Here is a 144,179-nt window from a genome sequence, read left to right on the forward strand (position 1 = left end):
CTTTTTCACTACAAGCACAAGCATGGTCAGCTTAAGCATTTACCCCTTTACCTTATGTTTCTTTTTCAACAAACTCTCAGTTTTCAATGAATAATAACTACAGACAAAGCTTCTGTAGTTAATTTAATGCAAGGTTGCATGAAAAAGGTGTTTATTACAGTGACGAAAAATCATAATTTTGTATTTGTAATAGAAGTAATTCGCAAAATCTTTGAAGAAATGATTTCAAAGTTTATTTGTAGCAGGATAATTCTCATTTTCTTTTCCAAACTGTTGTAATCAATGTAATTCTGAGTTTATCCATGGGAGATACTTTCAGAACTTTTTCAGTGTGATTAGTTCATTGCTTTATGGGAAAAAGTTGCTTGTTAGAGTTAGTTACGTGGCTTCAGCAACCAACCTTTTCCACTAGACATATTGGTTTGGACCAGCTATTGGCAATTTATCCCAATGACATTATTATTTTTAGATGGAGTACGAAGAACCCATAACTTGTCCACAGCAACAAATTCAAATATCCATGCCGCTATTTCAGACTGGCTGAAATACGCAAGAGATGAGGACTGAGAAGTTTGAGAAGAGGAAGACAGGAAATTTGATTTAATTTGCCTCATGCCCTTTTCTAGACCGCTGTTATATTTAGCATGTTCTTTGTTTTTGCTGTGTTGGTTAGAAATAAAAACAAACTTAACTGCCATCTGTCCTACTCTTTGCTTGTATGAGTGCCTTTTCTAGCAATGTTGTACCGAGTGGAATGCTAGTATGGTAAGTGATAAGGTTTACTGCGAATTGAGGCCTCGATCCCACGTCTTCGTGGTCATCATTTTCAGCACAGATTAACTCGAAAAAAGTGAGTTAATAACACGCCACCATGTGGTCAAAGTTAAGAAACGTTTTCGGTTTGGTGAGGTCGTAATGTCTAACCCTTGTCAGAGCAAAACGTGAGCGTTTGGTCGTAGATTAGCAAATGATGGCCAACGCTAGGCCCACGAGTAACCAAATCGTTTTCGCCAGAGGGGATGATAGTAAATTGCGTCTTCCACGTCGACCCAACGAAAGCGTTTGGTCGTAGGTTGGCCAACAGTGCACTAACGTTGGTTCTACGATTAAACAACTCTTTTTTGCCACAGTGAGGATAGTTGTAGGCTAAATTGCGTCGTGGATCCCACGTCGAACCAACGAAAGCGTTTGGTCGTCAGGTTGGCCAACAGTGCACCAAAGTTGGGTCTACGATTAGCCAAGCATTTTTTTGCCACAGTGAGGATAGTTGTAAATTGCGTCATGGATTCCACGTCGAACCGACGAAAGCGTTTGATCGTAGGTGGCAAATGGTCGGGAAAGGGTTGGCCAACAGTGCATCAACGTTGGGTCTACGATTAGCCAAGCCTTTTTTCGCCACAGTGAGGATAGTTGTAAATTGCGTCGTGGATTCCACGTCGAACCGACGAAAGCGTTTGGTCGTCAGGTTGGTCGCAGGTGGCAAATGGTCGGAAAAGGGTTGGCCAACAGTGCATCAACGTTGGGTCTACGATTAGCCAAGCCTTTTTTCGCCACAGTGAGGACAGTTGTAAATTGCGTCGTGGATCCCACGTCGAACCAACGAAAGCGTTTGGTCGCAGGTGGCAAATGGTCGGAAAAGGGTTGGCCAACAGTGTGCCACCAAGGGATCGACGTTTAACCAACCGATTTTTGTGACTGACGATTCGCCCAAGGTGGCCCGCTGGCCAAATTTGTTACGCGCCAACGTCGGAAACCAACGGAGGGCCCACGGGACGTTTCCGATGGTCTAACGTTGGACCAACGACACGACACGTTGTTGTGCGGGAAAATATACCTAGTGTTGTTTCTTTTCTTTCAATTGCATTTGAAATTTTATCGACGAGATGTAATGCTGCATGACTTGTTGAGTGATTTTGTCTGAAACCAAACTGCTGACCATAGAAGAAGTCATTGCCTTCTAGAAAATTGTATATTCTATTGTACATTATTTTCTCAAGTACTTTTGAAATTGATGGTAATAAACTGATAGGTCGATAATTACTGCAGTCTTCTGGTTTCCCTTTTTTAAATACAGGTATTACTTTAGATGTTTTGAATGATGATATGAATTTGCCATTGGTTAAGGATAGGTTGAATATATGTGCAAGTGCAGTAAGTATATTGTCTGGGGAAGCTTTTATAATTTTTGTTGGTATTTCATCAATGCCACAACTTAGTTTGGATTGAAAGGAAGAGAGAATTTGCTTAATTTCAAGAGTGGTGGTGGGCTGTAAAAAAATTGATTTACTAATAGGATTGGAAAGGTATTCTGAAAATTGTGAAGTTTTGTTTGGGATTTTATCAACTAGCTTTGAGGCAATTGAAGAAAAATATTCATTAAAGTAGTCAGCTTTATCTTTGTTGTGAGTTAAGATTTTATCTCCAGCAGCCAGACGGGACCATTTGTTGCACTTGCTTCTCCCTAATAGCTGATTTAAAACACTCCAGGTGCTTTTAAGATCATTTTTGTGTTTTAACAGAGCAATTTTGAAATGATTTTGTTTTTTGAGTTTCAGTGATCTAACATAAAAGTTTCTCAGAGCATTGTACCGGGATTTATTTATTTCAGATGATTTTCTAATGTACTTTTTATATGCAAGTTGTTTTTTTCTATGAAGTTCACAGAGTTCAGCATCATTTGGGTGGGCCAAAATTGAGCGTTTTTCAAATTTATCTTTCAATCGCTTCAATAAATTGGTAAAAGTTGCCATTTTTTATATGGTTAAAGATGGCAAAAAATTTTTTTTGAATAAAAAAGTTTTTAGGGTCCCGCAAACACCCCAAAGTGCTCCAATTTTGTTAAATTTTGCAAAAAAACGACTTAAAACGCTAATTATACCATCTAAATTATCGCCAATTGTTCTTATACTTGACAAATATATGGAGCAACTTGATACACAACATGTAAAAAAAAATTGATTAACATGGCTCAAATACTTAGTGAGATATTCATGTTTAAAGTTTTAAAATTTTTAGCCACATGGTGGCGCTATAATTTTATATTTCCTTTAATAACTGGTGACACACTGAAGCCATCGACATATACAAGGTATCAATGGAAAGGTAATTAGCACGGCTAAACGATTGTGTATTGAACTTGGTCATGATAATGTTTGATGACGTCATTATGACGTAATATATTGGAAATTGAGTTCATATGAACGATTCATTTGCCTTTTACAGTATATCGAATTCTTAAAGTACAACTTTTAATTAGTGATATTTTCTTCCCAGTTTAAAGTAACATTTTCTTTTGGATGCAGGTGATCGGAAGTACGTGGTTTGTAATTATACACTTATACAGACAGTATAAGTGATACTAATGCACAACACTATAAGTCAAGAAATCAGCCAAAGTTTTTTTGGTTACTGGTTCAGATGCAGTAGCTGCAGATCGTTGGAATTTTCTAACTGCATCAATCACTTTATATGTTGCTTGTAGCTGCTTTTCATTTTTTGGCTTTGTAGGACCATGAAGAGATGTTGCCATGCCGAGTGCTCTTTCGGCACAATCATTTACCACTGACAGATTCTTGACAACAGATATGGTATATTGATAGTCTGGTGATTCAGGCCATTTAAACGCTGACAGTTTTAGCAACTCTTCATTGAAATGTAGAAGATCAAAAAGTCTATATGTGTGAATGAATGTAAAACTGTAAAAGGCTTTAAATCAAAAATAAACAAGCTAAATCTTCCTTGAAATAATCCCATCTAAGTATTACATCATGCACCAAACATACTAATATATAAAAGATATATAAAAATATATATATATATAGATATATATAAATATATTTTTGATTTAAAAGACATATATATATACATATATATATTTTTTTTTGCCCAGCAATGATAAGCCAATGTGTGTAGATTTATTAGCAAAATAGTAAGATTGTAAGTACTCCTACTGGCCTTCTGGTTCTTGTGTTTTTTTGTCCACAGAAGTTCTACAGAGTCTGCAGAAGTTTTTCCATCCTTTTTGACCAATCTCCATCTTTCGGTGAAGCGGTGGCCAGTTGTTTTATTTCAATATCTTGGACTGGATCGTCATGCTATTGTCTGATTGTTTATCTATTTTTTTATTTTTTTTTTTTTTTTTTTTTTTAACGTAATATGCCAAATTGGATATTTTTTGTCACTTTAATATGGTTTAACGTGTAAAACATACGGTAACCCAAATTTATCATATTACTGGGACATACCACTACTACATCCCAGCTGGCGATGCCTGTCATTTTTGCATTAATACAACGTTAGCTAACGTTGGATCGGTGTGGAAGTGGCGAGTTTAGCTGACTGGGGTCTAAAATTATCGCTTTATCAACGCAACTTTTATCAAAGCACGCTTGATATCTTTAAGACATAACTTCCCTGGGTATAATTGAATTTCCGCAAGATGATGATGTTGTTTTTTTGCTAGTTTGTTTTTTTGTCATTGTTTCATGTCGTCAAGTTATAGCCTATCTATTTTGTGAGTCGTGCAAGGCCTGGTGCGTTGCGCTTGAAATGGCTTTGCCCGTGGTAGGATTTCTTTGTGGGGTTTTCTTTGCCTGCCTTGCTCTTTGCTATGAGCTAAACGCATCAAGACGTGTTCCCCTTACGACCATCAGCACTCTTGATAACGCACCATGGCCGATCTTCATAGCAACTGTCCATACAAATCTTCAATATATCAGCTAAAGTTATGTAGGCTAATAAAGTTATAGCCTATAGGCTATATGTTTATTTGTTTTGTAACATTTTTTATTTTTTTAATTTTCCCTTTATATCTTAAATTTTTCTGAAGGTGTTGCGACCGTGCCAAATTTTTTTCAACTCAATAACTTACTTCGATCACAAGCACGTTTTAACGTTCGCGTTTTGTCGCTTCTACCTTTTTCTTGACCTTTGCTATGTTGATGTGTATTGTGTTGATATGATGGTCAGAAATAAAAAAACAACTGAACTGAACTGAACTGAACTGTCGGCCCCAACAAAATCTTTCAATTGCTTATTGGAGAATGAAGAGCATTGTGGCATCTCCTGACTTTTTTGAAGAGGTTTTCCTTTGTATTTCACCAAAGCTGAGCGCATTGCTTCTTTGGTTGAGTTATCCACTGATGTATCGAAAAGAGCAAGACCTACCAGCCGTTCACTCAAGTACCAAGTGTGATCTTAAATCTTATCTAGAGCAGGTTGGACAATCTTTAAAAACTCATAGGGCAATATTCCTTTAGCACTGCAGATTTCCTCTAGTGCTTTGATGAAAGCCAAGTCATTTGAGGGAGCTTTGGAAGCAAACATGCATGTTAGCCTCGCTTTGGCATAGTAAACGCTGTAGAATGGTGTCAAACTCCGGAGTCTATGTCATGGGCAAAATATGGCTTAAGCATTGCTAACTTCATAACGTAGAGAACTTTAGACATTCATCTTACATGATGGTACCATAAGCAGACGGTGCCCGCAGCTTAATATAATAATTTATTTGCATCAGACAAAGCTGTCCATATCCAAAACAAAACAACAAAATAATACACAAACTGCAAATGCACAAATAACGAACAACAACAACGAAATAACATCAAAAAATAACAAAATAATACACAAACTGCAAATGCACAAAATCTCAATAAATAGGCTATCTACTGTTACAAGTTTACAGACAATGGTACGGTAGCGTTACAAGTTAGAAGAACTGAAAGTATTGAGAACGATAAAAACAATCAGATGACATGGCAGCCATCAAAACTAGTTAATAGCATACATAGAATTATTATAATGAAGACGGTAATTTGATATACGATGGCAATCAGACCTCATCAGGGAGGCAACAATAGAGTTAGACGATACTTCGCATCTTCCAACAAAAGAAAAAACATATTTACGAAGTAATGCATCAAATGTTATGATGTTACACAAGACTTGATGTTCACGTACGCTATAGTGTTTAGGCAAATTATGTATAATTCTAAACGCATTATTGAAGGCAACACGCAGACGATTAATGTCACGTTGATGATAATTTTCCCACAGATGACATGCATACATTGGAGTACAATAAGAACGGAATAGAACATTTTTAATATCACTGGAGCACTTGTAAAATTTGGATTTTAATTTGTTGGCAGAACAGTAGATTGATCGCACTTGTCGATTTATATCCTTGTCGTCACACATTGCCGTGTCAAGAAAAACACCCAAATATTTGACACTGTCTACGAATTTGATCTCACTTCCATTGAGCCGTACAATTGGATTCATATTTAACTTTAAGTGTTTTGTTTGGAAGTACATAGCAAATGACTTTTTGCAGTTAAAAATGACATCGTTAGAAAGCGCATAATCTTCACACACATTCAAGATACTCTGCAGACCATGAACACTTGGAGAAATACAACAAATATCATCAGCAAACATGAGATGATTAACAAGTGTATTACCTATGTAACAGCCTGCCTTGGTTTTGCTTAACACAGTCGATAGATCATCCATATACACGGCAAATAAGTAAGGACTGAGAATACCACCCTGTTTGACACCATTGCTGACAGAAAAAGACTGTGAGTAATGACAACCCCAGCGTATGTACATCCGCTGATGGGTATACCAATAAACTACTAGACGAACAAAGCACATTGGCACTCCTCGTTGAATTAGTTTCTTGAATAGGAGGTTGTGGTTTACCCTATCAAATGCTTTCGAAGAATCTAAGAATACAGAAAAAACAGGACTTCCACGTTTTCTGTAGTAAGACACAGCTTGTTTAAGTACAAAAATGCACATATCTGTGCTATGCTTAGGTTTAAAGCCAAATTGATTATCGTTTGTTGTGAGATAGTCATTAATAAAAAAAAAAAAAAAAAATTTAAATAGCATATATTTTCGTGGAAGAATACCACCAAGATACACGTAGCAAAGTTGGGCCATTTCTAAATAATCATGCCTTAACACTGTATCATTTTCCAACCAACTTTTCAAAAATTGTTTAGCTTCTTCAATGTGGCGGAATAAAGTGCGTGAAAGTTTCTTCTTATCCAAGAGTTCGAGATTTTGTGTATCTGTATTAATATCATTCCAAGCAGAACACAGCTTCTTAAAAAGTGGTTCATAAGATGATGTGGTCTTCTTCTTATCTCCAGTTGTAGACAATTTTCCGAGGACGGATTCACTTGCTGCACCACAAAGCAACTCGTAAACATGATCCCGGCAGCTAATTCCAACAGTGCATGGGATAAGGAAGTTTCCAAGCGTTTTACAATGCCAAATTTTACACCAGTATTAACTGCGGTAGTGTCAAATAACTTACGCATGCGATTATTTTGTTTAGTTCTATGCCCTTTTCTATTAGCAGATTAAGAATTTTGGAGTGCTCTTCAGCTGCAGATCCATTTTTCACAGGTATTATTCCGAGTAATATCTCGTCTCCCTCAGAAGTGGTTGGTAGCTCGGCCACTCGCTCCTCCTTGTCAGCACAGTGAGTGAGAGCTTTGAATATTTTCCCGTCCCAGTGAAGTGTCAAAAAATCAGTAGCTGCAGCAAGTTCATTAGCTAAGAGATTTCTTTCTGCTTCAGTAGAAAATTTTATTTGCTTTCAGCGTAGGCCTACAGTATTTACAGAGAGAATTTTGTTATTAAGACTATTTTCTGCAGTCGCGGCACCTACCATTTCAAACATTTGCCTGTTCGACAAAGAATATTTGGCTGCCAGGCTGCAAACTTGGGGTGTAAGAACTTTCTTTTTCTTGGTTTCCGTTGTCTTGCTTGTTTTTGCCGACAAAGCCCCCACATAGGTTTGATCCAGATCTTCTCCACTTTCTTCTGTAGAAGTACTGGATTGCAACAAATCTTGAGGAAGTGGTGTATCTAAAGCATCTTTAAGTTTACGTTTTATACCTTAATCTTGTCTCGTTTTCTTTCTTTTCATTTTTATTTGCTCTTGAATATCTAAAGAACCCAAAGTGGCTTTTCGATTTTTACCCCGAATTGCTTTAAGATAATTCCAGTCCTCCATTTTCTTAGGGTTGGTAGACGTTCTCAAATCGTCTTCTACGTTTTTCTTAACAACCCATAGCGTCTTGCAGATCATCTAAAAAATTCTTTCTGTTTCTCTTTCTTTTCCTTCTCTGTGTTTGCATTTTTTCAAATTTTTATACCGGTCTGTCAACTTCTTGACCATGTAAGTTATAGCATCTGTGGTTTTAAGACCGATTCCTGTTTTCTTCCACCATTGTTTAATATCTTCGACAACTAGAATTATTGCTTCCCGTTTCGGGGAAGTACCTTTCGATTCTTCTTGCTTAATTGTGTGATAACCATGGAAGTGAAGCAACACTTCCTTCCCACATGGAGGATACTTTCCAATAAATCCAAGTCTATGGACACCAGCGTTGAGATTTAGCAAAGGTGATTTGTCAATTAGCCATAGTTTTTTTTTAATACATTTTATTTGATTAATTGCAGAAAGGCAATTTTAAATAGTATGACGTCATAGTGACGTCATTAAATATTAGTTTGGCCAAGTTTAATACATGATCGCTTAGCCTTGCTAATTACCTTTCCATTGATACCTTGAATGTGTCGCTAGCTTCAGTGTGTCACCAGTTACTAAAGTAAATATAAAACTACAGCGCCACCATGTGGTTAAAATTTTCAATATTCAAACATCTTCTCCACATGAATATCTCACAAGGTACTTGAGCCATATTCATCAAATTTTTTTAATATGCTGCGCATCCAGTTGCTTCATACGCGTATCAAGTATGAGGAAGATTGGTGGTAATTTAGAAGGTCTTATTGGCGTTTTATGTCGTTTTTTTGCAAAATTTGACAAAACTGGAACACTTTGGGGCGTTTGCGGGACCCTTAAAAGTGTTTTAATCAAAAAGTTATTTTTGCCATCGCTAATCATATAGAAAATGGCAACTTTTTCCAATTTATTGGAACGAAATTCCAAAGTCGGTTTTTTTGGCCCACCCTAAGCATCATACCAACATTGGGTTTTCGTGTGTTTTACTGATTTGACAGGAAAACTATTTTTAAATAATTCGGAGTAATTGTTAAAAAACCTATTGTAAGCTGCATCAGTGTTAGTTTCTTCCATTATATTTTTAGTGTTAAACTCTGATAGTCTTTTAACAAAATTACGGATGTTTGTGTTACTAAAGCACCTTTTCTCTTTGAAGTGGGAAAATTCTTGAATTAAACCTAATTGAGAGCATTGTATTACAGGCAGATGGTCAGCAATGCAGTCAACTATATTATACCAGCATTTCTTTTGGCATTATAGACATTTGTCCATATGTGATCAATAGCTGTGGAACTGGATGAAGTAATTCTAGTTGGTTTAGTTATCAATGGATGGAAGCTGAATTCAAACATTGCATCAACATAGTTGTTCCAGACGGTTGTTCGCCTGGTCAAACGTCATGTAGAAACCGTTCGGGTCTACTGAATATTACGTCATGGAAATTCCTAAAACATGAGCCAAAATTGCACCATCGATCGTAAGACCTGTGTCAAACCGGTTTAAACCTGTTTCAGTTTGAAACCTGTTTGGACATGAAATATTGCGTCACACGAACTGCTCTCGTGCCTTTGAGTTATCACAAATTTTTCTGATTCATTCTCGAAGTTGTTTGTTGGAAGTCGGTCGCACATTTAACTGGTTTATTTGGTGCTTGCTAGCTGGACAAATTCTCCGTCTTTTATCCAAGTAATCTGTATCGTAGTGACAGTTTCAGAGGTGTATCGCGTTGCACCCCATTTCGATAGCCGCGGGCTAATTTTACAGAAATACACTGTTTGAAAAGAAGTTCAAGTGTGTGTTTCTTCGGTCATTATATACAGACGAACGGATTCGGGAACTTTATGTTAAAATTTTCCCACGAAGAGATTATGGTTTACCGCTGTGACCATAAAAAATAAAAGACGAGTTCTTGTCAGTTGGTAGGTCAAGAAGAAATTAAAGCAAAAAATAAAAATAAAAGACGAGTTCTTGTTAGCTGGTGGGCCAAGAAGCACTTGAAGGCATAAAAATAAACGACGTGTTTGTTGTCAGCTAGTGCAGAAGAACTAATTAGAAGTACAAGAAATAATAAAAGAAGATTTGTCGGTTGGTAGTATACACTCTTACAGAAGCAAAGAAAAGTAAAGACATTTCTTCTCAGTTTGGTACTGAAGAAAAATAACTTTGACAATCATTGGCAAGAAAGAAGATTAAAAGACAATCCATCTGTGCTTGTAGATTCAAGTGGAAGAATCCAAGCAAGTTTTGTGGACTTTAGGACTTCATACTCGTACAGCTACGGTATCGTGCATTTAAATTCTTTTTTGTATTTTTACTGTCTTTGCAGTTAAGTTTTTTATAACTACTGTAGCCTAATAATTTTGTGTGTTTGTGTAACTTAATTTTTTTAATTGTTAAATTTAGCCCCAACATTTAATATGTCTACACTCGGTGGCGACAAGGACTCGACCGCCGTAGACTCGACTGAGTTTAAGCCTGATGATGTTCTTTGCGGTCGGGCAGGCCATTCTGGGGAGGGACCCATTAACGATGAGGCTAAGTCAGTTCGAGAGGCCCGGCATCTTAGACGGGATATTTTGACTCAAATTGGGAAACTTTCTGTAGCCCTAGGTTCTTTGAGTGATAAGCAGGAACTGTTAATTTTTAGATCTAAGTTATCTACTTTAGAAGAGGAATTACGGCATTTTCATGCTCTTTTGACTAAAATCTTTAACTCTACGATCTTGGCAGAACTTCGTGATAGGGTAGACCCCGAATTTAACTCGTTAAAAAATAACTTTGAACAAAAAGAAAGTGAGTTCTCAGATATGTTGGATGCTGACATACATCCTGAGGATAGCGCCTCAAATGTAAGCACTAGGATGTCTATGACTTCGTCTCGGATAGTGGCACAAATTAACCTGCAGCTAAGACGAGAGGAGCTCCAGATACAAGCTGAGGCCGAAGCGAGAGCTGCTGAGGCTGCCGCGAGAGCTGAGGCCATTCGAGCTGAGGCTGCCGCGAGAGCTGAGGCCGAAGCGAGAGCTGCTGAGGCCATTCGAGCTGAGGCTGCCGCGAGAGCTGCTGAGGCCATTCGAGCTGAGGCTGCCGCGAGAGCTGAGGCCGAAGCGAGAGCAGCTGAGGCCGCCGCGAGAGCCGAAGCTAGAGCTGCTGAGTTCGCACTCAAAGACGCTCAGTTGAGGGCTGAACAACGTAAAGAGGTAATTTTAGCTGAATATCGATCAGAGGCGGGCTCCCGGCGTAGCTCTAAGAAGGGCTCTTCTAGGCATTCCAGAAATGAACATCAATCGCAGTTTAATTTACATAACCTTTTCCAAACGCCCGTTCAACCTGTGAGTGGACCAGGGCAATCCACACGTTTTCCAGCTGTTTCAGGAGGTCTCGGGGCCGCGGCTAAGGGTCTTCCGAATGCTGTAGAGCCAAGGTCTGCGAATTACAACCGAACTCCTCCCCCAGAGCGTACAGGTCACGGGGCCGCCATTAGTAGTAATGCTTTGCCCCCTTCACAGTTTTCTGCGTCGCTAGGTTTTGATCGCCCAGCTACACGTAATTTGGGTGGTTGTGATAGGCGTATTGCGTCTCCTGATTTTAACGTGTGTGAGGATCGTGATCGGGCTGTGCACGTGACTGAGCCCACTCAGCCCCTTAAGGGATATAGCTTGTCTTTTCCCGCTAAATCGAGTTCTCAACAGCAGGATTGCTTTTTTGACTACCAAAATAGTAGGACGTTTTTCGATAAGGCGGCCTTGATTGGTTACGATGGTAATAATATGCCATTTATCTTCTTTAAAAGTCGTGTTACGGCCTTAATGGCAGCTTCGCCCTTTAAGGGGACTTGTTTGACTTTGTTACAAGCAGCTTGTGTTAGAACAGCTGCGCAAACGATTGCTAATTTGGTTTCTGACACCCCTGGCTTGTCAGAGGAAGACAGGATAGAAATGTCGTTAGCTCGCTTATCCCAGCGTTTTGGGGTTCGTGGAGGTCTTTTTGCAGAACCGGAAATTAGAAAGTATCGCTATGGTAGCAAATTGACTTCGACCTCTTCCAGTGATCTGAAAGAGTTTAAAGATGAATTATCGCAGTGTTTGCTTTACGCGCAAGCTTATGGTCAGCGTGACAAATTAGAAGGACGTTTTGTTTTGGATTTGGCTAAGCGACTCCCGTTTGACGCTAAGCAGCGTTATCTTGACTTTTTAGGTGATCAGTATGGTGGCACTAATGAGCCTACTTTTCAGAGTTTGTTCGATTTTGTTGTACGGGAGGAAACGCGTAAGTCGACTGATTTTAGCATTATGCTAATGGGCGATTCTGGTGAGTCGCAGCATTTTAAAAAGTTTGGCAAAGGAAAATTGCCTTCATGTCCGGTTAGGCAGACGTCCGTAAAACCCCACGATGATGTGATGTCAGGGAGTTCGCAGTACTCGACTGTTGTTGGCGCACCGCGCGGTGGTGAAGCCAGACGTAAAAACCTACCGGCATGCATTTGTTGTTCGTCACGTGGTCAAGTTGAATATCATTTTTTGTCTAATTGTAAAGAATTTTTGCGCTTGACACCTAAAGATCGGAGAGATGTCATTGTGAAAGCTGGCAAATGCTTGAATTGTTTGCGCCAGCATATGGTTAGGGATTGCGTTCATGCAAATAACTGTCGTAAGTGTGGGCCTAACAACGATAGGAAACACTATTTTCTTCTGCATGATTTTTATGTGACGTCACATGATTCTCTGGATTCTGTTGGGAAAGATGATGCTCGTGCCAGAGTTCCTGTGCGTAATGTTAAGATTGGAAATGTTAAAGCAGCCTTTAACCGCGTTACTGCTGCTCGTGTTTTGAATCCAATGACTGGCAAATCGAAGTTTGATTGATTGATTGATTGATTGAATCTTTATCCTCGGACTGGGAAAGCTTCTTGCAGAGCTTAATCCTGGAAGTTGGTGTATTGTCAGCATGATCCTGGTTCGCAGTTGACGTTTGTTTCGAGTGACTTGGTGTGTGAACTTGATCTTAAACCGTACGATAAAGCGTCGTTTAAAATGGATACCCTGGCTGGTCAGAAAGCTACTTGTGCTGACCTTGTCAAACTCAACATCCAGTCGTTAGAGACAGATGAACTGTTTTGTGATATAACTTCGGTGGTTAACCCAGCTTGGGCTGATGATGTTAAAACTTTACCGCATAAACAAGATTTAAATGGTTTCCGTCATTTTCATGACGTGAATATGTTTCATTTGAATGATTGTAGTACTGTAGATGTACTGATTGGCAACGACAACGCTTATTTGATGTGGGCAAAAGAAGAACGTGTTGGTGAAAATCGTAGTGAACCGCATGCTTTACTCACTCCTCTCGGTTGGTTGGCTTGTGGTGGTAAGTCACCCTTAGATGAAAGCGTTGCTAAAGTGTGCAGAGTGCAGACGTCTTCAGAGTCGGATGTCATCTCTGGCTTTCAGCGTAAAATTGAGTCTCGCGATATGGAAATAGCAGACCTGAATAAAGTCATTCAGGATTTGACGTTGCAAAATGAAACCTGTGAATTGTCTCGCAATGATAAGTTGGCTAGAGAACTTGTTAAACCGAATATTGAGTTGAAAGATGGTCGATTTGAGAAACCTGTTCCGTTGAAGGAAGATATTGATCTACCTAACAATTTTGTGTTGGCGTCAGATAGAGTTGCTGCTTTAAGGAAGAAAGCTTTAAAACAACCTGAACTTCGTGATTTCCTTACTGACACCATGAAAGATCTTAAATCAAATGGCTATATTGAGCGTACTGGTGAAGCAGGAAATGTCAAGGGATTTGAATGGTATTTACCGTACTTTGTTACGTCACAATTAAAAAAGCGAATTGTTTACGATGGCAAGTCTGAATTCCGAGGAACTTGTGTTAATGATGTAATGTTTTCGGGTCCTGACTTGTTAAACCCTCTGGTAGATGTCTTGGCTAGATTTCGGCTTGGTAGATTTGGTCTCATGGCTGATGTGACTAAATGCTTCTTTCAAATAAAGTTACCTGAGTCGCAAAGGGATTTGTTTCGTATATTGTGGTTTGAAGATGATGACTTTGAAAATGGTAGGATGGTACCATTTCGTTTTTGTGTACACCCTTGGGGAATAAAGAGTAGCCCGTATATCGCTTGCTTGGCTATAAAGAAAATGATCGAGCAGAATCCCAGCAGTGCTGGTGAATTGACTCTCTGCAATATTGCAAATAATATGTACATGGATGATTTTATATTTTCGGCTGATAGCTTAGAGGAAGCTCAGCAAATCACTCATGAATCAATTGCTTTGTTTGATAGCCGTGGGTTTAAACTTGGTAAGTGGAGTGCTAACAAGGAGGCTATGATTGTCTTGTCAAATTTGGATAATGAGATGCTTTCACCTTTGATTCGTGACATTGACTTTCAGACTGAAAATATGACTTTGCCATCAGCGAAGACATTGGGTTGTGTGTGGCAAACCGAGTCTGACGAGATGCGTATCGCATGTTCCTTAAAGCCCTTAGCTAAACACACGCGCCGAAGTATGCTCAGTCAGCTTGGACAAAATTTTGATCCGCTAGGCTTTGGAGCGCCATTTTTTCTAAAAGCACGCCTTATACTTCAGCAATTGGCGATAGACAAGTTTGATTGGGACACCGAGGTCCCTGATAGCTTTGTTAAAGAGTGGGAGTCGTGGCTTCGCTCTTTGGACCTGCTTAAGGATTTTTCGTTACCGAGATGGTATTTTGCAAACTCTGGTGTGTGCAGTCCGGATAATATTGTTTCATATCAATTGCATGGGTTTAGTGATGCTTCGAATCAAGCTTTCTCTTCTGTTGTTTACTTACGTAGACTGGTTAACGGAGTTCCGAGTGTGTCTTTCGTTCTGGGTAAATCTACCATTGTTGTAAAAAATCAGTTTTCTTGGCCGATAGCTAGGAAAGAGCTTGTTGCCGCTTTGAATACAGCAAGACTCGTGAAGCAGGCCTACGAGGCATTGAAGATGCCCGACTGCCTTAAGTATTTTTGGTGTGATTCTCGTACTGTGTTGCAGTGGGTTAAAAACCCTGATTTACGTTTGAATAAGTTTATTACGCGTCGAGTTGAGCATATTTTATTGTTGTCTGGAGCCCAGGATTGGCGTTTTTGCCCTACCGATATGAACCCAGCTGATGTTGGCACACGGCCAAATCTTATTACAAAGAAAGAATTTCGAGAGTTGTGGTTGAATGGTTCTAGTCTTCTCTATCAGTGTGAAGAAATTCCATCTGTAGAAAACGCCACTCCAGTACCTGTCCATAGCCTATACCTTCGTGACGAAGAGAGGTCGCTTGACGTTGGACAGGGTGGTCTTCACAGATTGATCGAGGCCGCACCTTCTTTGTATGTCATGAAAAAGAGAATCGCTTATTTGGTTGCTTTTGTTGAATTTTTGTGCTGTAAAACGAGAAAGCGTAGCTTTGTGAAGCCAAAACTGGATGCATCTTATCTTAACAGTGCTTCAGAATTGGCTGTGAAGTTTGTTCAGAAGAGCGTGTATGGCGATGTGGTACATTTAATGACCAAACGATCGCCGGATGCCCTTGAGGAAGTTTAAAATTGCATTTTTTCACATTTTGGACTCTTCAATTCGTAAGCCCAATTTTATTGAACTGCTTATGTACACAGGCAGTGCCGTTCGGATCGTGAACGAACGCCCTTTGGTACCTTTGAGTGACGACCCTAGGGATTTTACTGTCATCACCCCTGCCTCACTTTTAACCCCATACTTAGACCCATACTGTGCTGTTGGGCAACCACATGATCGTGACCAATTAAGAAGGGATTATCGGTTCAATTTGTCACTTTCTGATCAGTTTTGGAGTAAATGGATCGATTTTTACTTGCCAGGTCTTCAGGGCCGGAAAAAATGGCTAAAAATGGCCGAGAATTTGGAGCCTGGTCAACTTGTAGTGGTAGGTTCTCTCCAAGACATTGGTAAACGTGGGAAGTATCAACTTGGGAGGGTGCATGAGGTAGTTCCACAAATTAGGAAAGGGAAGCCTGTGGTTCGTAGAGCTAAAGTTGCCGTCTGCAACTATGATGAGAGTACGGGGAAAGTGAAAGTAGACTACGTGTTGAGGGATATTTCGTGCCTCGCCCCCGTAAAGAACACCTAAGTGTTAGGGTTTGAGCCTGGTTTTGTCTGCGGTGGCCGACACTTGTCTGAGCCCAGAACAGTCGGTTATTATCGCAACCATTGTATATAGCGTCATTTTTTGCGTGTACCTACTACCTATGGTACCAATTTCATGTATCGTCGTGTTCTTATTGCTGTTCATTCTTCGCATGCCCTTTGTATTTGCGTATTAACTTAAACGTGAGTGATTCAAACAATTTGTGTATCATGTGTTTTTATTCATTGGCTCACAATTGTCGTCAATTCTTTTTTAGTTATGCCATGTCAGACTGTCATAACTAGGGGCCGCTATGTTCCAGACGGTTGTTCGCCTGGTCAAACGTCATGTAGAAACCGTTCGGGTCTACTGAATATTACGTCATGGAAATTCCTAAAACATGAGCCAAAATTGCACCATCGATCGTAAGACCTGTGTCAAACTGGTTTAAACCTGTTTCAGTTTGAAACCTGTTTGGACATGAAATATTGCGTCACACGAACTGCTCTCGTGCCTTTGAGTTATCACAAATTTTTCTGATTCATTCTCGAAGTTGTTTGTTGGAAGTCGGTCGCACATTTAACTGGTTTATTTGGTGCTTGCTAACTGGACAAATTCTCCGTCTTTTATCCAAGTAATCTGTATCGTAGTGACAGTTTCAGAGGTGTATCGCGTTGCACCCCATTTCGATAGCCGCGGGCTAATTTTACAGAAATACACTGTTTGAAAAGAAGTTCAAGTGTGTGTTTCTTCGGTCATTATATACAGACGAACGGATTCGGGAACTTTATGTTAAAATTTTCCCACGAAGAGATTATGGTTTACCGCTGTGACCAATAGTTACTAGTGTGACAGTTGTTATGGTCTAATAGATTGTAATTAAAATCGCCCATAATAAAACATTGTGCGTTTGATTTTGATATTGTTTTTATAGTTAGAAGGAGTGTCTGCAGAAAATCAGAGTTGACAGCACAAAGTGATTAAGGGGATCTATAAATAGTACCACAAGTTAACTTTTTTTGTTTACGAATAAATCAACAAAAAGAGATTCAAACTTTTTTTCTTTCATGATAGTCAAGTCATTTCTTACAGAGAACATAAGATTATCTTTAATGTAAAGTGCTACTCCTCCGCCCTTCTGTTTGCATTTGCTGTTTGCAAGAAAAACATACCCTGCTAGGGAGGTAAATTCACCAATCTGATTTATTTTTAGCCATGTTTCATTGATGGATATAATATGTGGTTTAATTTTCATGGAGGTGTAGCGCCCTGCGTTTTCACTTTAGGTCTTTTCAATCTTCCTTAACGCTTGTTACCGCCTTGATATCATTGTTCTGTTGCATATATGTAATGTTACTCTGTAAGTCAACCAATTCAGGTAGTTTGGCAAGTATGCTTCGGGCTTCCTGAAGTATGATTAGGAATTTGATTAGGAATTTGCTTACCTCTGAAGAAATCGTTCGCCAATCAGCTAAAAGCATTCTTACAACCTGCTGCTGGTGGCCGAAAAAAAAGGGCGTCAGCAGGGCGACATTCGTCAGTCCAGCGACAGCGCGCGCAGCCGCAAAAACGTGCTAGTAAGTTTAGCGAAATTCGTTGGCGTACAGACAGCGCGCCGTTAACTAACTTGAGCGACTTTTGCCATCGAGGCGCTTACGCACAGCCGACTTTATTGTAAAAGGGCTTCAGCAGGGCGACATTCGTCAGCCCAGCGACAGCGCGCGCAGCCGCAAAAACTTGCCAGTAAGTTTAGCGAAATTCGTTGGCGTACAGACAGCGCGCCGTTAACTAACTTGAGCGACTTTCGCGATCGAGGCGCTGACGCACAGCCGACTTTATTGTCGAATTTCGCCAGCGATACGCCGGCTATGCGATGAGCAGATCGGTGGCGGCTGGCTGGCGATTATCGCTGGCGCGTCGCCAATAACTTCGCTAGCGTGGAGCTGGCTAGACGCCAATCTTTGCTACTTGGGCTGTAGCTTCAATCACATATGCGTAGTTTTCGTCTTTTCAACGTTATAGCTTACAGATGTTTCATTCCTCAGCGACTATGTATATCGCGTTTTGGCCAACCATTCGACAGACCGAGAATTTTAGTTTTGGGTGTAAAGGATATGGTACTTGTAATCGAGAACTTTACTAGACCTTTACTGTAATAGATTTTACTTTACTATTCAACTATATTATTCGAGACGATTCAAGAAGGTTCGCTATTATTTTCTGGTTGCAACCAAGCTGGCTATTTGATTTCTGCAAGTTGAAGTTCTATTCTTTGAAAGTTCGGTGTTCTTAGTTCGCTATGTTTAAATTTCTGTTCTCCTGAAAATAGTGGATCGATTAATAAACGACGGAGCCTTGGAGAATTCAATCTCGTAGTCAAGCATTAGCTGTCAAGCCAGTTAGTAAATAGACAGTGTGAAGACCATCGTGTCCTGGTCATTCCTTGCCAGCCCCAATCTTGTTCTGCCCAGGAATGTCGCCGTCAGCACGGACGGCAGCATATGAGCGCGCGCACTAACCGACGCGTCCGCTACATATTTATGGTGACCCCGACGTGATCTTTGTTAAACTGTGAATTAATTTAACTGTGAACTGACTGACTGTAAATTGATCATTGGTTGCACTGGATTATACTGGAGTACGTCACGGATTACAACAAGCCTGCCTTTCATCGGACGCTCCTTCAACGACGACGTCGTGGAACTCAAGTTAAGTAACACTGATTAATGATGGTTGAATATTCTTTTTACATTATCGTAGTAGCCGTAAGCTTTTTTATCTCCCTCGCCGTTGTCGTCCTTGGTCGCCGCCTCACTCGTGGCTCGCGACCGGGGCGTCTTGACAGCAGTGATGACAATGTGTTTCGCCCCCGTCTGGACTGTGGTGCCTGTAGGTATCTTAGGCTTTGTTGCACATTCACTGTTTAGTTCGCCGTCCTGGGTACGACGTAAAACTGCATCCATCCCATCTTTCATCAGCTAGGTGCCGTTCTCGCATACAGTTATCGTATTAATTACAGCAGTCTCCGTCCTGGGTACGACGTAAAACTGCATCCATCCATTCCACCTTTCCTTAGTTAGCTAGTCATCGCTCTTGCATACAGTCATCTAATGAACTACAGTAGCTCTCAACCACTTCTTAGTCTTGGGTAAGACTTGAAACTGCATACATTTCCTCAGTTAATCACTCCCTCGTTTAGTAGTTCTCTGCTCTGTAGTTGTCTTTAGGAGCTGCGCTTCCTCATATAGGCGTGCGACGCAGCACACTTCCTGTATATAGTACTTGTTATAATCTTTGTCTGTTCACCGTTGTTTTGTTCACGTATCGCCTCGTTGTTCACCCTTGTAGTCACTGTTAGGAACTTGCTTAAGGTGGTATCATAGCTGTAAGACGACATGCTGCTTGCGACTAGCTTGCCCGTCGCTTTCTGCCTTTTTGGCTTTGTCCTGCCACTGCTTCCGTTACTCAGTTGTCATAGATGTAAGCCGACATGTTGCTTGCGGCTAGCTTGCCCGTCGCTTTCTGCTCTATAGGCATTGTCCTGCTTTTGTTGCCCAGCTGTCATAGATATAAGCCGACATGTTGCTTGCGACTAGCTTGCCCGTCGCTTTCTGCCTCATTGGCCTTGTTTCGTCACAGCTACTCGCAATCATCTGTCCACCGCTTCCTGCCCTGTTGGACTGGTTCTCCGCGCAGTCGCTTCGCATAGCTATCATGCTTTCAGTTTATCTATCGTTTGGTCCCTGTACCTGCAGCTGCACACACACATTAAATGCTTCCGCAGTGCTCACCTGCTGTAACCGTTGTGTTTAGATTGTACCCTTGTTGTAGTTGTAATTGTAACCTGATTGTAACCTTGTAGTTGTAACCTTGTTGTAATTGTAACCTTGTTGTAATCTAATTGTAAGCGTTGTAAATGTAGCCTCCCACATTTCTTGTGTATGATTGTTATCGCCCTCACTAACCGCATTTTTTGTTGCACAGAATAGCCTTGTCACTCGCCGGATGTCCGCCGCACGAGACCTCTGCTTCTACCAATCAAAAGCCGACCAGCCGCTCCCTGGAATCAGAGGAACTGTTAGCTCTCGCGCCGTGCGGAGGGGATCCGACCCCGTCTTGTTGTTCACCGTGTGTCAATGTTGTAATGCGCATTTTGTGCCTCGCCTGTTTCATTTCATGCTGCAAACGTCTCATCAGAAGTCAGACGGCCACCCCGTTTTCCTTCTTGCGGGGGTGTCTGTAGCGCTAGAGAGCTCTGTCGTCTCTGACGTCACACGTACACGTCACTAGATTTGTCCAGAAGGCTCCGCCTTGAGCGCATAACTGCACGTCTCGGGAATTCAATCCAGTAATCGGGAATGCAACTTCAGTAATCAACTTCACTATGCCGAATTCCTACCTTGGTTCATCGTTATGTAGATTTGCAGTCGTGTTGCGTTGTGTGATCGCACGTAAAACTCGCAATCCCACACTAGAACCTTCTTAAATAAGTTTAGCTCATGATTCTAAATCAGAGCGATCAGAATTATCAGAGTGTGTTTAATCTTTTGCTATGTGAAAATCAGTCTTTTGTCGAGTTTTGCAATATGGAATCAGTTTGTTGAGTTTTTGTTCAATATGAAAAGTCGGTTCTTTCAATATGAAAATCAGTTGAATGTAATGTCAAAAGTCAGAACTTAAAACTAATATCAAGAAATCAGTCTTGGTAATTCTAAAGCAATATATCAGTTTCGTTGTTGCTACTGTTTCTATTTGAATACAAGGATGACGTTTGGATCAGTTTATTGTTAATAATGTAGCAGCGACAACATTTCGTATCCAGTTGTTGGTGGTGGAACTTTAATGATTCTGGTGTTTTCCTTTACTTTCTGTGTTGCTGGATCGAAGATTAAAACCTATAAACAATTACGTTGTGAGCAAGCATCGATCTTCTGAGTTTGAATTAGCAACAATACAGCAGCGTAGTCGACCTCGTGTCCTATCATTCCTTGCCGACTTCGCCCAGGAATGTTGCCATCCCACTGATGGCTGTGTATGGGTGGATATGCTGAAAGCAGCGTCCGCTACAGAGGTTACAAGTGCTTGAAGTTTAGAGAAATTTTTTGGGTTGGATAGAGATCTAATGTTTAGATGCATAGTTATCAGAGATTCATTTATTTGCATATTTGCTAATAATGAGCTTGCTTCAGTTGAACTGATATACACATCATTGACTTCAAAATATAGATCTGGTTCATCATTACTGGCAATTTCATTTGCATTTTTAGATGAAAAAAGCTTGTTAAGTACTGAAGGTTCATTGTTGAGGGGTTGAGGAGCTGTGTGTATGAACAGTTCTGAGAAATTAGTATCATCACAGTTTAAACAGGGTAAAGAGTTTTGCAGACAATTTCTGCATAAGTAAGAATGATCAAGTTTTTTACATGTACCAGTGGGTATTCTTATATTACTGGTAGTGCATTTAAAGTGATAAGAAAAGCCACACATGCTGCAAAATGTGAATTTCTGGTTGCTGCGAACAACCTTATTACATATGTTACATTTGCGTTTAAGCATAACAAATAAGGAATAAGGACTTACCTGTATAGCTGTGAAAAAACAAACCAAACTAAATGCAAAAAATGTAGCCTACTGGTTTAGTGCTGAAAGCAGTATTATTGTTATTTTGGGAATAAATTGATCAAAAGGACAATAATAAAATATACTAATGTCAGTTGAAAGAAAACATATTTTTCTAATTGTTAGACTTGTAGTCCATGTACTAATTTGCGACCGTTTATCTTCAGGAACCTTTAAAAAATTTATTTGTTAACTTAAACAGCTCCAAATTTTTTCTGTCAAATTATTTTCAGTTGCAAAATCTTTGCAAAAGTGGACACCATTACGGCGATGGTCGCAAAATCATACATGGTCCTTATAAAGTTAACTTTACTAGTTTATTTATCAATATGTCATTATCTGGGAAAGAACAAGTTTCTATTTATATACAATTTAAACTGATAAAAAGTAGGTTATTATGTGGATGTAGCTAATAAGATCAAGTTTTTCTATTTACTTAACTCTTCAATATCCTTTGTTGAGTGAACTTGGTGCTTTTTTTCCTTGACATAGGCGAAAATGCTTCCATTAAATGTGTAGACATTACTTTTTCCAAGCTTCTCTTTTGCCTGATTAACCAATAAAAACCTTTTTTTAGTAAGAGATTCAGTGATTGCCATTCCTGTACCTTTCAATTTTGTTTTTGACTTAAATATCATGTCACGAATAGACCGCCTGGTAAATTTTACAATCATTGGTTGTTTTTTAGACCTTTGGGACAGTGGATGGCAAATACTGATGTCCCAAGCAGTTATCTAAGTACCAGTATTCATTCTCCCATTAAATATATTTAAAACATAATTAACAAATGAGGCATGGCTGCTTGATCTATCAGGCATGTCTGAGCAGCCATGAATGATCAAGCAGTCACGCCGAGAATACTGTTCCTGCTTGTCCAGCTGTTCTTCAAAGTTTTGTATGGCAGAAGATATTCCACTAATCTTGTTAGCAAGGTCATCTATCCGTTTGTCTAGTCGTTCAACAGCATCCTTTTTAGGACCTGAAACAACAGGGAGAAGATTAATATCAGTTTTAGTTTCAGAGTTTATGTCACCATACTGACCTTTGAGAACCTTTTGTTCTTCTTTGATTTGAGCCAAGTCGTTTAACACATCTTTCATCATGACTCTCAGATCGTCTTTACCTCCCATTGCAGTAGCGTAATTAATAGTAGACTTGTTGAATAAAGATTAGATGGTAGTTTTAACACAGACTTCCTAGGCCAGGGGTCGGCAAACTGCGGCCCGCGGGCCAAATGCGGCCCGCGGACAAACTTTTTGCGGCCCTCGAACGATCTTTTAGTGCATAAACTAAAGTTTCATCATTATCTACGCATAATTTATTTTATATCATAACAAAAAGCCCTTCAACATGTGTCCCGACATTACTCGGTAACCCCCATGTACGCTACAAAATCTTAAATCAAGAGGCCTTAACCACCGCCAATTCAAAAGTTTACTTAAAGAGATGAATGCTGTCCATCACGATCTAGTGTATTTTTGCGAGGTTAGATGGCTAAGTCGCAGTGCTATGTTACAACGGTTTTATGATTTGCGAAACGAAATAGTGACTTTCTTGAAACAAAAGAATGCAGATTTCGGCATTGATGAACTTAGTGATCCTGATTGGTTAACAGATTTAGCCTAATCTCAGTGATTTCACTTCTCATATGAACAAGCTAAACTTACAATTAGCCTACAAGGAAAGGAGCAATTTATTAATCAGATGTAGGCCTATGATCATATTACTGCCTTCGTAAACAAGCTATAGGCTACGTCTTTGGGAAACTCAACTACTCCATAATGAATTCCAACTTTGCTCATTTTCCCAATTTTGGCCTTTATAAACTTTCCAACCCTGATAAGTATATATCATTTATCGTTTCCACTAGGCTAAAACTAACTTTAAATCGATTTTGCGATTTGAAAAATCAAAAAAACAGATTCGATTTATTTGCCATTCCATTTTCAATGGATGTCAATACTGTGCCACATGAGATGCAAAGGGAAATAATTGAACTTCAATCATCCAACATATTGAAGGGAAGGCCAAATACGATTCAGTTCTAATTGCCAACTTTTATAAAGTATATGTCCAGAAATCCACCTATCCTCATCTGTATGACAATGCAAAACGTGTAATGTGCATGTTTGGAAGTACATATTGCTGTGAGCACTGAGCAGCTTTTCTCAAAAATGAATTACGCAAAGAATAAACTTCGCACTCGCCTGTCAGATCGTCATTCGAATGACGTATTGCAAATATCATCAACAAAGTTGCCAGTTGCCAGTTGATTTAAACACCTTGGCCATGACACAGAAACAACATCATCCTTCACATTGATAAATCATAAGTAAATAAAAACAATGCATTGCTTTTAATACGTGCTTGATAAATGAAACGGCAACAAACACGTCTCATTGTGCATTGTGCAATAGACACAGGAATAGGAGTTGCAGGTGCGCCAGGATTTTAAGGATAATGTGGCTATTGTTTATAGGTTGAAATTTATGCGGCCCGCACGTGACCGGAAGTTTGTAGATTTGGCCCAGTAGTACAGAAAGTTTGCCGACCCCTGTCCTAGGCACTCATTTACCTGAAACTTATTCAAATAGAAAAAGTTTCGCTATTTCGCTATTCAAAAAGTTTCGAATTGTTAAGTCAAAATATACCTGTTTGGCTGACAATTTTGTATTTTCTTACTTTCGAAGTAAAATTTTTGGCGTATTAAAAAACATCTTATGCGTCGACATCGTTAAAGATAGACAGAAGGTTTTTGGTGTGTGTCATCTGTCGGTATTCTACAACACTAAGAAATAAAAAATTTTAAGTCCAATGCACCATGTTTGAATATTTTAGGAAAATAGTTTGTCATATGCTAATGGGGCTAGTTGGAAAATTGTTGGTGGGGTTAGTTGGAAAATGTTTTGATAACGGTATGACTATGTAGTATGATACGAGTATATCGTTGTGGTATGATAATAAGTAGTATAAGCTCCAATGTAGGCTACTTGTTTTAAGCAGACATACATTGTAAAATTTTAATTTGAATAACTTTGAAAGTGCTATATATGTGGCATCACAAGTTTTATCAATGCGTTTATTAAAAAATGTTTTTACGATGATCAGGTGTAGAATTCATTGCATTTTGATTTTAAAGCAAGTAAGCATATTTGCTTACAACCCCATATAAATGTTTGTTGGTTGAAAAAAGAGTATCCAGTTCATTAGTGGGCATTAAACTGGCGTTTTTCAACTAACCCCAGGCATGGGGTTAGTTGAAAAATCAATTGTATGTTTGTTTATTTTAAATTTTCATTAAAAGTTTAATTGACTCAATACTTATTTTTGGTTGTATGATAGAGGACACCATAGATGATAATAAGCCACTTCAAGTTGTCAGGTTATGCACCAATTTTTTTAAATTTCACTTTAAAAAAAAAACTTTCCGACTAGCCCCACTCTCTCCTACAGCTGGATAGTCTCTGTCAACACTTCTGGATGTGTTACTGAACATCTTCGTCGTTATAGGAGCATTTAATTTTGGACAGTTCTTATGCTTTCAATCGTTTGAAGACATTTCCCAAGAAAGCGAGAGTGTAGTAGGCTATGATTTCTTCTGTAAACTCTAACAAAATAACATTGATTTACTTGTTTCAGTTCAGTTGTTTTTATTGCTGACCATCATATCAAAAACAATACACGTCAACATAACAAGGGTCGAGAAAAAGGTAGAAGCGACAAAACGCGAACGTTAAAACGTGCTTGTGACCGAAGTAAGTTATTGAGTTGAGAAATTTGGCACGGTCGCAACACCTTCAGAAAAATTTAAGATATAACTTAGGGAAAATAAAAAAAGAAACTGTTTCGCTGATTTAAAATAACTTAGTCATTCAATAGCGTTCAATATATGGAACATTTGGCTGAGTAAAAGCGGTGGCAGACGAGCAACACTAGGCTAATTCCAACAAAACTATGCCTGTCCTGAAGTTTTTCAACAATAGCTGCAAGAATCAATTGAAAAGTTTAAAGCTGACAACTGTTACCGGTAGGCTACTTAAGCAATTCCATCACATGCTTGTCACTTCTCAGTGTCTATGATGATTCGGAGACTCGTAGGCTGCGTTTTGGAGAACCCGTTTTGGAAATGACTGTAGGCTATCTGAAGTAGTAGGCTATCTGAATATGACTGTAGGCTATCTGCATTTTTAGATGAAAAAAGCTTGTTAAGTACTGAAGGTTCATTGTTGAGGGGTTGAGGAGCTGTGTGTATGAACAGTTCTGAGAAATTAGTATCATCACAGTTTAAACAGGGTAAAGAGTTTTGCAGACAATTTCTGCATAAGTAAGAATGATCAAGTTTTTTACATGTACCAGTGGGTATTCTTATATTACTGGTAGTGCATTTAAAGTGATAAGAAAAGCCACACATGCTGCAAAATGTGAATTTCTGGTTGCTGCGAACAACCTTATTACATATGTTACATTTGCGTTTAAGCATAACAAATAAGGAATAAGGACTTACCTGTATAGCTGTGAAAAAACAAACCAAACTAAATGCAAAAAATGTAGCCTACTGGTTTAGTGCTGAAAGCAGTATTATTGTTATTTTGGGAATAAATTGATCAAAAGGACAATAATAAAATATACTAATGTCAGTTGAAAGAAAACATATTTTTCTAATTGTTAGACTTGTAGTCCATGTACTAATTTGCGACCGTTTATCTTCAGGAACCTTTAAAAAATTTATTTGTTAACTTAAACAGCTCCAAATTTTTTCTGTCAAATTATTTTCAGTTGCAAAATCTTTGCAAAAGTGGACACCATTACGGCGATGGTCGCAAAATCATACATGGTCCTTATAAAGTTAACTTTACTAGTTTATTTATCAATATGTCATTATCTGGGAAAGAACAAGTTTCTATTTATATACAATTTAAACTGATAAAAAGTAGGTTATTATGTGGATGTAGCTAATAAGATCAAGTTTTTCTATTTACTTAACTCTTCAATATCCTTTGTTGAGTGAACTTGGTGCTTTTTTTCCTTGACATAGGCGAAAATGCTTCCATTAAATGTGTAGACATTACTTTTTCCAAGCTTCTCTTTTGCCTGATTAACCAATAAAAACCTTTTTTTAGTAAGAGATTCAGTGATTGCCATTCCTGTACCTTTCAATTTTGTTTTTGACTTAAATATCATGTCACGAATAGACCGCCTGGTAAATTTTACAATCATTGGTTGTTTTTTAGACCTTTGGGACAGTGGATGGCAAATACTGATGTCCCAAGCAGTTATCTAAGTACCAGTATTCATTCTCCCATTAAATATATTTAAAACATAATTAACAAATGAGGCATGGCTGCTTGATCTATCAGGCATGTCTGAGCAGCCATGAATGATCAAGCAGTCACGCCGAGAATACTGTTCCTGCTTGTCCAGCTGTTCTTCAAAGTTTTGTATGGCAGAAGATATTCCACTAATCTTGTTAGCAAGGTCATCTATCCGTTTGTCTAGTCGTTCAACAGCATCCTTTTTAGGACCTGAAACAACAGGGAGAAGATTAATATCAGTTTTAGTTTCAGAGTTTATGTCACCATACTGACCTTTGAGAACCTTTTGTTCTTCTTTGATTTGAGCCAAGTCGTTTAACACATCTTTCATCATGACTCTCAGATCGTCTTTACCTCCCATTGCAGTAGCGTAATTAATAGTAGACTTGTTGAATAAAGATTAGATGGTAGTTTTAACACAGACTTCCTAGGCCAGGGGTCGGCAAACTGCGGCCCGCGGGCCAAATGCGGCCCGCGGACAAACTTTTTGCGGCCCTCGAACGATCTTTTAGTGCATAAACTAAAGTTTCATCATTATCTACGCATAATTTATTTTATATCATAACAAAAAGCCCTTCAACATGTGTCCCGACATTACTCGGTAACCCCCATGTACGCTACAAAATCTTAAATCAAGAGGCCTTAACCACCGCCAATTCAAAAGTTTACTTAAAGAGATGAATGCTGTCCATCACGATCTAGTGTATTTTTGCGAGGTTAGATGGCTAAGTCGCAGTGCTATGTTACAACGGTTTTATGATTTGCGAAACGAAATAGTGACTTTCTTGAAACAAAAGAATGCAGATTTCGGCATTGATGAACTTAGTGATCCTGATTGGTTAACAGATTTAGCCTAATCTCAGTGATTTCACTTCTCATATGAACAAGCTAAACTTACAATTAGCCTACAAGGAAAGGAGCAATTTATTAATCAGATGTAGGCCTATGATCATATTACTGCCTTCGTAAACAAGCTATAGGCTACGTCTTTGGGAAACTCAACTACTCCATAATGAATTCCAACTTTGCTCATTTTCCCAATTTTGGCCTTTATAAACTTTCCAACCCTGATAAGTATATATCATTTATCGTTTCCACTAGGCTAAAACTAACTTTAAATCGATTTTGCGATTTGAAAAATCAAAAAAACAGATTCGATTTATTTGCCATTCCATTTTCAATGGATGTCAATACTGTGCCACATGAGATGCAAAGGGAAATAATTGAACTTCAATCATCCAACATATTGAAGGGAAGGCCAAATACGATTCAGTTCTAATTGCCAACTTTTATAAAGTATATGTCCAGAAATCCACCTATCCTCATCTGTATGACAATGCAAAACGTGTAATGTGCATGTTTGGAAGTACATATTGCTGTGAGCACTGAGCAGCTTTTCTCAAAAATGAATTACGCAAAGAATAAACTTCGCACTCGCCTGTCAGATCGTCATTCGAATGACGTATTGCAAATATCATCAACAAAGTTGCCAGTTGCCAGTTGATTTAAACACCTTGGCCATGACACAGAAACAACATCATCCTTCACATTGATAAATCATAAGTAAATAAAAACAATGCATTGCTTTTAATACGTGCTTGATAAATGAAACGGCAACAAACACGTCTCATTGTGCATTGTGCAATAGACACAGGAATAGGAGTTGCAGGTGCGCCAGGATTTTAAGGATAATGTGGCTATTGTTTATAGGTTGAAATTTATGCGGCCCGCACGTGACCGGAAGTTTGTAGATTTGGCCCAGTAGTACAGAAAGTTTGCCGACCCCTGTCCTAGGCACTCATTTACCTGAAACTTATTCAAATAGAAAAAGTTTCGCTATTTCGCTATTCAAAAAGTTTCGAATTGTTAAGTCAAAATATACCTGTTTGGCTGACAATTTTGTATTTTCTTACTTTCGAAGTAAAATTTTTGGCGTATTAAAAAACATCTTATGCGTCGACATCGTTAAAGATAGACAGAAGGTTTTTGGTGTGTGTCATCTGTCGGTATTCTACAACACTAAGAAATAAAAAATTTTAAGTCCAATGCACCATGTTTGAATATTTTAGGAAAATAGTTTGTCATATGCTAATGGGGCTAGTTGGAAAATTGTTGGTGGGGTTAGTTGGAAAATGTTTTGATAACGGTATGACTATGTAGTATGATACGAGTATATCGTTGTGGTATGATAATAAGTAGTATAAGCTCCAATGTAGGCTACTTGTTTTAAGCAGACATACATTGTAAAATTTTAATTTGAATAACTTTGAAAGTGCTATATATGTGGCATCACAAGTTTTATCAATGCGTTTATTAAAAAATGTTTTTACGATGATCAGGTGTAGAATTCATTGCATTTTGATTTTAAAGCAAGTAAGCATATTTGCTTACAACCCCATATAAATGTTTGTTGGTTGAAAAAAGAGTATCCAGTTCATTAGTGGGCATTAAACTGGCGTTTTTCAACTAACCCCAGGCATGGGGTTAGTTGAAAAATCAATTGTATGTTTGTTTATTTTAAATTTTCATTAAAAGTTTAATTGACTCAATACTTATTTTTGGTTGTATGATAGAGGACACCATAGATGATAATAAGCCACTTCAAGTTGTCAGGTTATGCACCAATTTTTTTAAATTTCACTTTAAAAAAAAAACTTTCCGACTAGCCCCACTCTCTCCTACAGCTGGATAGTCTCTGTCAACACTTCTGGATGTGTTACTGAACATCTTCGTCGTTATAGGAGCATTTAATTTTGGACAGTTCTTATGCTTTCAATCGTTTGAAGACATTTCCCAAGAAAGCGAGAGTGTAGTAGGCTATGATTTCTTCTGTAAACTCTAACAAAATAACATTGATTTACTTGTTTCAGTTCAGTTGTTTTTATTGCTGACCATCATATCAAAAACAATACACGTCAACATAACAAGGGTCGAGAAAAAGGTAGAAGCGACAAAACGCGAACGTTAAAACGTGCTTGTGACCGAAGTAAGTTATTGAGTTGAGAAATTTGGCACGGTCGCAACACCTTCAGAAAAATTTAAGATATAACTTAGGGAAAATAAAAAAAGAAACTGTTTCGCTGATTTAAAATAACTTAGTCATTCAATAGCGTTCAATATATGGAACATTTGGCTGAGTAAAAGCGGTGGCAGACGAGCAACACTAGGCTAATTCCAACAAAACTATGCCTGTCCTGAAGTTTTTCAACAATAGCTGCAAGAATCAATTGAAAAGTTTAAAGCTGACAACTGTTACCGGTAGGCTACTTAAGCAATTCCATCACATGCTTGTCACTTCTCAGTGTCTATGATGATTCGGAGACTCGTAGGCTGCGTTTTGGAGAACCCGTTTTGGAAATGACTGTAGGCTATCTGAAGTAGTAGGCTATCTGAATATGACTGTAGGCTATCTGCATTTTTAGATGAAAAAAGCTTGTTAAGTACTGAAGGTTCATTGTTGAGGGGTTGAGGAGCTGTGTGTATGAACAGTTCTGAGAAATTAGTATCATCACAGTTTAAACAGGGTAAAGAGTTTTGCAGACAATTTCTGCATAAGTAAGAATGATCAAGTTTTTTACATGTACCAGTGGGTATTCTTATATTACTGGTAGTGCATTTAAAGTGATAAGAAAAGCCACACATGCTGCAAAATGTGAATTTCTGGTTGCTGCGAACAACCTTATTACATATGTTACATTTGCGTTTAAGCATAACAAATAAGGAATAAGGACTTACCTGTATAGCTGTGAAAAAACAAACCAAACTAAATGCAAAAAATGTAGCCTACTGGTTTAGTGCTGAAAGCAGTATTATTGTTATTTTGGGAATAAATTGATCAAAAGGACAATAATAAAATATACTAATGTCAGTTGAAAGAAAACATATTTTTCTAATTGTTAGACTTGTAGTCCATGTACTAATTTGCGACCGTTTATCTTCAGGAACCTTTAAAAAATTTATTTGTTAACTTAAACAGCTCCAAATTTTTTCTGTCAAATTATTTTCAGTTGCAAAATCTTTGCAAAAGTGGACACCATTACGGCGATGGTCGCAAAATCATACATGGTCCTTATAAAGTTAACTTTACTAGTTTATTTATCAATATGTCATTATCTGGGAAAGAACAAGTTTCTATTTATATACAATTTAAACTGATAAAAAGTAGGTTATTATGTGGATGTAGCTAATAAGATCAAGTTTTTCTATTTACTTAACTCTTCAATATCCTTTGTTGAGTGAACTTGGTGCTTTTTTTCCTTGACATAGGCGAAAATGCTTCCATTAAATGTGTAGACATTACTTTTTCCAAGCTTCTCTTTTGCCTGATTAACCAATAAAAACCTTTTTTTAGTAAGAGATTCAGTGATTGCCATTCCTGTACCTTTCAATTTTGTTTTTGACTTAAATATCATGTCACGAATAGACCGCCTGGTAAATTTTACAATCATTGGTTGTTTTTTAGACTTTTGGGACAGTGGATGGCAAATACTGATGTCCCAAGCAGTTATCTAAGTACCAGTATTCATTCTCCCATTAAATATATTTAAAACATAATTAACAAATGAGGCATGGCTGCTTGATCTATCAGGCATGTCTGAGCAGCCATGAATGATCAAGCAGTCACGCCGAGAATACTGTTCCTGCTTGTCCAGCTGTTCTTCAAAGTTTTGTATGGCAGAAGATATTCCACTAATCTTGTTAGCAAGGTCATCTATCCGTTTGTCTAGTCGTTCAACAGCATCCTTTTTAGGACCTGAAACAACAGGGAGAAGATTAATATCAGTTTTAGTTTCAGAGTTTATGTCACCATACTGACCTTTGAGAACCTTTTGTTCTTCTTTGATTTGAGCCAAGTCGTTTAACACATCTTTCATCATGACTCTCAGATCGTCTTTACCTCCCATTGCAGTAGCGTAATTAATAGTAGACTTGTTGAATAAAGATTAGATGGTAGTTTTAACACAGACTTCCTAGGCCAGGGGTCGGCAAACTGCGGCCCGCGGGCCAAATGCGGCCCGCGGACAAACTTTTTGCGGCCCTCGAACGATCTTTTAGTGCATAAACTAAAGTTTCATCATTATCTACGCATAATTTATTTTATATCATAACAAAAAGCCCTTCAACATGTGTCCCGACATTACTCGGTAACCCCCATGTACGCTACAAAATCTTAAATCAAGAGGCCTTAACCACCGCCAATTCAAAAGTTTACTTAAAGAGATGAATGCTGTCCATCACGATCTAGTGTATTTTTGCGAGGTTAGATGGCTAAGTCGCAGTGCTATGTTACAACGGTTTTATGATTTGCGAAACGAAATAGTGACTTTCTTGAAACAAAAGAATGCAGATTTCGGCATTGATGAACTTAGTGATCCTGATTGGTTAACAGATTTAGCCTAATCTCAGTGATTTCACTTCTCATATGAACAAGCTAAACTTACAATTAGCCTACAAGGAAAGGAGCAATTTATTAATCAGATGTAGGCCTATGATCATATTACTGCCTTCGTAAACAAGCTATAGGCTACGTCTTTGGGAAACTCAACTACTCCATAATGAATTCCAACTTTGCTCATTTTCCCAATTTTGGCCTTTATAAACTTTCCAACCCTGATAAGTATATATCATTTATCGTTTCCACTAGGCTAAAACTAACTTTAAATCGATTTTGCGATTTGAAAAATCAAAAAAACAGATTCGATTTATTTGCCATTCCATTTTCAATGGATGTCAATACTGTGCCACATGAGATGCAAAGGGAAATAATTGAACTTCAATCATCCAACATATTGAAGGGAAGGCCAAATACGATTCAGTTCTAATTGCCAACTTTTATAAAGTATATGTCCAGAAATCCACCTATCCTCATCTGTATGACAATGCAAAACGTGTAATGTGCATGTTTGGAAGTACATATTGCTGTGAGCACTGAGCAGCTTTTCTCAAAAATGAATTACGCAAAGAATAAACTTCGCACTCGCCTGTCAGATCGTCATTCGAATGACGTATTGCAAATATCATCAACAAAGTTGCCAGTTGCCAGTTGATTTAAACACCTTGGCCATGACACAGAAACAACATCATCCTTCACATTGATAAATCATAAGTAAATAAAAACAATGCATTGCTTTTAATACGTGCTTGATAAATGAAACGGCAACAAACACGTCTCATTGTGCATTGTGCAATAGACACAGGAATAGGAGTTGCAGGTGCGCCAGGATTTTAAGGATAATGTGGCTATTGTTTATAGGTTGAAATTTATGCGGCCCGCACGTGACCGGAAGTTTGTAGATTTGGCCCAGTAGTACAGAAAGTTTGCCGACCCCTGTCCTAGGCACTCATTTACCTGAAACTTATTCAAATAGAAAAAGTTTCGCTATTTCGCTATTCAAAAAGTTTCGAATTGTTAAGTCAAAATATACCTGTTTGGCTGACAATTTTGTATTTTCTTACTTTCGAAGTAAAATTTTTGGCGTATTAAAAAACATCTTATGCGTCGACATCGTTAAAGATAGACAGAAGGTTTTTGGTGTGTGTCATCTGTCGGTATTCTACAACACTAAGAAATAAAAAATTTTAAGTCCAATGCACCATGTTTGAATATTTTAGGAAAATAGTTTGTCATATGCTAATGGGGCTAGTTGGAAAATTGTTGGTGGGGTTAGTTGGAAAATGTTTTGATAACGGTATGACTATGTAGTATGATACGAGTATATCGTTGTGGTATGATAATAAGTAGTATAAGCTCCAATGTAGGCTACTTGTTTTAAGCAGACATACATTGTAAAATTTTAATTTGAATAACTTTGAAAGTGCTATATATGTGGCATCACAAGTTTTATCAATGCGTTTATTAAAAAATGTTTTTACGATGATCAGGTGTAGAATTCATTGCATTTTGATTTTAAAGCAAGTAAGCATATTTGCTTACAACCCCATATAAATGTTTGTTGGTTGAAAAAAGAGTATCCAGTTCATTAGTGGGCATTAAACTGGCGTTTTTCAACTAACCCCAGGCATGGGGTTAGTTGAAAAATCAATTGTATGTTTGTTTATTTTAAATTTTCATTAAAAGTTTAATTGACTCAATACTTATTTTTGGTTGTATGATAGAGGACACCATAGATGATAATAAGCCACTTCAAGTTGTCAGGTTATGCACCAATTTTTTTAAATTTCACTTTAAAAAAAAAACTTTCCGACTAGCCCCACTCTCTCCTACAGCTGGATAGTCTCTGTCAACACTTCTGGATGTGTTACTGAACATCTTCGTCGTTATAGGAGCATTTAATTTTGGACAGTTCTTATGCTTTCAATCGTTTGAAGACATTTCCCAAGAAAGCGAGAGTGTAGTAGGCTATGATTTCTTCTGTAAACTCTAACAAAATAACATTGATTTACTTGTTTCAGTTCAGTTGTTTTTATTGCTGACCATCATATCAAAAACAATACACGTCAACATAACAAGGGTCGAGAAAAAGGTAGAAGCGACAAAACGCGAACGTTAAAACGTGCTTGTGACCGAAGTAAGTTATTGAGTTGAGAAATTTGGCACGGTCGCAACACCTTCAGAAAAATTTAAGATATAACTTAGGGAAAATAAAAAAAGAAACTGTTTCGCTGATTTAAAATAACTTAGTCATTCAATAGCGTTCAATATATGGAACATTTGGCTGAGTAAAAGCGGTGGCAGACGAGCAACACTAGGCTAATTCCAACAAAACTATGCCTGTCCTGAAGTTTTTCAACAATAGCTGCAAGAATCAATTGAAAAGTTTAAAGCTGACAACTGTTACCGGTAGGCTACTTAAGCAATTCCATCACATGCTTGTCACTTCTCAGTGTCTATGATGATTCGGAGACTCGTAGGCTGCGTTTTGGAGAACCCGTTTTGGAAATGACTGTAGGCTATCTGAAGTAGTAGGCTATCTGAATATGACTGTAGGCTATCTGCATTTTTAGATGAAAAAAGCTTGTTAAGTACTGAAGGTTCATTGTTGAGGGGTTGAGGAGCTGTGTGTATGAACAGTTCTGAGAAATTAGTATCATCACAGTTTAAACAGGGTAAAGAGTTTTGCAGACAATTTCTGCATAAGTAAGAATGATCAAGTTTTTTACATGTACCAGTGGGTATTCTTATATTACTGGTAGTGCATTTAAAGTGATAAGAAAAGCCACACATGCTGCAAAATGTGAATTTCTGGTTGCTGCGAACAACCTTATTACATATGTTACATTTGCGTTTAAGCATAACAAATAAGGAATAAGGACTTACCTGTATAGCTGTGAAAAAACAAACCAAACTAAATGCAAAAAATGTAGCCTACTGGTTTAGTGCTGAAAGCAGTATTATTGTTATTTTGGGAATAAATTGATCAAAAGGACAATAATAAAATATACTAATGTCAGTTGAAAGAAAACATATTTTTCTAATTGTTAGACTTGTAGTCCATGTACTAATTTGCGACCGTTTATCTTCAGGAACCTTTAAAAAATTTATTTGTTAACTTAAACAGCTCCAAATTTTTTCTGTCAAATTATTTTCAGTTGCAAAATCTTTGCAAAAGTGGACACCATTACGGCGATGGTCGCAAAATCATACATGGTCCTTATAAAGTTAACTTTACTAGTTTATTTATCAATATGTCATTATCTGGGAAAGAACAAGTTTCTATTTATATACAATTTAAACTGATAAAAAGTAGGTTATTATGTGGATGTAGCTAATAAGATCAAGTTTTTCTATTTACTTAACTCTTCAATATCCTTTGTTGAGTGAACTTGGTGCTTTTTTTCCTTGACATAGGCGAAAATGCTTCCATTAAATGTGTAGACATTACTTTTTCCAAGCTTCTCTTTTGCCTGATTAACCAATAAAAACCTTTTTTTAGTAAGAGATTCAGTGATTGCCATTCCTGTACCTTTCAATTTTGTTTTTGACTTAAATATCATGTCACGAATAGACCGCCTGGTAAATTTTACAATCATTGGTTGTTTTTTAGACTTTTGGGACAGTGGATGGCAAATACTGATGTCCCAAGCAGTTATCTAAGTACCAGTATTCATTCTCCCATTAAATATATTTAAAACATAATTAACAAATGAGGCATGGCTGCTTGATCTATCAGGCATGTCTGAGCAGCCATGAATGATCAAGCAGTCACGCCGAGAATACTGTTCCTGCTTGTCCAGCTGTTCTTCAAAGTTTTGTATGGCAGAAGATATTCCACTAATCTTGTTAGCAAGGTCATCTATCCGTTTGTCTAGTCGTTCAACAGCATCCTTTTTAGGACCTGAAACAACAGGGAGAAGATTAATATCAGTTTTAGTTTCAGAGTTTATGTCACCATACTGACCTTTGAGAACCTTTTGTTCTTCTTTGATTTGAGCCAAGTCGTTTAACACATCTTTCATCATGACTCTCAGATCGTCTTTACCTCCCATTGCAGTAGCGTAATTAATAGTAGACTTGTTGAATAAAGATTAGATGGTAGTTTTAACACAGACTTCCTAGGCCAGGGGTCGGCAAACTGCGGCCCGCGGGCCAAATGCGGCCCGCGGACAAACTTTTTGCGGCCCTCGAACGATCTTTTAGTGCATAAACTAAAGTTTCATCATTATCTACGCATAATTTATTTTATATCATAACAAAAAGCCCTTCAACATGTGTCCCGACATTACTCGGTAACCCCCATGTACGCTACAAAATCTTAAATCAAGAGGCCTTAACCACCGCCAATTCAAAAGTTTACTTAAAGAGATGAATGCTGTCCATCACGATCTAGTGTATTTTTGCGAGGTTAGATGGCTAAGTCGCAGTGCTATGTTACAACGGTTTTATGATTTGCGAAACGAAATAGTGACTTTCTTGAAACAAAAGAATGCAGATTTCGGCATTGATGAACTTAGTGATCCTGATTGGTTAACAGATTTAGCCTAATCTCAGTGATTTCACTTCTCATATGAACAAGCTAAACTTACAATTAGCCTACAAGGAAAGGAGCAATTTATTAATCAGATGTAGGCCTATGATCATATTACTGCCTTCGTAAACAAGCTATAGGCTACGTCTTTGGGAAACTCAACTACTCCATAATGAATTCCAACTTTGCTCATTTTCCCAATTTTGGCCTTTATAAACTTTCCAACCCTGATAAGTATATATCATTTATCGTTTCCACTAGGCTAAAACTAACTTTAAATCGATTTTGCGATTTGAAAAATCAAAAAAACAGATTCGATTTATTTGCCATTCCATTTTCAATGGATGTCAATACTGTGCCACATGAGATGCAAAGGGAAATAATTGAACTTCAATCATCCAACATATTGAAGGGAAGGCCAAATACGATTCAGTTCTAATTGCCAACTTTTATAAAGTATATGTCCAGAAATCCACCTATCCTCATCTGTATGACAATGCAAAACGTGTAATGTGCATGTTTGGAAGTACATATTGCTGTGAGCACTGAGCAGCTTTTCTCAAAAATGAATTACGCAAAGAATAAACTTCGCACTCGCCTGTCAGATCGTCATTCGAATGACGTATTGCAAATATCATCAACAAAGTTGCCAGTTGCCAGTTGATTTAAACACCTTGGCCATGACACAGAAACAACATCATCCTTCACATTGATAAATCATAAGTAAATAAAAACAATGCATTGCTTTTAATACGTGCTTGATAAATGAAACGGCAACAAACACGTCTCATTGTGCATTGTGCAATAGACACAGGAATAGGAGTTGCAGGTGCGCCAGGATTTTAAGGATAATGTGGCTATTGTTTATAGGTTGAAATTTATGCGGCCCGCACGTGACCGGAAGTTTGTAGATTTGGCCCAGTAGTACAGAAAGTTTGCCGACCCCTGTCCTAGGCACTCATTTACCTGAAACTTATTCAAATAGAAAAAGTTTCGCTATTTCGCTATTCAAAAAGTTTCGAATTGTTAAGTCAAAATATACCTGTTTGGCTGACAATTTTGTATTTTCTTACTTTCGAAGTAAAATTTTTGGCGTATTAAAAAACATCTTATGCGTCGACATCGTTAAAGATAGACAGAAGGTTTTTGGTGTGTGTCATCTGTCGGTATTCTACAACACTAAGAAATAAAAAATTTTAAGTCCAATGCACCATGTTTGAATATTTTAGGAAAATAGTTTGTCATATGCTAATGGGGCTAGTTGGAAAATTGTTGGTGGGGTTAGTTGGAAAATGTTTTGATAACGGTATGACTATGTAGTATGATACGAGTATATCGTTGTGGTATGATAATAAGTAGTATAAGCTCCAATGTAGGCTACTTGTTTTAAGCAGACATACATTGTAAAATTTTAATTTGAATAACTTTGAAAGTGCTATATATGTGGCATCACAAGTTTTATCAATGCGTTTATTAAAAAATGTTTTTACGATGATCAGGTGTAGAATTCATTGCATTTTGATTTTAAAGCAAGTAAGCATATTTGCTTACAACCCCATGTAAATGTTTGTTGGTTGAAAAAAGAGTATCCAGTTCATTAGTGGGCATTAAACTGGCGTTTTTCAACTAACCCTAGGCATGGGGTTAGTTGAAAAATCAATTGTATGTTTGTTTATTTTAAATTTTCATTAAAAGTTTAATTGACTCAATACTTATTTTTGGTTGTATGATAGAGGACACCATAGATGATAATAAGCCACTTCAAGTTGTCAGGTTATGCACCAATTTTTTTAAATTTCACTTTAAAAAAAAAACTTTCCGACTAGCCCCACTCTCTCCTACAGCTGGATAGTCTCTGTCAACACTTCTGGATGTGTTACTGAACATCTTCGTCGTTATAGGAGCATTTAATTTTGGACAGTTCTTATGCTTTCAATCGTTTGAAGACATTTCCCAAGAAAGCGAGAGTGTAGTAGGCTATGATTTCTTCTGTAAACTCTAACAAAATAACATTGATTTACTTGTTTCAGTTCAGTTGTTTTTATTGCTGACCATCATATCAAAAACAATACACGTCAACATAACAAGGGTCGAGAAAAAGGTAGAAGCGACAAAACGCGAACGTTAAAACGTGCTTGTGACCGAAGTAAGTTATTGAGTTGAGAAATTTGGCACGGTCGCAACACCTTCAGAAAAATTTAAGATATAACTTAGGGAAAATAAAAAAAGAAACTGTTTCGCTGATTTAAAATAACTTAGTCATTCAATAGCGTTCAATATATGGAACATTTGGCTGAGTAAAAGCGGTGGCAGACGAGCAACACTAGGCTAATTCCAACAAAACTATGCCTGTCCTGAAGTTTTTCAACAATAGCTGCAAGAATCAATTGAAAAGTTTAAAGCTGACAACTGTTACCGGTAGGCTACTTAAGCAATTCCATCACATGCTTGTCACTTCTCAGTGTCTATGATGATTCGGAGACTCGTAGGCTGCGTTTTGGAGAACCGGTTTTGGAAATGACTGTAGGCTATCAACGCGCACGTTGTCGATCGAAAATCACATTTTGGTGCTGCCGTCTTGAGGAAACCTGTGTAATGTGAACCTCTAAACTAAGAAACTCTTTAACTTCAAAGCGACATGTCCAATAATATATTTTTTTGTAGCCTACCGGTAGCCTATTTATGAGAATAAATAACATTGCAAATGCACAGGCAAAATTAATAAAGTGTGTGTTAGCCTATAGGGTATTGTTAGGCTATAGCCTAGCTACATAGCTACTAAACAATTTCGGCAGGTAGGCCTATGATATCTGTAGCCTAATACTTTTGTTTGAATGACGAAACACAAGCAATAGCTCAATCAAGAATCGTAAACAAATCAAGCTGAGGTTTTTCGGCTCATAATAAATCATCAAAACAGTGCTAGGTAGCCCACATTGTCAATTGCACAGCGGTAAGCGTCGCTTGACTTGTTCAAGATTTGAACCAAAAGTTTCAATCAATATTGCATAATGTTTCAATCAATATTGCATAATAGCGTCGTCTAATAAAAAGTAAACAAACGGTCAAAAAAACAAGAAAGTTGAATTTGATTGAGTTTAAAAATATAATTTTTAGAAAAATTTATTTAAACATAGGCTAAGCTAAAACTTAGTTAAATCCGGAAATTTCTGCAAAATGTGACAAATCAGGCCGTATCTTTAGGTAGCCATGGGCTTCGTAATTTACACTTTCTGTAGCTTATAGGCTGAGTGGTGAGAGCATCTGAGCAGCGCTCGAGAGGGTGTGTGTTCAACACATCTTCGGAGCACGCAGCTGTAGCCTATTTCAGCAAGACACTTAATAGCATGCCATAAAACTGTGAGTAGGCTAGCTGCCTTGCTGAATACAAATCTATTCACTGTTTCCAACTTTCCGCTGTGTTGGATTCATGCGATTCGCAGTGTAGCCTACTCAGGCTACTGCATGTTGTCGCCATGGGTCAAAATAAAATGGTAGGCTAACTATAGGCTATTGGTTACTGCTTCTCAAATGTTTTCGGGTATTGCTCGCTACTGGCAATTGTTTTCAAAAGTTCACCATGAATTAACTAGGTGTGTTTCTCAGCAGTTCAGTGTAGCAAGAATTGACAGCGATATTGAGCGCATGCGATTAGCGATTGGCAAGAAACTTGCCACAAACCGCTACTACAATAAAGACGGTTTCACGGCAGGCCTACGTTTGAAAGCCTTTGCAGACTACCGTGAAAAGAATTGGGCTACTGAATCTCTACGTTTTGGTTTAGGTCAGAAACATAAAAATATAACATTTAAGCAACTTCATTTTAATTGTCCTTGTTTGTATGTGATGGGGTCATGCCAGATAAGATGTCATCATTTATTTCCAAAGACTTTTTTCTTGCCAAGTCCCATGGGTGGCGGCCTGCCAGTCTGTAGTGGAAAGGGACCAATGGACCAAAGTAGACTTTGAGCAACAACTTTGGATCGGTGAAAAGCAGTCGGAAAAAAGAAGGTAAGACGCCCAACTCCCGAGCCAACTTCTCCTGGTAACTGAATAGTCGACTCTGTAATGCGAAAAATATTTACTATTGATTGACTGAATTCCTGCCGTAATAAACTTAAAACAATGCTTCCGAACCTGGGGTGAATTAACTCCCGAGGTAATATGATTGTGTTTAAAAACTTACTAAAAAGTATGGAATAAAACAATCAAAATATGAGAACAGTTTTCTTTTACAAAGTGAAATATTGAGGGTAATATGCTATATGATCACTACGTTTATTCGGGAAATGGCTCGAAAAAGCTTGGGAACCACGGGCTTAAAATAATGCAGGCCACCTTAACTTGCATGTTCATAATCTGAGGTATAAAAACCACAATAATATAGCAGGAGTAGGGATAGGCATCCGCCGAGCCACGTGTGCAGCTGTGCATGATGAAGTTTCTTAATGGAGTGGGCTATGAACTCTGCAAAGTATTTAGCTAGTAATTTTTGCCTCGATAGCTCAATTGGTTAATGGTTATGTTGGCTATTCAACTTTGAAAGCGTGGAAACGGCAAGTTCAACCGGGCTGGTTCGACTGAAGCTTTCCATGCAACGGCACCAAGCAAAATTGAATTATTATTTACAAACAACAAAACTTCATTAACAATCAGAAACTTTACTCTCTCAATGTCGGTAAACGAGCCTCTTGTCAGTGGTTCAAAGCCACTACAAGTAGGTGGGAAACTGCCAGGATTATGCTTCTGAAGAGGCTTTTTCAATACAAGGATGAAAATTCCTTCTAACAATATTTTATATTATTTACAAGCAAAATCTTCAAAATTCAAATATATTATTGAATTATTTTTCAATTGTTTCGGATTCCAACACACCAGCTGCAGACCACTGAATATTTCCACTAGGCCTACATCATCCGCTAATTGTATTTAGAACTGAAGATCAGAGAAGATTAGAGAGATTAATTTTGATGACTTAATTTTCATGTAAAAATAATAATAATAAAACAACGCTGCGACTGGATTCGAAAAATTACACGTGGCAAAAACAGAATAAAATAGCTTTTACACATCAAGTAACAAAAGATTTGTTATTGTATCCATGAAGCTTTTGAGGGTTGAACCATTTTGAATATGTTGAGAAGAGGGTTGCTGGGAATAATTAGGGTGAGGTGGACGACTGGACGTAAGAAGTTATGATGAAATGTTATGAGTTAGAGCAATGTGGCATGGATTAGGATAGGGTAGACATTGGTTGGGATGGGTAATTGCCAAACCGGGCATGGGTGTGATAAGCATTTGCCACAAAAAGACGATAAGAGCTTAGATAAGAATGTTTTAAAGTAGGCCAAATAGGCCTACTGTTGCAGAGAGGGGACAAGGTTGGACGGCAGTAATGCTGTATAGATATGAGTGATGCTGAGTTGGTGAAGAGAGACACAGAAGATTAATTTCGCTGGAGAAGAATGACTTAGATCGAAACCTGTCAACCAGAGCATGGGTGGGGAAAAACTCCATGAAATAAAAAGTGCTTCTTGAGTGCTAGTTCACAATCTCGTACGAATATAAAGTCTTAGTTACACCAAGCTGATGCTGAAAGCATTTCGAAAAGCCTATGAAAGCTGACTTGCAAAATCGCAAACTGAAACTGAGCTTTAGAGCAAAACGAGAAAACTATAGTAGATAACAAAGTTACCACATACCCATATGGATTTTACCACATGGGTGGATTTTGCCGGACATTGCCGGAACAAGAAACAAATAAAAAAGATTTACTTTAAAGAGAAATACGCCATCTGTGCTTTTCAGAAGATGTTTCCTCTCAGCTTCCCATCTCTTTTTCATTTCTGCTTCACTTGGCAACCGACGCTTGCCTCCCAAGACACTTGCGGCAAATCGAGCCTGTCAATAATAACTTTTCAAAACAAAGGTCCACAAATACTTGACTAGGATCCGTGCAGAAGTAACTAGCGTACTCAAAATAGTACTGTATATTAATAAATAGTAGATGTAAGGTTATATTTTTTAATGCCAATCATATATACAGTATTAATAACACGGCTGCATAGCCGAGTGGTGAGGGCTCTGGAACGGCAATCGAAAGGGCGCCGGTTCGACACCGCTCAAGAGCATGCAAGGTGGACACTGAAGAAGGACACGAAGATTGCCTTCCTTGCCTTGCCTTCTCGTCCACTTAATCTAAATCTTCAACCACTAGGTGCAAGCCTGGATACGACAAATTAACACCACAAAGAGTGCAATGTCGTGTGAAATCATCAAGAAGAGCGAATTAAAGCAACTACAAGAACAATGCACTCTCTTAAAAATCTTAATAATCTGTTGCACTATTTTCTTTAGAATACTCTCATTCAAATATAACCTACTTATTATAATAGAATATTCTATTTGAATAAGAACCTTCTGATGATTCCAATAAGGGTAAAACAGCCTGTAAAGATTTTTAGACAAGTAACTACACTTGATGTATTTATCCATAACGGTGGGTATGAATTTCATGACCCACCTTTGATTGCGCCACTACAGACACTGCTATTAAAAGTATCAAGTTATATGAACAATTGAACATAGTAAAATTTGCGTGTATTGACAGGAAAAGGAAAGCAATTTAAATTTTAACCTGCAGTTCAACAGGGATGACAATTGGGCCACCTCCATTCGGGAGCAAACCAACGAAAGCAAGAGTTGAGGGATGTTTCAACGAAAACGGAAAGATCCAGTTATACAAACGTGCTTCCGACATACCTAAACATAATTTATACATAGTTAGTTATAATTATAAAATTTGTTTTGTTTGTCTATGAGTATGATTCAACAATTATAAAACAAGACCACGAAAACAGTCAATTGAGCGATAATGCTTGAACAGAAAAACGATGGATCTAAAAAGAATATCCCAGACAGCAAAATCTATCATTTTTACATTGATTTAACGGCTGCAGACGTTGACTCAATGTAAAAATGAATGATTTTGCTGTTGAGATGCAACAGGTGTTGGCTATCAGCTGTTCTAGTCTCATCTTAAGTCATTTTTGCTTGAAAGCGACGAGAGAAATTCCAATGATGGATTTGTGTCATTCTTAGAAGATTTTCAAAGTGTGTATCGCTAAAATCAATGTAGGCCTAGTGGCCTACCTGTCTGTAAATACATGATGAAATATTTATTTAAAAAGGGTTGAACAATGCGGTTGAATACCTCTCGTTGTAATAGCATCAAAACTGTGCCTGTTGTGACAATTTATGATAAGACCTCAACTTTCTCCAGCTCATGATGACTGCGGCCAGGGCCATTGAGAGGATAATTTGGGCCTGGTAACAATGATATCGGGGGGGGGGGGGGGGGGGCAAAAATCAAGTCACATCCAAGAAAAACACACAATATGCAAAGAATACGCGTTGGTTTCTTCAGTTCTGGGCCTCTTGGAAAGGTTTCGGGTCCTTAATATCACCCCGGGCCCGCATCCAAAAGTACCCCTGAGCCAGGGGCGTTGACAGGGGGTCTAGGTGGTACTTTTGGACCCGGGCCCGGAATATTTAAGGGGGCCCGGATTTAAAAGATTCCTCGTGACTTCAAACATTATCAAGATCTTAATATAATCAGATCTAAAGGAATTGCCATTAGAGATTAAAACAGCCACTTCAGCCGTCAGATGGTACAGTACCGGGCCCCTTCTGGATACCGGGCCCACTTCAGCTCTCTGGTTGTAAAATAGCTACTTCAGCCACCAAACAGCAAAATAAGAATTTAGTCAAGTGATTTCTCTAACCACGAATATTACCCGAAACACAAATTTCAAAATAAACAAGCTAATATTTGTTTAAACTCAAATGGCACAGGTAAGAAGATTACTATTCCTATTTCTGCACTACCAATTAGACCAAAACCTTTTTTCAGATTGCAGCAATCTGCAAATGTTTGACCAAGGCCCAAAAACTTTTCCCAAATCAAATTGAAAACTTTCTGACCGTCTGCACTAACTTTGCTGTAAATTCTCTTCTGCTGAGCCTAGAATGACCAGCGAAATATCAATGGAATCGGGAAGTATTACTCACTAGCGCCATGTGACAAATAGAAGTTCAAAAAAGCAACCGCTAGATAGAGATAGTAAGTTTAGCGGTTCGGAAAATTTTAAAATTGCGCAAGATTTGTTAAACGACCATGCTTAAACGACTTCAATAAAAAACGACATCAATAAATGTTTGTACACAACCTTTATATTCATAACATTGTCGATGAAGGGGGCCCGAAAATAAATTGGCACCGGGTCCGAGAAATCCTGTCAACGGCCCTGCTTTGAGCCCCCCTTATAACGCTACTGCCTGCAGCTGAAAGGCGATGCAAATGAATTGCAAAGCAAATAAAGCAGTTCACAATCTCACCTGGAAATACCTCTTTAGACAGGAAAGAAAAACGCGCGTCGTAACCTGTTGCCATGACGACGGCATCCACATAATCTTTCCGTCCATCTTCAAAGGTGACTTCATTCTTTCCACTAAAACATTTGATACCAGGTCTAGATTTGATTAGCCCAGCATACAACTTCAACGGAAGCTCATCCGTAACAGCTATTCCACTCCGAAGATCGTTTGGTCCGGTTCTTCAGGCAAAGAACAGTTTTATGTGAGAATGATTATGTCATGTAAAAATACAGTGAAAAGCACCCTTTCAAAATAAAAAAATTTCATGTGCATTTAAAAATGTTTAGTCTGAAACTTGAGCAATTTCAGCTTGTTTCTTAAAAATTTTGTGTTGACGTTACCTTATCAAAAATATGTTTTTGAGTACTGTATTTTGAAACGCAGGAACATTGCATCTCCCTGTAACATTTTTTTTGTATTGTAGATGACAAAATTGTGATTTCTGTTGGATGGCAATTGACTAGTAGACCGTATGGTCGTCTCTCGAGAATTAAGTTGTTAAAGAATCTTTTTCTGTCCGAGGATAAATATTCCCACAATTAACGTTCTAGTTAATCTTACTTCCTTGTGAGTCCACAAGCATCGTGATTCATCCTCTCATTGAACGTCTTCTTGTATAGATAATTAGGGAACCAGGATGGGAGCAAGGTCAACATTTTTAAAGTAAACCTTGTCGTCACGCTCAGTTCAGTTGGCAAGCCATTCTGTGACAGATGGATTTAGTAAATCTTTGAAACATTAATAAGACATCTCTGAAAGAACACTTTTCTTCGTGCCTGTGCCTCTTAGCTTCGATCCCCTAAAATCATCCCAAGCCAGAGTAAAAAAGTACCTACTGGACCCCCTAGTCAACGCTAGTGTTTTAAAGGAATATGTGGCAAGAGAGTGATGAAAAATTCAATGCAATGCAAGGAATGTGGAAAGTGGGTACATGCAAGATGTGCTAATGTCAAGAGAGCCGCAACAAGATTGGCGAAGTGTTTTGTTTGTGGGAAATGCAGTAAAGGAAGGAATGAAGTGGAAGGCCATGATGATGAGTTCTGCCATGGCATCGAAACAGTGACAGACTTCTGTTATCTGGGTGATCGGATAGATGGAAGTGGTGGATGTGAAGCAGCGGTGACAACAAGGGCAAGATTGGGCTGGGCAAAGTTCAGGGAATGTGGGGAAATGTTGTATGGCAGAAAATTTTCACTAAGGATGAAAGGAAAAGTATATCGGAGCTGTGTGCGGCCTGCAATGCTATATGGTAGCGAGACATGGGTATTGAGAGAGAGTGAACTGGAAATCCTGAGAAGAACAGAAAGGTCAATGGTGAGAGCAATGTGTGGGGTGAAAACGAGAAGGGAAAAAAGGACTGAAGAATTGTTGGATATGCTAGAGATGAGAGAGATCATAGACCAAATGGCAAGGGCAAATGGAGTAAGATGGTATGGACATGTGATAAGGAGGGAGGAAGGAAGTTTTCTTAGAAAGGCACTAGATCTAAAGGTGGATGGGAAGAGGAAATGCGGTCGTCCAAGAACAGAGGTTCTTAAACTTTTTGAGGCACGCCTCCTTTTTACAATTCTACCAAATTTCGCGCCCCACCTAGTTTCAAAATCACAAAACATTAGGCAGAACAGCAATTCGTTTTCAGGTGAGTTGCATCAATGAGAAGGATGTAACTGTTCTTTAGATACTAAATGTTTAATTTGAGGATTAGTAGCACAACTCAGATCGGTTTCACAGTCAAGTTTGTGTCTAGATTTTTGTCTTTATGTTCATGAAAGTAGAAAAAACATTTCCGCACAAGCAAGCGGATGAAAATAGAAGAAGTGTGCGTACCGTATAGCCACAGCACCCACACTCTTGTAAATGTCTGTAGCCTACATGTTTCACCCAGAAATCAGCGGCATTGCTTCAAAGTCGTCCCTTTCAGTAGAATTTCATGCTTGCTCCAAAAACTCCTCTTCTAAATTGTCTGTGGGGTTTCTTCTCCCGAGCTATCATGTGATCAATTCCGAAAGACGCTTCTACAACTTCCGCCGACGACGATTGGCGAAAGCACTCGCTACTTGCAATCTTCATTTTTAAAAGAGTCTCTCTTGCATTGGAAAAAAGCTAAAGATTTATTTTGATGGTCAAGATGTTTTTTTTTCAAGATGACGCTGCGAACGAGTTGGTCTCATACCGTCGTTGCTCAGATTTTGAAAACATACGACGCATTGTGGTACAACTTGGTCATTTACTTATTAACTATGGCATCTATAAAGTCAAAATTCAGATAATCTTTGTCATGCTTTCTCTTTTTTCCACTCATTTCATGTTAATAGAATTGATTAATTAAAAATAAGCCTAATTAAATCAATGTTACAATAAAAGTTTACGCATGGTACTGTTGTAGAGTTAGAGATACTGCTGCACTTCTAGCCGCTGTCACTTGTCATTCAGACGTTGCCATTAGTATTACAATTAGAGTTCGAGGCTGCTGTGCCAGAAAACAGTTGTATTACGAGAGGGCGTCGCAGAAACATTTAGCAACGTCTAAAGCATCACAAAGAATGCGTGATGTAACAACAACACGCTCTACAAACACTGGTAGCCTACTGCTGCAACACAAAGTTTCATCTTCAACAATCGACTGTCCAGCGTAGTTGCGAAGAGATGTTTATTCATAACTCATGCAGAGTTTTTCAATTTCTTGCGCCCCCCTTGTGAGCCTCACACGCCCCCCAAGGGGGGCGCGCCCCTCAGTTTAAGAACCACTGTCCAAGAAGAACGTGGAAACAACAAGTGAAGAACGAATTTAAAAAAGTCGGACTGAAGGAGGAAGATGCAAGGGACAGGGTGAAATGGAGAAAAGGGATAAAAACAATTGCTGCGCGGAAACAATCGGCCACCCCCACTAGGGTGCACCATTTGCCCCTCGACCTTTAGCAAAAAGCCTGAACTTTTTTTGCTTGTGAGGTTATCTTAAAAAACAACTTTTGCAAAGTTTCATTTTGATTGGACAAAGTTTAACCCTCCCTCCCGGCCATTTTCTAAGGGGACTAACGGCATTTTCTTCACATTATCGCCACTAGATGAAGCTGCTTACAAGATGCAACTGCATATTACTTTGGAAACATACCCTTTTCATTCTGCATAATTAAAAAAAAAATTATCTGAATTGGCCAATGGGAAGCAGAAATATGGGCAGTTTTGTACTCTCCCCTAGCGCAATACTGCCTCTAGTGGCCAAAACATAACAACAATTATCTCCTTAAATGTTCATCCAATTGAAGCAAAACTGGTGTCTAAACCCCATTTTCAAGGGTGGTGAGTTCATTTTTGCTGCTAGTTTTAAAATTTCTAGCCACTAGGTGGCAGAAAACCTGCTTTTCATAAGTTGAACCAGTTAAGCGTGTCGTTTATTTGTTGGGTCTGTTCCCCCAGTGTGTAATTATTTTTTTGCGAAACCCCGCAAGCTGTAGGCGTGCAGTATCGCGCAGTAAGACGCATTTAAATGTTTATGTACAATGATGACAAAAGTGTCTGTCATACGCAGTACCAGTGTAAAGCGTCTGTGTCATAAGCACTGATGCAATGAATTTCCATGACATTGATCAATGTCATACGCAATGGCGGGTGAAAACACCATGACACAAATGAGTGTCATACACGCTTAACTGGTAGCTAACGTAACCGCTTGGACTTGACTTCAAATATGCAAAGGTTCAACAAATGCAACTCATTGAGATGTATATCATTGAAAACAAACAAAGAAAGAACAGTGCAACATCTATTGTAATTGTGATAGATATTGTACAGCAATAACCTTACACGAATTTCACATCATAAAGGTCACACAGGTAATGAAACAGTAAACTCACAATTAGATTGTCAGATACCATGACGCTGAATCTATTTTCCTATTTCTTTGGTTTGGTATTTTTTTTCGGGAATTCTCTACTATTTGTAAAATGTTTTGGTATCGTTCTTCCTTGAGAGCAGTCCCATGAAAATTCTGGACCAGTTTGACTCCTCGCTCTGCTGCCACACCACACTGATGTTATTCACAATTGTTTTTGCAAATTTGTAAGTCTCATTGTCATCCCAGCTTTCGATAGGTTCACTTAAAAATGCTGAGTCAATTTTCAAGATTTTAAAAAATGACCAAGAGTTTTCTCCAATATAGTCCTGGAGATCCCTGGATAGTGGATATGTCTGCTGGGAGTTCAGGGAAACAAGGTATTCCAAATCCAGAGCCAAACCTTTTTGTGCACACACCATCATTTTTACTAAGATCATTTTTTGTGCCATTAGTTCTTTGGTTGAAGTTTTCACACTCTGACTAAAAAAAGCCAACCGTACAAGCTCTTCTGCTAGATACCACATATGTTTTCCAAAACTTTTCAGAGCTACACCCGCAATGGCACCATCAATTGCTTGATAATTAAGGAAGGAGTGAATGAACAGTTGGTCATTTTTTGGAGCAGTTGATGGTTCAGGAGCAGTTAGCCACCACGGGATATAACAAACATGACAATGAGAATTACAAATTTGCAAAAACAATTGTGAATGACATCAGTGTGGTTAATGACACAGCAGAGCGAGGAGTCAAACTGGTCCAGGATTTTCATGGGACTGCTCTCAAGGAAGAACGATACCAAAACATTTCACAAATAGTAGAAAATTCCCGAAAAAAAAAAACCAAACCAAGGAAATAAGAAAATAGATTCAACGTCATGGTATCTGACAATCTAATTGCGGGTTTACTGTTTCATTACCTGTGTGACCTTTATGATGTGAAATTCGTGTAAGGTTATTGCTGTACAATATCTATCACAATTACAATAGATGTTGCACTGTTCTTTCTTTGTTTGTTTTCAATGATATACATCTCAATGAGTTGCATTTGTTGAAACTTTGCATATTTGAAGTCAAGTCCAAGCGGTTACGTTAGCTTAAACTTATGAAAAGCAGGTTTTCTGCCACCTACTGGCTAGAAATTTTAAAACTAGCAGCAAAAATAAACTCACCACCCTTGAAAATGGGGTTTAGACACCAGTTTTGCTTCAATTGGATGAACATTTAAGGAGATAATTGTTGTTATGCTTTGGCCACTAGAGGCAGTATTGCGCTAGGGGAGAGTACAAAACTGCCCATATTTCTGCTACCCATTGGCCAACTCAGATAATTTTTTTTTAAATTATGCAGAATGAAAAGGGGTATGTTTCCAAAGTACATATGCAGTTGCATCTTGTAAGCAGCTTCATCTAGTGGCAATAATGTGAAGAAAATGCCGTTAGTCCCTTTAGAAAATGGCAGGGTGGGGGGGTTAAACTTTGTCCAATCAAAATGAAACTTTGCAAAAGTAGTTTTTTAAGATAACCTCATAAGCAAAAAAAAGTTCAGGCTTTTTGCTAAAGGTCGGGGGGCAAATGGTGCACCCTAACCCCCACTAGTGGGGAACAAACCGACGATGGATTATGATGATGATGAACGGCGTCCGCCTCGATAGCTCAGTGGTTCAAGGCTCAAGATCACCCGGCTTAAGATCACCCAAAACCCGGCTCAAGATCACGCGGCGCTGGTTCAGCTGTTGGGGTGTGCACTTGAGCAACGTATTTCAGGACTGCTGCGGCACGAAGTGGATGAAATAATTCCCCGGCAACAACACTACAACAATTATCGGAAAACTTCACTCTGTTAATCTCGGTAACGGCGGCCCTTCGTCAAAAGCCTTTACACGTACGCGAAACTATCAGGAATAACCTATCAAGGGTCCGAGGATAAAGATTCAAAACCAACTAATGGTGCAAGAACACACAAGCTCTATATTGGCAGTAGGCTATAGATGTGTACGAGAATTCTTGTTGGTATGCTTGATTTCAAACTCTAAACAAACTTGATAACGATGATACACACGTCGTTTTCTTTGTGTTTGAATTGCTGTGTTGAAATAATTAAAACACGTTATCTCCTGCACAACTCAAACAGGCTTATTGCCTACCAGTATCGCATTTATTGCAAAAACAGCAACGCAACTTAAAAAGAACATTATAGCATCAGCCAATTTAAAAATACTCATCTGACCTTGAACACTCGAGGCACAATCCACGAGCTATTCCTCGTGCTGAGCAAGACAGTCTTAGCCACTCTGGAGCATTCTGTCGCTACGTCCACACCAGAGCTTCCACCTCCTATCACCAAGACCGATTTGTCTGGAAACGGATAAAATGCAAGGTACACAAAATCATTTTTTTATAAACGTGAAACAGTTTTTTAACGAAATACACGGTGACGTATTCACCGCAAAATTCCATGTTTTTAAAGTGAAAGGTGTATCTTTGTATTATAAGTCTTTTTTAGCGAATGTATAAACCCACATTCAGTAGTGTTGGCAGGGGAGTCTAAGGGGTAGTTTTGGACCTGGACCAGGGATGATTTTATGGGCCCAAAACCTTGCCAAGGGACCCGGAGCCTTTCCAAAGGTCCGAAAAACTTGAAAAAATGACTTGTATTTTTGGATACTATACGCTTTTTTAAAAGTATCTTAATTTGGGGCCCGAAGATCTGATTGGTACCGGGCCCAAAATATCCTCTTAACGCCCTGCCCGCATTCAATGTGACGTATTCCAGGTACTGGGTAAACCATGCGGACAACCCGAGATACTTCTTTCTTTCACAGCTTCAAAACTATCAACGACCTCACGGTGAAGATTTACTTCAGCTTTACCTTCAAAGCCAGAGCATCCGACGAAATCTCCACTGTGCATGACACTGCCAGAAAACGTGACTGACAATCCTTGAAAATTAGGTCGAACTTGTTCCGTCCACTTTCCACTTGCGACAATGACTGAATCGTATTCCTTGACTGTGGTTTCACCGTTAAGAAGATTCTTAGTTTCGACAAGCCAAAATCCTATTAGCGCAAGAACACTTTCAACAAGATTCAACTTGTTAAGTTAATCCAAGGCTTGTTAGCTGGCCTTATAAAAAGATTTGCTCATGCGGTGGTTTAGCCATTCTAGATATTACAAAAAAACAACACAATATACATATAATATTTCAACGTTAGATTTGCGTCTGTCGGCCTACAAAGTTGAATGAGGAAGTTTCAAGCAGTGGCGGATCCAGAGTGGGGCGATCGCACTTCTAAAACAAAGAAAATTAACTTATTCACGGTGTATTTGCAAAGTCAGATTGATGTAGACACACTCACGTATTTTACGTATCATACACGTCATCGTATTTTGTTGAAATCGCCCCCTTCCCTACGGCTACTCGCTGGATCTGCCCCTGGTTTCAAGCAAAACTAACGTTACCGGTTGGGCATGATATTGAATGCGATACATTTTTTTTAAATTTGACCTTATACTTGGTAGGCTCATGGCCACCTGGAGATCCGGCCTGATTTGTCACATTTTGCAGATTTTGATTACAGCTATACTGCTAGTGCTTGACTGATATTTTTTGAGATGTTCTTACTTTTTGCGGTTTCCTAATGACATAAAACTTTTTTGTTGCCTTGGGGAAGCAGCAGCAAATGAAAAAAAGTAAGTTGAAAAACGCAAAATCAGACTGTTATTGAAAATTAACAGTCTGACTAAAATCTTGGAAATCAAATTCTCTTTGTTTTTCAACATGTGAGGATGTTAAAACCTATTGTGTCATCTGGAAAAAAGAGAAAAGAAAGCGTCAAAATCTAATTTTTAGAAAAATTTATTTAAACGTTCGCCCAAAGTTAGAAAAACCTGGAAATTTCTGCAAAATGTGACAAATCAGGCCGTATCTTTAGGTGGCCATGGTAGGCTATAACTTGGTATTATGGGAAAGCTTATAAACTAAAGATAATCCTGATGCATTTCTTGCAATGGTTTTCGAACCTGTTTCATCATGTGTGGGGGATTGATAAACGGTGATCACTTCTGTGTGGAATGTTATAAATCGAAGTAAATCGAAATGCTCAGCGTACATGTGCAGGTATTCTAAAGTCTTTTTGGCTCCTATATACGGCGGCCATTCCTAATCAAAACATTTTTTTTTTTCAAAAAAACGTCTATTTGATGGCCAATCAATGCCAATTTAGCTTAGCCTATTTGGAAAATGTTTTCATGTTGAAACTGGAGATAGTTAAAGCATACACCATTGGTAAATCCAATAAATTGCTTGTCGAAACATAAATGATAGAGTAGGCCTAGTCTAATACGTTAGTTGGTAGATAGCATTAGCAATATAATTGTGTTGCCATAAAAATTTTCCATATGTTTAAAAATGTTCATGTAATTTACTCCTTCAGTATTATTTCAATTCGTAAAGTTATGGCCTGATCAGAGGTGTCTGGCGGCTGTGTTAAAATTTCTATGCAGAGAACCGCGTTGTTGTTCGTTATTTGTGCATTTGCAGTTTGTGTATTATTTTGCTGTTTTGTTTTGGATATGGACAGCTTTGTCTGATGCAAATAAATTATTATAATACCAATGTACTGCATATTACTGTATAATTGCAAATACAAATATGACCTTTTTTGTGTAAACTTTCCAAAGTAGGCTATGCATAAATTGGTAACCCGGGTAATCTTTGAACTGCTGGTGCACCACACGCACAAACATACATCCTATGTTTGTTTAGATAAATACTGATAAAAGTACTTTAGGCATAGGCAGATCGGAAAACGCGCTGTTGATTTTGCTGACGTTTGTGATGAGAGAAGGGTAAATTTTTGGACTTCGGTCAGCATGGATTCTTTCCTCAGCGTTCCAAATGCCTCCTGGATAATAAAACAGTTTCATGTTTTATTTCGGACCATACTAGCCTACAAGTATAAAACATTTTGGGGGTGGGAACAAAATTTTCCCAAATCTTGTCTTTGCAAACATATTTTTAAAAGCGCAATCATTTACAATTTACCCAAATAACTGAACATTTTTGCCCAAATTAGCGACGTTTTTTTCGTAGTGGAGGTGGCACTCCCCACTGCACCACCATCTCGAACAGGGGCGCCGGAAGCAGGGGGGAAGGGGGGCGGATGCCCCCTGCCCTCAATTTTTCTGTGGATGGGGGGGCAGGGGGGTAATGGTGCCCTTTTAAGGTCATGTAAGCTACTGCACATTTTGCAATACGATATAACAATTTCAGATATCAGCTTTTAGCCTAATTATAATTTTTAATTTCCGCCTCAAAATAATATTCACGACACAAAATTCTGTATCACAGTAGGTAATTAGCCTACATCATCATAACATAACATGATGCCCTCCAGTGTCATTGTTCTTTGTATACCGGACACTTGTATCATTACTTGATGATGAGCTGATGGATGAGCATTATTGCTATATCTTACCTTAAAACTTAAAAAAAAATTGGCCTTTCAGCAACAAAAGGGCCCTTTTTTCATAATTCTGCCTCCCTAGTCAAAAAACCGTTCCGGCGCCCCTGACTCCAACGGCTATGTTTCGGACCATCTAAGCAAAAAAATCAGTTGCCATTATATAGCAGGGTCAGAAAAAGGTAGAAGCGACAAAATGCAAACGGTAAAAGTTAAAACGAGCTCAAGACAGAAATGATTTACTGAATGCAAGAAATTGGCACGGACAAGACTCCTTGAGAAATTTAAAAAGTGAAGCAAACGTGTGAAAACCTAAAAAAATGGTATGAGACCTGCAATTCAAATCAGGCTTTACGTTTATATTTTTGGACTGACTTACTGTACAAGACATCAATACATTGACAATGGATTTCATGGGTGCAAGCAAAATCAAATGATATTTTCATCGCGGATTTCAAACGAACGTTGATGCTACCATAGAAAAACTTGAAAAAATAAAATAACACGGTTTTGCTATGTGAATTATAGGCTACGGTACATCAGAAAAGTCAACAACGAGTTGGGGGGTCTGGGGGTAAAGACCCCCAGCATCTACGACAATCACTGATAATATTACCCCTAAAGTGGAAATCTGTTAAGAGGCCCTGGAGCACTTGTTTCCGAGTTGGCTGTAGGTTCGTTTAGAAGCAGTCAAGCAGCCTAGGCTAAACTATATTATAGAACAACAGTTGAGTTGCAAAGTCAGCAACTGTGAAAACATAAGTTTAAAATTTTTCTCGGACTCAATTGTAGTCAAAAGTTCAACCACAGACCAATAGAGTACTCTATTGGTCTGTGAGTTCAACCAACGGAACGAAAACATTTCTAATCTCAGTGACCAGCGAGCAAAAGCCCTTTGCGACTGCGTGCCTGCAACAAGCTGGATTTTCAGCTCTAATTTTGATTAAAATCAGGTAGGCTATGTTAGACTGTTATTGCTACCAACTTCAACCGCAAGACGATGTCAGATGCGCATTGCAGCCTAAACCACAATTCTTGATTTCAAAAAACTTGTGAAACAACTTCAAGAGCAAGATTTTCATTGAGATTCGCAGTGCGTGTGAAAAATAAATACCACTTTGTTTAAATTGAAGTGTTGACGAGACTACCATATTTTTTGTAACTCATACTTTATCTGAGATACGGACTCAAGGTGAGGAAAAAGACCGCGGCCTGAAAAGGCTGAGAACCGCAGTAGCTGCTGAAAAAATGTATTGCTTTTGTGGGACTACAAAACGTAAACTTAATCGTTCAGTTAGGCTATGATAATTGGAAATGTTTCGTACAATAACCTACTTACTCGAGGAAATGATAAAGTTTTCTGCCACGAAAATGACAGGTTACGATCGGGCAGCTTTGGAATAAGGTGTTATAAAATTATCCTTTTTGTTCAAGCCGCTTTTAATTAGAAATATATTTTAATGTATTTTCAATGCAATGCGATATTGAAGTAAACTATAGGCTATTAAAACTTTGGTAGCATGCTTCATTTTATGCTAAACATAGAGACAAAAAGTAGCCTAAGAAATGATCTATCTCCAACAACTTACCTAGATCAGCAGCTAATTCAAAACAGTTTGGACTTAAGCCTTCTTCTAAACACCACTTTATAGAAGATAAGCCGCTAATTCCAGCCCCTATTATACACACTGTCTTGGTAGGCATCTGTGCTCTGTCCGCAGGCAAACTTTAGGAAGAAACTTGAATTGCTGATATGCTTTGGCTATTGTAATTCGATCTTGCGGTTTAATCTATTACCAACTCAAACACTACAACTTTCTCGTTGTCATAACGTCCAAATTGAGCATCTTTTAGCATAGACTACAAGTTCTTGCAGGTGTTTATTAGACTAACAACAAAACCTGTAAAACAAAAAAACTATCAACAAAAACTACACTTTGCGCAGACTTGTTCAATTGTTTTCGTCAAGCAACTCGCGTTGTGTACTTTCAACCAATCACTGATTCTTAGTGAGAAATCAGCTTATAAAGTCATGTGAAAATGACGTAGTTCTGTCATCAGCATTTCGCTTCAATGCAGCACCACAATGTTTGCTGTGTCAACTGGATTATCTTGCACCGCAAAACATATGACACGGCTAGTGAAACAGCAGTTTATTGGGCAAATACACATATAATTTCAAGACTTTTGAAGTGTAGGCAATTAGGCTACTGTACACTTTTTGGAAACATACTTTTTTCTATGACAAGCGGTTCAAGAATCTCCAGTTTAAGTTACATAAAAGCGTCCAAGAAATCACGGCCCTTGCTGTTGTCCTGTAGAACAGGGCTTTCCAAACTTTTTTGCTCGCGACCCCTTTTAATCTCCTAAAAATACGATTAAAACGACGAACAGTGCGAAATATACATTTGTGATATTTATTGAAAAGCTGAAATCTAGCCAAAACCAAATAAACTTACAATTTACTGGCACTCAGTTCAGTTTATTTTTATTTATCTCTGACTGTAACAACGAAGCCTATGGGCAGCCTACTGGAAACAAAACGAAAAAGCAAACACATTTATTCAGTGTGATGGGTGTGACTGCCTTCTGCGAAAAAAGCAAGTCCAGCTGTGGCTCAGTGTTTGCTGATGCAGGTCTCAAGGCGGTTTCAATGTTGTTTAGGTTGGAACGGTAGCCTATAGGCGAAGTGAGAACATTTCAGATAAATCCTTTTGAATTTTGGTTTCCAGATGTTCAATCTTTTGATGAAGGCACCAATTTTAGATTCCAGTGCAAAATATTGATGTTTTCTCCTAGGAGGGACAAATTAAATTCGTTTAGTTTTTCAAGCAAATCTGACATTTGACATAATTCGTAAAGCTAGATGCCATTGCAAAATGGTGGACTAAGACTGAATTTTATTCTGTTGGAAAAATCACGATTTCGGTTTTCAACATTAATTGTCTAGCCATTTTAAAGCTTTAACTTTTGAAAGCCACCTCACTTCACAAACGATGCAGTAAAAGAGTTTTTAACTCCGATTCCATTTCACCTCATAAATTTTCAAAAATACGGCAGCCTATTGAGTGCGCGACTCTTAATAAAGTTAATAACTGTCACAGCATCTCGCACAGAAGTGTTAATATGCAGTAGGCTACCTTGTGCAAATTGGTATAATTTCTGCGACCCCTGAAGTTTGTTACGCGACCCCCAGTTTGGGAAGCCCTGCTGTAGAATGTGGATTATTCTCTCTGCTAACATCTACCTTATCCCGGTAATCCATATTTTGTCAGTTGCTCTACCATTAAAATTTAAAATATTAGATAAAAAAATTCAAAACGCGGTAGAAACAGCAACAACATATAAGAGAGAAAAAGTAGCCTACGCATGGAAAAGTTTTAGGATTTTGTTGAACTTGTGCAAAAAAAGAATCCAGATGAAGAAGACGCTTGCTACAATTAACATGAGTTTTTTCTGCTTTTTAAGCTGTATATTTTTTACTAAGATGTTTTTATTTTTTAAAATAGTGATAATAAAATATTAATACAGTAGGCCTAGCCCTATTGATTTTTTCCCAATAGGCTACGAAAGTTTTAATCCAACATCCAAGTTAGTGAGTTTCTTCTTTTGTATCATATGGTGTGGTGACCAGGGTCGGATTTAGCTGATGGGCGGCCCGGAGCACTTTTATATCGGGGGACCCCCGGTGCAAAAAAAATTTTTGCGCCGAAGGCGCGAAAAACTACTTCTACGTCTACAGTAGCATTAATCCTGCACCGCACAGCATTTTGTAGAAACTTCAAATGCTAAAAGAAAAAAAAAACACAAAATCACATTTTTTCCACGTCGGGGAGCCCCCCTGCACCCTCTTCCCCTCCCTAAATCCGGGCCTGGTGGTTGTTACGGCCAATCTCTGTACAAATCAAACGTCATATAAAACCGTTCAGGTCTACTGAATCTTACGTCATGGAAATTCCTAAAACATGAGCAGAGATTGCACCATCGTTCGTAAGACTTGTATCACACCTGTTGAGAATTACTTCACAATGCATATGGATTATTGCGTCACATAACTGCGTACGTGAGTTTGAGATATTGCCATGTATTCTGATCATTCGTAAAATTGTTGCTTGAAGTTAGTCGCAAATTTAACTGTTTCGCTTAGTGCTGCTAGCTGGACAAAATTTCCGTCTTTTATCTAAGTAGTTTGTATTGTAGTGACAGTTTTTAGAGGCGTACGGTGTTGCGTTCCATTTTCGATAGCCGCGGGCTAATTTTACAGGAATACACTTTTTAAAAAGACGTTTCAAAAGAGTGTTTGTTTTTCGGTCATTACATACAGACGAACGGATTCGGGAATCTTACGTTACAATTTTCCCACGAAGAGATTATGGTTTACCGCTGTGACCAGTGGTGACACCAGAATAAATACAAAACAACTTAACAAGCATAGCAATTTAATCCGTAGCACAATTTTTATGAGTGTCAGAGCGTGGTAAATTTATCGATAGTAGTATCAGTGAAATAAATACCTTCTTCGTGGTATGAGCTGAAAAAAATTAATACCTGAATGCAGGTTACAAAAATTACTTGACAAAAAGTATAAAGCTGACCGCTCCGATAGCTCAGTTGGTTCGCGCGTCACTTCTAGAACGAAGATACTTCAAGACCAAGCGCCGCTGATTCCACTTTCGGGGTGTGCGCTTGAGCAAAGCACATTTAGGAATACTCTCCATTTAATGGATGGAATAATTTCCCGGAAACAAAACTTCAACAATCGGAAACTTCACTCTGTCAATCTCGGTGACCGGGCCTGCGTCAGTGATTCAAAGCTTCTATAAGTATGCGAAACTGCCAGGATTAAGCTCTGCAAAGAAGCTTTCCCAGTCCGAGGATAAAGATTAAGTCAATCAATAAATAAATAAATAAATATTATTAGCTTTAATCTGGCATCACTGTTTTGGAAGAACCGGTTTTGCTGCAACAGCAAGCAGTCAACCGGAACATATCATAACACAGCTGTGCTTGGTGACACGTGCCAGTCCTAGTTTCTTTTCCTTGGACTGTCTTGCGGAAAGCAGAAAGCCACCGGATCAAAATTTGCTATCATAATGATTGCTTATGCTCGAAACATATGTTTACTATTTTTGTTACTGTTTTATTTGATCAAAAAAACTGAAGGTATGTATTCATATGCAGGCGCGAATCTAAGAGTTTTTTTCGGGGGGGGCCAGAAAATTTGAAAATTAATTAAAAAGAAAGAAAAAGCTAAACAGATATGAACAATGATACTACGACATATACAATATGCTAGAAAATAGACATTAAAACAACCATTTTCATCAATTGTGATGCCGAGGGACTAATATCAGCTGTTTAGAAGCATATCAAACCATTTGATGCGGAAACATACAATTTTTCACAAAATTTCGGGGGGGGCCGGGCCCCCCCATAAATCCGCGCCTGTTCATATGTATACAATAAAACAGACACAGAATTGCTCAATGGTTTTATTTAATTTTATATTTTTGGTCGAAAAGATTAACGTTGGTCAAACCATAGCCATCCCTGACCATAGCCTAACAAAACAGAAGGAATTCCAGTGTCACTATAGTTTTATTAATGTTATTATTTTATTAAAGTCAACTTATTTGTTGTCAATCATGTGTTAATAATTTTTTTGAAGGAATTTTCCATGCTGATTTTTCTTCACTTTTGGAAAGTTTGTGAGTTCAGTTACATCATTATCCAAATTTAGTTTTATCGCTTTGGGAGAGAATTAGTTTTACAATACCATAAATAGATGATTTAGTTTTCTCTTATACACCAAAACCATAATTTTTGTTTTGTCTCCACTAATAGTGGGGATGGCTGATTTCTTCCGTGCTGTTATTGTTTTCCATCTTTTTTTCCATCTAGTTCTCTCCATCGTATCTTCCTCTTAATCTGACCTTGTCTGCCTCATTTTTCACATTTTTTTTCTCAGTGTTCTTTTTAGATGTTCTTGTTTCTTCATCCAATCGCCTTTCAAACTTGATGTCTTTTGAAGAAAACTTTCTTCCTCCTTAGTTCACGCTCACCCCTATATCATCTTACTTCATTTGCCTTTGCGGGTTGGTCTACTATATCAAGTTGATAACGCAATATTAAAATTATTAAAAAGTACAGCATTTATGCAAATACGTATATTTTGTATATTTCTACAATAGCCTATGTTTCTACAACGTAATATACTAATTCAGTTTTTAACATCTCTTCTTTCAGTGAAATATTTTATTACATAGGATAGTATCAGTCCTGCTGTAAAATGGCCTCTCTCTCTCTGTGTCTTAAATGGTACCGGTATATGGTATTTAATGAATTATGGTACCGTATACGTATAAGATTCATAACCTGGTTATTAATTCATTGATTGATTGAAGGTTTTGATATATAGTAACAACATATAACCCTTAAGTAATTTTATTTCATGATTTATATATATGAAATGATGCAACAACACTGATAATATTGTATCTTTCCTTTCAAAACCTTTGGTGGTGTTTCAAAAAAAACCTTCCATCCTTATGCCGTTTAGCATGATTCTTGGCTTTTAATACAGTTTATTGCTGGAAATAAATAAGTTAAGCAACCTTTCCCAAGACCTTCATTTAATTAAAACTACACCATTGATTTGTAGCTTGGAAAAGATGTGAAAGTTATTGCCGAAAAGATTAAAGTCACTGAAGGCTATGCTGCTTATATTGCAGGTATGGAATTTGAAAAATATTTGAAGAAAATTGACGAAGCTTCAAAGAACTATAAGCCCTGCAAAGGAAATTGTACTTGCAATGCTGGTGTGATTGATGATGACTTAAAAGTATGGAGAGACAGAAAAGGCATTAACAAAAAAGATGTTGACAAGGGGTTGAAGAAATCTACTCATTACCAAATCATCGACCACAAACTGTACAGAGAAAAGAGATGTGCTTTCCCTATCAGGTGAATGAGATGCAGCTTGAATACCACTAGCCAAGAAACAAGTTTGTTGTTATCTGTTCTAACTCTATATACAGTATGTATGTACAATCTTAAAAGACAGTTACCACTTGTTTTTAGTGATAAAAAAGGCAGAAACAAACAAGTAAAGTCAATTTATTTTGTTTTAACAGCGCTATGTATTAGCAAAAAATCAGAGTAAATGTAATTGTTAAAACAATGCATTGTACAACTGTTGGTTAGATTATGGCGCAATCAGGATGGTAGCGAAAGACCATAAGCGACCATAAACACAATGCAAATGATAACCTATGAGAGAAATGATTTAACAGATCAAAGAGAGTTTAAAATTTGTGATCTAACAACATCCATGATTGTGTCTGGCATGATTCTGGTCAGCTATAGCTCTAGTAAGCCTACTTGATACACCTTTTCATGTATATAAATACTCCACACCACTATAGTATAATGCGGTTTTGGGAGAAAGCTTGCTTTTTTGTACCAAAGACACCTAAGGCACAACAATGCAACAGTGCTGAACTGGTTTGCATTTTCATTGCCAATCATTACTTTTTCTGTATATATTTGTTGCTTCATTGCTTGATGATTATACAGAGTTATTTTCATGTTTATTCTAACTAGCTTCTTCTTTATTTATGCTTTCCTTCTGCAAAAGGTGAAATGTAACACTTTCAATGAATTTTCATACGTATAGTATCATATACAACGTTTTGTTATTTTCAATGCAACAAGATATTTTAATGATATTGACAAGCTTGAAAGTGGCCATGTTAAGATGGCTTCCTTGCCTTCTCGTTTAAATAACCAAGACTATCAACCAACTGGTGTGACGCTGTATCTGACAAAAGAATCAAATTTAATTGTTAAGTATGCATTGTAGATGTTCAGGGGTGGAACATTTCATCTTGGCAATCATCAAGGAATTGCCTGACATGGAATTCGGTCTGAACGTTCTTGACTGGCCACTGTCGATGAAGCACGCATCTCCTGGGCCTGATCCATTGCCAATCTTTTCATTCAGTAAAGTGGTGAGTGGTGTCTTGTGTAAGACAAACAAAGTCTACATTTATCAAAAAAGCAGAAGGTTTAAAATTTTTTTTGCCACTGTGTAAGCAAGTAAGGAATATTTGTGGTTTTCTGGTTATGTTTATATTCTAATATTTGCTTATGTTGTACCACATTTTCATTTGTTTGACTTTCTTGTATGCAGAGGTGGGCAATGGCGCGCTACTTTTGTAGCGCCGCTACTTTTTTGGTAAAAGTAGCGGCGCTACTTTTTAGTTGGAGTAACGTCTGCAGTAGCGGCGCTACTTTTTTTCCAAAGTAGCGGTAGCGGGAGAGGCGCTACTTTTTGCCCACCTCTGCTTGTATGTTCTACCAGTTATGATACAGAGAAAGAGCATACTTTTTTTCGTCACTACTTTTGTGTAGAATCTAAACTCAGCTTCAGATGATGATTTTTATAATCCTATATAATACTGCAGTTTTGTGTTGAATTTAGCATTTTACAAGCCAGGTAGTTGCAGCGCAGTCATATAGATGATACTACCTTAAGCATGTTTTATTCCATTGTGCGGTGGTATCTTAAATCTATTCAATCCAACGAGATTTAGTTCTGTATGGAGTGAGAAGACTGGGTATCAATCCCAGGACTCAGAGGCTTGCACCCTGTCTACTAGGTCACTGAACATGTTTGGATTTGCTGGATAGGAACTCAGGGGGCCAATCTATACATTTTCAAGTGTATCATTAAGTGTCTTGGCAAAAAACTTCCATTATTTCCTTAAACATCGAACCAATGTCTTTCGAGGGACGGACATATGTTCTTACCTCGCAGTCGAGGCCCAGACAGCAAGATTCGTCATTTTTACATTAATTTAACATCTTCAGACGTTGAATTAATGTAAAAATGACCGATTTTGCTGTTTGGGGGTTGCCTGATTTCCTCCAAAGATTATAATCCCCCTTTACGTCTCATTTCAGTATTTTAGCAACTGGGATATTTTGTATCCGGCCTGGACGTTTTGGAAAGGTGGGCCATCTGTTGGAGGCTTGTACCCCGGTGGGCTTGGACGATGGGATCTCATGAGGGAAGAGTTAGAAAAGTAATCGATAGGTTGCCATATTAGTCTTGTTATTTGTGCTTACATTGCAATATCTTTTTTCAATAACTATTGAATGTTAAGTATTACTATAATACGCAAAAATTAGCTGCAATAGTGAGTCCTATTTTTCTTTAAATTTGAAAATTTTAACACATGTGTTGTGTTTTCTTGATATATTGTAATTTTTTCAAATTATTATCAAAGGTTTGTAATTTTAGGAGAATGGTCAAGGTCACATCTTATACAGTAACGGAATGAAATCAATATTTATAGTTGTGGAGCTGATTCTCAATTACAAAAGCCATAAGCCAAATGCGCACCATACTAAACTGCCACACGAGTATTATGTAACGAATTGAAAACGTTTTCGGCTATATATCACCCAGACCCAGCCATATTCGGCCATTTGAAGAGTGGCCTAATTTACATTGCACTAAAAATAAGAAAGCTATAGAAAAAATTGCATAAAAAAAATACAAGGCTAAACACGTGATGACTTAATTACAAATGTAGTAGCAGATATGAGATTCCTCGGTTCTTGTGGAAAAACTTCTATTTTTGAGAAAAATAGTTAAAACGCCAAATATACTTACTATGGTCATTGGTCAATCTAATAAAAAAAATAAAGAAACCAAAATGTAGATATAAAACTCATTCTTATCTTAGCAAACATGTCGAAAATTAAAAAACTGAACCACTGAAGATTTAAAGACTTTTAGCACTGAAGATGAAAACAGTTTAGTTTTCGAAACGTTTGCTTAACATGAGTGTTATTATTATATACATTTTTGGTTCCAAGCAAAAAGGCAAGTTCTATATTTTTTGATTAGCTATTCATTTGCAGGAAAGCTAAAACCATCCCATGGTCAAAAAAAGAAGAAGTTGGATTTTTTCGTGGTTCTCGCATCAACAGCAGACGTGACTCCCTGGTTCTTTTGTCCAGGGAACAACCCGATTTGTTGGATGTTCAGTATGTCAAAGGTCAAGCTTGGAAATCAAAGAAGGTTTGTATCGTGGACGTCACTATAATAACAACTGGACTGGAAGCCAAACGCTACCGTCCAAGATGAGGCCTGAAGAAGATTGCTTGTGTGGTGGTGGATTGCCTGGTGGTTTTAACGTTACATTACATAAATTTGGCGGTTTTTTAATGGATTCTCTGGTTAAAGTTTGACATGATCGCAATACCTTAGAGCTTTGGCTATGCTAGTAATCATACTGTTAAGAAAGTCCGCCCAAAACACAAAATTATGAAAAGAATCATCAAGATTTGGCAAAAGTTTCCCTTTCAAACCTGATGTTTTGTTAATAGGCTACTGCGAATTGATAAAAAACAGAGTTTTTAAACTATTTAGCATGCTAAAAAATGTATAAAACGTGTCAAAATAGCCTACCAAAAAAAATGCCAAATTTCGATCCTGTTCAGACCTCATCTTGGACCGCAGCGTTTCATCGAACCATGTTTCAATGATTCAAAAAATACATTTTCCTTTAGGCTACAATTTTTTGTTTTTGTTTATCTTTATCCTGCATTGCGGGAAAGCGGACTTGAGCGCTATGCATCGGTGTACGCCTTCCGACGTATACCTGACCCACGCTCCAGCCGACGGCAATGTCTGTTTCCGGTTGTCTACTCTACTTATGACTTAAGTTTGGTAGCCTACTACCCATTACTCGAAATCGATCACTGGGTAGAGGCAATTATCGTAAAGTTTCTTGCCCAAAGAAACAACAGCAAGTGCGGGTGGCTGGAGTCGAACATGCAGGCTCTCGACTGCTAGCCCAACGCGCTAACCACTCGGCCACTGCTGCCACACTTCTTCTAATTTAATGTGACATCGGCTTGATCGAATCAATTCAGCTTGGTTTGATCGAGAAGTCAAAATAGACACAAAAGAAACACATCCTCAGGCACAAGCCTGTAAAGTGTGGCGCAAGAGCATGGCGGGCACCTTGTAAGATCATGTTGCTTATGGCACAGTAGCCGGAGACAATTGGTGTTTAGTCATCGTCTTCGATAGATGGATAGTTTGCATTGATGCTTTGCACCGGTTTCTTTCCCTTCATTAAGATTTCGTCGATGTTGTAAAATATTTCGTCGTTGTTGTTGAAATGTACAGACAGAAATAGTGCATAAGCAACCGTAATGTCATTTTTGCAACCTAATGCAAAGTATCTCGTTCGATCATTGAAATATCCGTCTGTGCACAAAACAGGCCCAAACTGCACATTTCCGTTTAGCTTCAGTACTCTTGCAGTTAATGGACAAAATGACTTTGTAAAGATGCGTTTTACAAAAAAAATTACACGATTTAGTTTACTCAAGGTTTAACATCTTAACCTAACTTGGATTAGTGGTACTTCATCCTGGTTAGTGGGAATGCATTCGGTTAAGCGATTGACTTTTTTAACGAATCGACAACACCAAGGAACAATGCTTTTGATCTCGAAGCGCTGGAGCAACGCACTTTAAGGATGATTCAACGTTACTTGGTAGATCCAATAATTTACCGATAACAAGTGAAAGCTTCACCTTTTTCATTTCCACGACCGGGCCCACGTCAGTGGTTCAAACTCTCTAAGCTGGCAGAAGTTTGAATTCTTTAAATTCCGAGAAGCAAGATTTCAAAAATAAATAATTGTCCCTGAAACCAAACTGCTGGGTATGAAAGAACCGGAGCTGAACGTTAATAAACTGAAATTTTACAAACCAACGTACGTACAAGCCTAACATGTGGCCTTGATTCAGGATTCTCTTGGAGCTGAACCGGCGGAGCTCGTGCATTTGGTGGATCATTGCAAATACAAGTGAGGATACCCGGATCACTTATACTTATCCAAACATTAAAATTCCTCATTTTTACATTGATTTAGTGTCTGCAAACGTTGAATCAATGTAAAAATGACGGATTTTTCTGTCTGAGATAGTAGGCTGCCTGACTGAATAAATATTAGTAAAGCTAGTTTGTGTTTTCTCTACAGGAGTTCAGAGGTTCGTTTTATTGCAGGTATCTGTTTAACTTCCGAGGAATTGCAGCCAGTTTTCGCTTCAAGCATTTGTTTCTCTGTAACTCCCTTGTGTTCCACGTGGAGGATGAATGGGTAGAGTTCTTCTATCCTGCAATGAAGCCATGGGTCCATTACATCCCATTGGAACCAGATCTCAAAGATGTAGAAGAGCTGCTGCTTTTTGCTAAAAAACACGACAAAGTTGTTGAAAAAATTGCCAAAAGGTAGGAAGATACATTCGTAGTGCGAACAAAGATTTTATAAATATTATTTATGCATTGAACAAAGTATACTTAAAAAGTTTCTTTATACAAAAATACAATAGGCTACTTCATGTATATAGCATGTTATAAAAACATTATGTTAATTCACATTACAATTTTATCCACCTTCGTCGATCCGCAAGGGGTAGCCGACAAGGAAACGTCACGCAATCTCATGCTGTACAAACACAAAAAGGTTAAAAAACTTTGGTTACGCTGATGGCTATTTGCAGAGGAATGCGGTTCATTCAAACTAGGCTGAGAATGGAAGATGTATCTTGTTACTGGAAGAAGTTGTTACGAGAGTACGCTTCTCTCCTAACTTACAAGGTGAAGAGGAAGAGTGATTACGAAGAAATCTTAGCAGGTGTTGACTCAGTAAAGTCCTACAAATCGGAATTATGAAAATTTTAATTGTGAAAAGCAGGTAATTCATGTATTTTTCAATGAAAACTTTCACATAGCTTAGTTTGTGATTATTTTATCGGTGCTGAACCTAAAAGAATGTCGTTTGCGTGATGCATTTAATATTTTAGTGAGATAATTTTGTCTTTTTACTCTTCGCCTTGCCAAAGCCGAATCAAAACCAATTTGGTTAACTTGAAGTTATTGCAACTGTAGCTTTCCAAACACAAATTCCTCATCCATCATTGTGTCTAGTGTATATTAATGCTTTCGCTGCTTCCTGTCTTGTGGAATTTAGTTTTCATGGTGCTCGTTCTCGCCCTGATTATTCTTGTAGGCCTGTACCAGGGTTACTCAACTAATCTTAGCAAAGGTCCAGTTTGACAAGTTGAATATTTTTAGCGGTCCGGTGAATAAGTTATTTCACACGCAGCCACAAAAGTTAAACTATCTGTACCAAACCACATTTTTAGGTAAAATATAACTCATATTGGATTTCTGAGAAAGTGTTGGGGAGTCGAAGCCCCCCAGCAACTAGGATAATCACAGTAAAAATTGCTTCCTCCCGGTAAAAATCTTTAAAGAAGCCCTGAAACGTGGCAATGAGGTTATTCTTCCTAAAGCTCAAGGTCCACCATCAACACCCAGAAGGTCCGGATTCGGACCGCGGTCCGCCGGTTGAGAAGCCCTAGCCTATACCATAATATTTTCACAACAGACGAAATAAAATTTTTCTCTCTCTAGTGCTAAACACCAAGTGTTTCTTTGACAGTATTCAATATTCATTTATGCAATCTTGCTTGCCCATTGTGTTTTCACATTGTTTCTAGTCACCACACAGCTTTGTCAAGGCTCGTTAGAATACGAAAAATGACAATTCTATGTTTGAAGAGCATATACTGTAGTTGTTGTAGCAGTAAGATTTTTCGCTATGTTTTGTATTACACATACTTTAAAAAGGTATTATGTATTTCAAGAGATCATGTTTTTCAGTTATTGGTAACTTGGACTTATTAGACGCAACATTTTCTTGCTATAAAAGTGCGTTTATTTTACATTGTGCCGTTTAATTCTGTCGTTCGCTGATTTAGAAGAATTACACATAGATTACTGCTATGCAGTGTAAAAACGAAGACAAGCCAAGCCGGTCTCGAGTTCCCCTCACCGCAAATACCTTCATCTCTTACAAGTTTATCTCCAGTTTGCATGGATCGTTTGACATTCATACATTCGCTATAACCTGATTTTATTTCTACTCTGGGCTGACAAACTGTCCAGTTGACGGGATGGTTACAAACTTGCCACAGTCACTTATAAAGGCTTATGAATGCACCGCTACCAGTTTGAGTACAGTGTGAGAGTTTATTTGCTCAGAAGAGTACAAAAAACATTACAAATTTGAATCCTTAAATCAAGCGTGGGTCTACCTACAAATCCAAACGGCAGAGGAAGAGTTGCCAGTTTACAAACTTCAAATTCATACTAAAACACAAAGTTTGCTCATGGCATTTTGGTAGGCCTACAATCTTGGCTTAAAGCAACAATACCTAGCGTAAGGAATGTCAAATTGGTTTGTTCAACAAGATTTTTTATTTATTTCTAGTTTAAGATAATAAAAACAGCAAGGACAACTATAAGGCCACAGCAGCATACCAATAATAATTAAGATCAGCGACTGCTTTTGCTCAAGAGGGTGATATACTTTGGTTTCAGTTTGTTTCTATTTCTGACAACAAAATAACATCACAGTAAAAATACTACATACCGACATAGCAGTTTTTATCAAAGGGAACACTCGGCATCGAGGTGATTCTAAGCAAATCAGTTCATTTTATTTATGTTGATTCAACGCCGGCAGACATTGTTTCATCGTTGGCACACATAGCCATTAAAATAAATATAGCTTCATAGTATTTGTTGTCTGCAAAAAATAATCCTTCAAACACAGTAGCAAAGCGAAAAAACTTGCAGATCATATTATTTGTCTGGTATCGGCCTCATACAAACGTTTGCTGCACCTTCCATGTCGTCAAAGCAGTCAACATACTATTGCATCACAGTAACGACAAAATACAACAGATAAATTAAAATACAGTATCTTTGTTCCTCTAAAACCATTCGCTAATTGTAGCGAGGGAACTGCGAATACTTTTCTGGCAGCAAGTTAATAAAACATACATTAGCCCAACGTGGAGGCAGAGTAGCGTACCTCAAGCCGGATTACAAACTAACTGCATATAAAAATAAATTAACACAGCCGTGCATAAAATTGCGCTACGGCCACAAATACAGATGAGGCAGATCACAGTCTTTGTTGCAAAATTACATTTTTATAACTTCAAGAATATTAACAGTGTGAGCAGTGCTAAGGCTTTGAAAGCAAATATAGAAAAGTAACTATGTGTGGAGGTAAGTATACTTGTTTGCGCTGTGTGCAGAGTTAGCCTATGTTGCCAAAAAGGCACACAACACCTACACCTTAGGTTTTGATGTAAAGCGGTGTTGGGTATGTGGAGATAAAATACCGATGTTTTTGCGGTTATGAATTATTCTTGAATAGCGTAAGCTACGATAAACTAGTAACGCAAAAGTCAACACTTAGAGAACTGGAAGTTGCTAAACCATGACTGTACAACGATCATAACCAGGCCAAGAGGAATCAGCAGCCAAATTAAGAGATTTTATATCTCCCACTCATACTTTCCCTTTAACAAATTTGAGAAGGTATTTCAACCCATCTACTGTACAACTAAGGTCGTCAAATGTTTCGCTCTAAATGTTTGATCTTTATTCCGAAACGATAAGCTCACTTTTTATTTAAAACATTATGGCATAGGCTGTAATGCTGAAAATGACTAATCTCTATTTCCCACAACTTATACGCTTTTTCATCAGCACGGCCAGTTCTTGAAAGAAAGTTGAAGCAATCTTAAGACGAACAAGTGAAAACAAAATAGCACCATTGACCAATGTTGCAGTTTGAAACGATGGCGTAACCTAACTGCCAAAACCTGGAATTTTCATCGATTTAACATGTGGACATGTCGGAAAATGCGAATTGACGAGATGGTGAATCCGAAGAACTGCTAACCTTTTCTATTGCTATGCTGTAGTTTAATGATATGATGTCATTCGTACGAGTCTTTTCTGACAATTTCTTGTCATTGGTTTGCCTTGCTTTTAATCACGGTGGCACTTCGTCGTGTTTCGAGATTTTCTGCCTTCTTTAATTTTTCGAAAAACATGACAACCAACTAAAATAAAATATAGTTGTTTAGTGATTGACAACCGCTTTGACAAACAACTATTAAAATTGTGCATTTCCTGCTCCTTGTCATGATGCGATTCTCATAAAACGATTGTCCAAAACTTGTTTCAAAGCTTGTTTTTGCTGTGAACTATATGAATGCAGAGGAGGTCTCCCACCCTGCAAGTCCCCCGCCCTCCACACAATGTGACTTTTGCCCACGTCTTTTCCATCTTACACTGGGCCTCCAAAACCTCATACGACATCATTATCCAAAGCCAAATTCGATTTGAAGACGAAACCAATGCTTGGACACGAGATGGAGCCAACGACGACGATATGAATGCAACATTGCAGTCAGGTGCTGAGTGGTTCATGCACTTTGCATCCAACCATACAAACCCATCTGTGCTGAATGATGAATAACATCGCTCTATTCTGCTCATAACGATCTCAAAGTATCAATAGATTGACAGGCCGTAGCTGTTAAAAAAGACGACCAGGAGAAAGAATCCGGCCGCTCTACTCCCGTTGATATTCTGATCTAGTACAATGAGAACCCTCCATGTTCGCACTCGACACTTAGTATCCAAGTATGAGACCATCTTTCATCAAAACCACATTAATCCTCTTAATATAGAACTATATCCGTAACTAAACATGGTAGCAAAAGCACTATTAGCATCAGTGAATATATCCGCTTTTTTGCCACTGAAGTCCGCGAAAATGAAATGTAACATTTAGTCATTAGCTCAAAATATTGTTCCAGCAACAACCGACCACCATCACGACAGTGGATATGAACAAGTTGCAATCTTGACAGAAAGTCCGCCCCGATAGCTCAGTTGGTTAGCGCGTGACTTCGTGAACGAAAAAGCTTCAAGATCAAGCGCCGCTGGTTCGACTCTCGGGGTGTGCGCATGAGCAACGCACGTTAAGGCTGCTCTCCATTTAGCGGCATCTAATGGATGGAATAATTCACAGACAACAATCGGAAGCTTCACTATGTCAATCTCGGTGACAGGCCCTGCGTCAGTGGTTCAAAGCTTCTACAGTATGCAAAACCGCCAGGATTAAGCTCTCAAACAGCCTTCCCAGTCGGAACGAACATAAAGTTTCAATCACGTAATGACAGCGCCATGTCACCATGATGGCAAAAACAAGAACGTAATGAAAAGCAATCGATACGTACCCTTCGATCAAAAGACTGTGCCATCTCCAGGGCCGTTTTGCCGTGCTGGAATGACAAGGTAAGTTTAGCAATAATAACAAAAAACAATTGCGAAACGAATTGACGTTTAAAAACAGCAAAATAAATATCAACACAAAGTGAACCCACCATGCATTTCGTACTGATCTACCCTCGTATAAATTGCATAGACAAGTATTTCATATATTATAGACAATCTTGAAACCATTGAAAAATTTTACACTGTTTAAAATGTTTACGAGTCCCAATGCAAGCATGGCTACTACACATTTTATATATCACAAATATCACAAAATTGTTTCTTACCGCACTTTGCAATTCAAGGTCAGCTCCATACTGTACTAACTTTTCTACCATCAAGAGGTGACCATTCAATGCTGAAATCATTAACGCGGTTTTTCCATCCCTAAAAGTAAAAAAAAAATATTCCTCTTTCCTTTCCGTCCACTTAATCTAAATCTTCAACTACCGGGCATAAGCCAGGATACGACAAAAAAGCAAATCTAAACCTAACGATAAGAACATTCTTCTTGGCCATCAGGTTGAATACTGGTTGGCATAGCGAGCATGCTGCATTTCGCAAACCATATAGTTTTATTGCCAAAAATTAGCAATAGCTGAAGAAACAATCAGTTTTAGGGATGCAATTTAGTAAATGATGAACAGCGTTGAGAGGAATTAGACACCAGAGACCGCGGAAGACTTGCGTGCGGGTTTAATTTTTGCAAAATTCACCAAAAAAAAAAACTCTCATCGCAGTAAAGAGTATTACACTCTTACCCAGTCAGTAAATCAGTTATATTTTACATTGATTCAACGTATGCAGAAGTTAAATCAATGTAAAAAGTGACTGATTCACTGGCTGGGCAGTAACAACATTTTCTTGTTTACGTGTCAGTAGCATCGACGTTAGCGCCAGCTTTCAGCAGCAGTTCAGCGACTTGTTGATCTCCAGTGATGGCGGCACATCGTATCAATGGCGTCCATCCCGAAGTATGATCTTTGCTGTCAACCTGTCAGGAGAAATCTCCACTTTAGCAAGTCGTTGTGAAACCGTCACATGCAACATCTTCTCTTATACTAAGAGTTCTTCACCAGGGGTGCACGCACCACTTAGGGTTGCGAGATCTGTTCTCAGGGGATGCAAGATGCTAAATTATTAAGGTCATTTATAAACTGGCGTGGAAAGTTCTGTTTGTTTACCAGGTTTCAACAAACATTTTGAACTGTAAGCGACTATTCTTTTTTACTCAGCCTAAAGTGTGTGTGAGAATGGGTTGATGATTTCAAGGTGGTGCCAGCATTCCAGCAAGGAAAAAGATTAAGAACCACTGGTTAGACAGTTATGAGTTGGAATAGCTAGAAGCTGTCATGCTTGCTCGCCGGTATCGAAAATTCCCCAAACGTGTACGGACAACAATCGAAACTATTTGATAACTTAAAGCAAGTAATTCTAATCTACAATCGACACTATCTAAATGTGGCACAAAGCTAAACTGGGTATGACATTTGACATAACTAGTAAGTCAGTTTTGTTTATCAAAACTACTAATTCGTATATCTACCATCGACGACGTCTTTTTATAAACAAAAATTATTTGCTATCACTTGACATCGCAACAAATTTCCAAGAATAAAATCCGGAGGAGCACTGACGGAAACTTGCTCCTACTCACCGGAGCTCCATCCTGAAGCATCCATCGAATCAAACTGACATTCCTTCCATCCATGGCCCAGTGGATAGGGGTGCTTCCTCCTCTATCGCAGCAATCCCACGTAGCCCCCGCGTCTCTCAGAAGACGCACAACATTCTCATGTCCAGCGTAGCAGGCGAGCATCAAACTGCAACAGCACCAGGTATGCCCAGTTGAAAAATGTCACATTTTTACAGAGCTGTGGAGTAGGGAAAAAAATATACGAATCCGACTCCAACTTCGGACACGCCAAAATCCTTCCGACTCCACAGCCTTGCATTTTTACGTCGTTTCAATGTCTAGAGATGCTGATAAAATAATTTTACTGAATACATAGACTTCATACAGGACACACTATTAATCAATAAAATAAACTTCTTTGAAGAAAAAAGCCATATCTTTTTAGCAAATCTGATACACACCTGTTTTTTCCGCTGGAGTTGACGGCGTTTACATCCGCATTAGCTTCGATTAAGGTGCTCACAACTCTACGGTAAAACAAATGAAAGAAATTACAGAATTTGAAGGGTTGAAGCACTTTTAATAAAACAACTACGTTATAAACACTTCGAAATTATTTCGCTTCCGATTGTAAGTTGCAGATGATTCAACCACTACAAAACAACGTAAGTTGATTGATGTGATCTTTATGTTCGGACTGAGAAAGTTTCTTTGGAGAGCTTATTCCTGGCAGTTTCGCATACTTTTAAACCACTGACGCAGGCTCCAGTCACCGAGATGGACAGAGTGGTGTTTCCGATAGTTGTTGAAGTGTTGCTGCGAGGGAATGTTCCATCTACTTGGTGCCGCTGAATGGAGAACAGTCCTGAAATACGTTGCTCAAGTGCACACCCCGAGAGCCGAACCAGCGTCGCTTGAATTTGAGTCGGGCGCGTAACCACTGAGCCAACAGGGCAGACGTTTGGTAGCGATTATGTAATACATAATGATAGGTTAACACAAAAAAATAACCTTGCGGCTATCGTTTACGGTAGCCACTTTAACAAGTCGAAATTCCGCCACTAAACTTGACTAGAATGAAACCGCCAACCAATCATAAGCTACGGTTTAAGTGACGTAAAAAATGGTGAATAGAAGATGATAAAAAGCAAATTAAGTGATGGATTTTTTGTCAGCTGGTTGGCTTAGGGGTTAGGGCTAGAAAGTGGTCATTTCATTGACGCGGGTTCGATTCCCACCACTGCTATTGCTCTTTTTCTTCTGTAATTACCAAATAAAGTTCAAAACAAGCATTAACTCTCTGGATGAGTGCTAGAAGGGTCACAATTGGACGGTAGCCTCTTATAACATGTTCTGATTGGTTGGCGGTTGCATTGTAGTCATTCGCAGTGGCAGAATTTCGACTTGGTAAAGTGGCTACCATCGTTTACACAGCAGGAAGCCATCAGTTTTCGTCATCGTTTTATTGTCCTGCTACGAAACTCTGAATCAAAACTTTTACAAGACGTAATTTTCTTGTGTCCTCATGATGACTGTGAACAATTTAACACTAAGTGGCTACTGAACCGTCTCATTTTGCACAAGCAGGTTTTTGGTAACATTTGAAAATTTAGGAAAAGCATTGCAAGACTTTCTTTGCATTATGATGATGTCGCGAGCTCGCTACGTTATCTACTGGCCATAGAACAGCGGTGAGGTGCCGCGTACGTAATTAAGTTGTGGTTCCTGTGGAATAATGGCACTGCAATTCGTCACTGGTCTAATTGTTACGCGTGGCTGAAGGTGATAGCTTGAAACAAAAAGATCTTACTCTGGATATCCTTTCTGTGCTGCGTTCATCAGGGGGGTGCAGCCAAACTTGTCCGTGACATCAATACTGACTTCCCTTCAAATTTTAAACATAGTGTTGTGAGCAAAAAGGAAGAAATGATTACTAAAAGCTCCAGGTGAATGTTTTCAGCGCTTCCAATGCTTTGTAAGAATCACCATTGTATCGTTGCAGAATTATGATTGTTAGGCCTACTGTTATTTTTTTCTATGCTCTATTGATTAACAAAAGTTATTTTAACTACTCACACAGGCGTCATGTCATGCACTGACAAACATTTGAAATACTATTTAATACAAACAATAGGCTGCATAAATCATTAAAAAATAAACTAATGTTCTGACGACATATTTAATGCTAAAAATAATTTTTAAGTTTTTTTTTTTAATCAAGGATGGTTAGAACTGATAGCTCACACAGCAGGTAGTAATGGAATAACTTCCGACTCCGGCCACTTTTTAACTCGGGCTCCGGGCCAGGAGGTGTGTGTGCCAACTGTGTGTAGCTGTGGTCAAGTTCATGACCTTGGGTAAATGTAATTTGTATCATTGTGGTATTGCAGTGATGCAAGAATCAGGGTCGTTGAGAAGATACCTTGGGCCCAGTATCAATCAGACTCTCAGGACCCAAATCCAGACACTTGAAAGAAAAACGCAGCATATCCAACAAATTCGAGGTGGTTTTTTCAAGTTCCCGCGCCCCTTGGAATGGTTACAGCTCTTATACCCTCTGGACCACCCTGTCAACACTACTGCCAACAACCGCTTGGTTAAAACGTTGATTATATGAGGCAGATATTAACTAAGGCTGGAAGCTGTCTCTGGCCAATATGTTGCCTCCGGTGTATCGCTAAGATTTTGTAATATTGTTTTACAAAATTTGGACCACACATTCCTTATCAATGCCTCAACAAAAGTTTAAAAAAGTAAGTAGAAAAAATACTTTCGAAAAGTCGTTTTGAAGCAATTTTCTAGTGACGCAATTACATAAACTAATTATCACACGAACGTGCAAAACATATTAGCCACTGCGTGTTTAGGTGTATTAATAGTATAGTAGGCAAGTATACGTGTAATGGGGAAAACTACCAATACTTTGTGCTTAATTTTGCAAGATGCAAACTTTTCGATACACTGGATCAAAAACCCGTTGTTTATGTACGTGAACATAAGCTTAACGTGCAATCAATATCTCAAGCAACTTGTCTAAAAAAGGTTATAGTTGGGAGTAACTCACCCGGTGGTCATTATCCTTTCAATGGCCTCCAGATCCCCTTTTGATGTGGCTCTATGCAGGTGGTCGCTGTTGTATGGTTCGTCTGCACAGTGCACATACATATGTTATCATTCTACATATAGGCCTATATAGAGATATTCATTCTTAGAATGTCTCTTTCTCTCTTGAAGAAAGTTCACATTTGAATCACGAACCTGACTTGTTTCGTAAATTCTTTTCGATACCACACTCTGTATTGACAAATTTGCAGGAGCAAAACTACGGCATTATTAAGTTAATTTTACACAAAGATAAGCTAAGAGAGGCAAGCCTTAAATGTGTGTATCACGTGGTAAGAGGAGACGAAGACTATGTCGGAAGAAAAATGAGATGATTGGAAGTTGGTAAAAGAGAGCGAGGAAAGCCTAAAAGAAGATGGAAAGACTGTGTGGCAGAAGATATGGAAATAGTTGGAGTGAAGGAAGAAGATGCAGTGATGTGGAGGACTTCAATCTGTACCGGCGACCCACTTGCAGTGGGAGTAAAGCCAGAAGAAAAAAAGATTGCAATTTCACACAAAATATGGAAGTACACAATCACTCTGAAGATAAACAAAAAAAATACTGTAGTTAGATAAGATGAAAACAGAGAAAAAAATACCATGAACGTTCGACACGTTTGGTAAGGCTTCGAGCAAGATTGTTCACCTCACATGAGTCTATTGCCAGTGGGGGGATCTACCGTACACACGCATCTCGACACTTTCTAATGCAATTTCGAGCCGCGGCTCATTTAAAAACTTACATACAGTCTCTTAATAATTTTGCGAGAAACATTAATTTTTAACATCATGAGTTAGTAAATGTGGTTGGCCTTCCCCCAGGGATTCATGCTATAGGGACGCCAACTCGGCTGGAAATCCGACAATCGGAGTGTAAAAGTGTTGCCAGATATTTTTTATATTTTCAGAAAAAATATTATTTTGGCATTTTTAAAGTAGTAGTTGCCCAAAACTTGCCCGTAAATAAATATTTTAAAACTAATCTAAAGTAATTTTATTATTCACTTATCAAACTATTATATTTTTAGCAAATTTAACCTCTGTTGTACATAAAACATATTGCTTGAAAAATAATTACCGGCTTCAACACTTAAAACATGAAGCCTTTTATTTCTGAGGTGTATTTTATTTTTTTCAAATTTTTTTTGTTCTTAACTGGTTAGTAATAAATATTTTTAAACCTCAAAGTTTTATTTAAGTCTTGTACATAAATTCAGCACATTCTTATTGCAAAGTAACACAACTACAAACTACTTTAACTCAATCTTGTGCGACTTTAAACTTCAGGTTAGTTTTAAACAGACACGCTTTGGGCGACCAATACTCTTTAAAAACGCCAAAATAATATTTTTTTCTAAAAATATAAAAAATATCTGGCAACACTATTACACTCCGATTGTCGGATTTCTAGCCGAGTTGGCGATCCCTATACTATGAATCCCTGCCTTCACCACACAAGGTTAGAACCCAAATCCAAATACCAGCAAGCTCTCAAAGAGAATGAAGAAAAATATAATTTCAAAATGAAGAACACTGACCGGTTGTGCAGACAGTAATCGTATGGCTGATTAAAACTTTGTCATCTTTTGATATTGCCTTCAGACGATATGTATATGAATGCAATGGGTCTAGTCCTTCCACTTTGTAATAGTCGGAATATCCACTGAACAATACAATTCATCTTGAACATTTCATGAAACTTTGAGCAAATTTTGATGCAAAATAAAATACTAAATTATTCTTTGTAAATGAAATCAAGCAATTAGGCCTAATTATGCGTGATTAATTCTTTGTTGCGTAATTAGCACGGTCTCAGCAAAATACGCATACGCGGATGACCTGGCAATTCTCCTCTCCACAAAGTCGTGGGAAAACCTAAAAGACACCCCGAGCAAGGACACAAAACCCTCTCATCTCCAAAAATGGCGACTGAAACTCAGCGAAACCGTAGTAACAGCTTTCCATCTACACAATCGGGAAGCTATTCGTGAGCTGAATGTCTAAAACAACGAAAAATCTCTGTCCTGCTGCCGCGAACCAAAATACCTTGAGGTGACATTAGACAGATCGCTCACCTACCGCTCCATTTGATGTCACTCCGCAAGAAACTGTCATCACGTGCCACGCTACTCAAGCGCTTGACAGGCTCCAGCTGCTGGGGAGCGAGGGCTGAAACTTTGCGTATACCAGCCATAGATTTTGTCTATACCCACTTGTCAGTTTTAGTCCCACACCACTGGACAATCTTCCCATTCTTGCTGGACTTCAACCAGCTGAGCTTCTTCGTAAATAAGCCACTCTGTCTCTAGGTCGACGGGCATTGGAACCCAACCATATTCTTCGCTCCAAGGTCTCTGCTCATTTAAACGAGCACCCCGTCGACTGAAACCAAGATACCCATTCGTGCCAGCTGCTCAACGAAGCTGATGAACAAGATATCTCTACGGCTAATTGAGCGGACAATAAATAGAACTCTCAATGATAGTCAAACACTGCATTCGTTCATCCCCAACACCCATCCCATCGGCCTAACGCTAAAGATACAGGCGTGGGCACGCCACAACCGTCTCCGTACGGGCGTCGGGCTTTTTCGCTCAACCATGCACCAATGGGGAATGGCCTCTTCCTATACTTGTGAACGTGGAGCTGAGGAACAGACCGCAGACTACATCATCAACGCTTGCATCACCTTTAAGTCACCTGATGGAGTGGAAGATCTGCGTGTCTTCGATGATGGACTGGCTTCTTTCTAGAAGCCTTCCAGCATATGCCGGAAACATTGTGAATCTGGGGAGACCCTCGGCCCAGAGGCCCACACGACGACGACAATTGTAAGATGTAAATATATGTTTCGCAGCAGCTTACTAACGTTTACTATAACCAAACCATATCATTCAAGATGACTTCACGTCATATCTTACTTTACAAACGAAGTGGTTAAATGCACTATCAGATAGAAAAGCAAGTAGCCTATTAAGTCCCACTAACTTGGAGCTAACCACTTCAGTTATGTACTGCACTGCTACATGCGCATCAAAAATAAATTAAATCCACATAAATCCTATTCAAATAAATATATCAAATGCAGTTACTATTCACTCAGAACTTAACAGCCTGTTTCACCCTTATTGGGATCATCAGAATGTTCTCATTCAAATAGAATCAAAACACATACATATAGATGGTGAAGAATTCATTCGTCTGCTTTTCTTCTTGTTCCAACACATATTTCACTCTAAACAAACAATGTCAGATACCCCCACATGTGAATACCGACACAATTATATGCCGCTGGACATCACTACTGTACTTCTACCACTCATCGCCTACTGCTGCATAAAGATTTTAAAGAAACTATAGTGACGCAAGCATTAGCCTATAATTGCAACAAACAAAATTTGTAGTCAAGTTCTTTACTTTCATAACTTGCTTTGCATAAATTTTCCGCAATGCAGACAACAACGTTGGAATTTGATTTCTCGGCTGTAGAGTGTAGAGAGAATTGACAGCGATAGACACGTATTTCGCCCATGAGGCTGGGCTCATCAGTATCGCACCTCTAATTCATGCCACATAGTTTTCAACCGCAGGAAGATCGCTCCTTCTCAACAGTGCATTATCCTTGCTGACAGTTAGTTTAGTTGTTTTCTTTTCACGAAGGTAAGGATTCAATTGACTGAAAAACGCAGCGGCTAAGAACTTTGTTCTATACTATAGTGAGTAGTCAGGTAGTGCTGACGCCAGGAAGACCGCTCCTTCTCAGCAGTTAGACTTTAATGTCAGACACTTTAATCAACTATTTGGGTTGACTATTAGATTTGGTTAAAAACTAAAGTTAAAACCTGTCATCCCCCGTAGATTTTTCAGGTTGCTTGACCCAATGAAGCTCGATACTTTGATGGTCAACTTTGCCAACTTCAGGTGGGCTTATCATTACAGTCGGCAAATGTTGAGAATCTGGGTTGTAAGACAAATAAAATCACTGCTATGAATTGGTAAGTAAAGTTTCAAAAGTTCAGAAGTCACACTTGGCCTGATTTGAAGTAAAAGCAGTAGCTAAAAACTGTAAAAAAGTTATTAAAGAAAATATAGTATCAAGCATAGCTGAAATATTTTACCTAAAAGAATAAAAATTACCAAATTCATCTCTCACTTTCACTAGTAAACGTTTCAAAAAGATGGCCTTCGGAACAAACTGAATCATTGATGCTATTTTCTGCAAAGCCAACCCTTGTGACTTCGGAACTTTCAAATCCACATTCTTCAATCTGATTTTTTTGTTATTGTATGCAATAAATGCTTAGAAATAAAACTAGGGCTCACGAGTTCGATATTAGCAAACCATGTAATGAAATGGAGTAAAGCTATAAGCAAGCTATCAAAAATATAACCAATATATGAACTTTTACCAGGTGTACAGACAGTAATCGTATGGCTGACAGTAACTTCACCATCTTTTGAAATTGTCTTCAAACGATATTTATATGATTGTAATGGATCTAGTCCTTCCACTTTGAAATAGTCAGAATATCCACTGAACAATACAATTTTAATTGATTATGTCATGAAGTATTGTAGCAAAGTTTGATATAAAAGTATTATTTAAATATAAATCACTAAACTTATCTTTGTAAATAAAATTATGCAATTGCTGGGTGAATTGTTTATAAATGATCATTCAACATACATACTGTATTTCAATACTGAATGAGTAAAACTTGACAACCAAAACAACAAGCTAAGCAAAATTGCATTTGGGATTAACTTTATTGTGAGGATTACATAAGATACTTTGTACACTTATTTCAACTACATATAGCTGCGGTAAAATATCTTAACTCTATATATAAATAAGGGAAGTATATATATTAAAACTAGGCAAGCATTGTCTCCAAGTGGCATTGAAAAAAAGGAAAGTTATCTTAGAAAGGTCTCAGAAAATAAAAACAAAATTAATTTTTCTTAAATATTATTCAAACACCTACATGTAGGCAGTTAAGTAATGGTGTGTTTTCTTTTCTTCTTGTTCCAATGCATATTGTAGTCTGAAAAAATATGAAGTACGGTATAGGCTAGTACATATGATATGTGTGCAATATGATTGAGTGTCACTGCTTGCTTAGAGATAAATATCCAAATTCAAGTTTACTTAAAAATTTGTTTCATAAGGGCATAAATTATCACTTCTTCCTATACTTGTAAATGTGGCGCTAAGGAACAGAACACATCATCAACACTTGTATCATCTTCAAGCCACCTGACGGCAAGGAAAGTCTGTGTGTCTTGAATAATGCAATCAAAGACTGGCTGCTCTCAAATAACCTTCCAGCTTAGTCTGAGAACATCGCAAATCTGAGGGTAAAGGGATAGACCCTCGGCACCAGAGGCTCCAACCCTAGATGTTCACGATTAATGCAACCAACTGCTTATGACATCTAAAATGCTTGGAACAGAATTTTCCTAGTTATTCCCCACTGCAAAAACCCAATTTGTGTATCCAGTCGTCGTTTGACACAACCACTTGCAAAGCGCATACAGGCAAATTTTCATCAATATGTACAAATACTGTCAAACGCGCAAAAATTAAACTCTGTCATATAAGCAAAAATCTAATCATACAGCACTGTGAAGAAACAACAGTAAAACAAAAAACTAGATCTGTAACATGTAAATATTGCTTATATGATATCATAATCTTTTGTGTCCATTGGTCTTGTTAAGTTGAGGTAATGTAAAAATGATTTATTTTATGTTTAACCAGTGGGAATTTTCTTTGTAATTTACAGGCGGTAAAACTAATGGCATCGGCTTTTTGGTCTTCTTGTTTAATTCTCTATTTCAATCGACTAATAACAATCCTGTTTTATTTTGCACTATCATACTGGCATGTTATTAAGCGTGTTTGCTGGTACACAGTCATATGATCTTGTTAAACCCACGTTTTTTCGAATGTCACTCAGGTGTTCTCACGACTCGGCCACACAGCTGATGAAATAGGAATACTAAGCGTAAAAGGAACAATCTGATTTCTTTTTTTCTTCAATCATTTTCAAACTTGATAAAAATAGCTTGTTTTATTTAAAACATAAATAGTTTTACTTGAAACACCAGACAGGTGTGCTAGGCACGACACCCAGCCAACTCTAAAAACGCCTAACCATATTTTGTTAAAAAATAAAACTGAACCTGTCGTCTCCTGTTGATTCCTCGGGTTCCTTGGTCCAAAAGAGCTCAATACTATGGTGATCAACTTTTCCGACTTCAGGGGGATGCAGTCTAGGCCGTGAGGAATGATGAGAATCTAAATAATGCAACAAATTATTTTATTTATGCTTCAAATATGAATTTTTGCTCAGTCTTTTGTCAATTTAAATACGCATACACAATACACAAGAGCCCATAGTAGTATTTTTTGTTTAAAAATTGCAGGCATCTATTTGCTACACATATTGAGAACACTCGATATATATCATATCCTTGAAAAAGTCAATTATGCTTGATTGATGCAACAAAATTACATTGTATTGATTAGAACTATGTCCATGTCTGGTTCATATACAAAAATAGGATCTGGTATACAAATCCCCCCCCTTGGCAACTCATGACAAAGAGGAATTGACCAAAACATGTGGATTGAAGTGTGTGAACAGTAAAGCAAAGTTAAAGTAGTTTCACCCTATATGTTTGGTTGAGTCCTGTCTTTGTCATGAGTTACCAAGGGATGGGGGGGGGGGGGGGCTTGTATAACAATTCCCAAAAATATTTATACAAAATTAAATAATAAAATTATACATTTGTAAACTTTCATTGTCAATGAATTCAATACAAAGTTTTAAAAAATTCTCTTTATTTCAACATCCTCAGAGTATATCTAGTTTCAAATACATGTATGTTGAAAACATTAAGTATTTCCTAGAAACAAAGGTAATATGTAGGTCGTAGGACTGAACTCTGCAATCTGTATTGGTTTTCTAACCATGTGTCCTCAAAATACTCCAAGTTGAGAAGATTCATTTTACAGCCGAGAATAATTTTCTGAAGCTTTAGTCTAACTATTTTAGTATTTTTATAGTTTTGGTGTCACCAAAAATATAATTTTAATGAATCTGCTTATTAACTTATTGGCAGTGGCTATTTGACCGGCGCCGGTCTTTGAATCTGAAACACTATTTGACTGGTCATGACGTCACTATATAGGCATTTTTTCTTTTTCTCTTTCAAAGCAAAAGACGAGAAGAGTGCCTATATAAGTTCTAAATTCGGCAGTGATATTCAACTGGTTCAGTGGCACGTAGAATAAGTCTCTGGTTAGTGCTCCAGAGGGAATGAGTTCGATACCACGCGGAAGCGTTCTTTTATTTTTAATTTTTAACTAAATTTTGACCCAAATTGACTCAATCATTAGGCTGCTGCAATTTTGCGGTTAATTTTTAATTTGAGTAGCCTACAGCCCAATTTTTTATGTCTTTTCAACTATGAGTAATAAAGTTAGAGTTTTTAATTTTCTGGAATTTGAGAATTTCTCTGGGTAATTTTCCGTTTGTCATAAGAGGATGTGACTGTGTTTGCCGAACGGCGCATTACATTGTTGCGTCGTTCGGCAAACACGGTCACATCCTCTTATGACAAACGGAAAATTATCCAGAGAAATTCTTAAATTCATGAAAATTAAAAAATAAAATTAATTAATATAAAGTTAGAGTTTTTAATTTTCTGGAATTTGAGAACTTCTCTGGGTAATTTTCCGTTTATCATAATTTTCTGTTTGTCATTACATTTTTGCGTTGTTCGGCAAACACGGTCACATCCTCTTATGACGAACGAAAAATTATCCAGAGAAATTCTTAAATTCAGGAAAATTAAAAAACTCTAACTTTATTACTCATATTTGAAAAGACATAAAAAATTGGGCTGTAGGCTACTCAAATTAAAAATTGACTACAAAAATGCAGAAGCCTAACGATTGAGTCACTTCGGGTTAAAATTTAGTTAAAAATTTAAAAAAAGAAATGTTTCCGCATAGTACCCAACTTATTTCCTCTGGAGCACTAGCCCGATGCGTATCCTACGCGCCACAGAATCAGTTGACATAACTGCCGAATTAGAACTTATATAGGCACTCTTCTCGTCTTTTGCTTTAAGAGAAAAAAAGAAAAAATGCCTATATAGTGACATCATGACCAGTCAAATAGTGTTTCAGATTCAAAGACCGGCGCCGGTCAAATAGCCACTGCCTAACTTATTTCAGTCACAAATATGTACAAACCTTTAATTTAGCACCAGAATCTAAAAAGGTATGCTACTGGCTAAGTGTAGTGTGTTAGCAGTTAGCACAATAATGCAGCATCAAACCCTAAAACAAAAATTCGTCAAGCATGATATAGCCTACCTTCAAACTGTCAGTTCTTTGATGAGAAAATAAATGGCATAAGTTTATAAAAATGAATTGGTTCATTAATAGAATTTCAAAAAATACTTCAATCTTTTCTAATTTTTTAAGAAACAGTGCTCTGAGAAATGAAAACTTACAATGGTGTGAAGTCCCTTTATTAGAATGCTTATGTTGAGAAGTTTTCGACAAATTTTGAAGCATATCTGATTAAATAAAAACAACCTTATACAAGCCACTCTCATGAGCAGCAGAGCTAAAATGAAAACTGAAAAGTTTGTTGCTTCATCAGGAATATTATCTTTCAAGTAATAGTTGCAGCATTTTCTTGATGAATGTGAAAATAAATGCAGAAACAAATGAGTTGTATGAATGCTTCACGGAGCTTTCGCTTACCATGAAAATGTGTAGCTTATCTTTAAGAAGAATAACATACAAGATAAATTTTTGAAATTACAGACCGTACCGGTATTGTAGTGTGGTTGAAAGAAATTGAAAACGGAGGAAATACGTTGCTTAAAATTGTGCACAAGAGGTAAACAATGGTAAAACATAAAATACATGATGTGGCTGAACACATTTAAGCACCAATCACAAATATCAATGATTAATTTATTATGTTACTGAAAGTCTAAAGCAAGAAAAAAGTGTCTGCAGCTGTATTACAACAAGCCTACCTGTGAGTTTTTAAAGTTTAGCAATTAGGTTTAGGATTTTATTTTAAGCTTATAAGGAGAACAGAGGGTGACATACCTAGGAAGTAGAAAGTACATCTAAACCTGAGTGTTTGTGCAAGTGTCAACAAACATTGTTCTTAAATTAGCATTTTTTCAGATAGAGAATATATACCCCTCCAGCTCCAAGCAGTGATTTCCAATGAGAAGTAAATAAAAATTTTCGAAAAAGTTCATGAATGGATCAATTCAAATAATACTAAAGATGAAAAAAATAAATTCCAAATTTTAAAATAACTTTGCAATTTTTTCACCTAAACTCATTTAAAAGTTTAAGGACTTAAGGACACCATCCTAAGACTAAGATTGCCATGATTTAGGCTAACCTATCTTACTATTACACAATAAATTATTTAAAAAAAATTATTCATTCTGTCATATGGCGTTGTTGAAATAAATCAAATTGTCAATATCACTAATCACTTCACTTTTTTGTTTCTTTTCCAAATTATTTACAACAGTGCTAAACTTTCAAAAAAAAAAAAAAAATTTAGGCTTGGTAACTGAGTGTTCTCAAAAATATCATTTTAATGAATCTGCTCATTAACTTATTTCAGTCACAAATACGTTTAAACTTTCATGTTTATTCGTTTCAACTCTTTTCTGGACGTCTGCCATGTAATATCTATTGCTTTTGCTGCAAAAGGCAGAATCAGAACAGAAATCAAAACAAACTACAGTGAATTAGCGTACGATGTTGTCAAGCTTGTATAGGGGTTGCCATTTCCATTCCAAATTTCCGCTAAAAATCATTTAAATTTTTAACATCATGTTATCCAAGCTGCAACCGTGTTCATTCAAAATATGGGCTAAAATGTAAGAACGATATCAGTGTAAGGACCCTTAACTATTTAATTGGAGCGAATTTTCTAATAGCAAGTTTGTGATGAGCAAATATATTTTAAAGAAATACAACGCAAATTTAACTGCAACTTTTTAAGTCGATGTTTATCTTTAAAATGTTGCTTCACCAATGTACTTTTCAATTCACATTCTTGGTAAAATCCTAGAAGTTTCTGTACAGATTATAGAGCTACACTTGCTTTCAAGTTCATTTGCCACATGAAGTAGAAGTATAAATACAAATCTCCTGAAGGACAGATCACTCCCTATTGCCACAAAAAACTACGAAATATCTATCGAGACTTGGAATACCGGATCAACTCACTTTACTGACTTTTCTTGCGAAACCGCCAGCTGAAGGGTCACTGCGAAATTCAAAAATTAGCAAAACTGCAAGATGTTTTCTTTGCTTTTACGTAAATTCATTCTCATCAAATAAATTGCTATATTTTGCTTGATATTTTGAGTGCTAGAACATCTTTAGAAGCTCAGAATCCTACTGCAGCAGTGTGAGGCTACCTGCCGTCACCGCTGTTGAGTGAAATCTAATGCATTATCATGAATCTTGGGATCAATGATCTAATAGTGTTAAATAAACATGATATCACATACTTCCTACATTTATTTTGTCGATGCACTTTTTGTATACACGTGAACAGGTCGCATGCATTGCACTTGGGTATGTGACATAAGGCAGCAGACCTCAGTCCTCAAGCCGCAGTTGCACCAAATTTTGTCATAACACCATCAGAGCCACTATGACCCACCATCTTTTTTAGTGAGCAATCCTCTACTTTTATCCTCCATGTAAGAAACTAGGGACCGTGGAATACCGGGACGACTCGCTTTATTGATTTTTCGTGCGATATGGACAGCTGGAGGCAGTGGCGTAGCCAAGGGGGGGGGTTTGGGGGTTACAACCCCCCCCCCCTTTGGCACGCGTATGACGTCACGATATTGAGAATAATGCTTTCAGTCTAAAAAAAAATTGCCTAATTTTAAACAAAATTGCATTAAAAGAGCGAGTTTTGCCAATACCAAACATCTCAGCCAGGAATTAGCAACATTTCCGAAAAATGCCGAAGAAAACTTCATCTTATCCTTTTGCTATGCTACCGGACAGCACCATTTTACAGAAATATTCGTACCCACATTTTTGTTGAAAATGCTCTCAGAATGCACCAAATTCAAAGTAATTTTTCAAAAGTTTCTGGGGGAGGCCCCCCAGACCCCCCGCCGCTGGGTGGTCAAAACCCCCCACTTTCAAAATTCCTGGCTACGCTACTGGCTGGAGGGTCACTGCAAAATTTAAAAATTAGCAAAACTGCAAAAAGTTTTGTTTGCTTTTACGTAAATACATTTTTAACAAATGAAATGCTAAATTTTGCGCAAGGTTTAGGATGCTAGGATATCGACAGAACCTTGCTACAGCAGTGTGAGGTTAACTACTGTTACCACTGTAGCGTGAAATCTATTGCTGCATTATTATGACTAGTATAGCATTACATAAGCATGATATCACATATTTTCATACATTTATTTTGGCAACACACACTTTGTGCACACGCAGCCAGGTCACATACGCTGCACCTGGGTATGCGACATATCGCGGTAGACCTCAAGCTGTAGTTGCGCCAAATTTTGTCATAACATTATGACAATCCAGTTGTCCACTTTCTTTTTGAGTGAGCAATTCCCTACTTCTACCATCCCTATAAGAAACCAGGGATATCTATAACTACGGGATTGGAAACTCTATCCAGTGCTATACATCAGTAGGGTCATCACATTAGGCCTACTACGATTACAGAGAGATTAACAAAACAAAAAAAACGACTAAAAGATACACAAAATTCGATTTTACAATAATAATACAAAATGAAGAAAGGCGTTCTTCCCGGCTATCAGCACAAGGCTGATTACTCACTAGCACAGCGAGCAGCAGTAACGCTTCGCTAACCAGATATAACTTAAATAATACAAAATGTACACTCACATTAAAACTTAATTGATTATAAAAGTACATTTACGCTGCTAGAAAAAAAAAACGATGAATCCAAAAAATGAATGAATGCAACGAGTACAAAAACCGCCTACTGTTGTTCTTTAGCATTTTGCGTGCTGCAAATCGGATCAGAAGTAAACGAGGAGTGTTCAGCAATCAGTGAAATATGCTGTTGTATCATCAACTTGTTCACAGACCAATCTAGTACGAAACTAATCCGTTTACGATGTCATCAGAACTAAAACCAATAGTCATTCTGGAAATTTTTTAAGCAGCAAACAAAATACAACATGACTGCACTAATGGAATACAAACAAATAAACAAACCAGGCAAGCGTAGACCTTGCAATTTACAGCAGGTGAATTGATTGTTACACTTTTGGTTGTTCGTTTAGCCTAATACTTGCTGCCCTTTGAGGTCAATTTATGTGATTACTTATCACAGCAGTACACAAAGAAAAGTGACCCTACTCGTGTATAAAATGGTTTTCAGTTCCACAGAGTTTCCAATCCCGTAGTTATAGATATCCCTGTAAGAAACTAATAAAACAAATTTTAGCAGTGTATTAAGTCAGTGAAGGATTATAAAATGTCTAACATTAAATCTCGGCTATTGTGAAAAAGTTTGAATTTTTCAAACAAAAAATCGAAATGTGCAACATTATTGCAGAAGACAACTAAATGAATTTATTCAAGAATCATTGGAAACACTATTTACATTGAAGATTTGCTCCGAATTAGGGTTGCCACTTCAATTCCGTTTGTTTTTATGTGTGTCTATCACAACGAAAAACAATATATGCCAAACATTGCAGAAGTCTAGAAAAAGGTTGAACCGTCATAGCTTAGCTTCACGCTCAAAAATAAATGCTAGTTTTCATTTATTTAAAATAGTTACCGTATATTGCTTGGTTGTAGTGTGTTATTAGGAGTGATGAGCAAAACACAAAAATGGTGAGCAGGACATAATTTATGCTGTTCTGGTGTACAAGTCTTATAATATTTCGGTTGCAGTTAGTGGCAAGTAGTAGAGGTACAGCAAACTTTCTACAATGCAAACACTTAGGTTCAAAGAGACAAAGATGCTGTATTATTGGTAGTTGAAAGTGGGTCTGTGTACCTTTCCTAGATATTTTGTCTTTAAAATCTTTCATCTCGACCCTTTTGTCCCTGCATGACATCAGCTATATACTCTTATGGAAAGTAAAGGGTTAGCCAGTGGCAAAGTAATGCAACTTAAAAGATGTTTTGTTCAAAGTCAACAAGGGTTCAAACTTTTCAGACAGTTGTTGTCAATAATTTTATTTCTGCAAACTCCTTTTTCTAGTAAAAGCTGTTGCACAGCTTTAAATGTATATAATCTACATTGGGAACAAACAATAAAAGCTTTGATGCTACAAATAACTTGCAGTTTTGCTTTTGTTATTATTAGTAGCCTAGTATTACTAGCCTAGTAAAAATTGCCTGATCAATTGTGGTGAAATAAATACGCTTATTGAAGTTTTGCCTATTTATTTCTTTAACAAAGTACCGTACCTCCAAAGTCATCAAACTTTCAATCGAGTTTCAGAGCAAAAGCTTAGTGTCTTTTCATCTTAATCGACTTCAGCTAAATAACACTCGACCATGATAACATATGCAGCAATAATTTCCAAAGTATTGTACAGTCTAAAGATTTCAAGGATGAAACATCTTGCACAGTCTTTGAATACTTGCAGTCTTGCACCCACAAAATTGTGACAAATATTGTACATAATTTTAGTCCTATTTTGTATAGCCTAGGCTATTCTGTGGTGGAGATACTAAGTTTTTGTTTATGATGCACAGCTTGAATTTGACAATAATCATCAAAGCTAAATTTTCATGCTATTTTTTATGTTAATGTTTTGTGTCAAGAGTTTGGGCTTATTAATAAAGTTGAACCATTAATGTTTGAACTAACCACTCTGTTGTTGGTGCTGAATACTTACATGATGAGAACTTTATCTTTTCGTCCTCAACCACTTCATATCTAGAATGGGACTATCTTTGCAAAGTGTTATAAAACAATTGACTTTTTGAGTATAGTTTTTGTTTTCTAAAGTATATTATATGTTTTCTAAAGATGAGTGTATTTTTTGAAGTGTGGGCTTTGTTTGCAACCAAACTATGAAATATAACAAGTAAATGAAACCAGACAGGTTCAGAAACTTGTTTAAGTTTTAAACAAGGCATTTGCCACTGAGGCATTCCATTATAATTCAACAAATCCAAATAACCACTAAGTCTTCAATTTTGATGACTGAAGCATATGTCATAGTATGCGAAAAATGCATCTCGGCAAAAAAAAAATTTTGAAAATCAGACAAGCGGTTTTCGAGATATCGCGTTCTGAAGTTTTGTGTCTGTCACTAGGTGGCGCTGTTGATGTTCCCAATGTTTTTTGATTTTAAGGTTATATTTGAGGTAGAAAGTCGGTTGAAGTGTCTATTCCACCATTTATCATGAGGCAGAATTCAAAAATGATGTCAATTTTAGTCTACAAGAATTAGCTAAGGAGTTGTGTGGCATTTAAAAAAAATTGGGAGACCAAATGCCAACCCCGAAATTGTCATGTGGGTAACAAGATATCCCAAAATTTTTTTTTGTTCTTTAAAGTTTCTTGCGTAAACTTCATGATAATATATACATACTGTTTATTTATGAGACTTTTGTCCTTTTTGCACAATGCAACCTTTTATCAAAGACTTGCATGAGAAGTTATAATGATCTATTAATGCAATATTTGAATGATGCGTGCTTATGATGTCACAATCACAAATTACAGATTTTCCCAAAAAACTTTTTTCATAGTGAAAATTGCTCGGGAAAACCAGCCCTTGTTTCAAAATTGCAGTCAAATTTTGTTTTCTCGGGCAATTTTCACAATGAAAAAAAGTTTTTGGGGAAATCTGTAATTTGTTATTGTGACGTCATAAGCAAGCATCATTCAAATATTGCATTAATAGATCATTGATATAAGGTTGCATTGTGCAAAAAGGACAAAAGTCTCATAAAAAAATGTTATACTATCATGAAGTATATGCAAGAAACTTTCAAGAACAGAATTTTTTTTCGGGATATCTCGTTACCCACATGACAATTTGAGGGTTGGCATTTGGTCCCCCAAATTTTTTTAAATGCCCCATAACTCCTTAGCTAATGCTTTTAGACTAAAATTGAGACCATTTTTGAATTCTGCATTTTGAAAAATGATGGAATAGACACTTCAACCAACTTTCTACCCCAAATATAACCCTAAAATCAAAAAACATTGGGAACATCAACAGCGCCACCTAGTGACAGCAACAAAATTTCAAAACGCGATATCTCAAAAACCACTTGTCCGATTTTCAAAATTTTTTTTTTGCCCAAGTTCAAATTTTGAACACAACAAAATATATCAAAACCAACACCTTTTGAAACTTAGTGGTTACATTTCTTTTTAAAATTTGTTGAATTATAATGGAATGCCTCCACTGTGAAGGCCGGTTAGGTAAAAATCTTGCAGAATTTGCAATAAATTTTAGAAAAGTTATCATCCTTATTTCATGGTTTTGTGACTGAATAGCAAATACGGTAATCTTTAATTGTATAGCCGGCTCGGTGGCTTAGTGGTTAGTGCGCCCGCCTCTGAATCGGTAGGCATGGGTTCGATACCTTGTCGGGTCATACCAAAGACTTTTTAAAAATGGTACTGAATCTAATTTCTGCTTGGCACTGAGTAATGGAGTGGATTTGGGTAATAATGTACTCAGTTGCGCCTCTATACGGCTGCATTGACACTGTCTGCTTCGTAAAGCGCTGAGGAGCAACGCATTCTGCGATGGATACAGCGCTATATAAAAACTAACATTATTATTAGTATTATTCATTCATTTATCAACCATAAAGATATTTAAAGCTTCTTTTGTAACAAACACAGTGCTGTATGCTTAAAGTAACATATTTTCAGTCCACTTACGCATTTTCATTTAGATGATAGTCTATTGCAAGAATTACTATCTATAATTTTAGATTTGAAGACTTGTGGAAATAATGACCATTGAATGAAACATTTTAACTACAAATTTATCAATCAAACTTTTATAACGCTTCAGCTAAAAAAACATTGTCCATATCGGTACTAATGTCTACCAAAAGATCCTTCACATCAGATGATGTCATCACTAGTTTTCTGAGTTAAAAGCATTTAAGGATATGTCAATACTGTTTTATCAAAGAAACATATTTTTACTGTTTTTCGATTAAGTGGTTCTTAAAGGGTTAAGTTAAACAAATTGTTTTTTTTTTGGAATTTTACTTGTTAATGACCTGTCCTATATCGAACAAATTCAGTACTTCTGCCTAATTAATTTATGATATGAATCTCTGAAAGCTCGTATTTTCCAGGTATGATGGTTAACGATTTTTTACAGAAGTAATATTTTATTCATAACAATATTTAAGGAAATGGAAGAAAACTTAGAAAGCGATCGATATCATCGTGCTTTTGACCTTGTACTTCGCCTTCCTGGACTTATCATGTTGGAATTGTTGTACTTGGAAGCAATTACGTTAAATAACTGGATTTTGCTGATAAACGTTATTCCCCAATGGAACATTGATATTCTATTATACATTTTAGCATGGCTGCTGCTTCTTCTCCCAAGAAAAACACTGTCCAATCTATATGCTTCTGTTCTTTCTTTATCTTCCATTACTTTGAGTCACTATATTCTTCGTCAGTTGTTGCTCTCAGCTGGTGTTATTGAAAGTGATGATGTAAATCTAAGTGTGTCAACAAATGCCACTTCAAACAACACATCTTGGTTGGACAAACTTTCGTCTGACAAGAAAACTTTAAACAATTCTGTCACTGTAATTTTAAGTCAATTGACTTTGGTACTTTTTTCATGCAAAATCATTAACGCAAAGCCAGTGACATTGGCCTTCTTTTTACTGCCACTTTATCCTTGGTTAACGTGTCTGTTCACTTCGAACACGTTAGTTGATTCGATTGCAATGTCATATTCACTGACATGTATTGCAATGTTCTTATATTATTTTAAATATTTCAATTTTGTTGCTTTCCAAACTCAAATGAAGATATTTTGGATAAAGATACAGTTAATTGTTCGCGTCTTTGGATGGCAAGGTGTCATTACATGGGCCCAAGATGAGTTCCAAGTTCAACGTTTGCTCATCACTTGTTGGTTCCTGCGCTACTTTGTTCAGCTGACTGCAAATATTTACCATAACTTTGACTTCAGCAAGCTTGATCAGACCGTATTCGAAGATTTAGACATTGCTCCTTTTGATTATAGCTCTCAACTATACATTGCCATTGTACTGTTTTTTACTGTCGTCCAATGCCTAACTACAACCATTAATCTGTTTGGACTTGCTTGCATCATAAAGAATGTTGTTAAGCTGCAGTTCTTTTTAACAAGGTAAGTGAACATTAACTCAGTTACTTAAATGCATGTGTGATAAGCTTGATATAATTTGAAAAAAACTGTCTCTTAACAGGAAAATTAGTCTACAGAGTTTGTAAAATTGATCGTAACTCTACCAAATTCTGAAGGTAAAACTTATTACATAACTATTAGTAGAAGATTTTTTGTTGTATAGGTCATGGCTGCATTGGTCTTTTCGAGATCATCCTCCTGATTCTGTCAGCGGTCCTTTGACAGGTTTGATAGTTCCATACAGTTACAGTAAAATTTGTTGACACCGCTCTGTGTAAATCCTTTTAAGTTTTCCACAATGAAACAACATACCGGTATATATTAGGCATGTTGCGCCAAGTAGCACTTAAAAACAAGGTGATATGAATAACTTAGAAAAAGATACCCGGTAGTATTGGAAAAAAACATTTGTTTTTGTTTGCTTGTATAATTAAAATTCATTTAATTTAGCAAACCTGAAATTTATAGATGCATTGATTTTTTTATAGTTGTGTCAAAGTTTATGGAAGACAATAACATCAAACATAGTTGTTACCTTCTAAAACTTCTACAGCTTACTTCACTCTAAAAAGAGTAATCTCCCTTTTAGGGTGAAACAGGCTGGTGAGGTTTTAGAAAGTAAAACTATATTTGATGTAATTTGTTCTGCTTGGCATTACCAACTTTTTGTAGTATTAATAGTATTATATTTATTGTTTAAGTCTTGTTCAATGCATACACTTTGTTCCAGGTGTAATCGATGGCATCACACTGTTAATAATGACCCTTTACACCGATGTTCTCAATACTGAAGTTGAGGGGAGATTCATTTTGATGACCTATATATTATTCACAATAGCTTCGTCACAAGTATGTATTTGTAAACAAATTTATTTGCATTTTTGATTATGGTTTTGTGAGAGCACCATTGCAAGGAGCTTGAACAGATAGTTGATTTTGCTTCCATTTTTAATCATGATTTGATACCATGGCTATGAAGTCGAGGGGATTTTGGCATGTCCAAAGTTGGAGTCATTGAAAAAAGGGCCACTACTCCAGCTTTATACAAAACAGCGAACAATATAATTTCTCGATTGAGCCAAAAAAAATTTGTTTGCAATGTTTTTTCATAATATTGTTTCTTGTTCTTCATATTGTGCTCTAAAACTTCACCAGAAAATAGAAATGTTTGTTCTTTTTTGATTTTGTGCAAGTCGCCATTTAAACTTCAATCATAACTTAAAGTAAAATTATATAATAAAAAAACAAGAATTTGAAAAAAATCTAGCAACACTAAAGTCGGAGTCGTACATTTTTTGTCCGACTTTACATCGCTGTTTGATACCACTACTAGCAAAGTGGCAGGTCAAAATAGTTGTGGATGAAAATACAGTTAGTGCGTTACCTGATTCAATTATTATTTTTGCTCTTTTAGTTCCAAAGTATATTCAATATAATTGATCCTATTCTGATGACGCTTGCCACTGCTCACAACGGCTCCATACTGAAACACATCAGAACTGTGGTGTTTGCGCTTTTGTTGCTTCTTACCTCCGGATTTCTCTCATATATTTCCTTCTTTGTCATGAGGTATGTTCAGGGTTGCCATCGATATGGACCCAAAAATAAGGACAACCGAAAAATTAGATTAGCAATTAAAAAACGTTTTTGGACATACTTTGTATTTATACGAGCTGTGTCATATCACATTCGATACTATTTGCCAGAAAAAATCTGCTCCAGCAACTCCTTGTTATCAGAAATCACTTCATGGATCTCACGGCAGCTCAGGTATAGGTTTATCTTTACTTGTAGCTGGGATTTGACTGTCATTTCACTAAGTCTGTTCCTTCCCTTGGTCCACTGCGCCGAAACAAGAAAGAACACTCTTTCCACAAATGCATTGCTGACCGGAAGGGAGAAAATGATGCTAACCAGTTTGTAGAGCAGCGGAAAAGAGTTATTTCCGGTAAAGATCTTCATCCACTTGGCCTCAGGTTCATCTTTCATGAACACATCATCTGGAATCTTCTTGAGCAGAGCGTTAACAGCCGAGATCTCATCGAACAGCTCATCTTTCATTGCCAATAGTGGATCAACTTGCTTTGCCAACCCCTTGACTTCCCCGTACTCGATTGCTTGATCTTTCAGCAGGTTCCAGTTGATGTGCGTTGGATGCTTCTCAAATCGATACCACTTATTGGTATATTCCAAAGTAATGGTGTAGAACTCCTGGAAGCTCGCTTTGAGAACCTTAAGTAAAACATAATCTTCATCGACTGCTCTTTAGTAGTTTGTCTGTTGTTGCTCCGAAAAACCCTGAACACTGGCGTTGCAATATTTTGATCTTGAAGATTCAATTATCTCTGCCAGTTCTGGAAACAATGTAGTTGACTTTTGCAAGACTAACAGTGGTTTATTGAAGAGCAAGAGAGCGCTGTGGAGGAATGATACGATGATCAGTGACTCTTCTGATTTAAAGAAATCCTCCAATATTCTTGGTGGATGTTTCAGTAAAAGAAAATGCGCTTTGAGTGGTTCCCAGTGATCGATCATTCGCTCGAGTACAGCATCAAGTGTGGTCTATCGAGTCGGCGTGTGTGTTGGTAGAGTCGAGTAGTTGCTATCAAGCTCCTCACAGAAATGCTTGAGCCTCATCGTTCTACCAGTTTGGCTTTTGAAATGGCTACCAACCTTCAGTGCGATTGTTTCTAGTTCAAGTGTGAGGCGCTCTGATCCCTTTTCTGCTGCATTATGCAAAATATGAGCAGGGCCGTCGACTGGGATCAGATGCAATGTTTGCTCTTTGAGACGAGAAAAGACGTTGTTTTTTTTCACTATGCTGTGATCCTCCAAAATTTACTGGTGCATTATCGGCACAAAAGGACGACAGCTGTTTCATGTCTAGACTATAGGCCATTCTCTTGAATAGAGGAGAGAATAAAGTCCGTGATCTGTGCCGAGGTCTTGCCTGGCATCAATCGCAGGTCAAGAAGACGCAGTCGCACTCCATTTTTGGCGTTCAGAATCTGATGACTAGAGGTAACTAATTAGACTAATTTTAGAATATTATGCAACACCGGATACCAGAGGAAAACGATCGAAGTTCTGTAATTGTTGAAAATAAGACAAATTAAGGACGCAAGTCGAAAATAAGGACATTTCTTAGAAATAAGGACGTTTAAGTTTTCTAAGACCTTGCCCTTCAAAATAAGGACAAATCTTAGAAATAAGGACGGTATGGCAACCCTGGGTATGTTAATCATTTGACGCAGCGATTGTCACTCATATGTGTGTAATGTGTATTGATAAGAACAATCCATTGCATAAACATTACAAACGTCACAGCTAGTGCATCTCCCTTGCTTGAAAAAATGATTTCCGTTGTTTAGTATCCCCTCAAGTGAAGGTCTTGTAGACACGAAGATTGGCCTCCTTGTCTTCGTGTGCACTTTATGTAAATCTCTAACTACCGGGCGTTAGCCTGGATACGACAAAAAGGGGATATAACTTTATAGGTACCAAAATTGGATCTTACAGGCATCACGTGAATCATTGTTGAAACTTGAAAATAGTTACGTGTAGCAGTGTACGACACGTGCTGTCTTAAAAACTTATTCAATCGTGGTATACCCTCCCTGAAAATTGTTCTCTTCATCTTGTAGCTGTTGACACTCTAAGCAGGCTCGTATGCCCAGATATTATACCAAATGTGACAGCGCCCAGAGAATTTAATTAAAATGTATTTATAAAAGCCACAACGTTTTCAACGCATATTTATTCTTGTAGGTCCACCTTTTGGGTCTTCATCGTCGCATACAACTACGTTAATACTTTCTCTTTAATGCTGGGATCCCTTTCAATATACTGCATCCTCATGATTGACTACCTGACGCTACGAGGCTGGACGAGCCTAGATGACGTCATGTTTTACATCCGGGGCGCTTGCAGGGCTGTGGAGTTTTGTGTCACTCTATGCATGTGCGGATATATTATGATGACCTTCTACTCAGAGATGACCAGCTTTGCAGGTGACTGCTATTTGTGGCTTTTTAAAGGTCGGAGTGCAATAAATACCACGTGGCCGAATATGTACAACGAATATTTGCTTTTGGTTTGCAAATTTTTTCGGTTTGTGTAAGGTTCAAATGTTTTGTGGGTTGTGTGGACGTCTTTGCCGCTACTGGCATTCATCCACACGGCGAATGGATTCTACACTATTGTGCATCACTCTAAACTCTCCGGATGCTGACTGGAATCTGTTTGTGCAAGTTATCTTCTTCTGAGTAGCAAAACTTGCCTTTTTACATCTTTTGTTCACTCGGTGTATTGCATGATTACCATACGTATGTGGACTGTGGAGGGCAATGATTCTAACCTTTAATCTCAATATATTGTTCAAACTTTCCTTTCGATTACAAACTAGTCGACTAGTCGTGTTTATTGCTCAGGTATCGTCATGCTGGCAGTGTACACCTACTACTGCATCGTACAGCGCGGCGGAAAGGGATGGAGAATATGGCAGATGAGAAGACAAGCTGCGAGTAAAGTTCGTTCCCTTGTCCCGGCGTCGCCGGAGATGCTGAAGAGCAATACAGATAATCTTTGTCCAATTTGCTATCAAACAATGGATGCCAACGTTAGAATTATGCACTGTAATCATCTCTTTCACGAAAACTGCCTGAAAAAGTGGTTTTACATTCAGGATAAATGTCCAATGTGTAACGCGGAATTTAAACCACATGCAAATGACCAAACGTAACATCACGTCAGATAAACTTTGTTAATAAAATCTTCTATCATTCCCTGATGTGATGATATATTGGGCCTCACAAGATATACAAAACGTGACTATATATCATTGTGAAAGAAACTTATGCTAAGTTGTAGATTATATAAGCATGCCTTGTTAAAACATTTCAAACGAGAGGATGTTATTTCGACATCAGGACAGATACATAGCTAAAGTTGAGACAAAACAAAAAGGGAAAGGTTGTTGTTATTCTTTGAAGTATCAGCAGTGCAGTAAATCAGGTAGCCTAGGCTAATTGAAATAACTGGGGATGTAATGGTTGCTCCAAATCAGTAATGTAACCTGAAAACGTTTCTCAGCAGAAAAATATAAACTTGCAACGATATTGCAAAAGAAACCAAGGGACACCCTTACAAGCATTTGTCTCGCATTTCAAAATAAAACGCAGTACGCTATCTCCAGTCTCACCAATCCAAAGCGTAAAATACAGTTATGTGGTGTGCAAAACAAGTTTCACATAAAGTTCTGTTGTTTTTGTTTGTGACCATCACAACGAAAACAATAACTTACATGCCAACATAGCAAAGGTGGGTAGAACCGACAAAACGCGAACGTTAAAACTTGCTTGAAGCGCAACAGGTTACTAATTCTCACACGCCGACCAGAAACATTGCTGATAAAAGTTTCGCAATAGGTGTGAACGTAAACTTATAAAAACTCGAGAACTGACTACTTGGGAAGCAATGCATTTTATAACTGCAACAATGTTTCAGGGCCTTGTTTTTACCTGAGTGAACGCAAAAATACGATATTAATCAACGAATTTTTAAAAACACGTTTTTTTTAAAGGGATATTAAAGGAAAAACCTGACTTGGCAATTTGCCACGTTCTTTCTGTTTAACATGCTACCATAAAACGATTATCAATAAAATTTTGCCCCATTGCGGTCTGACCACCATTGCGCGCGTGCTTTTGTCAGAGCTTTTAAAACGAGATTGGGCTTGAGCAGCGAAGCGTGCGACTGTATAGTCTGCGTCACTAGAGACTAACAATCAGCTGATCTCGCAATAATTGTTACTGCAGGCGATTTAACTGTAGGCTATGTATTAGGGTGGGTCGAAATTTGGACTTTTTCTCCGATTTCATTGCTACAAACTTTTTTTCTTGCGAATAGTCATAAAACGACATTCCTGAAAATTTGAGCTTGATCGGACATCGTCTTCATTTCTAAAAATCGCGATTTATAAAGGTACCTGAAGCGATTTTTTCGAGGCTTGAAAATGCATTGTTTTTAATAGAAAGTTGTTTTCACGAGATTTGAAAACGTCATAACTTACTTAATTCTTATTGTAAAAAGATGATTTATGCGTCCACAGATTCAATATAATTAGGAGAATCCAATTCATTGTGTCCTGACTCCGAAAAATGATGACGTCATCAATGACGTCATTAAACAGTAATTTGGAAATAGCGATAAAACTGATAATCCTACATGCTTCATCTCTAAGTTATTTGATAATGAATTGATGTACTTTCCAAACATAAACATAATGCTGGTCCTTGATGACGTCACCCACTTTATTAAAATGAAACTGTTAAGATAGCATCAAGAACAGGTGGAAAGATTTTTGTTCGCGAAAAACACTACAGTGTTGTTCAGAAACCTGGAAATCAGTATTTAACTGTTGTCAGTCCAATATCAGGAACAGCTGAAGATATTACAAATGCTCTCATGGACTGTATCAAAAAATATAATATGGTGCATTGTGTCAAAGTAGTTGGGTGTGATTCCGTGAATGTAAACACTGGATTTAAATCAAGTGTGATAACTGGACTGGAACAACGCCTTGGTCATCGTACGTGTGAGTTAGTTTATATGCATGTTGCACAGTTGCATCCAATAAGTTACCCCTTCGACACGTCTTCGCTACATTAGATGGATCTACCAGTGGTGACACACCATTTAAAGGGCCAATAGGGAAGCTTCTAATTAGAGTTGAATTTGAAGAAGTCAACCCTTTATTTGTGCCTGTGAATATGGGGCCAGGAAATCGTTTGCTACCGGAGCACATAGTAAAAGATCTATCGACTGATCAAAGGTATCTGTACGAGATTACCAATGCCATTAGGAATGGCTATGTTTCATCTAAACTGATGTACGCAAAGATTGGTCCGTTAAATCATTCGTGGTGGCTAACTTTCGGTTCACTTTGCTACAAACTATACATCAGTGATCACAAATTGCCAAGTGACATTGCAGAAAACTTGAAAATAATTGTTGCGCATATAGTCATTCAATATGCCTCATGTTGGTTCAATATAAAATGTGAACCATTGTACAAAGACGGACCAAAGCATATCCTTAAATCATTGCAGTGCTGTTCACTTTTGCCTGATAAAATTCGAGACATTGCGTTGAAATATGTTAAAAAGAATGCCTATTTTGCACACCCGGAAAGGCAGTGTGGAACAAATCTTTAAAGAGCAATATTGTTATTTAAAATCAAGCGAATCATAACTAATTGATAACGATCCATTATCTATCAGAAACACGCAGTATTTTCCAAAAGCCATCATAGTGAAATGTAATTTAATAATGTAGATGACGTTATCAATTACGTCATCAAGCACCAGCATGATGTTTATGTTTGGAAAGTACATCAATTCATTATCAAATAACTTAGAGATGAAGCATGTAGGATTATCAGTTTTATCGCTATTTCCAAATTACTGTTTAATGACGTCATTGATGACGTCATCATTTTTCGGAGTCAGGACACAATGAATTGGATTCTCCTAATTATATTGAATCTGTTGACGCATAAATCATCTTTTTTCAATAAGAATTAAGTATGTTATGACGTTTTCAAATCTCGTGAAAACAACTTTCTATTAAAAACAATGCATTTTCAAGCCTCGAAAAAATCGCTTCAGGTACCTTTATAAATCGCGATTTTTAGAAACGAAGACGATGTCCGATCAAGCTCAAATTTTCAGGAATGTCGTTTTATGACTATTCGCAGGAAAAAAAGTTTGTAGCAATGAAATCGGAGAAAAAGTCCAAATTTCGACCCACCCTACTATGTATGTATGTACATCAAAACATCAGATTTCAACATCAGACAGCTTGCTCAAAACATCAGATGTGGTAACGTTCATGGCTTTCGTTATTGCTGTCTTTTGTGACGTATTCTCGAGCAGTGTTTGCACTTTTGGTTATTTTGAAAATAAATGAAACTTTGGGCTTTGCTAGCGTCATTTAAAAACATTTTTTTTTTTTTCGGTAATTTTTGAAATGTATTCTTGGATGTTCAGTTTACGCATTTTAAAGCTTAATTCCCGTTTGAATTTTTCATTTAGTAGGCCTTTAAATTTTGGCCGCCGGAAAGAAGCTGTGGTAGGCCATGCTTGGTCCCCAGAAAAATAAAGGAGCTTAGAGCCCTTCGCCTGAGGTCAATGTTTACACCAGTTGTAATAGATTTGTCAGTATAAAGAATGAAGCCCTTTTTCAAACAAATATAATTTGATAATATTAATCAACTTTGCAGTGCAGGAGTTGATGCTTACCTGTTATGTTGACATTATTATGCAAAAACTACACTTTTAGTTCGTCTTCAAGCACAACTCAGTGAAATCAACTTTTATTTCTGTCATAAAACTAGTAGGCGATGTCATACAAAAATGCAGTCACTGGTTGTACGTTACTAAACCAAGGTTGCCGGGTGGCTTAAAATTCGGATAAAATGGCCTAACTTTATATACTGTGTCCAACCGCTAGCAAGTTCTTCGGACATTTTTTTTGTGCAAACGTTTAATTTCCTGTAATATCAGTGAAGTGCTGGACCATAAAAGAAACACTTTTTATTATTTTTCCTAAAATGTCCGAATTCCTCCAGAATTACCTGGCAACTCTGAACCAAACTACGCTCTAAATTACAGTGGGCCGCAATTTCCAATCGGTTCGATTTAGTATCAAAGTTAGCAATGCTTCTCCGACATTGGTGTTAATTTTAAGCTTAAAGTTAAACAGACGAAACCTTGAAACAAATTAATTAAAACTTTACCAAAGCGAAGGTTTCAACTCTGGTTCACCGACTTCACATTTTTTCCAATAATTTACTAATCACGTAGTGAAAATAATGAGTTAACGTAATTTCCCAATATAAAGACGTGGGCCAAAATTGCAACCATAGTTAGATTACCAACTAAATTTGAATGTAAGTGAAGATTTTATCTTTTCGAATACAACCATCTATTAACGGGTTGAATTAAGAATTGTGGTAGAATCGATGGCAAATAAATTGATGACACTCCAGTGCGCCACCACATGTTGCAACATGCATCAATTTTTGTCGCTATTCGGTGGATTGTAACGGGTCACGAATCTATAAAACTTGTGCGACATAGCTGAAAACACTTTGAATGATATCTTCGAAGAAATCTGGTGATGCATTGGTTTTTAAAGGGGATAGGCAAATTAGACATGAACTAACGAAGAAGTGTGGAGACGCTCTGGGTGTAACCCTGGCCTCCTAATCACAACTATCAAAAAAGGCAAATGACATTTATCGGGCATCTCTACCGCAAACGCGGAATTGAACACTCGGCAATAATGGGGCGACTTCCTGGTCAGAGGCACCGGGGGCGTTCACGTTTGGAAATCTTCAAAAATGTTTCAACGTGGACAAACCAAGATTTTCTAAACTTAATAAGAACTATGGACAATCGATCGTTGTGGAGACTCACGGTAGCCGACGCCTTATTCAGGCATGGCCGGTGATGATGATGAGAAATAAAGAACACCCACAAGTACAGAGACAAGCAGGTTTTCTAAATCACAGTAAAAATTGCACTTCACCACAAACAAGATTATATCAACGTACTTTTCTATAAAGATACCGAAATAAATAAATGCGACTTAAAAAAGAGTTTGCTATTTAGTATAAAACAATAGGAACGTGTATACACGAAGAACTGACAAAATAAATTCTCTAAAACTAGATCGGCAAAGATAGTTCGACAAAACTGCTATAGAAATTTCCATAAGAACGGGACAATAGATTTGTCATAGCAAAGGCGAGGACTATGACGCAGTTGACGAAGAGAGCCAGTCAACGGATACCGCAAGGCTGGGATGTTTGCACTTTTTAGTGATCTGCACAATTTGATCAAAACTTGGTTCCTGGACGTTCGGCAATAAGCTTGAAGAAATAAAATTAGCGAAAACAATGTAATGCGCGTGAAATAAAAACCACCCAAAGAAACTTTGCGAATCAAGATAAACAGGACCGCGTCCTTGCATTCCCATCCACTTACTATAAATCTTCCCTCACTAGGCATAAGTCTGGATACGACAAAAATATCTCCAGTACACAAAAACTGTTTACGCAGTCATTTCATTGTGCCTAAATACACTGCATTAAATATGTTCTTGCAACGAGCAATCACGCCATTAAGATCAGCCACGGTAAGAAAAGTAACCTAAAAACCACCAAACTATATTCAATGTTACTTTGTTGCAGAAACATGCCTTTGTAGAGCGGCTTGATAGCATCATCCACTTCTTCCATAGAATGGCATCTCTAACCCAGATCTAATTTAGGCTAGTTTCAGTAGAGTTCCCATAATGCACCATTGAGGTTGGAGATCCTTTGCAAATAATAAATAAGTTTGTTACTTTCTCGGCAGAGGAAGCTCCTGTCAAAACAACTTCTCTTCCGCTCTATTGCATGAAATAAATTTTCCTACACACTTGAGGTATTCAGTGAAGTTTGGAAGACAAGTTATGATTAACGTTTCGGCGCATGGTCACACCAAGGCGATATAGTCTTGTCACAGTGCAGCTCCACGTTGTACATGGTCATTGGCGCTCCATCGAATGTTAGTTCTCGCTCTAAAACTACTTTGTATTGCAATGTGTCGAATCCCGTTTGAGTGTCCTTCTTAAACTGCGACTGAAAAAGAAAAAAAATGTCTTATCGTTTTCATGTGATTGTTTCATGTGACACGTGAGACTTGAGGGTGGTGCGTTGTATTTTTAGTGAAGCACACAGCGATAGGCCAGTTGTAACCAGGGCTTCAGAGTATGTTCAAATATCACCAGACGCCAAAATATGACGTTTTTCGTCGGTCTTTGAGAAACAATACAACGATTCTAACAACTCAATCCACTGGCATCGTGTGGCGGTTAAACAAAATCAGTTTGCATGGAGTTAATCAGTGGATCATTAAGCAACGATTTTAATCAGCGGATAACGGTGCATAAGAAATTGGTCCGTAAAATATGTTTCTTAATCGGCATATTAGCTTAATTGATGAATGGTAGCGTACACAGTTGGAATGCTAGTACACCTAACGCTTCAAGTAGAAGCTAATTTGCAACTATTCAAGTAGTCTTTCGATGACAAGTTATAAACTACTACAATACTGTTAAAAGAATGTTGTTGTTTTTTTCATTTCAATCAAGAAAAGGTAATTTGACTTATGTAGCTAAGTAGAAAGGTGCATGGTCACCTGGGGTTGTGGCCTGATTTGTTACATCTTGCAGATTTTGATTACTGCTAGGGCCTGACTGAAATTTTCTAAGTTTTTTTTTCCGTTTTGCTGACTCGTAATGATGTATATAAAATGCTTTTTGTTGCTTTGGGTCGATTAACAGTTTGACTGAACTTTTCGAAATCAATTTGTCATTGCTTTTCAACGTGTGATGATGTTAAACCTCATTGTGTCACTTGGGCAACATAGTAAAGAAGACGGGAACATAGTAAAGAAGACGGCAACATAGTGAAGAAGACGTTAAAGCATGACTTTTCGAAAAATTCATTCAGACAGTGACCAAAACTTTAGGTAAAATCTGAAAAACTCTGCAGAATGTGAAAACCAAGCCGTATCTCTAGGTAGCCATGAAAGGTGAAATGGCAACACTGCAACAGGCCATACTTTCTTCTGTTCCCCGTATCGTTTGTAGTCTCTTGGTCTTTTTACTTTGTCATGAATATGTTTAAACGTTTCATAGCCTGTTGTCAGCCCAGAAGGTCGATACAACTGCAAAAGATTAAGACATCAATGGTGAGAGGTAATAAAATATTCCTGACAGTCGACAGTTCTTTGATATCAACCGATGCATCACTTGCAGACAACTCGTGAATTTTCAGTTGATTATTGAAAAACTCCCAATCTTGGGCGAATCACATTATTACATGACGGACATACTCACAATTAGAATTCGTAAATTCGAGAACTCGTAAATTGTTGGTAGATAGACACAAATGGAGAATTTCTTATCTTATCAGTTGTAAACCATAGATGGCACTGACCTATGATGGCGTAACACATAGAACGCCGTGCACTAACCTTACAAACAGCAGTCGATGCTTACTACCATGATGCTTTAATACAAAGACGCCAGAAAGGAATGATGCTAATTGTGAAGAAACAAAAAAATGTAGTCTACTCAAATTACAAAATCAAGACATCTTCCACGAAATTGAAATCTAGATATGTTTTGTATATACTTGAGAAAAAGCATAGTTCGCTGCAAGGAAAGAATCGGCACCCCCATTAGTGGGGACAAAACAGAATTTGGATGAAGATTATTATGATAGTGATTTACATTCCAACTATCTGGTGATTCCTATTAATTAAATAGTTCGCCTTCCGCAATAGTTTCTACAGTTTCTCTAAATAAGCAAAAGCAGCACTGAAGTTTGGTTTTCAAGAACGTCCTCAACGAAACGGCAATTTTTAAATCGACCGCAACAAAACGGTCACCTCCAAAACGAACTCCCTGAAACAGGCCAATGCGAGACGCACATACTGCATTTCAATTGCAAGCAAGACCAAATCAGTACAAATGAAAAAAATTGTGGAAACTATTTCAAAAAATTGAAATAATACTCACCGTTAGTTTGTTTTCTCTGAACCTCAAGTAAAGTTCATCGTCCTCTCTTCCCCAGCCCCAGAATAAATTAGACATTCCCCTGCACTGTGTACGCAAAACAAATGTGTTTCTCTTGCAAATACTTAGATCAGCACATAAGAGAAGTTTGTTTTATACTTTCGTAATTACACTTTGTTAGAGAAAACACGATATAAAATGACAGGCTCTTACTACATGAAACCAAGTTAACGGTAAATAAATTTTACTCAGTGCATACACTTCACCCAGACTTTAGCTTTTATTAATTGATACTCAACTGTTTTAATATCTAAATTTTAACGTTAGCGGAACAATATAGACAATAACTTGGCTAGAGAGCTGATACCACGTCAAGATACCCACCATGACAAAGTGTTGGTTAGTCATCATTAGCACCCCTCCAATATAAGTCTTGTAGTGGTACATGGGGTGGTACTCTGGAGAGGCTAGGTGGAACGGACCCTGAAACAATTTTAATCTTAGCATCAGACGTATTTGATTAGTTCAATCTTTACGTCGATCTTACGTGAATAACACAGGAACAAAACTAGCAGAACTTGTTTGCAAACAAATACATGCTATGCTACCCACCCATTGTACAAATATGATCAAGCTGTGCCGAGAAACACCGTTAGCCGAATCTATAGCAAGGCATTAATGAGTGACGCAACAGCAATTTAAACTCTATTTACAAGCGATTATGAGTTACTCACAACAAGTACTACACAAGTAGAATACTACTATTTTTGAATTACCTTACCGTAATTAATTTACCGTAATTGACCTTACGGTCAATACGCTGCCACAAACTCATAAATCAAACGGCAACATCACAAGACATTATTGTTATTGTGAAGCGAGTACGTCAACCGCTTATGACGTAAACGAATGCTTTGAAGTCGTCAATACATGATAATCTAATCGCATAAAATCTAATACTTTCTTGCATTGTATATTCTTTCCCAGACACCAAATCAGTCGTATTTTACATTGATTCAACAATAACATCTACAGACATTAAATCAATGTAAAAAACGATTGATTAGCTGTCTGGGTTAAAGGTTGGCATTGTTTGGTCAACATTATTGGTTAAGTTTTGCGAAAAGCTTTCATCCGGTGCGAAAAGCAACATTCAAACAGACACTGGTTGGCTTGATCATTTTTATTCGGCAGCAAAGCGGCGCTTGCTTTAATTTTATTTCTCTGTAATGATGTTCAGAGGGTTTTGGGGTACTCTTTGTTAAATTTGCACCTTTCCTAAAAATTTCAAAAAACATTCAAATGATGCTGTCCGTTTCATTATTGTTATAATGAAGTGGTAAACAATTGAAAAGATATAATGTCATAAGGCAAACCACCAAGACGATGGCATGATAATATCCAGGCATTGACCGAACTCAAGTTGGCAACATTGGGCGAGTTAGTTCAAAACCGTAACTCATGGAGGCAGATCACCAGTGTTGATGCGCAGACTGCTTAAGGCGGAGGTGGCAACTGAGTACAGGCATAACTGGGCAGCAACACAACGTTTAACATTATGAAGGCAAATCAGCAATTGTTTTCGGCTATGCATCTAGGCCTCACCAAGTTTTTAAAAGAAAACTAATTTTACATAAAATAATACCAGAAAAACATACATTAATATGACAATAAAAATATTGTGTAATACAAGGGTCTCAAACACGCGGCCCGCGATGCATTTTTAAACTAAAATTTGCAATAATTAACAATTACAGTTCGTGGTTTTTCTATAGATTTAGGAAGATAAAATGCGCTCTAATATTGCTCAAAAATCTGAAAATGTCTATCAAACTTCACACGACTTTTCAGCACTACTGTCGCGCCATTTAATGGGTGCAAGAAATCCGTATTGTTAATGTTACATCACAATCACATTGCCGATTCACTTCTTCTTATTGTGTCGTTATGGCAATGGTAACCTTGGTATTTGCTGAAGTCAGCTATTCAAGGGTTTAGTTTTTTCCGCGCTTTTCAAAGTTTTCGGTTGCATTCGTACAGTCTTTTTCCGTTCCTTTGTTATACTTTTTCTTGCCATCTAACGTTCCACGGTTCTTGCTACAGTTTTTATTGGGTTTTAACTGTGTTATTTTGTTTACAGAGTTCTTATTGTGTTTTGCGTATGGAGCCTTTTATCTCTTATCAGTGTTTAACTAAAAGGTGTTGTACTTTGTTAGTAAGTGCAATTTAAAGGCTTGATAAAGGCTAGATGTATAGCCGAAAACGCTTGCTATTTTGTTCTTCTATGTTAAATGTTGTGTTGTTCCTCAGTTATATTTGCTTATGGTTAAAAAAATAATAATCTCTCTTGTTTCTACCCAAATTTTATAAATAATTTGTATGTAATGATTAACATTGATTTAAAGCCTTTTTCAACAGTTAGTATTCGAGTCAGGTTTATTAGTATGAGTGATGAATAATGATATTTACAGGGTTTGTCGAAATGTTAAAGCCCTGTGTTTTAATTTACATATAATTGCGATGTCCGTTCCTTTATTGTCGTCATTATGACGAAAAATAAACAATTAAAGAAGCACTCCTGAAGCGTAACAAATAAACTGCGTTGACATGAAATGCTATCGAACGGTTGTCTTTTGAATTAGTTTTGATCATCTCAGTGATGATATTTTGAGGGTTCGTGTGGACCCTTTGTTGATTTCGCAAAACGCTTAATTATGATGTGCGTTTTTTATTGTTGTCGTCATTATGACATAATAAAAAAACAATGAAGAAGCAAAAGTAACAGTGGAACATAACGAACAAGACATAAAACCTTTTTTGAACACTTTTGTGAGAATCATTACTTATCTTTCAGTAAAACTCTTATTTAATTTGACTAGCTCAGTATGTTCTCATAGCTACGTATTCTTGCAACACCATAGTATCGGTAATAATATCGGCATCGGCAAAAATATTGGTATCGGTGCATTTTCTTTTATTAACCAAGCTTCGTGCTGTATCCATTCACATTTCTTAACACACGCAAGCAACTTATTATTATACTTTTTTAACTAGAAGCAAGTCAACGATACGAAGCGATCATGGAAGCGATTCAATCTCAAGCAAAAGCAAACAAATGGATATGTTTCTGTTGATTTGCTTTGAAAAAAGTGCATAAAAGCAAAACAGCTTGGGAAACAGCAGATTCATGCATGCAATACACCATATTTCGAACCTTACCTTTTCAGGGTATTTGTATTGCAAATCAGGATTGTTAGGCAACAAGTCAACGTCATGCATCACTAGATAGTCACACTCTTTTCTTGTTTTCAAAAACCCAATGTTAATCAATGCGGCTCTGTTGAATCTGGAAAAATATTGAAGCAATACGAACAAGTAAAGACATGTACCAATGCATGTACCGTATATCATCTTTGCTTCAAAATCCAATGTGACAAAAAATGCACAATTGGAGAACTGAAGAATTTAATACAATTTTTTGCAACCCAATTAGGAAATGGTTTTCATTAATGCTGTATAAGTAATAGTATAGGCTATATGTTAAATAAGTGAGTAATGGTGGAGTGATTATTCAATCTCTGTTGACAACGATGATTGATAGTAATGTAAACACATGTACTGTAGTAAATATTTACTTCTTGTGCTGCAGCATTTACTGCAATTTTGTGAGCCTATACTTTGGCATGTATTACCACTTTATTTATGTTTTTAATACTGTTCAAACAAGTATACGGTATGTCTTCAACTAGGAGTAACACATTAAGATATCCAGCAATTACATTGATTTTAATGGCAGCAAATAATAAGCAAACAAACCTATGCGTGTCAACTTGATTCACAGCCACAATGCGATGAGGAACCTTTTGATTGTTTAAAAATCTATGGATCCAAGGAACAAATTCCATTAGTTCTTCAAATCGATTTCTATATGGAACAATTACAGCTAGTCTGTGTGGATGCCAGTCAGAATAATCAGGTTCTTCAATCTGACTATGAGATAAGCTGCAATACAAGCAAATGTACTTAGACAACTGTTGCCCTTCCGATGACTTTTTTCTAACAATAAAAGGGAAGAAGAATCTTCTCACAGATATCACAACAATTCTTCAATTGAACAATGCAAGTTGCATGTCTTGAAATTCAAGTACATTTGTTCTCAAACGAGTCAGTTCAATCCTACATTGCTATAAATGATTTAGATCAGATACATTATCTACAGTTAGGCTTATTCAAATAACATTATTAGAATTTCTAATGCATCTAAAATTCTTTAAAAAACTGCCAAAAGCCTTCTTCCCAAACAAAGTATGATACCGTACTGTAATATAATTTAGTCCATTGCTACAGCTAACTTGAAGAGGAAAATGGCAAAAAGTTATATATATAATATACAAGTGGAAATGATGAACATCTCTGAATCTTTCATTGTCATAGAAATTAAATACCATTGTAGCAAAAAGTACAAAAACATGACAATTTAATAGTTATTGTATGACTGCATAAATATTATACTAAATTTTTTTTGTTTATATATATACTATAAGACATTAATTTTTCTCTACCCACAAATCTCTTCTCCATAACCCATATATGTACCAAAACAAAAGTTATTCTAAACGCTTAGTTTGGCTTGTCAAAAGTATTGTAAAATTAACATCAAGGTTAAAACAGAAAATGTGGTAATAATAATAAAACTAGACTCAAACTTTTAAGTGAAAAAGCAAAACTTTAAGCTGTATGCATAAAAGATAAAAACATACTTGGAATTGAAAACCCGAAAGTCACGATCACCAAAATAATTTCTTTTTACATCTTCAGAGTTAGTGCTTGTTGTATTTGTATTGCAGCTGTACATCATATATGTTGTACACAAAAAACTAGCAACAGAGAAAAATACAGCAAATCTAATCTTTGAAAATCTTGGCATGTTGGACTTGAAGAGTTAGATAAACTATTTAGTTCATTTTCAGTTTCTAGCAACCATCTTAAATCCTGCAACAAAACATTGACAGTCATAAGCAAAATATTTAAACTACGCCAAAAAGTTATATTTACGGCGCACTGATTGAGTGTGCAAAGAGTCATGCGCACAATCTCAACACAACCACTTTTGTTGTTTTACATTAAAGTCAATATCATTGTTCTCAAAAATGCAAATAATTCCTTAAATCTGTGTTCAAATTTCTATAAATTTGCAAAAAAACAAAAAGAACTAAGTGTAGCATTGCAGCAATATTGATCAAAGAGTCAGAAATGCTTAATCACACATAAAACAAATGCAGTACTTAGCCTATAGTATTTCGTAAAAAAAAAACATTTCCAAAAAGCAAGCAATGAATCATTATGTATATTGTAGCTATATATATAATTTGATAGTGGGAGCACATTACTTAGATCTGTGGTTCTCAATCTTTTTGTCTTCGCAGACTTTTTATCTGAAATTTTGGTATATTGTGTCTCCTCATGAAAATTGAACCTTTGTGCGAAGGCAGAGCTCCACAAATTTTCGCATTTCTTTGAAAAGATCTAGTACTTGAGGGTTTAGTTGCGATACTCCACTTAGCCTACAACATCGCTGAGCAAGGTGAATTCCGTTTTTAGGCGATCTTTTCTGATGGCATCGGGTAAGCTGATCTCAGCATCAAATCGTTCCTCGTCGTTTGCACAGCTCAGAAGGGCCTTCTCTCTGTTGGCTGCTGTAAGCAGATCCGCATAGTCGAATCTTTGATCAAGCTCAGTTCAAACCAAATCAAGGGCTTCGATGTATTGCCGTTTCCACGCTCCCTCTCCCGCAGATGACAAAGCATCCGATTCCTCTGTGTTTCGAAATCTTGCTGGAGTTTTGCTCACTCGGGGATCCTTTGGTGTCTATAGGTTATTGGCAGACGTAACGACGTTCGCTGCTTCCACAAGCTTGGAAACGGATTCACCTTTTCTGAGTTTTTTATCCATTTGCGGAGAATGGTGATGGATTCCAAAGCTGAAGAAGCAGAATTATTCTTGTTTTGGAGCTGTCTTGCGACGGCTTCTGCCGGCTGAAAAACTTCACCGCTGCAGGTAAATGGCAAAATAAAGCCGCATTGTGCGTGCTTGTTTTACCAAGTCAAATATCTTTGCATGTGCGTTTCCTCTCATTGCACTAACGAACAAAACGAGACGAAAAAGCAATACCACGTACCGTATTATTGTAATGTTTAGAAGTAGGCCTACCACGTGAAATGTAAATATTGCAGAATGATGTCCAATAAACGATGGACCGCCATGTTAGTAGGGAGGGTGGCTAGTAGGCTACCGATACTGTGAGGTATACCGTAGCTCCCTGTGATTGACGACTCTTTATTGCGATAATGCAAATGATGAACACGACCACACGTAACAGAAACAGGATTCATTGTAGCAACTGAAACAATTATTGAAAGTTTCAGGGGGGGATGAATTAGCTCTAGGGGGGCCGCAGCCCCTTGAGCATCCCTACTTCCCGCACCAATCTCTGAGACTGAGCCTTCGCATCCTCTTCTTTAGATATCCCTGTATCGACCGTAATGAAAATCAAAAGTCATATGAAACAATTAAAACACACTTCAATTAAAACAACTGACAGTCTGACACAATTAAAAATCCATACAAACACTGTCACATTCTTGCTCAGCAAGTTCTCCAAAATTAATGGTTCTGATATCTCCCTGTATTTGGTTCTTTGATTGTTCAAGTGGCTAAAACTCGATTTTTTTTTCCAGTCAAGCGCACAAGAAATTAGCCACAACGGCTAGTTTTAGCGGAATGGCCCGTTTCGGTGAGTCCGATTCCTTAACGGGGGACCACATTGGAAAGTTTGGCCTGCGCGGGGGATAAATCCCCCGCGCACTTCAAATTCCAGCCGCGGTTTCAGCCGCGCAATTCACAAAAAATCACAAGCGCAGCCGCGCAATTCACTAAAAATCACAACCTCAGCCGCGCAAAATCGCTCCGGCCAGCCGCGAGACTGCAACTAAATAATGGCAACAATGGTGCTCCATTGCTCGTATAAAATCCGCTTTTTATGTCAATATGACGTCACAAAACGGACGCAACTATTATTGGGAGGATGAAAAAAAAGGAATGTAAAAAGCGGCGGAATGGAGGTGATAAGGCGGAATGAATATGGATTTTTTGACAATTTTACTATTTTTTCACAATAAAAACATTACACCAACGTCGAGGGACTATTTTTTTACAATTAAAACATTACACTAACGTCGAGTGTTCGATATAAGGCCCTAGGATAACTTATAGCTTATCAATTTGCATCAACTCGACTAAAAATTTATCTAATTAAAGTTTAACATCAAAAATATGAAACCTTTGCCACTATGTGCTGTAGCTTTCTCATACTGCTCGGATTTTAGCAATTTTGCCATCGTTGGAGAGCACGATCGTAGGCCTACATCTACCTGAATCAATTGGCTACAAACCCAAAACAAGTAGGCTACTATCTTTATTTTGTGATAACTTAAACTTCACCAACTTATACCAATTCTCAGCAATTTAATTTTTACAATAAAATTATTATTTCTTTCCAAGCTAAAACAATATATCTTGCTTTATGCACCTGAAAAGTTTCAAGTTTATGTCTCATCTACAAAACGGGCAATCGTCGTTCAAACTTAATCGCCTGGGGAAGCTTTTTTACAATGCATTGTAAAGGCGAATCGATCATTCATCAGTAGCTTCTAAGCCACCCCTGATTGATTCAGTAACAAGACTTTACATTGCCTGGTTTTGATCGGAAAGAAGAGAAAGGTTACTCAGCCTGCTAAACTCTAAGTTATGACAACAGTTTTGGGTCGAATTCTTTCAGGTAAAAATCCTCCTTGGTAATTGCTTAGCGGTTAAGTCCAGCGAACGCAGTTAGTAGCTATGACAATTGGTCAATATCTTGTTGTCCATATTAGGCTACTTGTTATTTGTAGACAATGGACTATGATATGTCAATAAACACCCTGTTTAAAAGGAGTTTTAATTCCAGTGTTTTGTTGTTTCATCACACTGGTGCCGCGCCGGGACCGAGCTACTCTCGTGGCTGAAATTACCGTATACTCCACATTGCTCCCGGCACCGAAATCCATTCCGATGAATGGGGCGCATAGGCCTAATCGAATTTATCCAGTGAGTGTTTGTTTATCTTTCAGTTTTATCGCAAACATGCAATAAAGCAACGAATAAAGTCAGTAGGCTTGTGTTAGCCTACTGTCCCTGATAAATAGCCTAACAAGTGACTGCATTTAGTCATCTGATTGCAGCTCTCGACACGTAGGCTACCCACAACTTTGTTAGTGTATCCTACCGTATCTGATGGAAAGTATCTGATTTTGAAGAAGATTTTATGACAGCAACCAACAACCAATCAGTAACCCAGCGATTGATACGGGTTTATGGGTATAAACGAATTATGCCAACACAATCATTTACTAGGCTATGCCAGTTTGCAGGTGAATGAAACGTTTTGTAGCCAACCAAAGGTTACTACTGGTCACTGACCGATAATAACATACCGCTCAAGAATTCCATAATTAAAACAGCGCGTTCGGTCAAGATACAAAGCAACCCATCGCGAGACATTGCACATTGATTGTGACATACGCCTCCCCTTAGAATATTGTTGCAAACAATATAACAACACAATCAATACAAAACACATTACAAAACAATTAATTACTCGATAAAACAATTCTCATAAGTTATCTTCAACGACTCATTAGTCCATCGTTGCATGAATTACCAAGGACGGCGTTTTTCAAAACAATAATTACGTTTTCTGCGAAAGTTTCCAACGTCCTCCATGTCTTCAGTGCACCGGCGAGCGAGATGACCCATCTTTTTAAATCGGAAACACTTCCTCTCCGGACAGTCCTTGGCGAGATGACCTTCTTTGTGACAATTGTAGCAAGCCTTTTCATCAAAAGGGCAGCTCCAAGCTATGTGTCCAATCTCCCCACATCGGTAGCAATGGTTGTCACGGCAACGTCTGTTTTCCGAATGTCCGCCGTCAGCAACGCATTCCCTGGCGAAGTGTCCGTGTCTACCGTATCTGTAGCAAACTCCAAATGGCCGTCGCCTGCCTCCTCTTTTAATTGAGTCTTTCATATTAACAAACTTCTTCAGTGTCAGGCAGTGACGCCGGCGGGGGGGGGGGGGCAGCTGCCTCCCAATGTTTTGGGCATCATCTTTCTAATTTTTTTTTATTAATACATATTAATCTTATTTTTTTAATATTTGGATCCCAACCTCAAGTTGCAAGGGGGGGGGGGGGGGTAAAAGCTCTCTTTTTAAAAAAAGTATGGAAAACCTTGATGACTAAATTGTACAGTTACAGTAGATAAAAAGATTTTCTACCGAAGCAAAGATATAGACTTTTTAAAGTTTTAACTAACGTCACATATTGATGTAGAAAAATAACAACCTGTTAAATTTTTGATACCTCACACTCCCACGACTTCTTCCGCGCGCATTTTGGCATTGGTTGCTTGCAGTGATTCTTTCACTTAAACAAAACGTTTTGTTTCAGCAGTTTTGAGTTGTTCGATTCTTAAGTTGTAAAGGAGACTCAATTTCTCGAATATTTATCATTTATGTTTCTTCTTTAATCTCAGCAGAGTATAAAACTTGTAAAAGTTTTTCATCCAAAAGACGTCATGAATGAAATTACAAATCGGCGTAATGACGTGACATCATCTAAACATTTTACCGAATAATAAATTAACAAATTCGATCGTCAAAAGTGGTTTGGTGGTGGTAAATATTACGTAATGAAAAAAATGTGATAAGGTTGGAAGACATTACGTCATGTATGTTCAATACAAATATGAAGTTTAAAATTTATTCTTTTGTTCATAGTTGTAATCCTCCTTCAAAGCGGTATTACAAAGAACAATTTTCGATAAGGGGGGCATCAAGAATATGTCGACATGACTTTTAAGGTTTACGTCAGCTCCGGAGATCAGTAAAATATAAGGTTCTCATTATCGTGATTGTAAGCCGCGGGAAATTTTTTCTCTAAAAAACAGATTCCCGGGAAGCTAAACAGTTTTTCCAGCCCTGGTAGAAAACAAGAGAAGTTAAATAATATACCACTGTCCTGCACCAGTGGCGTAGCCAAGGGAGGGAGGTTCGGGGTTTCAACCTTTCAAATTGAATTTACGGATGTTCTACATTGTTTAGGCTACAAGACAAGTTTTAGCCTATGATGTACTTTCTCGTCAAACTGTGCAAGGATGCAAGCCATCTGCAACTGCTGAGATCGCTTGTTCGATCTAGATTAACATCTAAACAGCTATTCGTTATACAAAACTTGAATATATCAGAAATAGCCTAAAGTAACTTCATTGTCTCAAAGCTTTTTGTTTGACACTCATCAAGATGTATGACCTCTATGACGTTACATTTTCTAAACTTTGAGTTGACTTTAGAGCATAAAAGTTAGTGATTTTCCGGAATAAGATCGTTTTTTGAATCAACCAAGGAGAAAATTGATAAATAATAAAACTGTAATAATCTCGCAAAAAAAAAAGCAATCAACCTATGTCTGTAAAACAAAGTTTGCCTAATTTTAAACCAAACTGCATTAAAAGAGCGAGTTTTGCCAATACCAAACATTCAAATATCTCAGTCTGGAATTAGCAACAAGAAAACATAGAGACTTAGCTTTATTTCCGAAAAATGCCGAAGAAAACATGATCTTATCCTTTTGCTATGCCACCGGACAGCACCATTTTACAGAAATATTCATACCCACAATTTTGTTGAAAATGCTCTTAGAATGCACCAAACTGAAAGTAATTTTTCAAAATTTTCTAGGGGAAGCCCCCCAGACCCCTGCCGCTAAGTGTCGCCTTCGGCAAACACGCCATCGGGTTTCGCCCGCCGGCTGTCAACAACCCCCCTTTCAAAATTTTTGATTAAGCTACTGTCTTGCACTGTCAATATTTTGCCCCCCCAATGTTGAAGGTCTGGCGGCGCCACTGGACTGTCAGGTCGTTTTCTTGAATCTCAGCCAATTTATTCCTCGTAACGATTAATTTAGACTGTACCTCAGCTATCCTTAGAGGCTTTACATTATCTTCCATCTTCCTTGCCTGTGCCCTCGTAACAGCGGCAGCACATATACCCCACTCCGGATCAGGTTCACTAGGTGGTCTTGCTTCATCCACATTACCAATTACTAAATCAATGTCAAACAAACACCTTTCCAAACACAAGGCTTCCACCATTCCGCTAACGTAAGGAGTATCGATATGCACTCTGGCTAAAGGTTCTTGAATTAAAGTGCTATCAATTGCCCTGGTACGACCCGTTTTACCAGTCAACTGATCTTTACTGACTATAGTGGCAAAGGTTTTATATCTTTGATGTTTAACTTTAATTAGACAATTTTTTAGTTGAATTGATGCAAATTGATAAGTTTTAAGTCATCCTAGGGCCTTATATCGAACACTCGACGTTGGTGTAATGTTTTTATTGTAAAAACATTGTAAAATTGTAAAAAAATCCATATCCATTCCGCCTTATCATCTCCATTCCGCCGCTTTTTACCTTCCTTTTTTTCACCCTCCCAATAAAGCTGCGTCCGTTTTGTGATGTCATATTAACCAGGGAGGCGGATTATATACAAGACGATCCCTATAAGACGATAGAGATCGCCTTGATTCTATAGGAGCACGCTTAGCGCAGTTATTAAGCTGCTGCTGTTATGCTATTTCCAAAAGAAGCTCAACGAGGCAGGACAGCATTGCAATTGCAAAGTTAAGGTTTCAGTAAGCATTTTCCTTACGTTTTTGTAAATAATTTTCAAACGCGCAATTTCCAGCGTTTGATATTGACAACCGCGCAATTTCCAGCGTTTGATGTTGACAGCCGCGCAACTGCAACACCTGAAACTCTTCTCCCCCGCGCAATGTTCAAACTTTCCAATCTGGACGGGGGACTTTTTCAATTTTTTTTTTTAAATTATCGGGTACCGTAGCCTAATTATCATTGCCGTTTTAGGGTTAGGGGTTAGGGTTAAGGGTTAGAGGTTAGGAACTCACCGAATCCGACTCACTGAATCGGACTCACCGAATAGTAGCAGACCCAGTTTTAGCCACATCTGGCATTGCCAGACCAGAAGTTGCCAGACCAGAATGTTAAAAAATGCCAAGTGCAAAGCAAAAAACTACCAAATTATCAGGAAAAAAAAGCCAAATGCAATTTCGGTGCTGGTTTAGCATCGGCCGCCTTGGTCAGTGACGTCATTAAAATGTGTGACGTCATGCAAAAAAACGCAACTACTTTTAAAAAGGGTGCAAAAACGCGGAACAGAAGTAAAAGCGGAAAGGCTATTGATTTTTTAATATTTGTAGTGAATAGTGCCTCCTAGCTTTCTCATTTCTGCTCGGACTTTAACAATTTTCCTATCGTTGGAAAGCATAATGCCTCATCTACCCGAATGGATTAATTGTCAGTCTAAAGTAGGCATTACATTTATGTAGCGCTAACTTAAACTTTACTATTTTGTACCAATTCTCCGCAATTCATTTTTTACAATAAAAATACCAAACCAACACAAATTAAAAGATTATGTCTTGGTTTATTCATATGTTAACTTTCACATTTATATCTAATCCACAAAACGAGCAATCGTTGTTCAAACGTAACCGCTCGACGAAGCTTTTTTCCAATGCATTTTTCAAGGCGATTCGATCGTGGTTCAGTAGCCTATAAGCCGCCCACTGTTTGCAGTGATCGATGAATACTGCCTCCACCAAATGTGTTGTAGCTTTCTCATTTCTGCTCGGACTTTAACAGTTTTACTATCGTTGGAAAGCACGATACTGCATCTATCCGATTAAATTGGTTGCAAGTTTAAAGTATGCATTACATTGACCTAGCGCTAACTTAAACTTTACTATTTTGTACCAATTCTTAGCAATTCATTTTTTACAATAAAAGTACCAAACCAACACAAATTAAAAGAGTATGTCTTGGTTTATTCATATGTTAACTTTCACATTTATATCTAATCAACAAAACGAGCAATCGTTGTTCAAACGTAACCGCTCGACGGAGCTTTTTTCCAATGCATTTTTCAAATCGATTCGATCGTGGTTCAGTATGAGCCGCCCACAGTTTGCTGTGATCGATGAATACTGCCTCCACCAAATATGCTGTAGCTTTCTCATTTCTGCTCGGATTCTAACAATTTTACTATCGTTGGATGGTATTATGCTTCATCTACCCGAATGGATTAATTGCCAATCCAAAGTAGGCATTATATGTATGTAGCGTTAACTTAAACTTTACTATTTTGTACCAACTCTCCGCAATTCATTTTTTACAATAAAAATACCAAACCAACACAAATTAAAAGAGTATGTCTTGGTTTATTCATATGTTAACTTTCACATTTATATCTAATCCACAAAACGAGCAATCGTTGTTCAAACGTAACCGCTCGACGAAGCTTTTTTCCAATGCATTTTTCAAATCGATTCGATCGTGGTTCAGTATGAGCCGCCCACAGTTTGCTGTGATCGATGAATACTGCCTCCACCAAATATGCTGTAGCTTTCTCATTTCTGCTCGGACTTTAACAGTTTTACCATCGTTGGAAAGCACGATACTGCATCTATCCGAATTAATTGGTTGCAAGTTTTAAGTAGGCATTATATTGATCTAGCGCTAACTTAAACTTTACTATTTTGTACCAATTCTAAGCAATTCAATTTTTTACAATAAAAATACCAAACCAACACAAATTAAAAGAGTATGTCTTGGTTTATTCATATGTTAACTTTCACATTTATATCTAATCAACAAAACGAGCAATCGTTGTTCAAACGTAACCGCTCGACGAAGCTTCTTTCCAATTCATTTTTCAAGGCGATTCGATTGTGGTTCAATATAAGCCGCCCACAGTTTGCTGTGATCGATGAATACTGCCTCCACCAAATATGCTGTAGCTTTCTTATTTCTGCTCGGATTTTAATAATTTTACTATCGTTGGATGGCATTATGCTTCATCTACCCGAATGGATTAATTGCCAGTCTAAAGTAGGCATTACATTTATGTAGCGTTAACTTAAACTTTACTATTTTGTACCAATTCTTAGCAATTCATTTTTTACAATGAAAGTACCAAACCAACACAAATTAAAAGAGTATGTCTTGGTTTATTCATATGTTAACTTTCACATTTATACCTAATCCACAAAACGAGCAATCGTTTTTCAAACGTAACCGCTCGACGAAGCTTTTTTCCAATGCATTTTTCAAATCGATTCGATCGTGGTTCAGTATGAGCCGCCCACAGTTTGCTGTGATCGATGAATACTGCCTCCACCAAATATGCTGTAGCTTTCTCATTTCTGCTCGGATTCTAACAATTTTACTATCGTTGGATGGTATTATGCTTCATCTACCCGAATGGATTAATTGCCAATCCAAAGTAGGCATTATATTTATGTAGCGTTAACTTAAACTTTACTATTTTGTACCAATTCTTAGCAATTCATTTTTTACAATAAAAGTACCAAACCAACACAAATTAAAAGAGTATGTCTTGGTTTATTCATATGTTAACTTTCACAGTTATATCTAATCAACAAAACGAGCAATCGTTGTTCAAACGTAACCGCTCGACGAAGCTTTTTTCCAATTCATTTTTCAAGGCGATTCGATTGTGGTTCAATATAAGCCGCCCACAGTTTGCTGTGATCGATGAATACTGCCTCCACCAAATATGCTGTAGCTTTCTTATTTCTGCTCGGATTTTAATAATTTTACTATCGTTGGATGGCATTATGCTTCATCTACCCGAATGGATTAATTGCCAGTCTAAAGTAGGCATTACATTTATGTAGCGTTAACTTAAACTTTACTATTTTGTACCAATTCTTAGCAATTCATTTTTTACAATAAAAGTACCAAACCAACACAAATTAAAAGAGTATGTCTTGGTTTATTCATATGTTAACTTTCACATTTATACCTAATCCACAAAACGAGCAATCGTTTTTCAAACGTAACCGCTCGACGAAGCTTTTTTCCAATGCATTTTTCAAATCGATTCGATCGTGGTTCAGTATGAGCCGCCCACAGTTTGCTGTGATCGATGAATACTGCCTCCACCAAATATGCTGTAGCTTTCTCATTTCTGCTCGGATTCTAACAATTTTACTATCGTTGGATGGTATTATGCTTCATCTACCCGAATGGATTAATTGCCAATCCAAAGTAGGCATTATATTTATGTAGCGTTAACTTAAAGTTTACTATTTTGTACCAACTCTCCGCAATTCATTTTTTACAATAAAAATACCAAACCAACACAAATTAAAAGAGTATGTCTTGGTTTATTCATATGTTAACTTTCACATTTATATCTAATCCACAAAACGAGCAATCGTTTTTCAAACGTAACCGCTCGACGAAGCTTTTTTCCAATGCATTTTTCAAATCGATTCGATCGTGGTTCAGTATGAGCCGCCCACGGTTTCATGTGATCGATGAATACTGCCTCCACCAAATATGCTGTAGCTTTCTTATTTCTGCTCGGATTTTAATAATTTTACTATCGTTGGATGGCATTATGCTTCATCTACCCGAATGGATTAATTGCCAGTCTAAAGTAGGCATTACATTTATGTAGCGTTAACTTAAACTTTACTATTTTGTACCAATTCTTAGCAATTCATTTTTTACAATAAAAGTACCAAACCAACACAAATTAAAAGAGTATGTCTTGGTTTATTCATATGTTAACTTTCACATTTATATCTAATCAACAAAACGAGCAATCGTTGTTCAAACGTAACCGCTCGACGAAGCTTTTTTCCAATGCATTTTTCAAGGCGATTCGATCGTGGTTCAGTATAAGCCGCCCACAGTTTGCTGTGATCGATGAATACTGCCTCCACCAAATATGCTGTAGCTTTCTCATTTCTGCTCGGATTCTAACAATTTTACTATCGTTGGATGGCATTATGCTTCATCTACCCGAATGGATTAATTGCCAATCTAAAGTATGCATTATATTCATGTAGCATTAACTTAAACTTTACTATTTTGTACCAATTCTCCGCAATTTATTTTTTACAATAAAAATACCAAACCAACACAAATTAAAAGAGTATGTCTTGGTTTATTAACCTAACAACTTTCACGTTTATATTATATCTAAAAAACGAGAAATCGTTGTTCAAACGTAGCCGCTCGACGAAGCTTTTTTGACAATTTTACCATCGTTGAAAAGCACGATACTGCATCTACCCGAATCAATTGGTTGCATGTCCAAGGTATACAGTAGCCTACATTTATCTAACGCTAATTTAAACTTTACTATTAAAACATCAATTACTCCAAAAGTGATAGGCCTATGACATTTGGACAACACCATGAACTCCAAACAGACTTAAGCTATGATATCCATAAGCAGACAATAGGCAAAAAGTGTTTACTAATTCCCTTTAATTGAATCTTGCTTGAACATTTTTAATTATTCCAGACATGTTGGATGAATGTGCTTGGCCTACGCAGTTTTTGAAGTCAAGATTCAGTTGGTCAAGCAAAAATAGTAGGCTACACATTTAGCCAAACGCAGCAGCACCACTTTTCAAGATTGAACAATAGAAACCCTTTAATGATGCAGAAATCAGTAGTCTTAACAGCATCAAATTTTACGTCTTGAAGCAGTTTAACATCGCCTATCTTAATACGAGAAGTAGAATGGGGTGACTTTGGTCCAGTTATGAGACACCGCTTACTTTAATTTTACAATGGTTCTGGGAGAAAACTTTAGTTTACCCATATTGAGGGCTATCAAGAGCCCTTACATGTTACCAGGTTTGAAGTCATTTGGTCCATGCGTAGAGTTTAAAAAAAAAAAAAAACTATAAGTGGTTTTCACTCCAGTGTTTTAAAAAAACTATAAGCAGTAATCTTTTTTCAAGACATGCTCATTGCCAACCCCAAAAAGGGGTGTCACTGGCCTCTTTCAGAGTTTTTAAAATACTTTGGTTTGGTATTTTTATTGTAAAAAATGAATTGCGGAGAATTGGTACAAAATAGTAAAGTTTAAGTTAACGCTACATACATATAATGCCTACTTTGGATTGGCAATTAATCCATTCGGGTAGATGAAGCATAATACCATCCAACGATAGTAAAATTGTTAGAATCCGAGCAGAAATGAGAAAGCTACAGCATATTTGGTGGAGGCAGTATTCATCGATCACATGAAACTGTGGGCGGCTTATACTGAACCTCGATCGAATCGCCTTGAAAAATGCATTGGAAAAAAGCTTCGTCGAGCGGTTACGTTTGAAAAACGATTGCTCGTTTTGTGGATTAGATATAAATGTGAAAGTTAACATATGAATAAACCAAGACATACTCTTTTAATTTGTGTTGGTTTGGTATTTTTATTGTAAAAAATGAATTGCGGAGAGTTGGTACAAAATAGTAAAATTTAAGTTAACGCTACATAAATATAATGCCTACTTTGGATTGGCAATTAATCCATTCGGGTAGATGAAGCATAATACCATCCAACGATAGTAAAATTGTTAGAATCCGAGCAGAAATGAGAAAGCTACAGCATATTTGGTGGAGGCAGTATTCATCGATCACATGAAACTGTGGGCGGCTTATACTGAACCTCGATCGAATCGCCTTGAAAAATGCATTGGAAAAAAGCTTCGTCGAGCGGTTACGTTTGAACAACGATTGCTCGTTTTGTGTATTAGATATAAATGTGAAAGTTAACATATGAATAAACCAAGACATACTCTTTTAATTTGTGTTGGTTTGGTATTTTTATTGTAAAAAATGAATTGCTGAGAATTGGTACAAAATAGTAAAGTTTAAGTTAGCGCTACATAAATGTAATGCCTACTTTAGATTGGCAATTAATCCATTCGAGTAGATGAAGCATAATGCCATCCAACGATAGTAAAATTGTTAGAATCCGAGCAGAAATGAGAAAGCTACAGCATATTTGGTGGAGGCAGTATTCATCGATCACATGAAACTGTGGGCGGCTTATACTGAACCTCGATCGAATCGCCTTGAAAAATGCATTGGAAAAAAGCTTCGTCGAGCGGTTACGTTTGAAAAACGATTGCTCGTTTTGTGGATTAGATATAAATGTGAAAGTTAACATATGAATAAACCAAGACATACTCTTTTAATTTGTGTTGGTTTGGTATTTTTATTGTAAAAAATGAATTGCGGAGAGTTGGTACAAAATAGTAAACTTTAAGTTAACGCTACATAAATATAATGCCTACTTTGGATTGGCAATTAATCCATTCGGGTAGATGAAGCATAATACCATCCAACGATAGTAAAATTGTTAGAATCCGAGCAGAAATGAGAAAGCTACAGCATATTTGGTGGAGGCAGTATTCATCGATCACATGAAACTGTGGGCGGCTTATACTGAACCTCGATCGAATCGCCTTGAAAAATGCATTGGAAAAAAGCTTCGTCGAGCGGTTACGTTTGAACAACGATTGCTCGTTTTGTGTATTAGATATAAATGTGAAAGTTAACATATGAATAAACCAAGACATACTCTTTTAATTTGTGTTGGTTTGGTATTTTTATTGTAAAAAATGAATTGCTGAGAATTGGTACAAAATAGTAAAGTTTAAGTTAGCGCTACATAAATGTAATGCCTACTTTAGATTGGCAATTAATCCATTCGAGTAGATGAAGCATAATGCCATCCAACGATAGTAAAATTGTTAGAATCCGAGCAGAAATGAGAAAGCTACAGCATATTTGGTGGAGGCAGTATTCATCGATCACAGCAAACTGTGGGCGGCTTATACTGAACCACGATCGAATCGCCTTGAAAAATGCATTGGAAAAAAGCTTCGTCGAGCGGTTACGTTTGAACAACGATTTCTCGTTTTGTAGATAACATATAAACGTGAAAGTTGTTAGGTTAATAAAACAAGACATACTCTTTTAATTTGTGTTGGTTTGGTATTTTTATTGTAAAAATTGAATTGCTGAGAATTGGTACAAAATAGTAAAGTTTAAGTTAACGCTACATAATTATAGTGCCTACTTTAGATGGGCAATTAATCCATTCGGGTAGATGAAGCATAATGCCATGCAACGATAGTAAAATTGTTAAAATCCGAGCAGAAATGAGAAAGCTACAGGATATTTGGTGGAGGCACTATTCACCGATCGCGTCAAACTGTGGGCGGCTTGTAATGAACACTCGAAACTGATCGCTTTGTGTTTGCATTGTTTTGGTAAAAAGCTTCGTCGAGCGGTTACGTTTGAACAACGATTGCTCGTTTTGTGGATTAGATATAAATGTGAAAGTTAACATATGAATAAACCAAGACATACTCTTTTAATTTGTGTTGGTTTGGTATTTTTATTGTAAAAAATGAATTGCTGAGAATTGGTACAAAATAGTAAAGTTTAAGTTAGCGCTACATAAATGTAATGCCTACTTTAGACTGGCAATTAATCCATTCGAGTAGATGAATCATAATGCCATCCAACGATAGTAAAATTGTTAGAATCCAAGCAGAAATGAGAAAGCTACAGCATATTTGGTGGAGGCAGTATTCATCGATCACAGCAAACTGTGGGCGGCTTATACTGAACCACGATTGCTCGTTTTGTAGATAACATATAAACGTGAAAGTTGTTACGTTAATAAAGCAAGTATTTTTATTGTAAAAATTCAATTGCTGAGAATTGGTACAAAATAGTAACAGTTTAAGTTAGCGCTAGATCAATAATAATGCCTACAAATATTTAAAAATCAATAGGCTTTCCGCTTTTACTTCTATTCCGCGTTTTTGCACCCTTCCTACAAGTAGTTGCGTTTTTTTGCATGACGTCACAGATTTTTGTGACGTCACTAACCAAGGCGGCCGATCCTAAACCAGCACCGCAATTTCAAGCCTGTCAATAAATAAAAATATGTGTCATTGTCAGATAATCTTGTTGAAAGTTTTTTTTTATGCAAAAATAACATGTGGAAGTAATCTCCTCATCATTTAGTTTCTTCGTCTCGTCGAGGGTTGGAGGCAATGAGGAGCCAAGTTTCTCTGTTGCGAAATTTTTCTACTGCAGTTTTGTAATAAAGTCCTGACCAGTCTTCAATATCACTAGTCCAAATTCTTGGTGGTCTGCCCCTATTTCGTTTGCCGTTCATTTTACCTTCTAGTAGTTGTCTTTGAATAGAATTAGCGTAATCTAGCAAAGTAATCTACCTGACATGTTACACAAGGCCGAGTATCGTATATTCATGCAACTGTAGCTCCTGCGGCTTTTTCTTTGTGGCATTATTGTGTTCCCTTGTGTTTTATTGATGTTGTGAAAGCATGGAGGCCTTTAGTTCCTGTAGTTTTGCTATAAGTCAATATTGTTTTTGATATGATGGTCAGAAATAAAAACAACTGAACTGTGTCATGATTAGGTATTTGAAACGCTAGCTAGGTATTTGTGGGCTTCTTAGAAATTTGGAACGCTCACTAATAATTTGAGTGCGTTCTTGCAATCGGTAGTTTGATACGGTTGCAACCTAGTTCGTACCCTGAACAGTTGGTTCCCTCAGTTCGTACCCTGAAAAGATCGGTAGAAAAAATTAAAAAAAGCGGAAGTCGCTGATCGCAGTTTCCGCAAACAAACAACAACTTTTAGGATCATTACTGGAAATTTTTAAATGAAATTTTTAACTGTAATCAACCCTAACCCTTTTAAAATGTTTGTGGAAACTGTGATCAGCGACTTCGGCAAACTCTTAGGATCATTACCGGAAGTTTTAAAATGTTTGCGGAAACTGCGGAAAAACCGTTCTATTTTTTCTTTCAATCTTTTCAGCTTGTTTGTTTGCGGAAACTGCAATCAGTGACTTCGGCAAACTCTTAGGATCATTACCAGAAATTTTAAAATGTTTGCGGAAACTGCGATCAGTGACTTTGGCTTTGTTCTTTTTTTTCTCTCAATCTTTTCAGTTTGTTTGTTTGCGGAAACTCCGATGAGCGACTTCGGCTACTTTTTTTTTTCTCGATCTTTTCCTAACCCAACCCTTTTAAAATGTTTGCTGAAACTGCGATCAGCACCTTCGGCAAACTCTTACCATCATTACCGGAAATTTAAAAATGTTTGCGGAAAAACGGAAACTCCGATCAGCGACTTCGGCTTTGTTCTATTTTTTTTTTCTCGATCTTTTGAGAGAGAGAGAGAAACCTTTTATTTTGTCTGCTGCGAAAAATAGTATATCATCATTAGTCGTTATCTCCGCCTGCGGCAGATTGCGCATCAACATGGCTTATTTGTTTCCAAGAGTGGCGATTTTGAGCCAACTCGCCCAGTGTCGTCAAGTGGAGTCCGGTCCATGATTGAATGTTGTCTTGCCATCGTTTTGGTTGTCTGCCACGTTTTCTTTTTCCTTCTATTTTGCCTTCTGTGCAAAGTTTGCTGATTCCGAATTGTGATCTTTTAGTGTGGCCGAACAGTTTTAAAACGTTTGATTTTATTAGGCTATTGCTGCAATTGGATGTAGTTTTGTCATAGTTAAAAGATCTTCTATTTTTATGTGATCAAGTAACCTTTTGTTGGTCATGCTTCTCATGATGTGATTTTGGAAAGTAGTGAGTTTTTTCATTGTTGATGATGTCCAATTTACGCATTCTAGACCGTACAGCACGACTGGTAAAACGTAGGTGTTGAAAATTTTTGCTTTCAGTTTGATTGGGAGTCTATTGGATGTTAGAATCTTTTTGTTCTTTTCAAATGCTGCCCAGCCTAAGCCAATTCGGTGTTGCACTGCAGTCTTTCCATCGTTGGTTGCGGATAGTCGGTGGCCAAGATATATGAATTCTGGTACTTGTTCTATTTGTTTTCCATAGAGAGTGAGATTGAGTGTGTTGTTAGTTTTGTCGGTTGTCATACATTTGGTTTTGGACACATTTATTTGGAGGCCGAATTTAGCAGCATTTTTTGACAGAGCATCTAGGTATTCCTGCATTTTCAGTTTAGAATTATTCAAAATGGCCATATCGTCTGCGTAGCTTAAGTTGGATATTACATGACCGCCGATGGTGAATCCAGTTGTACACTTATTTTCTGTTTCTGAGATTATTGCAGCCGCTACGATGCAAAACAGGATAGCAGACAAGACATCTCCTTGCTTAACACCTTTTATAATATCAATTCGTCTGGTTGTTCCGATCTCTGTTTTGATTAGTGCTTTAGAATCGTCGTACGTTGCTTTCAAGAGGTTGATGTATTTTTTGTTGATGGAAGTTTTATCCAGAAGTTGCCAAAGGTAGGGTAATTTAACACTGTCAAACGCTTTTTTGAAGTCAATGAAGGTGATATGAACGGGATTGTTGAATTCAATAGACTTTTCTATGATTTGTTCCAGCGCTAAGATTTGCTCGATTGTTCCTCTTCCTGGTTGGTAGGCTGCTTGTGTAGGGGGGAGAGATGCATATAGGTCATTTTTTACGCGTGCCGCAATGATAGTGATAAAGAGTTTGTATACATGACTGAGTAGACTTATTGGACGGTAGTTGCTGCAGTCGAGTCTATTGCCTTTCTTGTAGATTACAATTATTAGAGCTTCTTTAAAATTGCTGGGTATCTTTTTCGTTGTTAAGATAGAATTGAAGAGATGAAGCAGTGCTGTGATTAGAGGTTCGCCTCCTGCTTTGAGTGAGGTATTCCGAGTAAATGCTGTCTATACCGGGAGATTTGTCATACTTTAAGTTGCTTATAGCATTAGATATTTCGCTTCTTAAAATAGATGGGATTTCGTCAGAGGCAGAGTCATCGATGAGTATCTGTTGCGGATTGTCGTGATAGAGTTCTTCATAGAATTTTGCCCATCGTTCGAGGATACAGCTTTTGCTCGTGAGGATGTTTCCTTTTGCATCTTTAATTCCCCAACTGATGTTTTTAGGTTTTGCTTTAAGTTTCTTTATGGCAGCATAATAGATTTTGTGTGGAGGTAAGGTGTTGAGTTCATCGATTTTATCTTCTAATTGCTTCATTTGGTCTTTTTTCACGAGCTTCTTCGACTCAGATTTAGCGATTTTATATTGAGTAGATGAGGATCCATGTTGTTTTCTAATTTTGTGTTTAGATTGGATGGCTTTTTTAGTTTGTTGCGACATCCAGTTCGGTTGGTCTTGGTGCATATATCTGGGAAGAACAACTTCTGATTCTTCCCGTAGTCCTGCGGTTATAGCTTCTTGTATGGACTCTGGGTCTGTCATTTGCTGTAAGGTGGCATATCTGTTTTGTAAATTTACTTGGAAGTGCTCAGCGACTTCTTGTTGTTTCATAAGGTGGGGTCTCTGGATTGGTTTCCGCTTCTGCTTCTGAGGCCATGAGAAGCTTATTCTAAATTTTGTACGTATCATTCTGTGGTCTGATATGTCAGGAGTGTTCAAGGTAGAGCTGTTCAGGACGTTTAGTCTAGAAGACGAGGTGCGTGATAGGATAAAGTCTAAAAATGTCACCTCCATGTCACTAACACATGGTTCCAAAAGAAAAGGAAAATGTTGTTTACTTGGACCTCTCCTGATGGGAAGACAAAAAACCAAAATAGTATATGGTAGGCTACAAATTTAAACCGGTACAAATATATTCCACAACAGACAGGAAGCAGTGAAAGACTATATTAGTCATCGAGTCAGCTGCTCCCGTGTTTTCTTTTAATGTGACAAATGTTAAGCATCGGCATTACGTTGCAAACAAGATAAGCATAAGTTCCGCAATAATGTAAACAAAAAAGTGGATTCCTGTGGTTTCATTTTAACATCAAAAAATATCATGCCCTACAAAAGTAAGTTAGTATGAGAAAAAAAACTGAGTTTGTTTGTTTGTGGAAACTGCGTTTTTCTCTCGATCTTTACAGGGGCAAACATTTGAAATGTTTGCTGGAAACTGTCGAAAAAATAGATTGTTTGCTTTTTAAAATGACATAGCCTACAATAAGAGCGAAGAACAATGTTTTTTACAGCTGGTGAGTATTCAGCAAAATGAGATTTTGCCTTGTTTGCTCTTTGCAGCACAGTACTGAGAGGTGAGAGTGTATCTGCCTTGAAGTATCATTTCATCTGAGAGAGAACTCTAATAAATACATCCAGGTATTTTACAGAGTCTGTGAACACAATTTCAGATTTACCTAGATGTAGGTGTAGCAGAGGAGCACGTGAAAGATAAAAGTCTGTGGGGGGAAAATAACATGCCAAATGACTTTTTAGAATTACAAGCATTTCATATTGAACAGCATGCTTGTGGTTGTGGCAAACATCTAACAAATTCTGTAGCCTATGCAAATGTCATCAGCAAACATAATATGATTTAAACAAGAGTTGCCGACACTTATTCATTTTATTTATTTTGCTTGTTTTGTTTTACTCTCCGCAGTTATAAGGACCGCTCACTGTAAGTTTAGCATCATAGTTGTTTATTAATTGCTTTTTTTATGGGAGTGACTGTTCTTGTCCACTGCATTTTAACTCCTAACAACAGTAACAAGTAGGTTTGGTGGATGTGCAAATTAAAAATATTTATTTCCAAACACTGTTTTAACGATGCATATTTTAAACCTTTTGGTTTTGCTATCTTGTCCTTTTGTTGGTGCCAAATTTGTGCGTTTACTTTATCGTTCTTTTTGTTTTCGCCCCGGCAATGAGAAATAAAATTGAATCAAAAATTGAAAATCCTAAATTTTGGATAAGCTTAGCTGGCAACATTTGGTGTGCAATCAGTCGTGACGTGTTCAGCAGTGTTGCCACTTTAGTCTTTTTAAAACCTAATCTGGTTTATTTTCCAACCGTTTGGTTTACTTTTTTTCGATTTGGTTTGTACAGTAGTTTATTTTTTTAGTTTATTTTTCATTTTTTTGGTTATATTGTTTTTTTTGGACGTATACTTTAGGTCTTACTGTATATTTTAGTTTATTTTTGCTTCAATTTGGCTTATTCTGGTCTTTTTTGTTTAGCTTCATGTGTCGTAATGTGATTTCTGATTTGACATCGGTTTTGTATGTTAGAGATGCAGCAAACCTAAAATATTTATCAGCACACAGCAATTTATCTGGAACTTTGACACTGCACCACACACCGCAAATTACACAATTTAAAAAAAATATTTTCTTTAATACGCAATACTTTTTAGAAAGTCAATTATGGCAAAAAAGCACCCATGGCATATAACTGGTAACATACCGGTATAGTTTTACCTACTACCGCTCTACCGTGAATTTGGTGTATTCTGGTCTTTTTTTTAGCTTCATCTAGTTTATTTCAAAAAAAAACCTAGATGGCAACACTGGTGTTCAGACTCAGAAATATCTGTCAGATCAGTAGGGTTGCTAGATTGGGCGCTTTTTCGCCCAATTGGGCTGCTTTTGATTTCTCCAGGCGCCAAAAATTTGCGTTGGGCGCGTTTTTTTGGCTGGCGCCCAATTGGGCTACTTTTTTTTTAATATAATATAACTTTCAATGTAAAAATTGTATCATGTTCAAGAGTTTTACTTAATTTGTAGTTATTTCATTGCGGAGCAGCGTTTTTAGAGGCCTCGGTCAGTAGTCTAAGCGTAAAACGTATTGACCTGGAATAAATTGCAACCTTAACAAATTAGGTATCGTTGGAAAGCTTAACACCTCTAGATTAAGATTTTTACTCTCCTCCAACCAGAGACCTTTGGCAAAAAAAGTTATGGCCGTTTCTTAAACAGCACCTTGCTCCGCTAGTGGCGAAAGTGCATTTTTCCTTTTGCGTAAGTTTCTAGTCTCATTTTCAACTTTTTTCCCTACGTGTGTAAGAAAGAAATAACTCACATTTGACAAAATATTTTTTATATTTAAATGACATCACTCTGACGTCATCAAATTAAAATTGCTTACCCATTACTCCCAGCCCATTGATAATTGCAGATCCAATACATTTGTTCTAAAAGATCGTTTTTAGACAGAACGTAGCTTCATATAATGATTCAAGGGGGCATTTTGACCCCAGGTCCGGTTTAATGACGAAACTAAGTGCCAGAAGTGGCGAGAGTATATTATGGGCATTTTATTCAAAATGTGCAAAAATTTTTAAAACTTTAGTTCAATAATTATGCCTTCGAGGAAATGGTTGTCAGTGAGTGCCTAAGGCGTAAAACTATTGTTCTTGTCGACGGTGAAAATTCGACTCACATTGCCAGTGGATATGCCATGTCTGAGGAGTACAGCTCAACTATCCAGTGGAATCTTTCGGGTAGCCCAAATTTGGGCAATACACAAATATCCATCTAACAAGAAAAATTGGCAAATCGTACGTGGGTCTGGGCAACTGCGGGGGAGGGTCGCTAATCCTCACATCCGTTGGTCATCGTTGCCTTACATGCGAGAGTGGGAGCTCCCGATGTTGGGTTGCTCAGCGAAGGCAAGTCGACCCTTGTGTTATATCAGAAACAACTTAGGTTTGCGGTACGTACCGGTAACGAAGTAAAGCAAAATCCCAAAAACGGATTTAGCTGCTTCGTGCCACACAACCACCCTATGTATTAACGCAGCAGGCGCCTTCCTGACATAGGAGAATAAAGATCGCCATGAACTATGTGGTACGGTACCGTACAATTGTTTTCATTTGATATTGTTTTATATTTTATTATCATGAGCAAACTTAAGATATTTTTTTATATGTTTTCTAGGCTCATTTTCAGGCTCAGTCCAGCCTTTGCAGTAACGTTCCTACATCACTTAGCTGGTGTGAACTTCTATGCCTACTACTACTACTACCATACTGCATTCATTGGTACAAATACTTCACACCTGCATGCAATGCCATTTAAAATCCAAGATGTTAAATGAATTAAAAGAATAACAGAAAACTCAAAATGTTGATATAAGCTAGACGATTAGACATGCTGCATGTAAACAACATTTAGACCTGTTTCCATAACTTTCACCGTAGCCTAGCATACACTGTTATAGGGCTAGTGCACCTGTGTATCGCTGGCTGCCCTGTACCGTAGGCTACGGTAGCCTACCTAACGTTTTGACTTCTGTTGCAAACCAAATTAAATGAATAACCTGACATAGGGTAACTTACCGATAATGATGTTCTTGCAAACAGTTCCAAAAACAAATTAAACTAGGCTATAGGCTTGCCTGATACTCAGTTCTGTGATATTTAGGCTAGTACCAGTGTTGCCAGATTTTTTTAAAAAAAAGAGCCCAAAAATGCGCCAAAGCAACTTAAAAGTAGCCCAATTTGCCGTCGCGACGTCGACCGTTGAGCAACGAAGGCGCAGGCTTTCTAGGGGGGTTTTTGGGCATGCCCCCAAGAGTCATGGACAAAGCAACATCTTTGTCCATCATGCTGATTGTGTAGATACAAAATACATACATTAATACAACATACAATGTTCAATATTGAATCAAGCATTGTTCAATAGAAAAAAACTTAGACGAGCCAATGCTATACAAACTTCATACAAATCCCTATTTTCAAATTCAAGATGCAAATGGTTCCATAGTAGATGCTAATGCATAGCATAAGCCCGTCAACTCAGATGAACTACCAAGAACCAACACCCAACAAAATTCTATCATCAACTGCTGAAGCTTCATTTTCATATATAGAGTTGTCATGCTTCCGCATTGATGACCGGGGATCAAACAGCATTTTTCCAATTGTTGCAGCAAAGTTCTGATGCTCACAATCGCTGACAAAAGTTGAAGTCCGATACGATTTCGCAGTTTGGTTTTGATTGCAGAAACTCTCGAAAAGGCTCGCTCAACTACCGTAATGCATTGCTGATTGGTATAGGCTACATTGTTAGTGCCAATTGAGCAACTTCTCTAAATTTATACTCCCCTGCAGCATTTCTAAACTCGTACACCTTGGTACAAAAAATACAAGAATCTATCATTGTTTTTCAATCATACAAGGAAGACCAGTTTACATTCAGTAAATTTCTCCACTGACATTCAATTTTTCCCACTTTAATTTATAGCTTAGACACCAATAAAAGCTTCAAAAATTATGGTACGGTACCATTCTAAACCAAGATCATAACTACCCTATAATTTCCGATATTCGATACAAGTGCAATTTCGCTTTCGCCACTCGCCAGTCAGTCCTTCCATTCTCCCGGATGAAAATGAATACAGCATTGCTGTAACAACAGTCAAAGCTGCTAATGGTCAGCAGTAAAAGAATTTTAAGTTGTTTGACAGTGAGTTTTCGTCGTCGTCTGAGCTTCTGGGGCCGAGGGTCTATCCTTTTACCACCCCAGATTCACGATGTTCCCGGACTACACTGGAAGGCTGCTAGAGAGCAGCCAGTCTTTAGTTTCATCATCCATGACGCGCAGACCTTCCACTCCGTTAGGTGGCTTGAAGATGGTACAGCCACCTAACGGAGTGAGTTGGGAGTTGGCAGTACTGAATAATTGGTAGAATCCGACCAGCCTTTGAAAATGTGGGTAAAGTTTCGGTTTATTACGGAAAAAATGATGCCAAATTTAGGCGCCGTCTCGCGCCAAATCAGAGACTAAAAGTAGCCCAAATAAGCGCAAGTCGCAAACCAACATTTTTTGGCGCCAAGCCCAACTAAAAGTAGCCCAATTGCAGATAAATCGCCCAATCTGACAACACTGGCTAGTACTGCAGCCAGTGCAGAGTGGTAGATCAAGAATCTTTGCTGTCCCAAACCTAATCAGTGCTACCTGTTTGTTTGTTTGTTTATCTTTATCCTGCATTGCAGGAAAGCGGACTTGAGCGCTATGCATCGGTGTACGCCTTCCGACATACACCTGACCCACGCTGCAGCCGGCCGACGACTGGTTACTTACAAGCCTCATGGCTAATAAGCTGGTCAGTGGTCACCGGAGCAACTTTGACTGCTAGAATTTTCCACGGCTTGCTGACCGTTAGCCCAATCATTCTGCTACAATTTCAACCATGTTTCTGCTGAAAGCATAGCTAGATTAGCTGCGCCACTAGCGGCGCAAGATGCTGCTTAAAAACGGCCATAACTTTTTTTTCCAAGGGTCCCTGATTGGAGGAGAGTGATAATCCTAATCTAGAGGAATTAAGCTTTCCAACGATACCAAATTTGTTAAGGTGTGGAAAGTCATCTTGGTTGAGATGTTTTCGGTAAAAATCGCCAAGATTCATTTCTAAATACTTTGCTTTCAAATCCGTTTTCTCTTGAAGATCAATCAGTTCAAGTTGGATATCACCTGGTGCTTTGTCAATGTCTGTGTTGAATGCCGAAGAGAATATACCAAACAAATGTTCATGAGATTTAAAGTCCTTGAAACGAGCCAAAAATTCATAGACCTACAACAATTTTTCAAGTTGGTCTGCAAATTCAGTTTTCTTCTCAGGATGCATTCCATGGTCTCTCAAAGTTGGAAAGTGGAAAAGATTTCCTGTCTGTATGTGGCTTTCCAAAGTCGTAATTTGTTCATAAAGCCTTTTATGTGACCATACATCTCATTCGCATACTGTTTTTTTGCTGCAGTCTTGCATTGAGTTCATTCAATTGTTTTGTTTTGCCCTTTTCAATTGCCACTTTTTCAATTTTTTTTCTTCCAATGCCTCTACTTTTTTACTTCTAATTTTAACAAATTTTCTATTTTGACTGGTTCAACAAATTTGGCAAGGAATGGGCCGCTAGGCTGAAGTTGCTCTGATCCAACTGCTTGTACGCCTATAGGCTAGGCCTACATTAGGCAACTGCTAAATTTGACGCAAGCCGGCTCTACAAAAGGTCTAAAGCAAGAGATCAAATAAAAAGGCGACAAAGCCAGAGACAATAGCAGGGCTCCACCTCTGATCTTCTGACGTTCCAAATAATTAAATACAACGGATTAGCGGTGGCCGGTGGGAAATTTCTAAAATGGTTAACATAAGGTGCGAAATTACAATAATCCACTCCACAATGAATTGTTCACATGTACCAGACTAAACTAAATTATAAACACGTTTTGCGGGCCGCACACAATTCAAAATTGGTACATCTTCGCGGGCCGCACAATTTTTCTTCGCTGGTCACATTTGGCCCGCGGGCCACACGTTGCACACCCCTGCCATAAACTATTGGTAACTTTATCATTGCTGTTGTTTTCTGACAAAGAAAAATAAATTGAGTTGCATAGTTATTTTAACAAACAGTTAAATTGAATATATAGTTATTTTAACAAACAGTTGAATGGAATAGTTATTTTAACAAACAGTTGAGTGAATGCATGGTTGCCAATCTGTCTGAAAGATGTGAAGAACTGGAAAAACACTTGTAATTTGGGACTGATGATCAAGCGATCAAGAAAAATTTTGTATAACAGCCTATTTCTTTGCTTGGGCTCCATTTTAGAACCCCCTAAAAAATTGGGCTACTTTTGGGCTACTTTTTGCATACGCTTGGGCTCTTTTTTATATTAACCTCTGGCAACCCTACAGATCAGACTTCAGAGCAAGATGCCATATTGGCGTTTTTAATGCTAAATTTGTGAAATTTTGCGATTTTTTAATGCGTTTGGAATGCAATCTTTGGTTTGGCATCTTTGCATTTTTTTGGCGTTTTTTTAAAGTTCTTATTTTAACATTATACATATAATAATATTTTATTTGCATCAGACAAAGCTGTCCATATCCAAAACAAAACAACGAAATACAGTAATACACAAACTGCAAATGCACAAATAACGAACAACAACAACGAAATAACAACGAAGTAATACACAAACTGCATATAAATAGACGAAAAATAAAATGATTGATTGATGATTGAAAAAGCTCTGTTTCATCTATTTGCAGTACCGGTAGGCTACTGTATTTATAAAAAATCTAATTTAGTCTTTAGAAAGGCTATTCTCTCTTCCAAAATTCTAATACATTTTGAGCTGATTTTTCCCTACACCAATATGCCATCATTTTCTGATTGCCTAGCTGATTTTATTTGTTAGCCGTATGCCTGTGTTGGTTGTTCAGGCATAAAGCAAGATAACCACACTAGCAAAGATACATGCCAAAACACAAGAAATGTTTGCTTATACCTGTAAAATGTTTAAAAGTAGGAATTGTCTACGTTTACGGCGCGTAAACGCAGTCATTTCATGCTCTTTTTTGTCTTTATGTCACTTTTTTGCGCTTGCGGGCCCTTCCTGTGCTAATGTGAAACTGTCAGGTCACAGGCAGCAGTGAAGGCTGGCACAGCAGTTTGATTGACAGTCTGGTGGAGGCAGGCGCACTGGAAGTGTTTGCAATTTTGCAGTTTTCTCACAAATTTGGGTTTGTTTGCTTTAACTATTGGAAGTATCAATTTTATTATAAACATTACTTACCATGTTCACAGCTTGTTTATAGTTGTGTTATATTATTTAAAGAGAATGAAAACGGTTGTTTTACTTTGAAAGCGACACAGTTATGAACATAATCTGAATTTTCATATTTCTTCCAAGCCAAGGTTTTCATATTGATCCAACATCATCATGTGGTCTTTGCACGCCATCAGCAGAAATCAGGAACATCATCTACTTACTAATACTCGATACACTATTGGTAGAAAAGATGCTGATATTGTCATTTCTGATGACTCCTCCGTCAGTAGAAAGCATGCTACAATCTCTGTTACATTTGGGGGTTCCAATGATCAATTCACAGTGGTTGTTGCAGATACATCCAAGTTTGGTCTATTTTATGCAAGAAATGTGTTGGAGAATTATACTGAAGCTGAGTATACTAAAGTTGATAAAACAGCAACTTTACAAGATGGTGATATAATTAGAATCGGTGTACAGCGGACTTTTTTCAAACTGAAATGTCAGCCATTGCTTGTAGTAACTTCTTTGATGATGGACGAATCTTCTCAAATAAGATTGAAAGAAACAGTCACAAAACTTGGAGGAACAGTAATCAATAAATGGAATTCAGATGTCACACACCTTGTGATGGATAATATTATTTTGAACATTAAAGTGACGCAGGCATTAGCAAGTGTTTGTCCCATTGTTACGGTCGAATTTTTTGACAAACTTTTAAAGGCAGTCAATGAAAAACAGGCTTTTCCACAATGTGTTCATTTTGTTCCACCAATCACAGAAGAAGGCTTGGATAAAGCAGAATGTTCTTTTGTGCCCAATCCTTTACGTAAATTGCTTTTTAAAAGTCGAACTTTTGTGTTTTTTAATAAAAAGCAAATGAAAAGACTGGATTTAACTTGCAGGCTTTCAGGAGCTGAAACAAAGCTTGTAAGTGACATACAGTCAGATGCTCTTTTCAAACTTTTACCCCTGCCTGGTACAGCTTTTTTGCTTCTTGGAAATGCACCTGATTCTCAGTTGTTCACACAACAACAATTCAACCAAATACAGGAATTAATGAATGATAAAAATCTTCGTTTTATTCAAGAACATGAGATCGGCCTTGCGCTTCTTTACTGTTGCACAGATGTGTACAGTAATCCACAATTTGAACTTTCCTCGGAAAACACTTTCACTCAGCGCACTATTCCTGGAGCAACATTTTCTCAAGATGTTAAAGTAGAAAACTTGACAAGTGTGAAAGATAAAGCAAGAAATGAGAGTTTCCCTCAACCAGAAAGTCTTTTTATTTCAAGAGTTCCTGAAACGGAGTGCTTAGAGTCATATGCTGAGACAATTGGAGACACAGAGTTTTCTGTTTCCAAAAAGAGATTACACAATACTAGCAGTGATATGTTTGGAGTGGCAGAACAAACTCCAGCAAAATCAATTAAATTAGATAAATCACAGAAGATCCCATTCAGTAGTGATGATAATGATGATCTTTTTAGTGATTTAGGTATAGGCATATTAAAAAGAAAACCTCAAAAAATAAAACCTGCACCGAAACGACGAAAGAAAGATCAGCACCAAGACATAGTAAGTGCTCATTTGATTGATGAAGATTTGAAAGTCCCTTTAAAAAAGGAAGTTTCTGCAACTACTTCTCCACCATTCATTGCTGCAGAACCTGATGTAATAGATTGTAAAGAAGAATTCCCAAACAGCTGCATCGATGATGACAGTTTGTGGACTTGTAAATCAGAGCCTGTTGCTACTGCAGTACAAGAAGACGGCCAGCAAAACAGAAGCAAGCGGCAATCAGACTGTGTTGCCAAAGAATCAGCTGCTTCAAAAGTATTTCTTGCAACATCAACAACAAAGGAACATCTAAGCAATATGCATAACCAAAACAGTGCAATTCATAGTGAAAATCGTGTTAAAGAAGAAGCTTTTTCTGGCGAAGATGCCAAGGTCGCTTTTGTGGCTTCAAGTGTTCCTGAAGATGCCATTGCGAATGAAGATGAAGATGTTGCTTACTTGGATTATGTTGGGCTCTGTAACGTTGTTAAAACGTCACTCATAAAAAAAAGAGAATTTGTGGTAGAAAAGTCTTCATCACAGACAACATCCGCTGCAACAAGTAAAGTCAAGAATTTTAAAAAGTTTATTAAAATATCTCCTGCATACAAAAATGCTGGCTCACAAACAAACCTTCATTCTATAGAAATTCCTAAAATTATTGGCGGTCGAGACCTCGTAGCCCATGTGAACCACATTGAACACAATAATGCTTTTAATGGTTGGGGACCAGCAGATGCTCTTCCAGAAAGTCAGAGCCAAGATTCTAATCCGTTTGATAAATTAATTAGGAAAAAATCAGCAAACGTAAAATAGACATGTTATTCTGTTATTAATATATGATCAGGGTAATACTAAATTATATACTTAGTTTTTTACATGGAACACTGGAGTTTGGATCCGAACACTCATATGGCCTATTGATATAATCTCACATTTATATCTATGTTGTTTTCATTATCACCTGAAGTTTTTTAAAACCACATTTTCTTTTGCTGCCTGCTCATGCCGCTTGGTGGGTGGTAATGAAAAATAAAATGTAAATTGAGACATTTTAATCAGGATATTAACAAGTTGCCAATTACATGACTGAAATGTTCTAATAAAATTAAGGTGTTTTTCTTTTCATTGTAAAGTCATGTTGTCACCCGTTTGTCAACCGAGAAGGGAGTGAAAAGTGCAAAATTACAGGGTGGACGCTTGAAGCACCCTTTAGACGCTTGAACGGTCAACATGTGCTTTAACAAGTTTTCTAGTGCTCCTTCCAGGATTCCGTTGCAACTTTTTTTTGATGTTCTTAGTGAGTTTTTGTTTTTTTACGAACCTCTCTGGAGTGACGAACCTCGTGACATTTGGGGTAAGCACTAAGCAGCCACCAGTCTCTCTGAACCTTTTTACTGCCTTGTGTAGACCAGAACGACTCCCAATCTTTTTTTAAAACCTTGAAAATCTTAGCAGGTGATAGCTTCTTATGACAGTGCGTTTCAATGATCTCATTTAAAGTCTTCGCCATGGGTGTAATTTTAATTTTCAAATTTTTTTATAGAATATTAGTACTCTAGGGTGATTATGCTATAAATCTGTATCAGTAGCGTAGCCAGGAATTATGAAAGGGGGGGGTCTTGACCACCCAATGGCGGGGGGTCTGGGGGCCTCCCCCAGAAAAATTTGAAAAATTACTTTGAATTTGGTGCATTCTGAGAGCATTTTCAACAAAAATGTGGGTACAAATATTCCTGTAAAATGGTGCTGTCTGGTAGCATAGCAAAAGGATAAGATCGGCATTTTTCGGAAATAAAGCTAAGTCTCTGTGTTTTCTTGTTGCTAATTCCTGGCTGAGATGGTTGAATGTTTGGTATTGGCAAAACCCGCTCTTTTAATGCAATTTTGTTTAAAATTAGGCAATTTTTGTTTTAAACTGAAAGCATCATTCTCAATATCGTGACGTCACACGCGTGCCAAAGGGGGGGGTTGTGACCCCCAAACCCCCCCCCTCCCCCTTGGCTACGCCACTGATCTGTATTATATACAAATAATTTAGTAGTCGGGAAATTAGTTTAAATTTAATGTGAAATTTAGTCTACATTTCGCCGGGCCAATCTGTATCAAAACTAAAATTACACCGACTGGCCGCAACCGTATATAGAATGTGGCGAATCAAGTCCTATCTTTAAATAATATTCAAATCGTTCTACAGACATGTTAGTTGATTTTGTTTTCGTGTCAAGTTAAGTTTTTGAGAGATTTCGCTTTGTATGTGGTACTTCTTGGATTGAAATTTATTTTGGCCTGAGAGCAGTTCCTGTATACCCGTTGACACCAACCCACGTTTGAGAATATTTAGTAGAAAGCTATTTCCACCGTCTGCTTCTCCAAATTTAACAATTGGACATCCTTCAAAAAAAGTTGTATCGCCAACGAAACGCTTTCAATTAACTTAGAAAGCATACTAACTTTACTTTTACCAACCTTCTAGCATTCCTTCATAGCTTGTCACGTCAGAGCCAGATTAGAGCATTGTTTGTATACGGCATTATGCAGTTAAATACAATAAATGTGTCAATGGGAAGGCTATAAGTAAGAGATATGCAAGCACATTTATAAAAATGTTTGTGTTCATTCTTATTTCAAGAAGCGGTTTATCTGTTTATTCGTTTTCCAATGCACCCTTTTAAGTAAGTGTAGTTTTAAGCCTGCTACAGGTTAAGCTCGTGTTTGCTGAATATTGTTATAAATGAGTTTTTATTCAATATTAATTGTGCATTATAAGCTTTTGGTACTGCACTGCCTCAGTGTCTTCTGTAATTTGATGAGACTCGCCATGACGTGTCGAAATCATTTTTTACAATAGTATGATAATTTATTGATTTTGTAAACATAACGATTTTCTAAACTTAATAAGAACTATCGACAATCGATCGTTGTGGAGACTCACGATAGCCGACGCCTTATTCAGGCATGGCCGATGATGATGAATTTATTGAGCATAATGAGACTGACCTATCGCTTTTTGAAGGCAATATATTTCCCCATATGTGCATTTAGACAGTTTTTGCATAAAATTGATTGTTTAGAATTAGATCCTACTACAATTCTGGTCCAATGTTTGAACCTTTTAAATAATATGAGATGTTCTACTGGTGCAAATTGAGCTAAACTATCACAAGATGTATACAGTGACAATCTGCTTTTATTCCGACGTTTCGTCAATCAGACACGACTGACTTCTTCAGGGAGCTAGACCAGGTAGTGACTACCTGTCTAGCATGGCAAAACACAGGACCATGTTGCTGAAATCAACTAAACATGCAAAATGAAAATTCAACTTCAAGACAAAAAATTATCGCGCGCAAAGTTTGAAATAAGTTAGAAAAAAGGGGTCTTACATGTTAACGATCAACAAGAAACTTAAATAACAACAAGAGAGGAGAGTGAACGGCATGAGTCATCATGATGAATCGAGTTTTTTTGTACGCACTACTGCACAGTTTTACAACTTACAATAGTTTTTTGTAGATAGCAGGAAAAGAGATGCCATCATTGCGGTTCATTACATGAGGCTTTTGATTGATGAACCAACTTTCAGAAAACATTCACTTATTATAATCACTTTCAAATTTTAGAATTGCTCCAAGTTATTTTGTGATCTGAAGTTATGGCATGCATGCAGGGAGCAGAATGTTCTGGGCGTTGATATTTGAAAGCTCTTTTGTGTTCATTAATGCGAGATTTAAGATCTCGTTTTGTTTGGCCAACATAAATTAAATTGCAATCATCACACGAAACTTGGCACACTAAACCTGAGATTTCGCTTTGAAAGACCCCTTGAAACAAAGCGAAATCTCAGGTTTAGTGTACCAAGTTTCGTGTGATGATTGCAATTTAATTTATGTTGGCCAAACAAAACGAGATCTTAAATCTCGCATTAATGAACACAAAAGAGCTTTCAAATATCAACGCCCAGAACATTCTGCTCCCTGCATGCATGCCATAACTTCAGATCACAAAATAACTTGGAGCAATTCTAAAATTTGAAAGTGATTATAATAAGTGAATGTTTTCTGAAAGTTGGTTCATCAATCAAAAGCCTCATGTAATGAACCGCAATGATGGCATCTCTTTTCCTGCTATATACAAAAAACTATTGTAAGTGCTTATTTGACGTTTTTTAAATTGGTTTCATGCTGATTGTAAAACTGTGCAGTAGTGCGTACAAAACTCGATTCATCATGATGACTCATGCCGTTCACTCTCCTCTCTTGTTGTTATTTAAGTTTCTTGTTGATCGTTAACTTGTAAGACCCCTTTTTTCTAACTTATTTCAAACTTTGCGCGCGATAATTTTTTGTCTTGAAGTTGAATTTTCATTTTGCATGTTTAGTTGATTTCAGCAACATGGTCCTGTGTTTTGCCATGCTAGACAGGTAGTCACTACCTGGTCTAGCTCCCTGAAGAAGTCAGTCGTGTCTGATT

At 37.5% G+C, this 144,179-nt stretch overlaps 6 protein-coding genes across 6 annotated transcripts; 3 read left to right on the forward strand and 3 right to left on the reverse strand.

Annotated features, from left to right (window-relative positions):
* Window positions 1-39,674: 39,674 nt before the first annotated feature.
* Window positions 39,675-56,664, reverse strand: LOC145781869 (flavin-containing monooxygenase 5-like). The gene is made up of 10 exons (XM_082593550.1): window positions 56,361-56,664; window positions 54,095-54,213; window positions 53,330-53,468; window positions 52,180-52,365; window positions 51,537-51,664; window positions 46,038-46,180; window positions 45,438-45,655; window positions 43,678-43,802; window positions 42,816-42,941; window positions 39,675-41,103 (listed from the first exon to the last, which is right to left on the reverse strand). Exons 1-10 carry the CDS (start codon window positions 56,473-56,475, stop codon window positions 40,864-40,866), a joined length of 1,539 nt encoding a protein of 512 aa, XP_082449676.1. The 5' UTR covers window positions 56,476-56,664; the 3' UTR covers window positions 39,675-40,863.
* A 3,147-nt stretch (window positions 56,665-59,811) lies between these two features.
* LOC145782155 (protein O-glucosyltransferase 1-like) lies at window positions 59,812-68,768 on the forward strand. The gene is made up of 8 exons (XM_082593911.1): window positions 59,812-59,934; window positions 61,503-61,734; window positions 62,633-62,780; window positions 63,736-63,857; window positions 64,702-64,861; window positions 66,607-66,665; window positions 66,866-67,090; window positions 67,363-68,768. Exons 1-8 carry the CDS (start codon window positions 59,865-59,867, stop codon window positions 67,532-67,534), a joined length of 1,188 nt encoding a protein of 395 aa, XP_082450037.1. The 5' UTR covers window positions 59,812-59,864; the 3' UTR covers window positions 67,535-68,768.
* A 114-nt stretch (window positions 68,769-68,882) lies between these two features.
* Window positions 68,883-85,406, reverse strand: LOC145782154 (fibronectin type 3 and ankyrin repeat domains 1 protein-like). The gene is made up of 15 exons (XM_082593910.1): window positions 85,280-85,406; window positions 82,937-83,051; window positions 81,736-81,795; window positions 81,160-81,284; window positions 80,593-80,707; window positions 79,926-79,985; window positions 78,289-78,413; window positions 76,711-76,792; window positions 75,457-75,531; window positions 74,108-74,173; window positions 73,668-73,833; window positions 72,883-73,004; window positions 72,298-72,397; window positions 71,974-72,018; window positions 68,883-70,788 (listed from the first exon to the last, which is right to left on the reverse strand). Exons 1-15 carry the CDS (start codon window positions 85,341-85,343, stop codon window positions 70,696-70,698), a joined length of 1,413 nt encoding a protein of 470 aa, XP_082450036.1. The 5' UTR covers window positions 85,344-85,406; the 3' UTR covers window positions 68,883-70,695.
* Window positions 85,407-93,143: 7,737 nt separating this feature from the next.
* On the forward strand, window positions 93,144-98,967 carry LOC145782210 (RING finger protein 145-like). The gene is made up of 6 exons (XM_082593981.1): window positions 93,144-94,171; window positions 94,353-94,414; window positions 94,920-95,038; window positions 95,604-95,758; window positions 97,958-98,199; window positions 98,620-98,967. The coding sequence occupies exons 1-6, from the start codon at window positions 93,192-93,194 to the stop codon at window positions 98,928-98,930; spliced, it is 1,869 nt and encodes a 622-aa protein (XP_082450107.1). The 5' UTR covers window positions 93,144-93,191; the 3' UTR covers window positions 98,931-98,967.
* Window positions 98,968-102,547: 3,580 nt separating this feature from the next.
* LOC145781896 (beta-1,4-galactosyltransferase 7-like) lies at window positions 102,548-111,733 on the reverse strand. The gene is made up of 7 exons (XM_082593582.1): window positions 111,580-111,733; window positions 110,636-110,821; window positions 110,039-110,165; window positions 107,204-107,302; window positions 106,823-106,906; window positions 105,862-105,966; window positions 102,548-104,876 (listed from the first exon to the last, which is right to left on the reverse strand). Exons 1-7 carry the CDS (start codon window positions 111,675-111,677, stop codon window positions 104,712-104,714), a joined length of 864 nt encoding a protein of 287 aa, XP_082449708.1. The 5' UTR covers window positions 111,678-111,733; the 3' UTR covers window positions 102,548-104,711.
* Window positions 111,734-138,314: 26,581 nt separating this feature from the next.
* On the forward strand, window positions 138,315-141,096 carry LOC145782325 (nibrin-like). Its single transcript, XM_082594116.1, has one exon. It carries the CDS (start codon window positions 138,315-138,317, stop codon window positions 140,520-140,522), a length of 2,208 nt encoding a protein of 735 aa, XP_082450242.1. The 3' UTR covers window positions 140,523-141,096.
* Window positions 141,097-144,179: the final 3,083 nt, after the last annotated feature.

The sequence above is a fragment of the Aplidium turbinatum genome, chromosome 13 (assembly GCF_918807975.1).
Source record: "Aplidium turbinatum chromosome 13, kaAplTurb1.1, whole genome shotgun sequence".
Lineage (NCBI taxonomy): Eukaryota > Metazoa > Chordata > Ascidiacea > Aplousobranchia > Polyclinidae > Aplidium > Aplidium turbinatum.

Coding starts and splice junctions, on each gene's coding strand:
- LOC145782155 (XM_082593911.1), top strand. CDS start 59,865: ATGATTGCTTATGCTCGAAACATATGTTTACTATTTTTGTTACTGTTT. Junction 62,781..63,735: donor TCTTTTCATTCAGTAAAGTG/GTGAGTGGTGTC, acceptor GTCTCATTTCAG/TATTTTAGCAACTGGGATAT. Junction 63,858..64,701: donor ATGAGGGAAGAGTTAGAAAA/GTAATCGATAGG, acceptor ATTCATTTGCAG/GAAAGCTAAAACCATCCCAT.
- LOC145781869 (XM_082593550.1), bottom strand. CDS start 56,475: ATGCCTACCAAGACAGTGTGTATAATAGGGGCTGGAATTAGCGGCTTA. Junction 43,803..45,437: donor GTCTAAAGAGGTATTTCCAG/GTGAGATTGTGA, acceptor AATTATGTTTAG/GTATGTCGGAAGCACGTTTG. Junction 42,942..43,677: donor TCATCCCTGTTGAACTGCAG/GTTAAAATTTAA, acceptor TATTATTGACAG/GCTCGATTTGCCGCAAGTGT.
- LOC145782325 (XM_082594116.1), top strand. CDS start 138,315: ATGTGGTCTTTGCACGCCATCAGCAGAAATCAGGAACATCATCTACTT.
- LOC145782154 (XM_082593910.1), bottom strand. CDS start 85,343: ATGCTTCAAAATTTGTCGAAAACTTCTCAACATAAGCATTCTAATAAA. Junction 80,708..81,159: donor GATTACTGTCTGTACACCTG/GTAAAAGTTCAT, acceptor CTTACAACCCAG/ATTCTCAACATTTGCCGACT. Junction 74,174..75,456: donor GCACAGAAAGGATATCCAGA/GTAAGATCTTTT, acceptor GTTTTACCGTAG/AGTTGTGAGCACCTTAATCG.
- LOC145782210 (XM_082593981.1), top strand. CDS start 93,192: ATGGAAGAAAACTTAGAAAGCGATCGATATCATCGTGCTTTTGACCTT. Junction 94,415..94,919: donor TGTCAGCGGTCCTTTGACAG/GTTTGATAGTTC, acceptor ACTTTGTTCCAG/GTGTAATCGATGGCATCACA. Junction 95,039..95,603: donor TCACAATAGCTTCGTCACAA/GTATGTATTTGT, acceptor TTGCTCTTTTAG/TTCCAAAGTATATTCAATAT.
- LOC145781896 (XM_082593582.1), bottom strand. CDS start 111,677: ATGATGTACAGCTGCAATACAAATACAACAAGCACTAACTCTGAAGAT. Junction 107,303..110,038: donor AATACAAATACCCTGAAAAG/GTAAGGTTCGAA, acceptor AAATTGTTTCAG/GGTCCGTTCCACCTAGCCTC. Junction 104,877..105,861: donor GATACGGGGAACAGAAGAAA/GTATGGCCTGTT, acceptor TTTCTTTTTCAG/TCGCAGTTTAAGAAGGACAC.